The following is a 124,342-nucleotide window of genomic DNA, read 5'->3' on the forward strand; positions in this document are numbered from 1 at the left end:
GCTCTGCTAAGAGGCAAATCTGTTCACCAGCATTTCCTGTTTTCCCTCCTTTCTCTTAATGCTATTGAGAACTTTATATTCTAATCCCTGAGGCAGTTTATCTTCTTCTGCAGTCTAACAAGATTCATAAGGAAAGAATAGAGTGGCTCAATCAACTGAAATCAGTAGATTTCCTTATATTAATTTGAAAAAGTCTGTTGGCTCTCTTTTGTTTTATTTTATTTTATTTGCAAAGAAGATTTTATTTTATTTTATTTTATTTCCAACTTAGATTCTCGTTTCAAAGCATTATGCCTCCCCCCCGCCCAACTGTTTACTTGTTTTACAAGGAGGAGGCATTTGCTTTTTATGCTATTATTGGTGGCCGCCCTCAGCAGTAGCTGTTACTCTAGACTCTTTGGCTTAGATCTGTAAAGTTTTATGGTCTCCAAGAGGGTGAGAGGCTTCACAATTCACTTGTGTCATGCAGGAGGTTATTATCATTAGGAAGTAAAGCAAAATGCAAAGGCTGTTTATTTCAGTGCGAGCCATTTGGGGGATGTTTCTAGAAGGGCAGGATCTTTATGGATGTGACATATATTGGCCTTTGCATTGTCTGAACTGAGGCTATCATCACAGGCCAGTGCTAGAAGGAATGGCCCTCTTCCTTTACCCCAGCATTAACACTATCTCCTCCTTCCACTCCCTGCCATGATGGTGACATTTACTCTTTCTGTTATAAATTATTTACAGAGGAAATGCTGAGTCAGGAAGCAGAAGTTGTAGAAAATGTTAGCTGAGCTATGAAACTCAATCCTAGCTAATTGAAAGCTTCCTGTGCTGCAGTTTTGCCCATGATTTTCATTTATGGGTTTGGTCTGTCACTCCAAACCTGATGCAAGGAAGTGAGGTGGGGTGGGATTGAGCAAACCTCTCAGTAACACTGGTCCTGTCTGGGAAAACATATTCAAAGACACATGGGGGTCAGGTTTTGAATGTCTCATCCAGTTACAATATAAACAGAGCAGAAAAGATGCTCACTTGAGCAATTAAAGAAGGATGCTGTTTTTATTTTTGTATATATGTATGGTTTACATTGGCATAATAATGTAATGAGTGTGCATGCACATATGAGATACGGGAGCAGTATTTGCACATATAAAAGCAAGATAGCTCATCCTGGAAGTAGCTAAATGAAAGGGCAGCTTTCATTAAAACTGACTTAAACTGAATGCAGATGTGGTAACTTTCTAAGAGTGAGAGCTAATAAATCTTTACCAAAGAAAACTTTATGAGGCTGATCTTGAAAGAGAGTCTCTGCTCCTATTGATACCAGTTGCAACTGATGGCACAACTCTCTCAAGACTTTGTAGAGCTATTTGTAAGATGAGGTTATGTCGCAGAAAATCAATAATCTGACAGGGAATATTGTCCCAATGTATACCATCTTCCTGATTATTGTATCTCATCAGAAATTAACAGCTTTTAAAAATGAATATTCTGGTGCATTTTATATATTGAAATGTTCCCATTAGTTCTTTATGGGACAGGATTAGTTTTCATTTGATGTTGGTAAGGTAATAACACATGCATTTCTTTGCTATTTTACTATCATCCTGTTTTGGTGGACATGATTGTGGAATTTTTTTAATGCTCAATGACAGGGTTCTGTTTTGCTTTGTTTTAAAAATGGAGGTTTAAACTTGGATGAAATGTCATTACCCTAAAAGCTATGTAAAATCAGCAAGATTCCTCTGGCAACAGTTCAACAGGGGACGGGTGAATTTTAACCTACTTCAAATCAGAGATTAAGACTTCAGCAATATTCAGGTTTACATGTTTTGGCTGCTAATACAAAAGTGGGGAGGGGGGAGTCAAGACCAAATATTTGTTCTTCTCAAACTGTGCTAGGAAGTACAGCCTTTCAGCTGTTGATTAACTATTATAAGATGAAGTTGGAAATCTGATTTTGATTAGTTTGTTTTTGTTTCTGAAACTGATTGTTCCCGTTGTAACTTGCATGTGCATCCTAGTTACCTCAATTTAAAACTAGCATTTTATAGCTTTCTAACATGTAAAAGTCAGATTAGGTATTCTAAATGTTAAGTGTCGAAGTCTGAAAGGCCCAGTTCTATTACTGCATTTATGTCTGGCTTCCAAAATGCAAATTCAGTGGATTTCATTTGAAGTGAATATGGGGTTTTAGTCATATTCACATTCCCAAATTGAGTGTGTACAGGACTGTAGCTTCACTTAAGAGTTTTTTCATTGTTTGCAGTCTGCCTGAACTACAAAACTCCAATGGCTTGTAATGGAACTGAACTGCATCTCCTAGTACCGTACATGAATGAAATCAGGACTCATTTTTTCAGCTGATAGATAATGAGCTTCTTGAATTGATTTGTTTGTATCCAGCTGAGGATGCGGTGGGAGGAGGGAAGCCAGTGATGGAAAGATATAGATTCCTTTTTTTTTTTTTTTTGCTTTTGCTTTTTACGGAAGAACCCGAAGAAGGTTTATTTCAAGCCTGTAGTTGTTGAGTGCTAATATAGGTGTCAATACAGGAAGTTTCTTCTAATGACATGGGGAAATGAGGAGAATTTTTCATTCATCTCCTGCTTAACACATACAGATGTATTCATAATTATCCCTTGCCTGAGGGCAACAGGCACAGGTGGGTTCCGAAAGGGCTTGTATGCCTGCCAGATAGCAGAGCCTGAAAGAATGATATGTAGACAATTGGAATGCCATTTAGCGAGCAAGCACAATAAAACTCCGAGCTCTCTTCCTGTCTCCGAGAACCATACATTATGAAAATTGCACCTGCCTCAGGCCATGTAGATATTGTTTTATTAAAGCTGGGGAAGTATAAACTTTTAAACTGCTGGGGTGGGGTGAGAGAGAAAGTAGGAAAGGGGAGGGCTGGGCAAAATGTCCTAGGGCTTTCCCCCTGGCACCTGTCACAAAGCTGTTGGCTTACATTAATCCAGTTTGTCATGACTGTACATTTAAAGTTAATTTATAATTGCTTTGGAGTGAAGGCATGGCCTGCACTTTCTAAAAGGAAATGGGAGGAGAAATGGGAAACTAGAGAAGCTGTGTTGGAGAAAGCCTTCCATTCAAATGGGCCCAATCCTGAATTTAGATGTTGAGACTTTAAGTACTATGGTCCTCAAACCTGTTCCTCATCATTAAGGAAAGATTTATTTACAACTTTATGTTGAGTGATTAAGGTCACTGGTTGGCTTTGGACAAGTCATTCTCTTTGGGCCTAACTTGCCTCACATGGTTGCTCTGAGGCTCCATAAAGGAAGGGCATACAAATGTAACAAATGAGTAGTATTAAGATACTGCATTATTCTCTTATTATATAATAATAATTATATTATAATAATTATAATTATTATTATAAGCAGAAAAATGGAAAAATAAGCCACTGCATGGTCAGTATTTGCACAATATAAGTGGAAAATCAGACATCACCAAGACCTGGCAATGGCTTAAGAATGGCAACTTGAAGAAAGAAACAGAGGGTTTAATACTGGCTGCACAAGAACAGGCACTAAGAATAAATGCAATAAGAGCAAAAGTAGAAAAGTCAATAACAAACAGCAAGTGCCGCCTTTGTAAAGAAGCAGATGAAACTGTGGACCACCTAATCAGCTGTTGTAAAAAGATCGCACAAACTGACTACAAAAAAAGGCATGACAGGTAGCAGGGATGATCCACTGGAACATCTGCAAAAAATACAAGCTACCTGTAGCCAAAGAGTGGTGGGACCATAAAACTGAAAAAGTTGAAGAAAATGAAGATGCAAAAATATTATGGGACTTCCGACTACAAACAGACAAACATCTGCCATACAATACACCAGATATAACTGTAATCAAGAAGAAAGAAAAACAAGTTAAAACAATCATAGCAATACCAGGGGATAGCAGAATAGAAGAAAAAGAAATAGAAAAAATCACAAAATACAAAGATCTACAGATTGAAATTGAAAGGCTGTGGCAGAAAAAGACCAAAATAATCCCAGTGGTAATTGGCACCCTAGGTGCAATTCCAAAACAACTTGAAGAGCACCTCAACAACATAGGGGCCACAGAAATCACCACCAGCCAATTACAAAAAGCAACTTTACTGGGAACAGCCTATATTTTGCGATGATATCTATAATAACCAACAGTATTGATGATAAAATTCAGCCATCCCAGGTCCTTGGGAAGGACTCGATGTCTGGATTGACAAACCAGTCAAGAACACCTGTCTGACTGTGTAAACAAGAAAGAATAATAATAGAATTTGAGTATCCAGTTGTGTATTTTCAATCATGACATACATAGAAGAATCAATTTTTGCTTATTTAACTGAACATATATGCATATTTTAAACTATTTAAATATTTTAACTTAAATATTATTAACTACTTTACCTAATTCTCTTATGTTTCTGACCTCTTCTGTTTTATCTTTTGGCTTTTCCATATGACAATAATTAGATTCCATTCATTGGGGTTTTGATTATCAGTTCTTTTGCCTCTGTTTCTTCCCCTGTGTTCTTCCTGTGTTGCTTTTGTTCAGTAACTCCTCCATACAACGTACTGGAACTTGTTCTGCTCCCTTTGGAGGAATTCAAATGTTGCTTGCCGCCATGTTTACCCAGCAGCCTGGGAAATGATCCATTCCCTTGCAGTGCTTTCCAAAGAGGAAGAAATAGTTTTGACATTGAAAGAGGGGTGGTTCTGTCACTTGGTTGCTGCACCCCATTTTTTTGAAACTGCCAGAGCATGTTTTGCCCACAAAAAAGTACAGGTGGTTGTCCTAGGGACAGTGCCAGGCACTCAGTTTCATCAGTCTCTGAGGAAACCATTCACATATATCTAATGACCTTAATGGGGACACTTTCAGTGCTCAGAGGCAAGACTTGGCAGTTTTCCCCTGCTCTCCCTCTGCAAGAACCTACAGAGCTTTGGTAGCTGTGGGTGCTGGGGAAGCAGAAAAGGAATGTGTTTTGCATGGCATGGTGGAAGGATTTTTGAGATGATATCCATATGACATTTATGGGCATATATTCAATTAGTATTAAAACACAGTAGTTTCCCCTTCCTTATAGGCCAATAGCTATAATAAATATGCCTGCATTGTAGTGATTACAACCAGTACTAATAACCTGAGTGGTGGTTGATTTATAACTTACAATAATGGTGCATTGCTTTTGAAAGCTAGTTCACAGGTCTAATAAATGATTTGTCAAGTAAGGAATGTAACTTGGATGTCAAAACTAACCTATTATAAAAGTGTTACAGTTGTCACACATAGATATGTTGAGAAATGGAGTTTGTTTATACAGTATTGGAAAGATAATTATTGAGACATTATCTATTATTTAATGCAAGATGGAATGCAAAGTAATAAACAGAACCAAGGGGTGTACAGGTGAAACTCGGAAAATTAGAATATCGTGCAAAAGTCCATTAATTTCAGTAGGTGAAACTGATATAGGTGAAACTTATATATGAGACAGACGCATTACATGCAAAGCGAGATAAGTCAAGCCTTAATTTGTTATAATTGTGATGATCATGGCGTACAGCTCATGAAAACCCCAAATCCACAATCCCAGAAAATTAGAATATTACATGGAACCAAGAAGACAAGGATTGTAGAATAGAACAATATCGGACCTCTGAAAAGTATAAGCATGCATATGTATTCAGTACTTAGTTTGGGCCCCTTTTGCAGCAATTACTGCCTCAATGCGGCGTGGCATGGATGCTATCAGCCTGTGGCACTGATGAGGTATTATGGAAGACCAGGATGCTTCATTAGCAGCCTTCAGCTCTTCTGCATTGTTTGGTCTCATATCTCTCATCCTTCTCTTGGCAATGCCCCATAGATTCTCTATGGGGTCAGGTCAGGCGAGTTTGCTGGCCAATCAAGCACAGTACACTGTATACTTTTCAGAGGTCCGATATTGTTCTATTCTTCAATCCTTGTCTTCTTGGTTCCATGTAATATTCTAATTTTCTGAGATTGTGGATTTGGGGTTTTCATGAGCTGTACGCCATGATCATCACAATTATAACAAATTAAGGCTTGACTTATCTCGCTTTGCATGTAATGTGTCTGTCTCATATATCAGTTTCACCTTTTAATTTGCATTACTGAAATTAATGGACTTTTGCACGATATTCTAATTTTCCGAGTTTCACCTGTATGTGTGTGTAAGAGAGACTGTGTAGGGATTTAAAGTATCTTTTCAGTGAGACTTTTATAGCTCTACATGGTTATGTACGTTTCTCCCTTTGTATTTAATAAAAAGCAGTGAGGGAGGGTCAGAGATGTGCTTCTGCTCTAACAGAGTTTTGAAAATATTTGCATTTTTGCAAATAGTATAAGCTTCAGAAGATGGGGGCTAACACTGCATGCACACTATTTGTATACATATGCATGCAGCATTAGTCAGGATGTCAGTCAGTAATGGTGGTTGACTCAATGTGCAATGGTATGGAGCTGCTGCAAACCACATTGGGGCTGTTGTACACTTGTAACAACCCTGATGCTGAAATGCAGAGGTTCTCAACCTGTGGCACTCCAGATGTTGCTGAAATACAACTCCCATCATCCTCAGCTATAATTTATTATGGCTGGGGATGATGGGAGTTGTAGTTCATCAACATATTGAGTAGCACAGGTTGGAATCCCCTGCTGTAGAGAACAGGTGGTTGCACAGGCAGCATTACTGCAGTTATTCTCAGTTGTAATACTGCACTACTGCCATGCTACAGTCAAATCATGTTGGCCAATAATTTTAAAAACCTCATTCAGACCCTGGCCTAAACAAAATGCATGACTTAATCTGGGAGCCCAAGGGAGCTTTTGATTTTTTTTCTCAACACAGTGGCCTCTCCCGATCACCTACACTGCATGGCAAACTGGTTTTAAAACTGCAGGGCATTTCAAAAGCAGCCCGTGATACAGGATATTGCATGCATAGTTGAGAAACAAATCCCAGTAGGCTAATGTAAGCCTCTTGCCAGCACATAAACAGCTCTTTGGGTCCCAGCATCTACATATGAAGCACTTGGTATATGAAGGAAACAAGGTGAAAAAGTTAAATGGAAATACCTCAATTTCTGTTTTAGTGCAGAAGCCAATAAAGCAAGTATTAAATAGATGCCTGGTAGTTTAGTTTGTCAACAATTGGCAGAGAAATGTCATCCTACCTGTCCCTTGTCAGGTGTTATTTATCTCACTGATATTTATTTCTACACAATGGTGTGCCTTGTTTGGTGGCGAAAACAAAGCCAAAATGCCAGGCCTTGACACATCAACAGACTTAAATCTTTTTTCATGACTAGGTTATTAGTTACCATGTTCTCTTTTCAGATTATATATGACTCCATCTATATTTGTGCCATTAGCCATTGGCCATTTATGCAGCTCATGCACTGATAGCATTTCATCCTGCCCCTATTCTGACTCTTTGTATGATTTTATCTGCAGCCTAAACTGAGTCTATAGCAGCTGGAATCCAACTCATACAGCTGAAGAGGACAGAATAGTACATATTTTGGGAAATCCTGAGACTTGTTTACCATTAGTATAAAGCATTTCTTGATTGGTACCACCTCCTCTCTTAAAAAAATGGAAGGATCTTTTGTAACACAAACCAAAATGTCCTCATGGGAGATGTGTTTCTGTGAAATTATGAATCCTGGATATCAGAAGACAGACTTGCAAGAAAATATTGTTCTGTATCTCCAGCCAGTAAGAGGAGTGCTTCTATTCAGCCTGCACTATTCAGCCTTGAGTCAGCCTGGACTCAAAAAACCTGCCTTTCTGGATCCTTTAGACTATTTTTATTCTCTCCTGGAGCAGAAAGGAGAGCTGCCCATAGAAAAAAATGAGGAAATCTAGGATGTACACATACCTGAGATGGGGTAGCAGCAGCATTTGTCAAAAGGTAGTTGAAAGATGAGAATTCCCCACTTTCAAGTACTAAGGAGTTATTCTAGTATTTTATTTTCTCTTGGTCTTCAACAGAGCATCAGGTCCTGAAAGCTCATAGGTCATTTTGGTGTTTTTGTTTGTTTTAATTAGTGCTTTAAGAAGTATACTTTTGCATACCTAAGGAGTCCTCCAAAGATGTAGAAACCTCTATTATATCTTGGCCCTGTTTTGCTTCTAAACTGATAGTCTACTTGAATTTGCTATTAAAAGGAATGATAGAAGACCTGGAATGTGTTCTGCCCCAAGACATGCCCAACTATTTGCCATTTACCATTGCTGCTTTAAAAATGCCTTTGGGAAAAAAGAAACCACAAGATTTTTGTATATTTAACAATATATATTTTATATATAATTTCTAGATCAGTACATTCAGTTTAACTTGCTTTTCTTCACAAACAGAAGAACTCTTACAATAGTAGACTTCTAAAATAAATACTATTAAAATAGAGCTTCAAAATAAATATTCTATACAAAAGAAAACTTCTGTGGTAATTTTTTTTCAGTTGAGGGAAGAGGTAATGAAGTGGGAAACCTTTACCAGTTTCTGTTAAAAGCTGAATAAAAATAAACCCAACATGCCCAGTGCTGCAAGGCTGGGGCTCAGGGTGAAGGGAAATAGATGTTTCATTTTGCTAAAACAATGAGAGGGCTTCAGAAAGGCAGAAAAACTAAATGCTGTGTCATCTCTGTCCATGTTCCTCACTTCAGCACTGCTCAGTTGAACAAGACATGGTGAGTGTCTTCAAGCATAGCTTTGTTTTTCCCAGACAGGTGTGACAGTGCAGAATTATTTCCTCAGCATGTGGAAAAGGCACACAATTCTTAGCTAGTCTGTTTCTTTTGTTTATGTGGTGGAAGATAAAAGTATTACTTCTGAAGGAAACGGGACAAATGGAATCACACAGCCAAAACAACTCTCATTTTGAGATTTCACTAATTTGTCCTATGCTATAGATTTACAAGACCAGACCACATTCTGATGCTTTCTAATGAATTTCCTTCAAATCAGGATCCAGCCTGACCTGCTGGGAGAATTTGAGAGAAAATTAACTTTCTGGTAAATTTACTTGTCTCTTGGAATCCTGCCAAGTTGACATTTCTTAATTCAAATTATGTGGTTGTGTTATTCTGTCCTGATAATGTCCCAAGAGTGGCAGTGTCAAAGGGAGTGCATGTGCCTGAAAGGCAGAGAACAGGTTGGAGGAGGAAATAATAAAAGAAACAGTATGTTGGCGGCGGGGGGGGGGCACCCTTTGCCACCACAGCAGCCAAGACCATCTAAAAGAAATGGTGTCATGCTGTCCAGGCTCTTTGGGGGCTGCTTTAACCCAGAAGCCTTTCAATGCTTTGCAAAAAGCTTGACAACGTGGTTGCTAGGCCTCGGTCAAAGAGCTGGAGAAACATGCTGACTGCCTGCAACACCAGAGGGGGGCCTGGAAGATACAAGGAGCTTCATTCTGCTACATTTATAAACAGCCGTCCAGTGCTTGATGGGTCTTTCTAGCACATGATCCACTTGCATGAGACTGGCACTGGTGATGGGTGGGTGTCTTTTTAATGTTTTTTTTTTTTAAAAAAAACAACCTGTGTTTACAGCTATGTACAGTAAAAAGGAAAGGGGGGGAAAGGCCCAGTTTCCTCAGAAGACATTGCATAAGAAATATATATAGAGATATATATATAGATAGATGTTGTAACTGGGTATGTACATGTGTAAGTTAGCAAAATGCTGACCCACCAGTTTGTTTGTTTACTTGCTATACTGTGAAAAGCCAAGCCCTCAAATCTGCAGTTGCTTAACCAATGGTCACACACTAACAGTGACAGAAGCATATAGCTGATGGACAGCACTTGGCCAGTGGCGTGGTGTGTGCTCATTATGACAAGCATGGGGTAGTTTGTTGGATTGCCAGCTTGTTTACACTCCCAAGAACCTAGTTTATCATTTCTTGAGAACCGCAGTGATTTATACATTCAACAGTATTATGGTTAAGAGTCTCCTCCTTCCTTTCCACTCCCCCATTGCATGGTTCCCTCAAGTTTGTGCAAGAACATACATACAACAGACTGTGCAGAATCCCTCAAGAACATACAAAGCGCTTGCCTTTGAAATAAATGGGAATGGCACCAGAGTGCTCTTGCAGGTCTCACATTCATTTCAATGGGCAGGAAGCGTTCCAGTGGATTGTGCCCACTGGTTTATGGCATGACTATGCTAGACAAATCAGTATCTGCCAACATAGATGTAGTATCCCTTTTTTGTGTGAAATACTATATACATAACTGGCAAGTATTATAAATATAAAAAGGGAGATTAAAAAATATTTCCCAATCAATAAATATATACAGTTGTTGTTGTTGTTGTTTAAATGAAGTCACCCACTATAAGTAAAATCAAATTCCTCCCTCCCATTCCAAACAGAGACAGCTCCTTCCTTTCAGTACAGTTTTGTGTTTAATTGCAAAGAAGCAAACATGGTTTCTGGAGAATGCGTTATGGGCTTACCTACTGCATGCCTAATTAAACAGTGTGGTTCTCAGTCACTGTGGTGTCGTAAGTTCAAGTTCAGAAAGAAACCAGCAGAGACCAAGATCAGCTTTTTGCATGCAATAAGTGGTGAACCATTATTTTTCTGCTTAGCACCTTGTGGTTGTCAATAGAAAAGGGGTTTACCCACCTCACGAGAATGCAGCATTGTATAGGGCTGCTATTTTTCACTTCCAACAGAAAGTTAACAGGTGCAGCTTTCCCCAACATGTCTGTGGGAAAAGCTGCACCTGTTCGATTGTCTCCCTGTCACATCAGCCCTGCCCTTGTGTGATGTCTACACTAATTGGCTACTGCAGATAGTGGGCAGCTTGTTACAAATATGCGCCTTCAGCTTCTATCCCTGTACTTAGCACTAAAATAGACACCTTAGAAATTCCTCTGTATTTACAAAGAGACACTATGATACAGAAGAGACAGAAGTTGAGCAGCAGCAGCAATACATGGGAAAATTAAAATACTGAGGAAATGCAATTCTTCCCAAACAAATCTGTCTGTCATAGGAGCTGGGTTGCATTCATATCTACTTAAAAGAACACCCTACTCAACATCTATACAAATACATTATGCTCAGTTTGCATGGACTCTGCAAGTGCGAGGTGGAGGATGGGTTAAGTATGGATCAGACAGTTTCTTAGCTTAGGCTCATACACTGCAAATAGTTATGTGTAGCTTCATCTGATTAAGTGGTGTTTATTTTAAAGGGGCTGTTTAATTGTAACATGGAAGTGTCTGTGAGAGTGGCACCCTTGAGACTTATGACATTTTTATTCCACCCTTCCGCCAAAGAGCTCAGGGTGGTATGCATAGTTTTTCCTTACCCATGTTTTCCTCACAGCAGCCCTGTGAGGTAGGTTATGCTAAAAGAGAATCCAGCAATCATCCAGTGACCTTCACAACTAAGTGGAGATTTTAACTTGGGTCCTCCTGGTTTTAGTTCAGCACTCTAACCACTATACCCTATTTGTTAGGTTCCGCATCTTTAATACTGTGTATCTCATCATAATATCTTCTGTGCAAGGAATTCCATTCAGCAAAAGCTATTGCCTTACATATATGCCTCGACTTTTGCCTGAGCAAATTCTTGTTTGGGTAGTACTCTGAACATGCTAATCATGATGCCCCTCCCCCACCATCCCATTTTACCCCGTATTAATATCTAAAAGATTTATGAATTCAAGAGAAGAATGAATAAGATGGACTTACAAAAGGAGAGACTGGCAGGGTTGCTAGCTTTTCAGCCAGACCCTGTAAATGTGCCTTTTAACTGCAGTTTGATCTGCACCTCCATGTTACATATCAAACCAAGGCAGAACTACAGAGGCTGCTTGGAAAGAGCAAGTTATGGGGCATGTACAGAAAGCTGTTTTTAAAATGGGGCCAAAAAAAGGTGGCAGTAGCTGAAAAAGTTAACTCTTCAGTGTCAACAGTATTGATACTTGCAAGAAACAGAAGTTGGGAGAAAGGGTGCCCTGAACTGGATAGCTTTCAAAGAATCAGAATATTGATGTACCTGCCAAGTCTTTCTGTTTATTATTCCTGCAGTATGTGAACTTAGCAAACAGCCAACACTAGGAGCCAGAACACCAAAAGTCTCTATTTCTGCATGTGCTCTGCCAAAGCCTAAGAAGCCTCCCTCAGAGCTCCACTGTACAAGCATGGGTCACAACTTCCACAGCCCTGAATAATCCAAAAGACTTCAGTTCCTGGAAAGAGACATTTTTCTTTGTTGAAAGCAAAAGGCCAACACATGTTATACTAACGACACAGGTTATGAAACACCCTTCCTGTTGGTTTCTCTGCACTTCCCCTCCCCTCTCCCCAGAGATCAAAATGGCTTCTCTGGCCGGCTGCCAACTTTCCCTTCAGGAGAGGCTTTACAAATCACACTGTTTGTATTTTTACACCGACACCCGGGCCGACTGATTTGGTCGTAACATCGCTGGGCCAGCTTTACACAGCCAGTGGCTGGCAGGTAGCACAGCAAACAAGGCAGAACCAGAGAGAGGGCGCTCATGAATGACCAACGGGCACAGCAGTTTGAGTGGGAGCAGGAGCAGGGGTGGTCTGCGCAGGAGCCCTCGTCATCCTCATTGGTGCAGTGGTAGAAGATGCCCTTCACCAAACACATGCAGGTGGAGTAATTGACCAGGTTCTGGGCTGAGCACAGGCACTCCTGATTGCACACCCAGCAGGAGGGCAAAGTCCTTGGCAGGGCACATTCCTTGCACTTGCATTTTCCACAGGCTTCACAAAGCAAAAAGTGCTTGTCCAGCTCCTGAGGAGGAAGCCCCTTCAAATCTAGGGTCTTGCCATTAATTGCCTTGGGCTGGATCTGGACAGCTCTTGGGGAGGCCTGGTCTGCCACTGGAGCTGGCACCATGTGATCCAGGAGCCGTTGATCTGAAGAGGTGCTGCTGCTGCTGCTGATAGAGCTGGGCCGTCCACTGAAAGTGATCCACGGGTGCGTGACGTCTTGTTCGCATCTCTGCGGGTGGGGAGACTCCTGGTGGCCCCGGAGGCATTTCTGAGCAGCCAGCTGGGCCAGGGTGGGATTGTCAATGTAGTCATTCTCAATGTGTGTGGTTTTCATTTGGTCAATAGGCAGAATAGTCAGAGGATGTTGCAGCCGGCCATAGGGGATGCGGCTGTCCAGGAGAGGCTGCACCATGGTCGAATTGGGCACCACGGTTATGTTGTGAGGCATTCGGGGCTCCATTGCTCAGGCTGTCCTTCAGCACCAGGAAACACGGCTTAAGGGTCCTGAAAGAGATGGAGGGGAGGGCAGAAGAGCAGAATAGTTCAGACATTAGTGGTTACTGTCACAGTTCCAATAAAGCCTCATTGCTTTAGCTGTTCCTATGCCAGAAGTGCTAACGGAGTCAGTTGCAGCATAACACTTTGAGGGATCATCCCTGTGGAAGCAGATGTGCCTGTGTGACTCACAGATTAAGAGGGTTTGTGCATGTGCTGGGGCATTCCAAGAGATGACAGCTGCATTGACCTCTAGGTAGCCGCAAGCCTATCTCTGACAGTGGTTAGAGCTAATTCACAAGAAGCAAAAGCGATCTAGAGGGGAAACTACTCTATATATAGAGCACAATATAGCTGTGGGGAGGGGAGGGTGGAAGAATAATTTACAGTTAAACCTACAATCAATCAATCAATCAATCAATATTCTATCAATCATGTGATCAATGGAAGAATATGCCCACAAAGATAGATAACCAGCCCACAAAGATAGATAACCAACCCAAACACTAAACCTAGGGATTACCCAAAATTGGATTATCCATGTAGAGATCCTGCTTGGCAAATTTATTTATTTATTTATTATTTAATTATTATTTATTAAATAATAATAAGTCAAATGCTGCTACACATGTTCATGAACGCTGTTACACTTCTTATATGCTAGTATGTAGCACATTAAAGCCCAATCATAGATTTCTTCCATTCAGTGGCAAAGGGAGGGATGCCAAGCTTTTGAGTGATTGGCCTACATTCCCATGTTTGTTTTAGTAAACAAGGAACTCATCATTTCTCTCTCTCTATTGAATCCCATAAGCCAAGATTTAATTTTTTAACAGCAGCTGATAGAGCATAAGCTTCTGGCAGGGAAGATACTTGTTTAAACAAAAAAAAATCTGAACATATTCAGGCCGAGAACTAAATTACAGTTTAGAGGGCAGCCTTCTCCTACATGACTCTGTGCAACTATTTCCATCGTCTGGTAAGACCCATCTCCAGGTACTTCACTCTCAAAAGGCAGGCAAGCAGTGACCAGGGATAGGGGCTTCTCTGTGGTGGCGCTCTGCCTTTGGAATGCTCCCCCTAGGGAAGTTTGCCTCCCATGGAGCTTTAGTTGTTTTTATGGCCAGATCTTATTTTAATTTGTCAGCCCTTTATCTTTTAAATGTTTTGCTTCAATTTTTGATGCTTCTGATGGTATTGCTCTGCTGTTTTAATACTGATTATATTGTCAATTTTGAAAACACTTTGTTTCCCTCTCTTTCATCATGGAATTCAAGGTAGCAAGATAGTCCCCCATCCAGATGATGGCCAGATCAGAACCTGCTGAGCATTAGAAAAGCAGCTGCATCATGTGCCTTCTGACCATGGCCTAGGACCCTTGTGTTAACTTTTGTTAGAAACAGGAATGGTTTGTTAAATATGCAAATCCTGGAGTAGAGAGGGATTGGATGGGTCTGTCATTGCATATGAGAGCAACACTTTGGAAAGTGTTGCCCTCAGCTGGCAGAAGGGCCTCAGCCCACTGTCTTTTCCCTTCCTGTCTGATATCTTCATGAAGGGCTTGTGAAAATTGTGTGGGTCATTGTTACACTTGGGATCTTCAAACTCTGGGCTCAAGATCAAGTAGCTGATAACTACTTCTCCAGAAGACAAAAGGTTTTCTGAGCCTCTGATCTGGAAAAGAAAGATGGGAATAGTTTCTGCATGTATATGAAAGGCTTTCCAGTTTGCACATGTACTATTTTTATCCACAGTACTATTCTATTCTTTCTTCAAGGAACTCAGGGAGGCCTACATGCCCTGGGACACCTCCTTTTGTTCTCTCAACCCTGTGAGGTAGATTAGGCCGAAAGAGAGTGATGAACTCAAGCTACCTGTTGGGCTTCATGGCCGTAAGAATTTGAACCCAGGCCTTCCCACTCCTAATCCAACACTTTGATCAGTGCACAACACTAGTTATTGGATCTGTGCCCTGATCTAGACTCCTATGTGAGCAATGCTGCTCTTTGCATAGCATAGGAAGGAGTGCTCTTCCCATGCATCACTGAAGTCTCATACGTTCTGTGAGAAGGCTGTACATGTGATGGCCTGGTTTGGGTGATTCTCGCCCATGAAAGAGGGAGAAAAAGAGATTAGAATAGGCCATGGAGTGACAAATGCTACTGTATGGTGTGTCCTCTCCTCATTTGTTTGTTGTTTCTCTGTGTAAACCACCCTGAGCAATTTTTGGAAGGGCAGTATAGAAATTGAATAATAATAATAATAATAATAATAATAATAATAATAATAATAATAATAGGGACAAGCTGCACATTTAGCTTTTGTTAGCAGATACTATGTTGGAGACAGTGTGCACAGTCATCATGGTGTTGGTTGTTTTTAAACGGAGCCACAATGGAGTCTTCTGCAGTGTCCCACTGACTCCTTGTATTCTCTTCTGAAGCACCAGTCCTTTCCTTGTAGGGAAGCAATTTTATTCCCATACTCACAGAACAGGAAAAAGCACAGCTCTTCCTGTTCAATTGAAATCTGGGTCAAGGAGGGAGAGAAAGGACTTTTGACATGTGTTGACATTTCAGCTGGCCGTTGTTAATTGGACAGCAGCAAGCCAAAGGCATTCTTTTTCTCAGCTTGTTCCTTTTACTTTGGGGTTTTCTCCATGAAGGTAGCTGTCCACATGCATTTGAAAGATCTCTTTAGTATGATTATTACTGGAAGAACATTAGCAAAACCTTCCTGTATCTTCCGTACCCACTTTAGCTTTTCTTGTTCACATGACGGACTCCACTGATTTTTTTTTAATAACAATGTATGTGTTTTTCTGTCCTCCTCTTCTTCCTCCTCCTCCCCCCACCCCCCAGCCATATTACACTTGAGATCGGGTGTTAGCTTCCCCTCTAAATTTCTTAGCAGGAAAAGGAAGTCAAAAACCATTGTGTCCTAGTTCTAGTAAAAGTGACAAGATACAGCAGGGTGGGGAGGATGACAAGCGAGGGCTAAAGAGGTCCAGCCTTTTGCCATGCAATGATGTCGCTTCCCCCCTTTCAATTGCTGACTGATGGCTGCTGGAACAGAAAACAGAGGGTGGCACCTAATGCTGCAGGGTATTAGGCTTGCAGCTTATCTGACTGTGAAGTTCACCTACTTGTCTTACAGCACAGCTGCTGCTGAAGCTGCAATCGCTGTATGCGAAGTATTTCATCTCCTCTCCACTGCATTAACAACCTGACAACACAGCAAGTTGTTTTCTGAAGATCTGATTGCAAGAGGGAGGGAGAAAATGTGGGAGAGAAATACCGAGGGAATTAATGGGTTGAGAGGAGAGCTTTGGTAGGCTAGAAAAAGAGGTTTCCTGCAAGTGGCTGGGGGCGGGGGAGGACAAGTCCGTGATAACTGTTTTGGGACATGGAGTTGGAGGGGGAACCTAGGAGCTGGAATTTGCTATGAGACTTTACTGCAACCCCTTCTGGGGTTGTTCTTGATTATTACTGTAGGCTCACTACCTGTACTTCACTTATCACCATCTCTCAAACTCAGTGTCTCAATCAGAAAACAAGAAAAATAACAAGTTCATTTATAGAACTTGTGCCCTGCTTTCCCTATCTCTTCTGGAGAGCCAAAGTGTAACAATTTAAAGAAAATATTAAAATATTCAGTAATGCACATGCAGGGGCATAGGTAGAGGAGAAGGGGGCCCTGTTCACCTCTCTGGTGGCCCCTCAGAGTGAGGGTGATCATGAAGAAAATAGGGAGGGGGTTGAGCTGGGGCCCTGGGTTCTTTGAACCCATTCACTCAATTATAGCTACACCCCTAGGCGTGTGCACACACACACGAATAACTAATTGTTAAATGCACAAATCAGAACTGTCCCCCCTGTCCAAAGAAGATCTTCATTTGATTCCTAAATATCTTATTTCAGTCAGTCTGATCTTTAGGGATAAGGAGGTTGGCCATTGATTCACACAAATGAAGGCCCAGAGGCCCTGCCTCTAGGTGTAGGAAAGTAAGAAACAAGCCAATAGCAGACCAGTATTCACATCTAGAACTTTCAACATGTCTTCTCATGTGTGGAATTAACAGATCAACAGATGAATTCACACCCAAATTTAATTCAAGTAGAGTATCACACAAGGATTTAGAACTGATTTGAAATGTTTCAGAGCTGTTTTGATTTTCTTTCTAGCCTATTTGCTCAATTTGGGGCAGCGATATAGTGGGCACACACCCATCCTGGCACATCACATTGATCAATTATTGCCGAAGACAGAATTTGCTTTCTGCTGCTTCTCCCTAGTAAAAATAAGCAGAAACAACATTCTCTCTAGGCACACCTCTTAGGTTCAAGTTCTATAAGCATTATTGTCTTGAGTTCAATGCACTGGAGAGCAACAAAAGGCAAAAGTAACTTCAGAGAATAGATACTGGATGTACAAATAGCAGACTGGAGTGATCTAGCTGAAAATCAGCACAGAGGGTGCAAGATCCTTTAAGTATTCAGACTATTTTTTATCCAAACACCAAGCAGCATAATATTTGGTTTAAATGGCTGTTTACTAGCTGACCCATCTACTGCTAGTCTCTAATTTCATTGGAAGAGTGCAATTTATACTGGAGCCCATCCAGAGATTCGACTGTAGTGTAGAACACAAAACCACAGGAAGCAACTAAACTTAAATCAAAGAGCGGAAACGGCTTGGTTCAAATTTAGAGAGTACACATTGTTTTCTGGTAGAGCTGCCACTTCCTTGCAGTGACCTTTATATTATTTATTAATTATGTTTTTTAAAGATCAATTTAAAGAAACAGCAGCAGACCGAAAAGCATTCCTCATTAAGGTCAAAGGAGAGAGGCCGTTCAAATCCATGGAAGCAGAGATATTATTAAATAAGGAGAAGAGGAAGCAAAGGGTCAGATTTCCATAGAAAAAGACAGGGGCAGGCAAAGCGGCCACAATAATTAGTACTGCTGGAGGAGAAAGGGAATAAATCAGAATTAGATAGGTAGATAGGTAATGCTGTACACAGAGCACATTCTTCCTAAAGTTCATCCCTTTCAAGCCCCATTTATTTCAAAGGGAGAACATGAACTTAACCCTTTCCCACTTAATCTATAGAACTTAAAGTGCTTCCCATTGGCTGGACTGGGCCCATCTGATAATGTGTATTCAGATATACCTTTAAACAGGGCTTCTTCCTTCCATCAAGCAAGCCTGAATCTCCTGCTCCCCTTAACAATGCATTTGTCATATTTACTTAACCATAAAGTGATAGCATAGCACCAAGAATACAATTAAGTCAGTGCCTATCAGGATCAACAATTCTATATTTTTTAGACTGTGAGCCCTTTGGGGACAGGGTTCCACAACCCTGAGCCATTTTTGGAAGGGTGGTATAGAAATTAAATCATCAAATAAACAATAACAACAGCAGTAGCAGCAGCATTACCGGTTCTATCTTCTGGACTGCTGGGCACTCTCTGCAGAGTGACCAGATATCCTTGTGTGACCTTCATCTCATGAAATAAAACGGTGCTCAGGAACCTCTATTCATGGCCAGCACAAACTGTGCATTCTCCCTCTTGGTTACTTTACAAGATATTGCGAACTTGTTAAAAGCACATGCTATGCAGGTCCAAGAACAAGATAAAAAGTTATCGGCAAAGTGAACAAGCTTTTAGTGGTGTTGACCTTTATGCTCATGTCAGATTTTAGCAACATTTTGACTTTTCCCCAATCTGCTGTTTTTCACTGATTATTGATCTATTCCTTTCAAAAGAACCAGATGTCAAATCAAACTACTGAAGTTGGGAGTTTAAAAACCCTGCAAACCTCGACAAGACACTTGATTTTAAAAATTGTACCACAAAAAAACAAAACCCCAACAACTACAGTGTCACCATCAATAAGCATAGATTTAGATAAATTTCAATATCTTGTTGCTGAAATGATCCAATGTAAAATATTTACTTAGTCATAATACTGGAAATTAATTGTTTGACTGGATCACACATAGGATAATTCCATTTTTCTTGAAGAACTAGATTTAGCCCTGACTGCTGAGGATAAAAATGTCAACAGAATTAGAAAAACCACAAAAATTAAGAAGGTCTGTCACTCCCCCTTTATTTCAGATCAGGGTGTAGCTATAATTGAGCAGATGGGTTCAAAGAACCTGGGGCCTCTAGCTCCACCCTTATTTTCTTCATTATCTCCCTCACTCCGGGGGGCCACCGAGGAGAGGGGTGAACACGGGTACCCTCTCTCCCCTAGCTATGCCCCTGTTTCAGATGCAAAGGAGTCACCAAATCATATGTGACTGGACTGCAGGTAGGGCAATAAATACAAGACCACTGTATTTATGCTTATTTACCATTGTAAATACCATTGTACATGTATCATGTACACATCATTGTAAATTGTAAACTGCCCTGAGCCATTTCGGAAGGGCGGTATATAAATCAAATAAATAAATAAATAAATAAATAGTGAATTGGATTTAGGCACAGTCATCTAGCAATAGCAATAGCACTTACATTTATATACCGCTCTATAGCCGGAGCTCTCTAAGCGGTTTACAATGATTTAGCATATTGCCCCCAACATTCTGGGTACTCATTTTACCGACCTCGGAAGTATGGAAGGCTGAGTCAATCTAGGAGATTATTCAAGTATGCAGAGTCCTTCCTGTGCAAGTGGGCAAATGCATATCTGAATACTCCACATTAAACACACAGACGTGTACATGGAAAGACAACTTATCAGGAAGAGGGTTTTTAGACTAGTCGACTTTCCACATTCAGGGAGAGTTCTTCTTAATGTGTGGAACATTCAGATATGTAAACCTCCACCATTACTCTGATCTAGCACTGGGTCTAAAAAGACCTACACTACATACTGCTTCTGCACTTTTGAAATGACCCTCCTGAATGAAAAACTAATGTGGGCCTAGGCACAGAGAGAGAATGTGTTTGTATAGGAAATATCTGTATTGCACCCTTCTTTACCAACAACTCAGTGGCATGCATGGTTCTTGCAGTCTTCCATTCAAATATTGGCTGGCACAGACCTGCTTAGCCTCAGAAATTAAATTACACACCTTTCAGGCCTGGAGTGATCCACTTTAAGTTGGGCATAACAGTCAGTGGCCGACATTTTGACCAAATCTACTAGAAAAGTCCTGTTGAATTTTAATAGTCCTTCAAAGTAATTCCTAAGGAATACTATTGAGTAACTTAGTCTGGAGGTCAGCCAGTACTTGTTGGAAGTGAAACATAAGGACATAAATGAACATTCACATTAGAAGCGGAGACATGACAGCAGGCTCTGGTTTAAAGATAAAGTGTTCAGATGGGTGCAATGAAATATTCCATTTAAAGTATGAATGAGCTGTTTTCACAATAAGTGTGCTGCAGCTCATGGAGCTTTATGCAGGCATGACAATTGGTATATTGCAAAGCATATGACTTAAACATAAGAACATAGGAATCTGCCTTATACTGAGTCAGACTTTTGGTCCATCTAGCTCAGTATTGTCAACTAGCAGCAGCTTCTCCAAGGTGGCAAGCAGGAGTCTCTCTCAGTCTTATATTGGAGATACCAGGGAGGGAACCTTCTGAATGCAGATGCTCTTCGCAGAGTGGCCTCATCCCCTGAGGGAAATATCTTACAGTGCTCAGACATATAGTGCTCACACATGTAGTTATACATCCAAATGCAAACCAGGGTAGACCCTGCTTAGCAAAGGGGACAATTCGTGCTCGCTACTACCACAAGACCAGCTCTCCTCCCAAAAGACCAGCTCTCTCTTCTAGAAAAACATTTGTCTGTTGGTATGTTAGGTCAAAGGAAGTTAATTTAACAACTTTTGATCGTTTTGAGTGCCTTATGTGACCAAAGCCTGACGACAGTTCTGTGTTCTGTGTTATGCTGGAGATCAAAACAATGTCCCAAGGAGACGCAGAGATCTGAGAATAGTGTTATGGTGTACAAAATGCACAGCAAGAGAACTAGGACAGTATTTCAAAGGCATGTCAATGGATCATACAAACAGTGCTACGTTTGTACACTGGTGTATATGTCTTCATACATAGAGTACCTGGCAGGTAAGAGCTCATTGCAAAAGCAATCCATTACTGAGGGCTGGCAGCTGAAAAAAAAAAATGGGGAGAATGGCCTTGCCCTTTGCTCTTTTGGCTGCTAGCTGCCAGGGGGGAAAAGGCTTTAAACAAAAACGTTCAGGTCAGGTTTTTTTCTGGCTGGTTGGCAATCTGAAACCTATCTAAGCATTTGAGAAGAGAAGCACTGGCACTCTCCAGCTGTTATTGAACTACAACTCCCACCATCCCCAGCCACAATCAAGTAATGCCTTTATTAGGGCCGGCCAAAAGACTACATCTTAAGCAAGCTTTCAAGGTCCCCAGAACTCTTTATCAGGCTGGAAGTTAAGCAAAGTAAAAAGAGTAGGTGGGGTGGCTAGTCTTAGTGAAATAGCTTTTAAAATCTGCAGCATGTGTTTCTTGTTTGATTGTGGACCCTTTTAAGACAGGAGGCCATCTTCCCATTCATTTTGCTATGTAAACCACTTTCAGAATATTTTTGTTGAAAAGCAGCATATAAATATTCTAAATATTAAAAATAAAAAATTGCAATGTGACCTTTCCCCTAGTAGTATGTCTATTGCTTAGTAAGAAGTTTGCATATTTCATAGGACACTGAAAGTACCTTTCTATCCAAACATATAAGACGTGAATTTAACAAAGCTAATACTTCCAAGACTCAATGATTTCAACAGGATTTCACTGAAATGAATGGGATTTGTGCCTTACAACAGACCAGATAGCATTAAAATATTGTGGTTATTATTATGAAGGAAAATTAAAGCAAAGCAGTGTTAGCAGCAGGTAGCTTGAAAGACTATACATTGCCCCAAAGGAACTGGTCAAGAAAGTACAGAAACCTTCTGAAATGAGCAAACGTGCAATGGATGTGGAACTTTAACTGCTCTTGTTGAATGTCCCAGAGAATCCTGGCATGGATTGCGAGGGAATAACAAAGTATTCATTCCTCTTGAATAAAGACCTTCTGGAAACAAGCAAGGCAACACGGAAAGAATCAGAGAGAAGCTCTTGTTTTTTGAGCAAGCCCACAGTGCTTGGTTTCCATGCAATAATGAAACAGGAGGCAGCTTACCTTTTGAATATTAAAGAGAAGTCAAGCAATTGTCATGCTATACAGAAAACATGATGCTGCAATAATTCTATAGCAGGCTCATGTAAAAACAGGTGTCACCCCAATAAGTTGTCATTCTTGACGGTCATGAGTGGAGTCACTCATCTGTGCCTAATCAGATGAACCTTCTTAGGAGCTTGAAAACCAGCAGAATTTCCAGTCTATATGCAACAGAGAGATGGGGGTCTTATCGTCATTGTCTAGCACTTTGGGCAGTCATTTACACAACTGCAAAAGGAGATACATCTTAAGATGCCAGGAGAACACAGAATGCCACCCTTGAGGAGGGCACAGCTGGATCAGACCAAGAGATCCATCTACAGGTCTGCTCAACTTTGGCCCTCCAGATGTTTTTGGACTACAACTCCTATAATCCCCAGCCACAGTGACCAATGGCCAGGGATTATGGGAGTTGTAGGCCAGCATTTGCAGGAGGGTTGAAGTTGAGCAGGTCTGATAGAACCATTCCACTTCTATACTGTACGGTATTGTGCTTGAGAAAGTAGAAGCATTAGCCTCACTAGGCCTGACTGTGTGAATAGCAAAATGAAAGGTGGGGGCAGGGGAAAAGATAGAGATAGAGACAGACAGACCATTGTGAATCACTGTGCAGGAAAGCTCTGAAGGACATCAGAAGAATTTCCAAGCTCACCTTCTCTTAGAACAAAAGGAGGAGATCCTCTTGAACTGACCAAGGCACTGGTAGAAAATGAACAATTGTTAGAATCCAATTACTTCTAAATACTGTGGGATAAGCGGGGGCAGGAAGGAAAAGCCAGCACTCACTTTCACCATGTCCAACAGTGTTAAAAGACCACAAGCTACCTGAAAAGGCATGCTTAAAGTATCAGTAGCTGTGCATTAAAAGATTTGCATCCAACCCCACATTACCTCTCATTAGGTTTAAACTACATCCTATGGTAAAAGCAAACTGGTTTCAGATTTCTTCATCAAGTGCTTTTCAAGCCCTGCAAAGTCATGGGAATCGAGTGCCCTTGTGGCCAATTGCCTTGCCTTTTTGGAGAAATGGAACAAATAAACTCAATTAGAAGCACTGGTCCTTGAGAACTCCTCCTGGTATTTAAGGCAAGACAGTGAACAAGTGTTGGTGGCTGTGAAACTCTAAAGCTGAGGAGGCAGCTGTGTATAGCCTTTTTGAAGGACTATGACTAGTCACTGCTTTTTCAAATGCTGGACCATGTTTTATATGCAAGGCTTCCAGCTCTCAGGGAATTTGGTGTCCAATATATACTGGTGACAAATATATATATACTGGTGACAAATATATCCAAACTGTTCTTAAAATGTTAAGAATCAATTAATTATTGACCTGCCAAGGGACATGAGAGACACCAAAGACACTTACCAGGCACATTTAACTCAGTAAGGTCTGACTTCTGGAGTGGGCATGTTGAGGATCAGGCTGCAAAGTCTTTTATAATGGCCTCAATCCTACTTGGGATTAATTTTTCAATAAGACTAAACCTGGTGCTTAGTACCCCAAATGGATTTTATGTTCCATTTGTGCCAGACTTGGGAAACAAGATGTTGTGTCAAATAGAAAAGACTCATTGCTGCCATTTTATGAAACCTGATAACAAGCTTCTAAAGTTAACATTGCCCTGCATAGGCAGTTAGTCATCACTTCATACAAACACTTTTGCTTTACATTTAAAGAGAGAGAAAGGAATAGCTAGAGCCGTTTTTCAGGAAGAAGGTTTTTTCTTTTTTAAAAGGTGTCAGTCTATGCATATCTCATCAGAAGCAAGCCCCACTGTGTTAAACAGAGCTTTCACCCAGGCCAGCATGCAGAGGATCGCAGCCAATACCAACCCAGGGCTCCTGCTATGAATGGGATGCAGAGGCCTACACATTTATCATAAGAGACATCCTCAAAGGGCTTCGACAACTGGAAGACATTCCCTCTTCCCACTTAGCCATCATATTAAAGGGATAAGTGAGTTGGTGAAAGGAAGCCAGTTAGGAAGATAATTGTGATTCAGAGCACAAGTTTACAGCACCTCTTTTTCAGAAATCCAGATTAAGGAAGCTAGGTTAAATATTGAACATACTGATTAGCCGTGGGGCAGAGGAAGAAGGGAGGAGGACAACGACAAAGATGAGGAGACACAACACTTCAAAAGGAATCTGAAATCTCGGCAAACAGCTTATTTTCCCTAGGAGCTATATATATGAAAACAGTCAAAGAAGGGGTATTAAAGCTGTATAGTAGAGCATTCTCTTCATCTTTCTTTTAAAAAAAGAAAAAAGAAAAGAAAAGGTCATATTCTAAATCTTGGGGTTGAAAGGTAAGCTGCAGAACCACCCTTAGCCAGACTTTTTGGCAAGAGAAGATTTTTGACATTGACATATCAGGCCTTTTGAGAAAGGTATCATGCCAGGTTTCCCTTGTGATAGATAGATAGATAGGCTCTCTTTTCAGGAAAGGGAAAAAAGTAGTAGTAGTAGTAGTAGTAGTAGAACAAGAAAGAGTGGCGGAGGGATGGTTGGAGGAGACCCCCTGTCTCCCCTCTCCCAGACCCATGCCGATGGCCACGCTCATCTGCACGCCTAAGGAGCTGCCTTTCCCAGTCCTGCTCTCCCTTCGAGGCTCACATGGTGCCTTCCATTTCCTGTGGCAGATGGCGCGCCCGTGGGCATCTCTGCGAGGGTTCTAGGCTGTTCTTTGCAGCGCTCTGACGCCCCGGCCGGCCCCGGCAGAACGCAACCTGAGCCTAGATCTCTACGACGCAAGAGGTGGGGAAGGCCCCCGCCGCAAGGGCCACCGTACGTTCGTTCTCCCAACACCCCCCCCCCGCACTCCGCCCTGGTTGCTGCGCACAGGTACAGGAAGACCTCGGCTCCCCAGGCAACCTGCGCAGTTTTATTCCAGCCCCGCCGCTGCAAGCCCAGTTTGGCTCAAAAGTTCAACGCAGAAGCCCACAGCAGGAGGGGAGAGAAGCGGGTGGGGGAAGGACCTGGTTGGAGAAAAGGTGGAATGGGGATTTTTTCCCTTCTTCTTTGTAAAGGAAGCGACAACTGCAGGCTTGTTCCATGGAATAAAACGCAAGGGAGCAAAGGTCATGCCGCGGTAAGGAGCGAACACGCCAGAGGCTCGACTCCAAAGTGCCCGATTGTGGAGAAGGCTCTGGAGGCACTTCAGGCTAACGCGACGGGCGGAAAGTGAGAGACGCGAAGGAGAGAGCAATTGTGCTTTGGGGCACATCTTGGCTTGTCACTCCGGAGGCGCGTGGGCTTGTTCATCCTTTTCGGAGCAGAGGGAGTGGGACCCTCTCTCCGAAAGACAAACGCCTCATCAACCAGGAAAAGTGCTCTGCGAAGAATGGCTTAAGATCCCGACATCAATTGCAATAGCTTAAGACCGGACACCTAAGACAACGTCCGAGTGCCAAAGCAAAGGGGGCGGGCGGAGGGACAGAAACGCGATGCGATCGCACTGAACGCTAACCCAAACTGTACAATCACCTCAAGCAGCGCGCAAAAGCAGTCGTTTTATACCGATACGTAGGCATATGCGCAGATTTATGCTGAACGACACGCGCCTTTCCCACAGAAGGTCAGGACAAGACAAGACATCCAGAAAGTGAGCAGAATGTTCGCCCTCTGGGGCTTTATTTCCTCTCTTTCCTGCTGTAACATATTTTTCCCCACAAAGATGAATTTCCTACTTACTTTAAATAATCCAGCCAAGATCATCTCAACAAACGATTTAATCCTAAATCCGAGACAGATCACGAGTTGTACCTGCAAGGGGAGAAAAATTGGCACGCAACACCCCAGCTTCTCAGGGAACGACCTACAAGTGCTGCGCTGTCAGCAGCAGCCGTCGCTTCGCCTCCCTATTGCAACAACTGCTGCCTGGGAAAATGGCTATTTTATGAATGGGAGGGAAAGGAGAGCTTCTGCGCATGCCTGTCCTCCCAATTCAATGAATGGGTGGGCATTAGAGTTCGAAAGCGCATGCTCCACTCTTATTTATGAATGGGGGCCGGAAGGGAACTTGTTGCGAGTTACAGAGTGAAAGTCGCGTTAGTCTGTGGATGGATGGAGGGGGGTTTATTTATTTATTTATTTAATGAATGAAAGGCGGCAGCTGCAGCCAGCTGCGCATGCACCACCCACCCCACCCACCCCCTGCCTCGGGCTGAAGGTAAAGCAAACTGCCGCAGAAAGAGGGAGAGGTTGTACAGCGTAGAGCGAGAGCGAACTCGGACGTGGTGGAGGAATGTTACTTCTCCCTGGTCTAGCAGAAAGCTGCTGGCAGGTCTCACTAATGATTAAGAGATGAGTGTGTGATGGTGCGTAAGGGGGAGAGAGGCTGTATGTGGCGAAGACCGTTTCCGATCCCTTCTCGGCTGTTTCTGTTTGCAGCTGCTGGTTCTCCTCCTCCTCCCCCCCCCACCTCCCAGTATCCTAGGACCCCCCCCCCCCGCCCCCTCCTCTCCCCCAGGCTCGCTAGCACTGCGTACTGTAATGAGAGCCTGCAGCCAGCCAGGGACAATCAAGGGCGATCTCGGTGCCGCGGCGATGCCTTCCGATTTTGCTCTTTCAAGTGCAAAGACGGCATTTTTTGTTTGTCGATCTGACGCTGACCATTTCGGACAGGCCCGAGAAGGGAAAGCATTCCGCCTCTACCCCCAGTGCATACGGCTGCTAATTCTGCTGTGTTCATCCGGGCCTGCTTATTTCCCAAGGGCTACGGTAGTGACTCAGAAGAAAGTTACCTGTCGTTCCTTTAATTTTTTTTTTAAAAAACTTCCCTTTTTCAGTTAAAGTTTATGCTCTGGACCTCCTTAAACACACAAGGATTTCCTCAGCATAGCGCTTCTAGGAACATCCAGGGAACGGATCTTTTAGGAGTGGTTTTTGTGCTTATGGGAAATGCATGGCAAGGCACACCAGACTGTTGCTTCCATTTCCAAGTCTTCCTGTCTGAGACAAGAGAAGACTTTTATGTAAAGAACTGCTGCCTCTGTCATGTTGTAGAGCGTGAGGGAAGAAAAGTGAAGGAAAGGGAAATGTAACTGGGACATAATCTAATCCAGGCCTCACGCCCAGAGTTTCTTTTCCAAGCCAGGACCCCATCTGGATCATACAATGTTACCTAGCAATAAGGGAGGAGTGTCTAGGTTGAGTGCCTAGGTTGAGTGCCTGCTACAGATCACCACTGAGACACTAGAACCAGCCCACATAAAGCAGCAGCTAGCAGACGAAATTGTTAGAAAGGGGCAGGAATGGGGGAGAGTCCCAACAAAACATTTTACCTGAATAATATCACTCAATCTCAAGTACAAATATGGGAGTCTTTCATTCCAGGGGAGGTGTTTGGGGTGCAAGTGCACACTCTCCCTTGGATCAGAGAATGGGATTTTTTCTTGATTGACTTGGCATCTCTTTCATTTTTTTGGTAACAAAGTGGAAAAGGCTAATATATGGGAAGATCCCTTTATCTTGGCATATTAATTTCTGTATGCAGCTGGGTTTCCTTTTTAGCTATGCACCCAAACTCTAGCTTAAAAAACAACAAAAACAACACCTGGTTAGTTCAGTTAATTGATATCCATGTAGAACTGCTAGTTCCTGATGGAGCAAGTAGTACGTACCTGAAGAGTATAACTATTATGCCCAGGAAGTCTAGTTAAGTCCCATGTCTAATATTTGCTTATCTGATAGCGTGACATTTGACCAATGTAAAGAGCATTGACTTGGGAGATCTTTTCCATTCAAGTTCAGCTATGACCTCACTATGGTGAGCTGGTGTTTAGCTCTTTGCTTCAGTTCTCCATCTTACATCTTGATCCTAATCCCAATTTGTAAGTTCTATTTCAGGTTGCAACCCTAAACATACTTCTTTGGAAATTATTCCAAGTGAAATCATTGGGATTTAATTATCAGTAAACATGTCTAGAACTAGGTTGTTAATGACCTATTTTATATTCATTTCCTAAATAAGGAAATGGTTTTGCTTTTTGGGACCCTTATGGACAGAGGGTGTTCATAAATCTTAAAAAAGAAAAACAAATCTAAGCATGCAATTAAAGATGCAAGAACCAAAGGCATATAAATGCACTGAGAGAGGGCACTTTCCAGAGCCTTAATTCTGAAATTGTGGCAATGTCCAGTTTAATGCCACTTATATGTTCTTGTCCTGTTATAAGTTTTAGTTTCAAATATATTTTCTTTAATTGTGCTAGTAGGAGAAAATGTGAAGATGTATCAGGAAGCATACATTTCCTTTTAAAATCCTTATTCTTCAGAAGTAGCTGCTATACATAATGCCTGTATTCCTGTGTATGACAAGGAGTGAGAAGGAGACTTACCTCCTGCTCAGTCTGCAAGATCTTCTTCCCCACAAGATCACAGGAAGCAACTCTGCATGTCTTGTGGAAAAGCCTCCTGTGTACTCTTCCTACCATCCACCTCTCTTGTATATGGCTCTCAGGGTGGGTTTCAGTCCTTGGTTTTGTACTGAATTCCCAGCAAAAGAAGGTGGATAATATTATTAGGTCAGCATGCCAAAACAACCAAAACTCAAAGTGATAGAGAAGAGCTGGTCTTGTGGTAGCAACCATGACTTGTCCCCATAGCTAAGCAGGGTTGACCCTGGTTGCATCTGAATGGGAGACTTGATGTGTGAGCACTGCAAGATATTCCCCTCAGGAGATGCAGCCACTCTGGGAAGAGCAGAAGGTTTCACGTTCCCTTCCTGGCTTCTCCAAGATAGGACAAGATTTTTATAGGACAAGATTTTTTTTATTGAACCAACAAACTACCAAAGCATACAATATATTGCCAAAGCACAATTATATACAAAGTGGTTGTTTGTACATCATATATCTACAAAGATTTAAACACAAGGATTTGGAAACCCACAAGGTTATGAGGCATATGCAGGCAGTACTGTAACTTGGGGATGGGGGATTACAAGGCACATCAGGTAATCGGGGCTGAGAGAGATTCCTGCCTGCAACCTTGGAGAAGCTGCTGCCAGTCTGTGTAGACAGTACTGAGCTAGATAGACCAATGGTCTGACTCAGTATATGGCAGCTTCCTATGTTCCTATGATGCAAGAATTATCTTTATATCACAAAAAGCAGAATATCTGAATTAGGAATGTAAACTAGGAGTGAATAATTCACCAGATGAAGTGATTGTCCCTCTGTGGTGTTCCTCTCACTATTTATCTTGCTTTGTCAATTCATTACCAGTTCGGGTGTGTGTGTGTGTGTGTGTGTGTGTGTCACATCCAATGGGGCTGCATCTTTGACTCTTTTTAATGGATCTGTGCTCTAGGTAGTAATGTGTCACACACGTGACACACCTATCTTTTGCTTGACTGGAAACTACTATGGCATCACTTTGTAATACTTCCCCCATTCTCTCTCTCTCTTGCATTTGCACATGTGTGTGTGTATGTGTATGTGTGTGTGTGTATATATATATATATATACCAAGAATAACTTATACATGCATCTGGCTCTCAAAAAAAGCTCATGTTACAATAAATGTGTTAATGTTTTAATGTGTAAACAGAGCCTTTGTTGTGGTTCCTGCAACTGACTGGCATGGCTGCCCCTCAGGAATTTATGAATATAAGGCAAATTTGAATACCTTTAAAAAAAAAGCGTAATCTTGAAGAGCCCTTTTTCTGGCTTCCAAAGATTCCCTTGAGTATTGCCCGAGATGACCTTTGCCATCTTAAATATTAGAAGCTTCCTTTCCCCCTCCCCCTCAAAAGGAAGAGATATGCAGAGCCCTTCTGTACACAGCCATGTGAAATCTAGGACTGTCCATGACAAGTTATGGGTTCTGTTTTGCTACTATTAGGGATGGATGTGCAAAACGTTTTGATGTTGAAACGTTTCGACTTGGAACGGGCCACTTCGAGCTTGAAACAAAACAACGCCATTTTGATCAAAATGTTTTGAGGTTTCACGTGCCATTTTGGAAGCCTGTTTTTCCTTGCTGACTGGTTTTCTGGCACTGGCTTCCAATTGGCTTGCAATTTCCTACTTCTCGGTTGGCTTGTTATCATACAAATCAAGTGTTGTCATGGGCAACTTTTTAACCTTTGCCACAAACTCCCATAGGATTCTGTGCCTAGCATACCTACCTTGCACTTGCAAGTTGCACTTGCATTCCTTGACCTGGCCCTTTAAAGCAGATTGGAAGACAGCCGCCCTTCTACTCTTTGCAGTGGATGGGTTGGGGAGAGAAAACAGGAGTGCAATGCTGTGTGGGATCACTTTTCTGGTATATTAAAAGAGGGGTACATGCACAAGCGCAACTGCTATGGCACTGAGTCTCCATTTCCTGAGGTGTTTGGGTGAGATGTGAACAGCTCTTGAGCCATAGATCAGTGGAAGGCACAAGCCTTGCATGCAAAAGCTCCCAGAGACTGTAATCTCCAGCTAATTGTAGATGACCCTGTCTGAAATTAAGGAGAGACAATGCCAACTGAGGAGACAAGACAGGGCATGATGGGCCAGTAGTCATGGCTCATTATAATGCTTGTTCTCATTACAAGGTTGTTCCATAGGTTCTAAGCAGAGCTGTCACTCGATTATGCAATTCATAGAAGCTATTCTCATGATCACTGGAAAGCGTGATCGAAGCGGAGCTTAGCCCGCTTTCCAGGGATCGTGGGAATCACCTGGCTCACAGGCGGGCCCGGTGCTCCCAAGGCGGCTAGCCCGCCTAATTGCCACCCCCTAGATGAGGTTAATGGAGCGAGCGCTCCGTTAACCTCATCTTTTTGCTCGTGTGTTGTCGCAGCGTGTGGCGACACACGGGTAGACCCCCGACTGGGAGGCTGCAAGCCTCCAGCACTTCACACCAATCATGTGAAGCGCCGCACAATTAATTAGTCAAGTAAAAGTCTAACCATTCAGATAAATTTATTTCAGTCTTTGACCAGCATAAAGTACAATTTACAGTTTAAATATAATTCATCTATTGATTAAATTTGTGTATCTGATAAAAACAATAGTTCTGAAGGAATAAGGCTCCTTAAAAAAAAAAAAGATGCACAATGAGGCTCTACACACGAGCAGTGTGTAGAGCCGAAAGGAGGTTTGCGAGGAGAGCAGGTTTGACCCGATCTCCCTGCAGACAACCAGGGAGCCCTCCCTGGGCAGGCCGGATCAGCCGCCCAGACAGTTACCGGCTCCATCACGGAGCCGGTTGGGGCGGTGGAGTTTGGAGGCCTCCTGGCCCCCGGAAGTCCCGTAAGGCACTGTGTGAGTTTGTGGTGCCTTTTGGGGAGCCTCCCAATGCCGGGAGGCTTGTTGTAGCCTCCTGATTGGGAGTCTACTCATGAGTCAGTGCAGAGTGGAGCTGTACCAAACTGAAAAGATCATTTAATCCACTTTTTGGGTGCTCCTGCACCTGACGCCCAGGTTAAGCAGTGGGCCACTTAAGAGGGCTTGCCGCTGGCAGAAGCCAGAATGGCTCCTGTTGGGTCTCATGACCAGCCGAAACCGGGCTGGGCTCCCTTAGTTCACTTTCGGCTGGTCATGAGAATAGCCTTATATTGTCTTATAAGAGGCATTTCTTGGGTGAGAAAAGAAGGAATGCCTCTTAAGATGATGCTTGCCATGTACAGTTTTTATAAGTCGTATTAAAAAATGTCTTTAAAAAAAAAATCTGCCTCCTAATCAAACAGGGACATACAGCTTCTTAGTCAATTAAAAATATTTTAGTTTATCACCTCATTAACTGATACATTAACAGCACTAGTTTTAAGCATGGACTCAAAGAGAGGTTGGGGCTCTGGAGAGAATCCCTAGTCTTTTCTGCCTCCAGTGGAGGCAGAATTCTCCACGTAGGATTCAAAATTTGAACAATCTTAGAACTTTGACGGCTGCAACTTGAGAAAACTCTGGTTCTGTTATAGACAGCTGTATACAACTAATCTCTACCTGAGCTGTGATTGTGCAGTCTGAAGAGGGAAAGTCTAAGGCAGTGATGGCACCAGGTGGGGAGGAATGTGAACATAGGAACATAGGAAGCTGCCATATACTAAGCCAGACCATTGGTCTATCTAGCTCAGTATTGTCTTTACAGACTGGCAGCGGCTTCTCCAAGGTTGCAGGCAGGAATCTCTCTCAGCCCTATCTTGGAGAAGCCAGGGAGGGAACTTGGATCCTTTTGCTCTGAGGGGAATCTCTTACAGTGCTCACACTTCTAATCTCCCATTCATATGCAACCAGGGCAGGCCCTGTTTAGCTAAGGGGACCAGTCATGCTTGCTAACACAAGACCAGCTCCTCTCCATGGAGGAGAAGGGGCAAAGTGCAAAGAAGGGGTAAAGTACATTTCTGGGTGGGTGAGCAGTGTGCCACACGTTAGGTTTCTGAAACAGAAATGAGGGGGGCAAACCTTATTTGACAGGGTGCTTCCCTCTACCCCCAGAGCCACTTCTGGTCTAAGGACCAGTTCATACAAAACACTCTCTCTCTCTCTCTCTCTCCTGGGAGGTAATCCTTTTTCAGTTTCCCATCTACTTTAAGACAAGATTGTATTTGTCCCACTCTCATGCACACAGTTGAAACCTCTGGGTTTTCTTCCTACTTCATTCAACACCTGGTACTTGTATCCTCCATGCATGACTCAGATCTGATACCTTGTTTTGCATAACCAACATCAGCTGTGCACTGAGTTTCCTTCCTTCCCTTGCAGTTCTTTTCTTGAACTTTGCCTAAAGATAAACATGCACCCAATATATTTTCTTTTATCTCATGACTCTTAATCAAAAGGTGGATTGTGTCTTACTATGTCCAAATCACTTCCAGAACTCAGAAGTAAATCTCTTCCTTCAACCCATTGTTAATTAGCATGGTGAACTACATCCCTCAAATGTCCATTGCCTGACCCATTTGCTCTGGACTCCTCCCCTCATGGCCTCCCATCCTCTCTTCAGACTGTTTTTCCCCACCCATCATCCAGGGGCATAACAAAGTTGGAGAGGGCCCAGAGACAAGATTTTAAAATGGGACAACCTCCCCCCCTCACTGAAGCTCAGCTCATGAATTAAAGAAATCTTAAATGAGGCTTAATAGTGGTAACAAAAAGCATAGTAAAATTTATATATAGCCTATGTGCCACAATCAAACATCATCCGAAATTACTTTTTAAAAAGTTTTGTAAATTGTGAACAATGCAAATCATTTAATGGTACTAGAGAAAGACATGCTGTTCTGGTAGCTCCAGGTCCTAACATTCACATCAAATTTGGAGAATGAATAAAACTGAAGGAAGCCTGGGTGCGTGTGCGGCTTGGGGAGTCAGTCATGTGACTTGCCCCTAGGGGGCCCCCCAAGGCAGTGGGCCCCCCCAGACAATTGTCTCCCCTTGCCCTATTATAGTTACGTCCCTGCCTTCAACTAAATAACCCTCTATGGGAGGAATCCCTCTGTTGATGATTCAGCCATGGTGTATAACTTGTAAGTATTACAGTAGCTTGTGGGATTTTTGAGCATTGCAAGTGTGCAACAGAGCTGAAACATCTCTCTAGGTATCCATGCATTATGGGACCAGATACACTGGGTGGGTTTTAATCCTATTTGTAGACTTCCCATCAGCAGTCCATGCCTGTTCTTGTAACCTCTGCTAACTGGGCAACATGGTGGTTTGTATATGTATATCATGGGGGAAAGCAACTGACCCTATTCAGTCCAGCATGACATCTCTCCAGTGGCTTGAATGCTGCTGTCTCCTTGGTGGGTTTTTTAAAAAATTTTAGATTGTGAGTCCTTTTGGGGCAGGGAGCCATCTTCTCTTTTCTTTGCTATGTAAACTGCTTTGATAACTTTTTGTTGAAAAGCAATATTTATATAATACAGAGCCAGAACCTCCAGAATATTTTGCTGAAAATCAGTATACAAATATTTGTAATAATACAAAGCTCAGAACTTCCACAAGACATTTGTGGAGCAGGAGCAGAATGTGAACAGAGTGAGCTATTCTACCCCCAGACACACACATTTATAATGGTCTGGTACTGGTCACCCTGAGGATTATAGTGTTCCTCTGTAATAACACTATCTGTAGAGCCCCTCTACAGATCTCAGCCCCTGTTAATGTGAGAACCTTTCTTTGCTATCTATTTACAAATGTATACCCTCCTTTTCCCCGAAGGTTCAAGGTGGCTAACAAAAATTAAAATAATCCAATAAAAACAGAACAGCAATGATAAAAAATATCCTACAAAGAATGTAAGGCAACAAAAAGCAGACAGGAAGAAAGCAATTTAAAAACAGCCCTCAGAGGGTATTGGGGAAGGCTCATTGAAACAGAAGTGCCTTCAGATTGTTCCCCCCCCCCAAAAAAAAAAATTGCCAGCGACTGTGTCACCTGAAGATCAAGTTCCAGAAAGGGATTACTACAGAGAAAGCTTTCTCGCCTGTTCCTGCTGAGCTTCAAAAAGTGGTGGGATGCATAAGAGAGCCTCTTGGAAAGATCTTTTAGGGCAGGCAGATTCACGTGAGAGGAGGTGGTCCTTCAGGTAACTTGCCCCTAAGCTGTAAAGGGCTTTAAAGGTTTTAAACCAGCACCTTGAAACACACTGGCAACCAGTGCAGCTAGTCAATAATGGTGTGATGTGAACTAAGAGTCCCAAGTCTCTCATCCTTACATAGTGCATAGCAATAGTCAAGATGAGGCGACATGAGTGTGGACAATCATAACCAGGTCCATCTGAGTCATAATGCAGAAGACCATCTTTTTACCACATTCAAGCACAGAGTCTTATCACTTTTTGAAGAGCAACTCTATTGTAGCAACTAGAAAGCTAGGTATGAAAGGAAGATTTTACATTGTTATCACAAAGTATATCTGTATATGAGAGAGAGAGAGAGAGAGAGAGAGAGGGTGAAGGCTGTCCTGCCCACATCTTCAACATTCATTTCTATATTTCCTGAACACAGATATTTCACTCCAGTAAAGTTGTCAACCCAGGGTATAGTCTGTAATAAAATGCATGTGGAATGGTTCTCCATTATGTGTTTACTCCATAGGGAGGTTATAGCAAGGACTGTGTGTACAATCTACTCCTTTTGCCTCTCAACTTGCAAATCTGAATAAAAGAAATTCAGATTATTTCATCAGGATAAATCAAGTGGATATCTGTAAAATTGCTTATTTCCCATAATATTGCTTCTGAGATTCAGGTTTGCATACTTTCTCTCATGTGCATGAAACTAGAAATGAGGAACTAAACTCTGGCTATAATTATTGAAGTATTTATGTACAAGAACAGAAATTCTTGGTAGTTTGATAAATGGTCTGATGCATCCTGATATATTTATTTTCATGCCAGTATGTCTTCTCTTTCGAAGTAGAAAAATTCCTTTCTTCCACGAAAGTGCAGAGAGCACAGCTGAAACTAATATCTAGTGGACTGTGATTATTTGTTAGAATTCTTTTTCCAAGTTGATTTGTAGATCAGCTACAAATCAAAACCTTTGTGCCTAGACAGAGATTTCTTGGGTTGTGTTCCACCATCCAGTTTACCCTGGTGCATTTCCTTTGAGTCTAATAAGCTGCAGTGAGTGTAATGCTTACTAAAGGAAGTAATTTGTGGATAACAGTTTTGCCAGTACAGATAGATAGTAGTGTTGCCAGTTGATAGGTCAATAATTTTACTTCAGAATCCTTCAGTATCCCTCTTATCTTAATGAAGGCAACAGGCACGGAGCCTGACCACCAGTGGCCCCACTCACCCTGCACCCCGTGTCTGACATCCGAGGTGGGGGCTAGCCACGCCCCCGCATCTGACAGCAGACACGGGGGGCGTGGTCTGGCTCCTGAACAGAGCCACGTGGCTCTGTAGAGGAGTTGGAGTCCGCCCGGTGCTGCGTTCGCAGCGCTGGCCACTTAACTCCCGAAGGGGCTGTGCGGCCCCTTTGGGAGCTAGACTAGGGCTGGCGCTGCATTCGCAGCACAGCCAGGAATGGTTCTTCCCTGCCTTTAAGCTGTGGGCTGAAATTCAAAGGGCTAATTCAGATTTCAGATGCCCAGCTATTTAGCCGACCCCTTTTAATTGAACAGCAGGCCCAAGTAGTACCACAAATTGCTTTGAGAGTCCCTCCAGTTTCAGAAGGCAAGGGAAGCTGCTATGCAGAAAACACAAGCTCAAAGCCCCCTTGGTCACAAGGAACAAATTGGGTGGTTCTTTGGATCTTACCCAGTGTATCCTTCATAGATATTATGAAGAGATTCCATTCATCTTTTGCTAATTACTGAACCATACCCCAAGGGAAAACCTTTGAGTGCAAAGCTCACTGAGAACTGGTCTCTGTGTATGTGTGTGACTAAGAAATCAAAATAGATTTGGCTTAGCACTCAAACTGACATGATAGTCCTCTTGTAACTCTTGTTTTTGATATTCTACTGGCTGTCAGCTTTTGCCTCCTGAAATAGTTTTAAAATGTTTTCCAGTCAACCATTGTGATTTTTTTGTTGCTATAGTTCCTGGAATTATGCAGGACTGCACAATTTTGGCTCTCCAGTTGTTGTTGATGGTCTAGACTAGAGCTTCAATCAGTCCCAGCTACAGTGGCCAATAGTCAGGGATGATGGGAGTTATAGTCCAACAACAGCTGGAGAGATGAAGTTGTGCAGCCCTGAATTATAGCAAATCTAGAACATAAGAACAGCCCTGCTGGATCAGGCCCAAGGCAAATCTAGCCTAGCATCCTGTTTCACACCGTGACCCTCCAGATGCCCCTGAGAAGCCCACAGGCAAGAGGGGAGGGAGGCATGCCCTTTTTCCTGCTGTTGCTCCCTTGGAACTGGTTCTTCTGTTCATCTCTTAAGTGGATGATCAATGTGGTGTAATGGCTGGGATACTGGCCCTGGGCTGGGTAGATCTCGGTTCAACTCGAGACAGAGGTACTCATTGTGCGGGGTCGGAACTCGAGAGACAATTTTGATCTGCCTGTTCTGGATGGGGTCACACTTCCCCAGAAGGAACAGGTACACAGTCTGGGGGTGCTTCTGGATCCAAGTCTCTCCCTGGTGTCCCAGGTTGAGGCAGTGGCCAGAGGTGCCTTCTATCAGCTTTGGCTGATACGTCAGCTGCTTCCGTTTCTTGAGAAGAACAGCCTCAGAACAGTGGTACATCTGCAGGTAACCTCCAGACTGGATTACTGCAATGAGCTCTATGTGGGGCTGCCCTTGTACGTAGTCCGGAAACTACAGTTGGTTCAGAATGCGGCAGTCAGGCTTGTCTCTGGGTCATCTAGGAGAGACCATATTACTCCCGTATTGAAGGATTTACACTGGCTGCCAATATGTTTCTGGGCAAAATACAAGGTGTTGGTCACAACCTATAAAGCCCTAAACAGCTTGGGCCCTGGGTATTTAAGAGAACGTTTTCTTTGCCATGAGCCCCACCACCCATTGAGATCTTCAGGAGAGGTCTGTCTGCATTTGCCACTGGCTCGTCTGGTGGCTACTCAGGGACAGGCCTTCTCCGTTGCTGCCCCGAGGCTTTGGAATGCGCTCCCTAGTGAAATAAGAGCCTCCCTATCTCTGACAACTTTTTAAAAGTCTTTAAGGACGCATCTGTTCGCCCAGGCTTTTACCTGATATTGTTTTGATTGTTTTAATGTTGTTTTTAGAATATTGTTTTAAACATTTTAAATTGTTGTGTTTTAAATTTCTTGTTTTTGTTTTTAACTAATGTTTTACTTTTGGTTTTATCCTGTTGTAAACCGCCCAGAGACGTAAGTTTTGGGCGGTATAAAAATATGTCTAATAAATAAATAAATAATAAATAAAACTCAGTAAGTTACCTTGGGACAGTCACCACTACTTGGCCTAGCCTACTTTGCAAGGTTGCTGTGAGGATAAAATGTGGTGAGAACCTGTATACCACACTTCGCACATTGATGGAAGGGTGAGATCCAAATGTACTGGACTTGAGAAGCCCAGTGACTTGGATACTGAACATAAGAGTCTGGTTGGCTGGACCAAGGATCTCCCTTTTTATTTAATTTATTTATTTATTCATTCATTCATTTTATTGCATTTATATACCACCCTATACAAAAAGCCCCTGGATGGTTCACAATTTAAAATACAATCAAAACTCTAAAAGCCAAAACTTTAGTCTGGCTTTTAGTTTATAGTTATAAACAGGTATGTTTTTAGTTCCTTCTTAAAAACATTCAGAGAAGAGGAAACTCTTAATTTCCTTAAGAAGCGAGTTCCAGAGTCCTGGGGCAACTCTAGAAAGGCCAGGTTTTGAGTCACCACCAACTGAGCTGGTAGCAACCTCAACCGGATCTCTCCAGATGATCTTGAGAGGCAATGGAGTTAACGAAGAAGGCGTTTATTTATTTATTTAATTTATTTATTGTTGAATTTATATACCGCCTTTCATTAAAAACAATCCCAAGGCATTCTCTCAAATACTTTGGATCCAAGCTGTTAAGGGTTTTATAGGTAATGACCAGCACTTTATATTTCGCCCAGAAACTTATTGGCAGCCAGTGTAGTTCTTTCAAAATAGGTGTGTGATATGATCTTTTGGGGCAGTCTCAGAGACCAACCTGGCTGCTGCATTCTGTATGAACTGCAGTTTCTGAACTATGTACAAAGGCAGTCCAACGTAGAGTGCGTTGCAGTAGTCAAGCTTGGATGTTACCAGCATATGAATGCACCACCGTTTTAAGGTCATTTATCTCCAGAAATGGATGTCGCTGGTGAATCACCAGAAGCTGATAGAAAGCATTCCTGACCTCTAGCATTCTGTTTCCAAGAATGGCTAACTAGATGCTTTAGGGAAGCCTGTATTCACAACAGGAAGTCAATAGCCCTCTCCAGTGGTCCCGCTCCGGAGGTAAACCAGCACCCCTGCGTCTGATGTCAGATGCGGAGGCGGGTCGGGGCCAGTACATTTGAGGTTAGAATTTATAATTCAGGCATGTTATCCTTACCCATAAAAGCCTTGGGTGTGCGTCCGTGCCGCCCGTGTCTTTTTCGCCCGTTCTGGGCATGTGCGGAGATGGGCGGCCATGTTGGACCCGGCCGCCGGTGGGCGACTGGCCCCGATGGCGGCGGCCGCCGCCACAGGAAACCAGAAGGAGCAGAAGCGGCGGGCGGAGAGTGCGGCCGAGGCGGCGGCGGAGCCGCGGCCTCGGCCAAAGGAGTGCGGGCCAAGGAGGCGGTGGCCATGGTGGGGCGATTGGCTCCGATGGCGGCGGCGGCCGCCACAAGAAACGGCGGGCGGAGAGAGCGCCCGAGGCGGCGGCGGAGGTGTCGGCCCAAGGAGTGCGCCTGAGGCAGGTGAGGCGGCAGCGGGAACCGCCCCCCCACTAGAGCCCGTTATTACAACGGGCTTACACATACTAGTTTGAAATATTTGTCTATGGTTTGTAATTAGCCAAGTGGGTATACAGATGTAAAACTACTGAAATCTGAAAACATTGTTTTAAAAAACACCCACCTTTATGATAAAGAAATTGGATATAGTACAGGGTTGACTGTACTAGTTAACTAATAATTTTTTGTTTAGTTGTAAAACTTTGGTGAGCTCATTCAAATACTTTAAAAATAGCCAAAGGGAATAAGGATAGCAATCAACAGTTGTATTTCCATGTAAACATGATTACGATTGGACTGCAAAGTTGGTATCCAAAGAACACTTATTTCAAAGTGTGTCCCACAAAATCAGTGGGATTTCCTTTCAGTTATAATACCATTCAATCTGGACTTAGGAAATTTAAGCAAACTTCTTTTCTAACGGGAGGTTTTGATAAATTGGGTGCTTGTTTATTTACAAAGGATTGCACAAGTATGGGGAGTAAGTGGTGGAAATGAAGGCCGCATTGAATTTGGGTTATGTGGCATTCACCTAATGGGGGTTCAACTGCATTTGAAATTAGGAGGCATTTCTGTTTACAGCTACTAATAATCTGTTTTTAATTATGTTTACTCAGAAGCAACTTGTTGATCTCAACAGAACTTACTTGCAAGCAAGTATTCAATTATTTCGAATTAAGCCCCGCAGAGCAGAACCTACTTCTAAGTAGATGCCTAGTACCGGGCTGCAAAATTGTACAGATTGCGTCCTGTACTACGCAGTAGAACTTCATAGAATTGGCCTGAAAAGCAGTCGGAGACGAGGGGAATTCTGTTAAGGAATTCGGGGGTGGGAAGCGGGGGTGGGAAGCGTATGCCTGTTTATTTAATAAACAGCCGCGATGATGCTTCTCCAGATTAGATCTGGATTAGCTGCTGTGGATTCCTTTTTCGGACCACAATCTTACCTAGGAGTAAACGCCACTGAACCCAGTAGGACTTCCTTCCGAGTAAACATCCTTGGGCGAGACATTCCAATAAGCTAGCAGAGTATGCATATTTACTCAGAAGTGAGGCCCATTTTGGTTCAATGGGACTTACTCGAGTCCCCAGTACGTGAATTTAGGCTCGGGACCAAAGATTGCGAGTAAAACGGAGATCCGAGTATTGCGTTTCCAGCGCTCTGCTTTTCGGGTCGGATCAGTCCGAGCTGGGAGGCGTGTGTGCAAAATGACTGCGGTCCAAGGATCTGTTTCTAGCAGTGTGGTGGCGAGAGGGGAGGAGAAATTGGGTAACTTTCCTGGCCAAATGCTGTGGTCCCCGCATCCCCTCTCGACCTGGGTGTCCCCGAGCGGGGAGGGGAGGCGACACGCTTTCAGCAGAGCCAAACGCCGGCCAGTGCGCTCATGGTGCTGCTGCCGCTTTAAGAGACTCGGCCATCCGTCTGGCAGGCGCCTTTGAGCCTCACAAAAGAACAGGATGTTGTTGATTTGTAACCAAACCACAGAGAGGAAATGATTGTAAATTTCCTCTAAACATCCCCACTGTCTGCCTCCCCCGCTTCCGCCTCCTCCGCAGCAAAGGAGCTGCTGCAGTTTCCATAAGGAGATTTCTCCTGGGCAAAAGCCGTCTCTCTCTCCCTCTCCCTCCCAACAGCCCAGACCGCCTTTCTCTGCCCCTTTTGTCTTTAAATTTTAATCCGAATTTCGCCGGCACTTCACTTTTTGTGTGCCGCTGGCCGGATGGAATTGGTTGATGGTTGCAGTAATACCTAGTAGCACTGCTAATCCAGATCGAGGAGGAGGGAGGGGGAGGCGGGCTGCTCTCCCATGGTGACGGCTGCTCTTCCCTGCGCCGCAGGATGAGTCCTTCATTCTTGCTGCCCCCCCCCCTCCATTCCTTTACTAGCCTAGATACTGCAGGAAATCGTTGGTCCGAGCCTTCTTTCCCAGCCTCCCTTTAAAATAGCTCCCAAGAGTTCTCATGGCAGACCTCTCGGCAGCTCAGCTTAATTGCAGCTTTCTAAAACAGCACGCCGGGGGTGCCTACCAGCTGTCCCCATATTTTAAGGCACCAGAGCCTTATTCCGAAATATCACCGCTTCAGACAATCGCAGTGATTGCTCACGCTCCTTTTTCTTCGTCACCCCGCTACTGCCGCCGCTTAGCACTCGTTTTGTCGAGATCCACAAAAGGGAGTTACCGCCACCCTGCTTAAGTCGAGTTCCCCAAACTGATTTTATTGATAGATTTTCAATGTGGCCTGATTTGCCTTGGAAATGGTCCCCGATCAGGGGGTAGCAGGGTGGGGGGTGGGGGAGAGAAGTAAAGACAGGCCCTGTTCTTCAACTTCTTCAGAGAAGCAAGAGGAAAACTTTTACCCAGTCAGTCGCACCCCCGCTCCTCCTTCGGGGTCCAGGGACATTTCTCTCCCCCCTTGTTCAGCTGTAGCTTCGCCCCTACCTGCCCCATTGTCTGTGTTGTCTCATCCAGTTGGTTTTTTCATCCCTTCTTCCTCCAAAGAGCTCAGGGTAATTGGCACAGCAGCTTCTTCTATCCCCACTATAGGCCCTTGAAACTGGATAGTGAATGGGCCACAGTCCCCTACTAAGTTTTGTGGGTGTGTGGGGATGTGAACTCCCCAGTCAATCGAGGTTAGTCTAACCACCATCAGCTGGCTATTATGATGGATGTGGATTCAAGCTCATTAAGCCTCTTCACTCCTCTGCACTTGATAAGCAATTCCAACTCAGTGTGCTTAAACATCAGCTTTACCATTCCGTCTATGCAAATTGAAATTAAAAGTCTCACTGAGTCCGACATCCCTGTCAGTATGATTAAGAGTTGCAACCTAGGGCTGTATCCATCTCTGCATATCAGATACTTCATTGTCCTCTGCCATTGCTGTTTATTTCTATAGATCAGTTTTATCCTCAAAGAAAGGGCTTTGCTCAATCAAGAATTTACCCCCTCGGACCTGGAGCACCACTGGGCACTGTAGTTCACAACTGTTAAAGGAGACAATCGAGATGGTTCTGTAAACCAGGCTGGTTCAGGCAATACAGTCCCCACTGGCATATGCGGTTATGGATGCAGGATGTCCTCTGCGTTAGGGTGTTCATCAGGATGTCCTCTGCGGATGTCCCAACATCTTTTTGGCATGTTGCTTTACCATGGGTGGGGGTGGGGTGGGGGTGGGGTGGAGTTGGGGGAGACTGTTAATCCGAGTGGCCCCTATGCATTTGCTTCACATACTTGTTTCAACAAGCACTTGGAGTGCCTGTATATAGGGGCCATTTGGATGAACAGCTTTCCCACATGCTAAAGGGATGAACTTTGGGCCATCCACATTCTGAGTGGACTAGGACTGGGTAGACCCAAGTTCAAATCCCCAAGCAGCCATGAGACTCACTCGGAGCAATGAGATATAAATGAGAAAATAAATAAATACCTAGATTATCAGCTTTCTTATTTATTATGTATGAAGAAGGAACATGGGGCCCACATCATGCAGGATGGGTAGGGATGTGCACACCTATGCTTCTACCCCATGTGACAGATATATTGTCCCAATTGGCTCCTCTTGATATAGCTTTCAGTCCCTTCCCCTTAGGCTCTCATTACTTCTCTATTTCTCAGAAGAATTGACCCTCACATCCCAATTCTCATTATGTAACTGGCATAAAAGAGCAAAAGGGGCTAAGTTGCAATCCTGCTATTACTACAAATATACCCTGTACACTTCAGAGATCATCCCATACTTCTGAATTAACCTACACAAAATTGTGCTGCAAGACCTGAAATGGAAGGAAGAAGGCATAGAAAACGGATGCAAAATGATCTCTGGTCTAGTATCTTCATGTGTTGCTCTTTCTCTCCCTTACATACAGCATATGTGTGAAGAGAAAATGGGAGTGCCCCAGCTAGCCATGCCCTTGGGCCAGCGTGCCAGCTGGCTAGCCACTCCCCCCTCCAAGTGTCTGCACGTTTAGTGCTGCTGCCTTCAGATAAGTACTGAATGTGCAGAAGGCTCCTGCTGATGACTCAGTGTGGGGACGTGGCTAATGTCATACTCCTGTCTTTCTCCCTCTTGAGTTGGCTGTACATCAGGGTGGTGGTGGTGCCTTAATTGCTATTATTTTGGTGCCAGGCAAAGTATGTCCTGTTGTCTCCGGTATTTTATGGTATTGACTAGTTTTGGTGATCTTATTTCCCTTGAGTGAAACTGTGTGATTGGCTGTGACTTTTAGTGTGTTACTTAACTAAGGTAAAGTGTGCCGCCAAATCGATTTTGACTCCTGGCACCCACAGAGCCCTTTGGTTTTCTTTGGTAGAATACAGGAGGCGTTGCCTCCTCCTGCACAGTATGAGATGATGCCTTTCAGCACCTTTCTATACTGCTGCTGCCTGATATAGTATCAGCAGGGATTCAAACTGGCTACCTTCTGCTTGATAGTCAAGCATTTCCCTGCTGCGCCACTTCTGGTGAATGCTGTATTAATTGATCTAATGTGTGTTAAAATAATCTTGTAACCAGTGTTGGTGAGAAAGTGGAACATAAATCCGTATAAAATAAAATGTTACTGATGCTATGCATTTTTTTTTAAATCATCCCTGCAGATAGAAAGCTGGCATGTTGAGAAGACTAAGCTACAACTCTTTACCTTGTGATTTTTTTTTTTATTTCTTGTTTACACAGTCAGAAAGGTGTTATTGACTGGTCTGTTTGATCCAGACATCGAGTCCTTCCCAAGGACCTGGGATGGCTGAATTTTATCATCAGTGTTGTTGCTGTTATTATAGATATCGTCGCAGAATATAGGCTGTTCCCAGTAAAGCTGCTTTTTGTAATTGGCTGATGGGGATTTCTGTGGCCCCTATGGTGTTGAGGTGCTCTTCAAGGTCTTTTGGAACTGCACCCAGGGCGCCAATGACCACTGGGATTATTTTGGTCTTTTTCTGCCATAGCCTTTCAATTTCAATTTGTAGATCTTTGTATTTTGTTGTTTTTTCTATTTCTTTTTCTTCTATTCTGCTATCCCCTGTTTTCTTCTATTCTGCTATGTTGATTATTTTAACTTGTTTTTCTTCCTTCTCAACTACAGTTATATCTGGTATATTGTGTGGCAGATGTTTGTCTGTTTGTAGTCGGAAGTCCCATAATATTTTTGCATTTTCATTTCCTACAACTTCTTCAATTTTATGCTCACACCAATTCTTGGCTACAGGTAGCTTGTATTTTTTGCAGATGTTCCAGTGTATCATCCCTGCTACCTTGTCATGCCTTTGTTTGTAGTCAGTCTGTGCGATCTTCTTACAACAGCTGATTAGGTGGTCCACAGTTTCATCTGCTTCTTTACAAAGGCGGCACTTGCTGTTTGTTGTTGATTTTTCGATTTTTGCTCTTATTGCATTTGTTCTTAGTGCCTGTTCTTGTGCAGCCAGTATTAAACCCTCTGTTTCTTTCTTCAAGTTGCCATTCTTAAGCCATTGCCAGGTCTTGGTGATGTCTGATTTTCCACTTATATTGTGCAAATTTTGACCATGCAGTGGCTTATTTTTCCATTTTTCTGCTCGGTTCTTGACTTGTTCTTTCTTGTAGGCCTGCTTTCTTTCATTGGTGTTGAATAGTTTCTCGTTCTTGACCATTTGAAGTGCATCTTCTTCATGTCCTTGATATATTCTTCAAGGCCTCTTTTCTCCTCCTCTACTGTTTGATGGACTTGCAGCATTCCTCTTCCACCTGAGCTGCGAGGGAGGTATAGCCTATCGACATCACTGCGGGGGTGCAGAGCATGACTGATGGTCATGATTTTCCTGGTCTTACGATCTAGCGTCTCTAGCTCTGCCTGGGTCCAGTCTATTATTCCTGCAGTGTATCTGGTAACAGGTATAGCCCAGGTGTTTATGGCTTGTATGGTGTTCCCGCCATTGAGTTTGGACTTGAGGATTTTTCTAACTCTCCTGATGTATTCACTTCCAATTTTTCTTTTAACTTCAGAGTGTGCGATGTTATCCGCCTGGAGAATGCCCAAGTATTTGTAAGGTTCTTTCTCTTCCAGGTTCTTGATCTTGCTTCCACTGGGCAGTTCTATTCCTTCTGTCTTTAATGCAGCACACTTGTCTAGTCCAAACTCCATTGCTATATCACTACTGAAAATACGGACAGTGTTTAGCAGTGATTTGATTTCTGACTGGGACTTTCCATGCAACTTCAGATCATCCATGTACAGCAGATGGTTGATTTTACTTGATGTTTTAGATGTTTGGTATCCGAGGCCTGTTTTGTTTAGTATTTGTGAAAGTGGGGTCATGGCGATTGCAAACAACAGAGGGGATAGTGAGTCCCCTTGGAAAATGCCTCTTCTAATGCTAACCTGTCCAAGTGTCACGCCATTGATTGTTAACTGTGTACTCCACATGCGCATTCCTTTTTAAAATAAATATCTGAATGTTTTTGCTGACACCAGTTGTTTCTAAACATTTTAGTATCCATGTGTGAGGCAATGAATCGAAGGCTTTCTTGTAGACAATCCATGCAACACTTAGATTGGTTTTTCTTCTCTTGCAATTTTCTAAAATCATTTTGTCAATCAGCAGCTGGTCTTTTGTGCCTCTGGTGTTTGGGCAATTTCCTTTCTGTTCAACTGGAAGCTGTTTGTTAGTTAATAAGTGTTGCATTACTTCATCTGCTATTATTCCAGTTAATAATTTGAACATGGTTGGCAGGCAGGTTATCGGTCTATAATTACTTGGAACTGCACCTTTTGCTGGGTCTTTCATTAGGAGATGAGTTTTCCCAGTTGTTAGCCATTGTTCAACATCACCTCCTTGCAAAATGTGATTGAACTGTTTTGATAGTTGTTTATGAAGGCTTGTTAGGTGTTTAAGCCAAAAGCCATGCAGTTCGTCGTCATCTGGTGCAGTCCAATTTTTAATTTTCTTTGCCGTTTCACTTATTAATTCTGGTGTTATTGTTAGATCTTGCATTTGTTGTTTACATTTTTTGACCTCTTTCACCCAGCCTGCTTATTTATTATAATCTATTGGATTGTCCCATAATTTCCCCCAGAATTTCACTGTTTCTTCTTTATTTGGTGTTTCTATGTTTCCTGAAGTTTCTCCTTCTATGCTTTGGTAGAAATGTCTCTGATTCGACTGGAATTGGAGATTCTGCCTGTGTTGTGTAATTCTGGCTTCTTATCTGCTAATCTTCTTTGACACTGCTGTTATTTGCTGCTTTATTATTTCCAGGACTTCTCTCATTTTCCTTGAATCTAGGTAGTATTTTTGGATCAGATACTGTTTGGTGTTTCATTCTTCAGCTTCTTGTCTTTCATATCTTTCAATTTACTCGCATCTGATCTAAGCCTGGAGATTTTATGTTCTAATCTAGTCTTCCATTTAGGTGATGTACTACTTTCTTTTTTGACAGGTCCTCTGATCTTATATCCAAGCTCTTGTGTTGTTCTTGTTGCTGCACTGTACATTAGTTGGTTTGTTTCTTGCAAATTATTGGTTGTTATTTCTGCAAGTGCAGCATTGACATCTTTTAATGCCTGAGCAAGTTGTTTTTTGGCAACTGTTTTTAGAACTGGAAGTCAAACCCTGGTGGTTGTTTGGTTCATGTGCTCAGTTATTTTTTGCTTTGGTTCTTGTTGCTTTTCTGTTAAAAGGCATTTGGGTTTTTGAGGTGAAGACAAAGGGGAGGTTGCCTGGTTTTGATTTTGAAACAGTTCAGCAACAATGGCATCCTCTATTTCCAACACCTCCTCCACCTGCGCCTGAGCATCTTCTTCAGTTGGTGGTAATACTTCTTCCATATCTTGAGCCTGTGTTGCTCTTTGCAGTTCTTCCAGCTCAACTTCTGTGAATACTTTATTTCTTATTATGAATCTTCTTTGGTCTGCTAGCCTTTGTTCTGTTATTTCTGTATCTGGATGCTTCTCTTTCCAAATTTGGTACATTCTTTTTAAATAACCTTTTCTAGTTGGACTAAACTTGTAAAGCAGATCATTATTTCCTTGTTGGCATTTTTCTTATATTTTTTTCCGGTTAAGCGATGTTTCTTCCAGTAATTTTGCAGTCTCCAGCCTTGGTTACTCAACTGAAGATCCTGAGTCCTATAGCCCACTTGTCACCAGGTGTCCAGGGACTCCAGCACCTGGCACGGCCCTTGTTGACATGGGCCACGACCGATCTGTTATAGATTTATTAAAGTTACGTCTCACCATATTGTTGATGAGAGAGGCACTCTTTGTCTGGCTCCTCTGGTGAGACCTGTCCAGTATGGTTGGACCTCTGGCATAGCTCTCACCTTCCTCAGAGCATGCAAGCCCCACAACCACGCCAAGGTAGTGCCTCGCTGGCATGTTGAGAAGACTAAGCTACAACTCTTTACCTTGTGATTTTATTTATTTATTTATTCAACTTCTATACCACCCTTCCAAAAATGGCTCAGAGCAGTTTACACAGAGAAATAATAAATAAATAAGATTTAGTTTGCTATGTGCAGGGTTTGTTTTTGTTTTGTATGGAATAACATTTAGTTTCATGATAAAGATCTGAAGTAGTACAGTTGTGGAATATGTTTACCACTTTATCTGCAACTTGTTAGAACTAGGCTTCATTTTCTTACATTGTTCAGCTCACAATAACTGGTTCTGGACACATATCTGAGCTTCTTAACTGTAGAATGCTACTCCCTCTCCCACTTGCAGCACAAAGTCAAATGTGCAATTTGCAGTGCTGGGAATATTCCTGATTGCTTCATCACAACTGAAAATAGTTGAATCACTTGTAAGAAAAGCTGACATCAATGATTAAAGAAAAACCAGAATAAGAGAGGGGAAATCCCTGCACTGGACAGGAAATGAGAAACAATGAAATCCATCTAAGCTGAAGACGTCTTTGGAAAGGAAGGGCTCTCTGGAGTGCTGTTAAGCCGATTGCCCTGACCTGTCACAGGACGCTTTTCTTTACTGCAAACTAAGCCCAGAGGCTGCTTTGATTACAGATGTACATTGAGCAGCTGCTTGAGATGACAGCTATGGGACACAAGCTGTGTTGATGAGTCTTCAGGAGACTAGACACTGAGAGAGACTTCTTACTAATCTCACAAAGCTTTGAACATAATCTTAGGCTGAGTATATCTCTGAGGTTCTAGACCCCCAAACCCAAGTCTGAGAACTTGGGAACTCAATAACCAGCATGGTGTAGTGGTTAGAGTGCTGGATTAGGACTGGGGATAGGAAGACCCGAGTTCAAATCCCCATTCAGCCATGAAACTCACTGGGTGATCCTGGGCCAGTCACTTCTCTCTCAGCATAACTTACCTCACAAGGTTGTTGTGGGGATAAACATAAGCATATACATGACTCTGTGCCCCTTGGAGGAAGAGCGGGATATACATAAAAACAAACTCATCTTGGGTGTGTACCTGCTACAGTCCTTTTCTGTTAACTAGGCTCCCCACAAGTAGGGGTGTGCACAACACCAGAACCCGTGGTTTGGTTAGAATTTGAACCAGAATCAAACTGGGGGCTACTGGTTTGAGTACCAGTTTTGTTGAACCAGCCACTGGTCCAGTTCAAACGTGAACCAGTCAAAGTTGGTTCTTCCATAGGGAGTAATGGGAATTCAAACTGGCCCATTATTCCCTAGGAGGGAAAGTGCCTCTAAGGATACCAAAATAGGTTGGGTGGTAGGGCATGATGAGTGCTACCTACCAACCAAAGCAACTGGGCAATTGGGTGATTTTTAATGATTGGGTGTGTGTGTGTCAGTAGGTCAAACAGTTACTAGTGACTTAGAGTTGATCTACTGACTTAGGTTCTAAGTAGAATCTGCTTAGGGTTGACCTACTGACCCCCCCTGAAAAAAATAATTAAAAATTGCCTGATTGCTTTGTGGGTTATGTGGTAGGTAGCAACTATCATGTCCTACCACCTGACCACTTTTGTTGACGCTAGGCACTATTCATAGGGAATAATGTGCCAGTTCAAACTCCCTTTATTTCCTATGGAAGAAACAACGCCGCCACCACACACACAAGTGAAAGTTAAAACATAAACAAATATTTTTTAAAAAGGGAATCTCCCAAGTCCTAACACAGAACACGGTGCAAAACAGTCCATAATGACTCTTCCAGCCACACAATGCCAGGTGTGCTACCCACCAGCACATCATTGCCACAAGTTGCTCTCCAGACAAACAATTATGACTCCATAGCAACAGTGGCAGCAGTACTCTTTTAATTAATATAGCATCTTATGCTGGATCAGGCCAAGGGCCTATCTAGTCCAGCATCCTGTTTCATACAGTGGCCGACCAGGTGCCCGTGAGTGTACATATAGAATGCAAAATGCAGAAAGAGCACAGAGTCAGACCACATTCCACAGCACTATGAGGGCAGTCACATGGGACTAATCTCACAGCCAAAAACCACCAAGAAAATATGACAGACAGAGATTTTGTCACAACACCACCCTCTTGCAGACCAAATGCCAACAAGTCTCAGGAAGGAAGAGCAGGCAAAGCAAACAAGTTCTTCCACCTTTGTCCATCTGAGATCCAGCAGCACTAGCGGGCAGACTGTAACACATTCTGTTTTAGGTTGGCCAGGGTGAGCAGACAGTGGCGTTGCAGCAGGTGGGGGTGATCATGAGTCACTCACCCTCCACATCCAGCTTGGGATAGCCCAGCAGGGGGAGGTTAGCCTGCAGAAAGACCGGCTGCTCCACCCAGCCAGCATCCATGCATGGGGTGTCACCATGCCCCGGCTATGGAGAATACCCTCTTGCTCCGAGGAGCCATCCAGCAACTGTTGCCAGGTCCAGCCAGACTTAGCGATGCGTTGCCCCAAACTGGACCAGATCTGTTTCCAGGTCTGCCACCACCAGCTCCTGCAGGTACTGAACATAAGAAGAGCCCTGCTGGATCAGGCCCAAGGCCCATCTAGTCCAGCATCCTGTTTCTCACAGTGGCCCACCAGATGCTGCTGGAAGCCACAGGCAGGAGTTGAGGGCATGCCCTCTCTCCTGCCATTACTCCTCTGAAACTGGTACTCAGAGGCATCCTGCCTTTGAGGCTGGAGGTGGCCCACAGCCCTCTGACTAGTAGCCATTGATAGACCTCTCCTCCATGAAGTCATCCAAACCCCTCTTAAAGCCATCCAGGTTGTTGGCTGTCACCACATCTCATGGCAGAGAATTCCACAAGTGGATTATGTGTTGTGTGAAAAAGTACTTCCGTCCTAGATATCCTGGCAATCAATTTCATGGGATGACCCCTGGTTCTAGTGTTATGGGAGAGGGAGAAGAATTTCTCTCTATCCACTTTCTCCACACCATGCATGATTTTATAGACGTCTATCATGTCTCCCCGCAATTGTCTTTTTTCTATACTAAAAAGCCCCAGGTGTTGTAACCTTGCCTCATAAGAAAAGTGCTCTAGGCCCTTGAATATCTTAGTTGCCCTCTTCTGCACCTTTCTCAGTTCTACAATGTCCTTTTTAGATGTGGTGACCAGAATTGTACACAGTACTCCAGGTGTGGCTGCACCATAGTTTTGTATAAGGGCATTATAATATTAGCAGTTTTATTTCCAACCCCCTTCCTAATGATCCATAGCATGGGATAGGCCTTTTTCACAGCTGCCGCACATTGAGTCACACTTTCAACGAGCTGTCCACCCCCACCCCCAGATCCCTTTCCTGGTCAATCACCAATAGCTCAGATCCCATCAGTGTATACATGAAGTTAGGGTTTTTCGTCCCAATGTGCATCACCGTACACTTGCTTACATTGAACTGCATTTGCCACTTTGTTGCCCATTCACCCAGTTTGGAGAGATCCTTTTGGAGCTCCTCACAATCTGTTTTGGATTTCACTACCTGAAAGAGTTTGTTATCATCTGCAAATCTGGCCACCTCGCTGCTTACCCCTGCTTCTAGATCATTTATGAATAAATTAAAAAGCACTGGTCCCTTGACTTTACCTGTTAGCCATGCTGGCATCCTCCTGGATTTAGTGGTACCATTCCTTCTTTTGGGTATACAGTCTAACTGGGCTTCTAGTATTGTGGTTCTGAGTAAACTCCATGCATTCTGGAGCCAAGTGACTCTCCTGATTTTCCCTTTCAGCTTTCTTTTCACCATACTCCTCATTTTGGAGAAGTTTCCTCTTCTGAAATTCAAAATGTCTGTGTTAGACTTTCTTGGTGATTCTCTCCCCACATGAATGCTGAATACATGCAGAACACTCTACTTGGCACCACTACAGGGCATGGGTGGCTTCTGTACCTGTGGCAAGGTGCCAAGGCTCCCCCATTTGAACCACAAGGTGGAACCAATGGGTGGAAGTGCCAGCTGTGTTGGTGCTGCCAGAGACAGCACATTGCTGGATTGGGAAGCTGATGCAGGTGTGGACTGTGAACTAGAAGAATTCCAGCACCCTCCTCCTGGTTCAGACCCAGCCTCCTCTCCTCTGCCTGCCTAATCTCTTGAACCAGGAGGGCCCTCCACTTAGGCAACTCACCAGGAGTGATGGCATTTCCTTTCCAAGGTGGGCCACACAGGCAGGCCAAAACATGCTTTGCTGATTGACCCAACTTGGTGTTGAGCCAATTCACCACTGCAGTCCTCAACCAACCTGACGGTACATTCCTCCCCAGTGGTTAGCATGGTTTGGAGCTCTCCCATCATTATCTCCTGGAGAAGAGTCGGGGGTGGGGGGGGGGAGCCTGGCTCATTCATTCATTCAATTTATATACCACTCCTCCAAAAATGGCTCAGGGCGGTTGCCTCTGCACACAGGCTGCCCATTGCAAGGAGGAATGGCTCAAGATCAGCTCAGAAATCAGCTTCCAGTCCGTAGGGGACAGGTCGCACATGCCCAAGCCACAATTCCATGCTAGGGCATGGATGGCTGCCTTTTGCTCCTGCAGGTGCTGGAGCAAGAGAAAGGTGGAGTTCCACTGTATCCCAACATCCCTAGGGATGATGTTTGCAGGTAGGCCGAGTTCACGCTGCCTCTCCTGGAGCATCTGTCTACCCTTCTTGATGTGGTGGAAATAGACTGCGATCTTGTGGCACTTGTCCACAAGAGCAGTTGTGACAGCAGCAGACCCTAGAGGGGGGGAACCCCCTACGTTCCCTCGCCCTAGCCTCCTTGATGCCAAGTGCATCTGTCACAACAAGGTGCACGGTGTGTGCCATACAGTGTATGGACACAAACTGCAGCTGGCATGCTGCCCTCAAAACATTGGCACCATTGTCTGTGATCATGAAGCTGCTGCAGAGGTTTGGCCACCTGGACAGCCATTCCTCCACCTGGCACCTGCTGACAGCATATCTGCCATGTGGTCGGTGTCCAGCAGCTCCACATGCAGCAGTGCTCACCTAGGCTTTGCTGCTTGAGATGTGCTGGAAATGGCCAAAAGCAGCAGATGTGATCCCCCCTCTCTCTCCTCCTTCTCCCACTAGTAAGCAGGGACAGGAAAGCAGCCTGCACTCCACTACAGCTGTTCCACACATCTATAGTGCAGTGCAGACTGATGATGGGCCCTGCTGACTCCAGCAGCCCCAACACAACCTCCCTGCATGCCCAGTACAGGGAGGATATGATCCTCCTACTGAATTTGATGCATGAGAGGAGCTGGTACTCACAGGCAAGCAGCTGGAACAGACAACAGAAGCTGGCATTTTCCACCATCTGAAGCAGTTAGTCATCCAGAGCCATCATCTCTCCAATGGCCCAGGTTGTGAGGGGTGCCTCTGGGTGACCAGACTGCTTGCCCACTGACTGCACCCACTGTGTCAAGATAAGGGACCACACAGGGCAATGAGTCCATCTTCCCAGTACTTCTTTGATGGTTTATATTAGTTAGTATGGACATTTATGGACATCAGCTTTTGGAATCATTTTGTCAGTATCTATTTACCATTTTTTGATATGTGCATATATATATATGGGTATCATTCATTTTTTTCTATTGGTTATTATCAGGATTTTTATTTGGTGTTCATACATATTTTTCTATTATCTTTTACAGTGTTGTAACCATTTTTTATTTTGGTTTTGGTTGATGTATTAAATGTCTTTGTTCATACTATATGGTGTATGGCATTTTCAGGGGTAATCATTTTCTTATTATTGGGTTGTATGTGTACCTCATTGAATCCCATAGATGCACAGATTCAGTCAATAATCCTCAGACATACATGTTTTTGTCTGACACAGGGGATTTTTGTTTTTGTTTGTGCACCCACTGTGTGCCCTGCTTGAGAGCAGGAGAAAGAGCACGTCTCTTGACCACGCTAGTCGAGGGCACAGCCAGTGGCCTAGTTCTGTCAGGCCAGCAGGAGTGAGGATGCCCGGACGATGCTGTTTGATGTGCCTCCACATCAATGATGTCCCTAGATGCTTGGTGTCCTTTCCCCTGCTGACTTGTGCCCTGCACTTTGCACCCACTGTCTTCCAGACAGCATGTGTAGGCTCACTTTGGCAGCATTCAAAGGGGTCCCACTTTGCCAACGGTCCTGGACTATCTGGGTGCAGGTGGTACTACTGGCCTTGCGGGTTGGGCACCTCCAGCACCCCCACACCCTGTGTTGTCCATGGCTGAGAAGGTCCAGGTGCAACAGGAATGACTTCGTCCTGCTCCTTCTCAGTCTATGACTGGGTGGGGGGTCACACTGAGTAGGGGGATCAGTGAGAAGGAGGGGGATCTGGCTGGGCTAGCAGCTGTCACCCCCTCCTCTGCTCACACCAAGGGAAGAAGAGTTCCTTCCCTGACAGGACTTCCCCCTGTTATTTCCACCTCAGCTACATAGGTAGCGGTGCTGTGGGAGTAAGTGTTACTGGAAATGTGAGCCTGTGCACAATGACCTCTGGGCAGGCGCGTAACAATGATCGGGCAAGGGGAGACAGTTGTCTGGGGGCCCCACTGCCTGGAGGGGCACCCCAGAGGCACCTCACGTGACTCCCCATTGCCCCCTGCCCAGCCCCAAGGCCCCTCAGCCACTTGCCCTCTTCGCCGTCTCTCCTGCTTGTTCTGCTGGCCCGCAATCGAAGCAGCAGCCCAGCTGCAAAGAGCTCCTTTTCTCCCGCCTCTCAGCTGATCGGCGGGTGGGCGGGGCTTCCACGGAGGCCTCCTGTAGGCCGCAGTGAAGCCTGAACTCGAGTAGGGCCCAAGCAAGCCAGGAAGGAGGAGGCAGCCGAGTGTTCTCTGCAGCAGAAGACCCCTTGCTGCCCTGCTCAACCCAGACCAGCATTTTCCAGGTAGAGTGTGAACTCCTTTTTGTGGTTACCTTTCCCGCCCCCCCCCATATATAGGGATCTGCTTGCCATAGGGCTTGGATATGGGGGTGGGGGGGAGGGACCGAGAAGTCTCTGAATATTTATTTTGAAACAGCTTGGAAAATTTGCTGACTTAAAAAAAACTATCTAAAAAGTCCTATAAGTGGCTTGTTTCATGGCAGAAAATTGCAAAAACTTCTGGAACAGTATTTTATTAATTTTATTTATTCATTCATTCATTTATAAATGCACTTATGTTCAAGTTGTTTTGCAACCCAGAAGGTCTGAGTGAGAACTGTGAAGCATGTGTGGTGCTTTTATTTTATTTTTCTTGTGTGTGAACTGCTCCCCAATAACTTGCAGGGACTTCAGGGTAAATCTGGCCAACATGTGAATGCAGCACCTCCATTCCAGAGGAGATGTGTCTTAAAGGGCTTTAAAAGCCTCCTGTGAAAAACCTCCTGCAATCAAACTTGACTGAATTTGTTCAGAATTCTGAGAAAACAAACATAGGCTCACCCTGCATGGTTGAAAGTCTCCTTTGCTAATCTGCAGCGAGGGGCCCATTTTAATAATTCATCTTTCTAGTGTGTTCTAGGCATTAAAAGTAATACAAATGTATAGTACTCAATGTATATCACTATATATTGTGATGTGTGTGTGTGTGTATTCAGTGAAATGTATTTGCAGGCAGCATACTTATTTTGGAATATCAGACTTAAATCCTTGGGGGCCTGGGGTGTGCGGAGGCCCTAGACTTTGGGGGGGGGGCATTTTAAAATCTTGTCTCTGGGCCCACTCCAACCTTGCTACGCCCCTGCCTCTGGGGCACATTGGTGACTTGGGTAGCAGACCCCTCTCTCTGCCCTCACCCCAAACCAGCATCATTGACCACAACCCTGCTCCTAGCCCTGCCTTGCACCCTCCTGGACATCCCTTCCTCCACACTAGGCCCTATTTAAAAGAAACCAACTAAACACCTAAACACCCAAACCACAAAAAACTGACCAAGGCTGAACTTAAAACTAAACCAAAAGTACTTAAACCAATTAATAAGACTTAGACTAAACCTGAAAAGCACTAAAAAAACCCCACCCCAATTAACAAAACTCCAAACCCAAAAGCACAAACCCTCCCAAATGTTAACCTTAAAAGAAACAAACTAACAAACCAAAAATTATAAAATGGGGAGGGGGGTGGTCTCACCAATCCAACATAAGGAAGCAATCCATAGTAAGGCAGATAATCCCACGAGGGTAACAACACCCCCCACACACCAAAAAGATGAAGAAGCAGGCACAGCAAGGTAATCCATTTGGGTAGGGTAGTCCAAAGAAACAGGCACATAGCAAGGTAATCCAGAAGGATCCACAAGAGCAGCAGGGGGTCAGGGGTCTGAAGCAGGGGTCAGAGGGGCAAGGGTCCACAGGTTTCTCCGCAAAAACATGGCTGTCCCTAGTGGGGTGCAGGGCTGGGGGTGAATCAGCATGTGCAGGGCCTCCTTAACATTTCATATCATTACAGAATCATACTGATTGATGACATACAGTGTAAATAGTGTGAGTGAGGTTTTTGGACATGCCCAACCAGCTTGGACATAGAATGTATTTCTAAAGAAATAGAAATAAAAAGCACAACACATGCTTCACAGATCTCAGACCTTCTGGGTTGCAAATCAACTTGAGCATAGTGCATCCATGAATGAATGAATGAATGAATAAACAAACAAACCTTATATGTTGTTTGTTCCAGAAGCTTTTGCAATTTTCTGCCATGAAACAAACCACTTATAGGACTTTTTGGATGGTTTGTTTTTAAAAAACAAACAAAAAACAAACCAAAACACACACCAAACAATTTGTTCAATCCACTTCAATTTAAATATACATATTCCTCACACCCTGCCCTACATCTCTGCTCAATACCAAAGCCCTATGTCAAGTCATTCCAGGACAGGTGACCTCAAGGCTGGGGCAGAAACGGCAGGGGCAATTTACCCTTTGTTATGAAGGCAAAGGGCAGATTCTTGCATATGATGGTGGAATGATGGTCTGGGGGGTGGGGGGATTCAGTTCCAGACATTTTTGTAATTTTCTGCCATTAAGCAAGCCACTTACAGGACTTCTTGGATGGCTTTTTTTTTTAAGTTAAAGAAAAAAAAATTAAAAACCAACAATTTGTCCAATCCATTTCAATTTAAAGATACATATTCCTCCCACCCTGCCCTACATCTCTGCTCAGTACCAAAGCCCTATGGCAAGCCAATCCCTAAATATTCAAGCAGAGGGGTAACTACAAAAAGGAAATCACAGCATATCTCCATTACTAAGGCTAGGCTGGGCAGAGGGTCTGCAAAGAGCTGTGATGCTGGACACTCTCTGCCTGCTTGCCTGCCTGCTTCCTTCCTTTCTCAGCGTCAGGCAGGTCTGCATGGAGGCCTCTCTGGAAGCCCTGCCCACACGCCGAACAGCTGAGAGGCAGGGAAAAAGGGAACTCTAACAGCTTGACTGGGAGTCTTTCAAGCTGCACACAGATACAAAAGATGGGTTGCCGGGAAAGATGAGTGGCTGAGACTGGGGGAGAGAGGAGGGCAGGCTGCACTGCAGTGTGCCCAGAGCAGGGCCTGTGCCTGCGTGGGGCTAAGGGCAATTGCCCCGGTTGCCCCGCCCTAAGGACAGCCCTGCCTGGGTGTGTGTGTGAATATCCTCACTAGGCACTGGCGCCCCAGGGAGAGAGACGCTTCCTGGCCCTAGGCTTGCTGGGGGGCAGGGCCGTCCCTAGTGGGGTATGGGGCCTCCTTAACATTTCATATCATTACAGAATCATACCGATTGATGACATACAGTGTAAATAGTGTGAGTGACGTTTTTAGACATGTCCAACCAGCTTGGACATGTAGTGCATTTCTAAAGAAATACAAATAAAAAGCACAACACTTGCTTCACAGTTCTCAGACTTTCTAGGCTGCAAATCAACCAGAGCATAATGCATAAATAAATTAATATAAAATAAAATAAGTTTGTTCCAAAAGTTTTTGAAATTTTCTGCCGTGAAACAAACCACTTTTAAGACTTTGGGGATGGGTTTTTAAAAAGCAACAACAACAAACCCCAACAATTTGTCCAATCCATTTCAATTTAAATATACATATTCCTCACACCCTGCCCTACATCTCTGCTCAATACCAAAGCCATATGCCAAGTCATTCCAGGACATCTAAAGTGATGTCTAAAGTGATGTTTAGGTGATCTAAAGGTTTAGGACATCTAAAGTGATGTTTAGGTGATCTAAAGGTTTAGGACATCTAAAGTGATGTTTAGGTGATCTAAAGGTCATCTTTACCGTTTTTTTAATGAAGGCAAAGGGCAGATTCTTCCATATGGGGGTGGTATGATGTTTTAAGGGGGGGCTTCAGTTCCAAACATTTTTGAAATTTTCTGCCGTAAATCAAGCCACTTATAGGCCTTTGGGGATGGGGTTTTTTACATTAAAGAAAAAATTAAAAACCAACAATTTGTCAAATCCACTTCAATTTAAAGATATTCCTCCCACCCTGTCCTACATCTCTGCTCAATCCCAAAGCCCTATGGCAAGTCAGTCCCTAAATATTCAAGCAGGGGGTAAGCACAAAAAGGAAATCACAGCATACCTCCATTACTAAGGCTAGGCTGGGCAGAGGGTCTGCAAAGAGCTGTGATGCTGGACACTCTCTGCCTGCTTGCCTGCCTGCTTGCTTCCTTCCTTTCTCAGCATCAGGCAGGTCTGCATGGAGGCCTCTCTGGAAGCCCCGCCCACATGCCAAACAGCTGAGAGGCAGGGAAAAAGGGAACTCTAGCAGCTTGCCTGGGAGCCTTTCAAGCTGCACACAGATACAAAAGATAGGTTGTGGGGAAAGATGAGTGGCTGAGACTGGGGGAGAGAGGTGGGCAGGCTGCACTGCAGTGTGCCAAGAGTGGGGTTTGTGCCAGGGTGGGGCTAAGGGCAATTGCCCCAGTCACCCCGCCCTAAGGACGGCCCTGTGCAAAAGCAGCAGGCGAGGCACAGCATCAGCAGCCACCACGTTAGAACCTTTGAACCAGTTCGATTCAAACCAGGCTTGACTTGGTTTGAACTCGGACCAGCCCCCTCTTTTGGGGGGCTGGTCCCCTCTTTTTGAGGGCTGGTCTGGTTTGAACTCAAACTGGGCCAGTTCAAACCAAACCAGTTTTGTACATCCCTTACCACGAGCTATTCACTCAAAGAAATAAAGTAGCTGACATGATAGACAATGCTTGTTGACACGTGGCCACTTGCAGAACTGAGGTAGTCATGTTACTTTGTGCTTTAAAAAAATGGTTTTAATTGATTTTAATATTGCAATGTGATTTTATGGAATTTTATTATATTAACTTTTGTAAACTGCCTTGAAATAATTTTATGAAAGGCGGTATATAAATCTAATAAATAAACATAGTATAATATGCTGAATTTATAATATAACATAAGTGTAATTAATATACACAGAATTTGTCCTTTTTATACATTTTCTGTGCTGCATCCTGTGGCAATACATTTCACAGGTTAAGTAGTACTTGCTTTGTTTCCCTCTCAGCCTATTCCTTTTCATAGAATGACCCTTGATCCAGAAAAGGATCCTTAGATGTGCACAACTGCATGAACATATGCAGCCACAGTTCACTGAGTCAGACCAATGGTTCACGTAGCTCAGTATGGAGCTCAGCCACTATGACTCAGGATGATGGGAATTGTTGTTCAACAACATCCAGGGACTACTCCAGGAGTTTTCAACCTTGAGTCCCTGGATGTTGTTGGATTATGACTCTCATCATCCTAAGCCATTATGGCTGGTGTATTCCATTAATGTCTGGGGACCCAAGATTAGTTACACTAAATAGTAGCAGCTGCCAGCTGTCCAGGCTTTCTTAGATCAGGTCTTTCTCAGCTCTACCTGCAGAGTCTCTTAAGGACTGAACCTGGGATCTTCTGTGTATAAAGCATGTGCATTGACACGGAGCTATGGCCCCTCCTCAGAATGTGCTTCTTTGTGTTCGGGGGTGACCTTGCTTTAGTTCTTCTCATGCTGCATTGCAAACTGATCCTGAAGTTTCTCCAAGTTATGGAAGTATATTTTTGGATGGCATGGGAGCTGCTTTCGGGATGGAGGCCACTCAGAAGCCCCATTGCTTCCTTAGGTCATGGTCATGGAATTCAGGTGTTTTGAAGCAGAGAGAAAATAACATATCACTTTACATAATTCCTAATTTTGAAAATGCTTCTCCTGTCTCCCTTAGCTGTTTTTTTTCTTCTTCTTCTGCTAAACTAATTTTTTGCTCTTGGTTTTGGAAAAGTTGTTACTTCTGGAGGTACAGGGACATAGTTTGATCTGTAAAAAGAATTTCAGAATTGCTGAACTTATACTTGCAATACATTTTAAACTGGTAAAAGGTATTTTTAGTACATTGCCATGTTTCTCTTTCTGTTTCCTAGCTTGTTATTAAGCAATGCAATAATATTTATATACAATGCTTAATGCCTTTTTTCCACCCCCTCTTAAAAAAATTAAAAGAATATTTGTTGTTTGATGTATAGGCATAGTAGATACTTCTGAATGGCACAGAATGTTGATGTCACTTAAAATAATTTCTTCCTTAAATAGTTACCATAATGAGTCTTCTGTGGGGCAGGGGAGGAATAAAGGTCACATTTTGCCTTAATGGATAACATGTTTTGTTTTCTTTTAAGTTCTCAAAGAGAATGGAACTGCCTGATAGATCTGAAAATACTGTGCTAGGATAGGTAAGCAGCTGCAGTCATGATTATAGATGCAAATCTTCCTTCCATGTGTGAACAAAAATGTCCTTTTTGGAGATCAGTATATAAATAGATTGCCATCCCAGAACTGTGCTATTTGAAAAGGGCTGATCGGAAACATACACAGATGGCGAACTTCATCATTAATGTTAATATTACAAATTTTATTGTTCACAGCCAAAAGCCATTAAAAGAGAGAGAGAGAAATGGAGCATTCAAGAGACACAAAAACAGGCAGGGAAATATGCTACAACCACAATCATAAATACTTCCCTAGAGATTAAACATTAAATTAAACAAAATGTCACTCTCTTATTACAAAAATAAGAGTGAAAAAAAACATACCTCTAAAATAAGCAACACCCCATTACCTTCTACATCATGGGCTTGAATTTTCTTAGCAGTCAGGAGTAATTTTTTACAGCCCTCAAGTGGACAAAGTCATTGCCCGCAAGAATGATGATACTTAGCATTTATATGTTTGAAGCACATATATATGTTATTTTGTAATCTTACAACAACCCTGCTAGGTAGGTCAATATTATATTCTCCACCTTACTGATCGGGGGAGGGAGGCTGAGACTAGGAAGGAAGTGGCTTGCTGAAGGCCACCTAATGAATTCACAAAGGTAACTTTGTGGCAAGGTCTTCTTGATTTGTAGCTCTGACTAACTATGTTCATCTCTGAAACTGACTTGGTATTAGGGAGAGATTGTAGAATGTTAATGTTAACAGAACTGCAGCATTGAGGCCTGCAGCCTTGCATATTTGGTGGTTTCTTTGACTAGGATCCTGCTCTCCGCGAAAAAGTCTTTTGTTTTTCTGTTTTGGCTCAAATGATCACTAATACACTATTGGGTAAAGTAAAGTGTGCCATTGAGTCAGTGTCAACTCCTGGAGCCCACAGAGCCCTGTGGTTGTCTTTGGTAGAATACAGGAGGGGTTTACCATTGCCATCTTCTGTGCAGTATGAGATATGCCTTTCAGCATCTTCCTATATTGCTGCTGCCTGATATAGGTGTTTCCCATAGTCTGATAGAGCTCTGCAAATATAACACTGGCACATAGCTTTTTGCTGTTCTCTAGTGAAAGGCTAGTCTTCCAAGTTCTCTTTGTGTAATTGAAGCCTGTGTTTTGGTAATTTGATATCTACTGTCTTGTCATTGGGGAAGTTATTGAAAATAGCATCAGGCCTTCCTTTTCTATCACTTTTTCAGTAAAAGAAAATTAAAAGAACAATTTCAGACTCTTTATCTTGGCCATGTTTATAATGGATGCTGTGTTTCAGTCCAGATAGTTCTTTGGGAGACCTCATAATTTAAGGATACATAGTGCTTGCTGATTTTGGGAAAGGATGAACTCTCTTTTCATGCAGTGCTGTGTGTGTGTGAGTGTAAATTTAAATTGGGCCAGAAGATGTAGGTGTGATTGCCTCTAATTGTAATATTGATTGATGATGCTTAGTGTGTGTAGATAGAGCCTATGTTTTACATAGGCTTTTTGTTCCCTGTCCCTGATACATTATTGACTTCATATCATTCTGTAGGCCTGCATGGCTCCTTTCCTCATCTTCTGGTTTAATCTGTATGTGCACAGACCAGGATATAAACTAGCATCACCAGTTGTGCTCAACTTTATTTCGTTCTGGGATGTATTATCTGAATTCCCACTCAGCCATGAACTCATTGGGTAACTCTGGGCCAGTCACTTATCTCTTGGTCTCACCTACAAAACAGGATTGTTATGGGGATAAACATATCCATAAAGACTGCTCTGGGCTCCTTGGAGGAAGAGTGAGATATAAATGTAAAAATAAATAAAAAATATTCTGTGTACTTTCCAGATGGCAGTCAAGAAGCCTAACTATAGGGAATTAGAACACAGAATGAAACATGAAATAATGTTACAACAAAAGGCAGGATAAACATCAGCCAATCAAAGATCAATCAGACCATAACAATTCTATACAGAATGGTCAACTGAGAAAAACTGAGTTACAGAGACAGACAGGTACTCTGCAGGAAACACAAACTGTGGTCCTTAAGATACTTTGGTCCCAAACCATATGGAGCTTTAAAGGTAATAACCAGTAACTTGAATTGCACCTGGAAACAAACTGATATCCAATGCAGCTGGTATAATAGTATTGTAACCTGCTCAGAGTGCCTGAGCAGTTAGGGCTCTCACAGCTGCATTTTGCACCAGCTGAACTTTTCACATGGTCTTCAAGTGCAGCCTCGTGAGTCATGTAGAGCATATTACAGTAATGCTCTTGCAAGGTGACAAGGGTATGGATGGGCATGGTCGGATCTACTTGATACAGGAGTGGACACACTTGATGCTCCCTCAAACTAAAGTTGCTACCTTGACCCCCAGGAGCAAAAAACTAAGTAAATAATCACTCCCAAGCTTTTAACCTGGTCTTTCAAGGGGATGGAACTGCATTCATAGACTGATAACCTACTACTGGATCAGCAGATCTCCTGACCAGAAACACCTCTGTCGTGTCCAGATTTAGCTTCCTCAGCTTCATCCAGCCCAGTACTGATTCTAAGTACTGGAATGATTGTCGATGTAGTGCCAGATGATGGGTTCCTCAGGTCAGATGGTACTCAACATGCTACTGAGGAAGAGCTGAGGATCTCTCAGATGATGTTTATGATGCGGTTACACTAAAGCCTTTTGGACATCTAGCAGCTGATGTTGCCGTGCAGGAAAAGAAAATCTGAAGCTGCAAAGACAGAATTACAATGGGAACGTGGAACATAAGAAGCATGAATATGGGAAAGCTGAAAGATGAAATGAAAGATGAAATGAAAAGATTAAATGAATGACTTGGAAAGATGAAATGAAAGATGTGAAAGATTAAATGAATCAACTACAGATTGACATCTTGGGCATCAGTCAATTAAAATGGACTGGATTGGGACACTTTCAGTCAGAAAATCATACTGTTTACTGCTCAGGACACGAAAACCAAAGGAGGAATGGTGTTGCTTTCATAGTCAGAAAGGATATAGCAATGACAGTACTTGGGTACAATGTGGTCAGTGACGAACTAATATCAATTAGATTTCGTGGACAAGCCTTTAACATGACAGTTCTTCAAGTCTATGCCCCAACAACTGATGCAGAAGAAGAGGAAATTGATGAGATTTATACTCAAGTTCAGTCTGAAAATTAACAGAACATGCAAGGAAGATGTGATGCTGGTGGTTGGAGACTGGAATGCCAAATTTGGAAAAAGTCAGGAGGAAAACAGAGTTGGTCTATATGGCCTAAGAAACAGAAATGAAGCAGGAGAAAGACTTATTAGTTTCTGCCAAGCCAATGATCTCTTCATTGCTAACACAACCAAAGCAGTGTCTATACACATGGATATCACCAGATGGAGTACACAGAAATCAAATTGATTACATTATTGGTGCAAGGAGATGGAAGAGCTCAGTTATAACAGCAAAGACATGGCTGGAGGCCGATTGTGGAACTGATCACGAACTGCTCATGTGCAAGTTCAAAGTCAAGCTAAAGCAGAAAAACAAAGCTATCCAGCTTCTACTATATGATCTTGAGAATGTACCCAACATTTTCAAGGAGAACATCAGGAACTGCTTTGAAGTTCTGAACCTCATTGATAGGGGACCAGAGGAACTGTGGAATGAAATCAAAGAAGTTCTTAAGGACAAATGTGAAAAGAGACTGCCAAAGACCAAGAAACAAAAGAAAGCAAAATGGATGTCAGAAAAGACGGTGGAAATTTCCAAGAAAAGGAGAGAAGCCAAAGTCAAGAAAGATAAAGACCTCAGGAAGGAACTTAATAGGGAATTTCAGAAAGCTGTTAGAAGAGACAAGGAGCAGTACTACAATGACATCTTTAAAGACTTTGAGGATGGAAATAGTCGCAGAAAAACAAGGCACATTTTCCAGAAGATCTCTTAACTCAGAGGGAGCTTCCAACCTCAAAGTAGTATGTTAAGGGATGCCAAAGGACAGATAGTAACTGACTCAGAGAAGATCAAACAGAGATGGAAGGAGTATACTGAAAATCTGTACAGCAAGGACGTTAACATCCAAGATACTCTAGAAGATATTCCCTACTCACAAGAACCTCTAGTACGGGAAGTTGAAGTTAGATCAGCACTCCGGTCATGACCAAGTCAGAAGGCTACAGGAATTGATGGAATAGCTACAGAAATATGGCAGACAACAGAAGAAGAATCAGTCAGGACTCTAACCAAACTATGCCAGCAAATTTGGAGAACAACACAGTGACCAACAGATTGGAAGAGGTCAGTCTACATACCCATACCAAAGAAAGGAGACTTAACAGATTGCACAAACCATCGCACACTATCTTTAATTTCACATGCTAGCAAAATAATGCTCAGGATCATCCAATGCAGATTAGAGACCTACGTGGAAAGGGAAATGCTGGATGTTCAAGTGTGGGACCTTTATTTACTCTAAGTCCTTTTAGCACTGCACCACCAACAACAAGGTAGCCCCAGGAAACGGACACAGACACCAGCTGGTTTTACTCAATCAAGGATCCATGTTTATTATAGCCAACAAAACAGCAAGCTAGCTTCTAACTCATACACGCACACATACACACACACACACACACACACATACTCACCCAGCCCCACTCCAAAGGTGATCAGTCTTTGAAAGGGGTGTTGGAAGAAGCGTAGAGGCCTCGCTTGGGATGTTAGTGCTTCTCAGGGATCTTCTGGGTTCCTGCCTGACTTATAAAGGGAAGTTTCCAGTCCAGTTCTGGTTGGTACATTTGCAGTCCACTTTTCATCTCTGTGATTACAAGACGTACCCATCTTGTCTCCTTCAGCTCTTTCTTCCCTTGCAACGTCACTGGCAGTCACTGGCAGTCCTCCCTGGTTCTCTTCGGGCCTTGGCGTCTTTCCAAACATTGTCTGTGTTAGAGAGGGAGTGGGGACTAGGGGCGCTCTTCATGTTGCTCACTCATGCGTTCCTCCATACATACCATTCGTAAGTACTACCTAAGCATTCCCATTTGTCAAGATCACATGGCTCAATGGGTTACAGAAGTGAGCTAGTACAAATTGATACATTGTTTAAGAGCTTGCGGTTCAGCCAGTTATTACAATATTGAACATTAATATATTGTTTCTTGTTTCTACATTTTATAACTTGCAAGTTAGCCAAGTACATTATATATCACTACTATTACAAAGCTAGCACAATTCTACACAAGCTGGTTTCAGAAAAGGCCGAGGAACAAGAGACATAATTGTTGATGCACGCTGGATAACTGAGAAAGCCAAAGAATACCAGAAAGAAGTCAATATGTGCTTTATTGACTACAGAAAAGGCATTGATTACATTGACCACGTCAAGTTGTGGAATATCCTTAGGAAAATGGGTGTCCCAGAACATCTCATTGTTCTCATGAGAGACCAATACACAGGGCAGGAAGCCACAGTCCAGATGGAACATGGTGAAACAGACTGGTTCCAGATCAGCAAAGGAGTAAAACAAGGCTGTATGCTTCTTTATTCAATTTATATGCTGAACTACGAGAAGACTGTGGTTTGGAGGAAGAAACATCAATAACCTGCACTACACTGATGACACCACTCTGATAGCTGAGAATGTGGATGATCTGCAAGGTCTAGTAATGAAGGTCAAGGAGCATATTGAAAAAATGGGACTACAATTAAATGTCAAGAAGACTAAACTAATGACAATGGGTACAGCAGCCAGCCTCAGAATTGACAATGAAGAAGTGGAAATGGTGGATAGCTTCTGCCTTTTAGGATCAACCATGAACAGTAAAGGATCCAGCAGTCAAGAAATACGCTGCAGACTAGCACTTGGTAGAGTTGCAATGAAGGTCTTGGAAAGGATATTTAGATGCTGTGATGTGTCCACACCTACAAAGATTTTAATTGTTCAGACAATGGTTTTCCCCATGACACTCTATGGATGTGAAAGCTGGACTTTGAAGAAGCAAGATAGAAAAAGTATTGACACTTTTGAACTTTGGTGCTGAAGAAAACTTTTGAGGATACGATGGACAGCCAGGAAAACAAAAAACAAAAAAATGAATCATAGAACAAACCAATCCAAAATTTTCACTCGAGGCACAAATGACCAGGCTCAAACTATCATACTTGGTTGGGACACATTATGTGAAGACCCAGCTCCCTTGAGAAGTCCATAATGCTGGGGAAAGTTGAAGGAGAGAGAAGAAGAGGACGACCAGCAGCAAGGTGGATGGACTTGATTACGACAGCAATGAATGCACTGCTAAGAATCCTTAAAGCCCAAGTTAAAGACAGCTAATCCTGGAGAGAATCTATCTATGTGTTCGCTAAGAGTCGACACCGACCTGACGGCACTTAATCAATCAAAGTACCTCTAGAACTGTGGTCCGGATTCTTATTCTCAGGGTTGGAGATATAGCTACCAAAAAGGCAATTATTCCTGGGGTTTGAACTGGAGCTGACTCAACTAAGCAGTCAGTCAAGCTGCATTTCTGAATTGCTCAAAAACAGAGAGCCGGCCAAGCAGTCTCTGGCATCTCTCTGGTACTCCTAGATGACCTCACCACTGATTCAAAGCCAAGGAAAATAATAAGGTATTGAAACAAAATAGACAAGAGGATGGCATAAGAAACTGTCTCCTTGGACAATACAATCATTTAGGGTCTATCAGTAAAGTAACAGAGTTGACACTGCAGTTTTTGGGCACACTCTGTGAATATATATTCATTTTCCTTATTTTACAGTTGCAAATCCATGTATACATTTTCAAGCACTGCACTTAATTTAAAAGCAATATGCCATTCACATTCCTAGTGTAATTGTCTAGAAGAATAGGAAGTCTTAAAAAAAAAGTGGGTGATTTTGTAGACCGATAGTTTTTTTGGGGGGGCAGGGGGGGTTAGCCTTTGATCACCTTAGGAATGCTTGGAATTTTTCCAGGCACTTCAAGCACTTTGTGTTCATTGAGATGATGCAGCTATTCTACAGAATGCTGATTGCAACCCAGTCACAGATTGCAAAGAATAGCTCCCAGTCTGATAATGCAAAGCATCACTGGTGTCATCAGCATCCTTCATGCTGCCTTTTAAATGCAGGACCTATTCTTCCCCACCCACTTGCCACATAGGATTCTATTCTGCTTCCTCACCCTTTAATAGACTGGGCATCTCTTATTGAGCCTTTTATGTCTCTTCCCTCTCGTTTCTGGTGTCTCTTCACACTCTGAGGGAAAAGAAGGTGGAGGAGATATGTCAGGAGATCTGAAGGGCAGAGAAGGCTAGAATTCCCCACCGGGAGTCATGACCAGCAGGCAATGCGCTTCCCGCTGACATAAGACTCTCTAGCAGTTTTTAAAAGATCTTTGAAGACTCATCTTTTTAACCAGGCCTTTTAGCTTTTGTAATTTTAAATATTGTAAATTGTTTTTGTTTTAGGCAGCTTTTTGGAGTTTTAATTGATTTTAATATTTTGCTTATTTGTATTGTTTTATGATTGTGAACCATCCTGAGACTTTGGTTTGGGGCGTATGTATTATTTATTTATTTATATGTTTATATATAAAATAATATTGGAGGCAGCAGCAGCAGACACAGCTCTGAGTCCCTAAGTAAATGTGTGCGAGCTGGATGAGAGGGCTTAGGAAGGGGCTAAAGGAGGCCTTGGATAGGAAAGGCTCATCAGCGGCCGGTGTGGGTGCCACTGTGGGAGGGAGGCACATTTAACTATAAATGAGTAGGTGTTTACTTCTCCTCCTGCTGCACCCGAAAGCTGTTCAGAGCAGCAGTGCACCGTCTAGCACCCACCACGGCAGAGGATCAGCTCAGCCACTGTTGGCCTTCTCACATGCATGGAGGCCATTTGCTGGCCACGCAAATGGCCTCTGCCAGCTGAGTGGCAAAGCCAATCCTCTATTGCAGAAGTGTGGCGGGAGGAGAGGTAAGCGATTACTAATTTACAGTTAAAGGTGCCTCTCGCCGTCCCGCCTGGCAGCGCTCACACCAGCCACCACTGGAAAGGCTGGCAGGCTAGGAATGGGATGGACCTCTTGGCAGTATGGGGACAGTATGGCAGGTGTGCGGGCTGATGGGTGGCTAATGGAAATCATAAGATGGAGCAGGGAGAGGGCTAAAAGCAGAGTCTTGAAGAAACCATGGCAAGCACATGTGCATAATGCTGAAGGTGAATGGCTAGGGTGAAACTTTACTTAATACCTGGAAAGGATTGTGTGCTCTTGAAAGGACAGGGAAAAGCTTTGGGAGGTTTGTGGATTAGGGAGCCAAGGAGAGATAGAGGTCATTCACACAGTCAAAAACTGTATTCTTCCTGGGTTTGGGAGCTCTGTGTGTTCCCAATTTTTAGTTGTGTGGAAGCAAGGTAAGATGAAAGAAAACCTGGGTAGAAGTGATTGTGTGAAAGCAACATAGGAGGATAATCTGGGTAGCTTTTCCTTTTGCCTTGCTTCCACACAATCACTTCTACCCAGGTTTTCATCTTGCCTTCCTTCAACACAACCGAAATTTGGGAGCACACACAGCTCCCACACCCGGGTAGAACACAGTTTTTGATTGTATGAATGACCTCCATGTGTGTATCTGGCACTATATAAATAAATAGTAATGCTGCACTTTTTCAAGAGTTGCTTGCTACAAGAAAGAGAAGAGGTGCTCCATCATCAAAGAAGCTACGGCGTGGCAATCCTAAGGGATCAGAGAGGACCAAGACTCAGTAGAGAGGAGTAGGACTGGGTGACAATGAATTTCAGATATTGATCTGAACTAAACAGCAAATTCTTTCGCTGCAGATTTTATATCGGGTGCCAAGACATTTCCAACACATTAGCCCATGAACATGCAAAATGCATTTCAGACCTTCTCTGCCACCTCTAAATGTGTGCTGAGCGATAAAAGGGCAATGGTCACTGATAAAGGGCACAACACAAAGCACCTAACAATGACTGATTGTATTAAAACCAATTCTTCTTTGATAGTACGAGTCACTTTCTACAGTGATTTGAACCTAAAGATGTATGCATATAGGCAATGATAAGTTTTTTGTTGTTGGATAATGACAGACAAGGATACTATTATATGCTCAAGTTGGCTCATGGTGAATCAAACCACTGGTCCTTCGAGTCCAGCATTATGAGTGGCAGCAGTTCTTAGGGCAGAGGTCTTTTACAGCCCTTTTACTTCAAATATTGAGGGACTTCTGCATGAAACTGCTGAGCAGTGGTATGACCCCCTGAAAAGTTTATAAAGGTCCAGATGATGGTTCCTGTGAACATGCTGTGCTGTCCTGTTCCAGAGAACAGAGCACACTCCATGTGGGAACAGTGTGCACGTACAGAGCAAGTTTGCATTTCTAATTCTCTTTATGTTGTATTCATGTTTGTGGTATAACCCAGGTTACTGAATGATGGCATAAAGGTCTATGTAGGTGTTGCTTTCAGCAAGGATGAATGGGAGTGTGCAGATGAGATCCGATTCTTGCCTCAACTAGAAAAGGAAGACCTACATTTTATCACTTTATCACAGCTGTTTCTGTCAGTCATCACTAGGCAAACAAAGTGCCTCAGGCAGTGGGTGTTAATTGGTAATTTACGTCCTTCCTGTCATGAAGTGTTACTTTGAGGTATTACTCGCTTCTGCTAACACTTGAGTCCTTGAATAAAGGAAGCAAAAAATAAGGGAGGGGGAAGATTGTTCTATCCAGCAGAGTCTTTAAAAATACATGGAATTGTCTCTGTTCTTCTAGACAGGCTGCTCATTTTTTTACAATAAATGTACATTCATTCATCTCTCGTTACAGGCAGTACAATGTTAACTGACGCTTCTGTTTGGTTCATGTTAATGTGGAAAGTGGAGCTTTAGGAGCCTTGCCAAGCATGGCCAGAAATTGGAACTCCTAAGGTGACTGAACAACAATGTTATCAGTTAAATTAAAATAAAATATTAATATCAAGCCCTTATAACTGGAAACAGCTGCACATAGAATAAGTAAGCCACGTCACTCTCCTCAGCTTTATTTATTTATGTCAGGGGTTCCCAACCAGTGGTATTCAAGATGTTGCTAAACTACAACTCCCAGCTACAAATTGTTGTGGTTTGGGATGATGGGAGTTTTAGTTCAGCAACATCTGGAGTACCACTGGTTTGGAACCCCTGTTTTATGTTATTCCAATCTAAAGTATGAGGAAAATGTGGGAGGCAAAGTGAGGGAAACTGAAAATAGGATATGAGGAGATAAGCCAAAGGATGGGCAGCAAAATTAAAGTTCAGTCAGAATCATTATTCTTATGTCGGACTAATATTCTAATGCCCAATTCTGTGAATAACTGCCGCTATAGGGGCAGTCACAAGAGACTGGCAAGATTCTAAAGGCATCATGGTTTCTGGGTGAATCTGAAGCGGTGGTTGGGGCGGGAAGGGAAGTGGTGGAAGCCACTTGCTTGGAAAAGTTCCCCAGAAGGAGAGCCAAAGTAGTACAGTGGACAGAGCACTGAATCCGGGCCAGTAAGATCCAGGTGCAAACCATAGCATAAAGTTCACTGGGCCAGCTATTATAGCTCACTGGGCCAGCTATTATCTCTTTGTTTCACCTGTCCCACATGGTTCTTGTGAGAATAAAATTGATGACGCCTCTAAGCTCCTTCAAAGGATGGAGGGATAAAAATGAAGAGTGGCTACCAGTTTGTTTCCAGCTACCAGTTTGTTTCCGGGTCCTATTCAAGGTGCTAGTTTTGACCTTTAATGTCCTTAACGGTTTGGGCCCGGAATATCTGAGGGACCGCCTTCTCCAAAGGGTTGCTGCCCTCTTGACGAGGTCATCTGAGGGGGCTCTGCTCCGGGTGCCGACAATGAGGGAGGCTCAGCTGTTGTGCACTTGGGACAGGGCCTTGTCTGTTGCTGCCTCCAGACTCTGGAATGCTCTCCTGGTGGCTATTCGCTCCTCAGTCTCCATCAAAGCTTTTAGAAAGCATGTTAAATTGTGGCTGGATGCTTTAAGAAAAAGGAGAACAGATCCTTACCTGCTCTCTGCCGCTCCATGCAGCTTTCTGCTGGGGTGGTGTGCATCCCAAAAACCGCCTGCGTGGCACCAGTATGGACATGGCATTTGCACAGGCATGGGTGCCATTTGCATAGTCAGTATGGTGTTGCTGACCACGCAAATGGCATCTGTGCATGTGCAGATGCCATATGTGTACTGGCACTAGTTTCTGGGATGCGATGCGTATTATGAAACCTGTCTGCTAAGATCATCTGGAGAGGTTTGCCTGCAGCTGCCACCAACTCATCTGGCGGATACTCAGGAATGGGCCTTCTCCCTTGCTGCCCCTGGACTTTGGAATGCGCTTCCTGCTGAAATAAGAGCCTCCCCATCTCTGGCAACTTTTTAAAAGGCAGTGAAGACCTATTTATTCACCCAGGCTTTTAATTAGATTTATAATTTTAAATAACTTGATGTTTTAAATGATTTTAATTGTGAACCACCAAGAGATGCAAGTTTTGGGCAGTATAGAAATATTTTAAATAAATAAATAAATAAATAAATAAATAAATAAATCATAGAAGTTCCCAATCCTGTTTCCTAAAAAGCATTTGAACCATGGCTTGGGCACATCCCTGACAAGGCTACCCCAAGTAGGGCTGGTCATGTGCAGCACCGAGATCGGTTCACCCATGGTAGTCCTGCTTTTCTACCTGGGCTAAAAGTGAGGTAGGAAGACACGCACATGCCTCCGACCTCATGGGTTGTGTGGGCACTCAAACTGCCAGCAGCCATCCTTCCCATAGAGCTGGGAGAAGGAGTGGCCCAGCAGCAGCAGGAACGTCCCCAATGCACCCCACTGCTTGTGTGGGATCCCTGGCAGCCTGGTTTCCTTCCCACTGCTCCAGCTCGCCTTGCTACTTGCTGCTGCACCTCTTGTCTGGGTGGCAGAGCCCTGTTTGGGCTCTGATTGTGTCGGGGGAAGGCAGCTAGGCTCCTGCCTTCCCTCCAGCCCCCGCCACCTCCATTGGTCGTGTGAGTGACTTTGTCTCTGTGACTCTAAACCTGTCTCATAATGAAAGACGTTTTGAAAATGAAGACTATTTCTTGCATTTCTTTCCCCAATGAGCATTTTAAGGATGTTTACAGCCACCTAATAATTCAGTGGGGAAATGACTTGATTATCAAGCCAGAGGTTGCCGGTTCGAATCCCCGCTGCTATGTTTCCCAGACTAGAGATGTGCATGGAACTGGTTCGGAGGCCCTCTGAACCAGTTCGAAAGGTGGCAAGTTCTGCCGGTTTGATGGTGCCAGGGATGCTGCTTTAAGAGCGGGGGACAGTGCACTTACTCCTCTCCACTCTTCCCCTGACGACACTCCTGTATTCTGAATTAATCGGGGCGGCAGAGTACCTCCCTGCTGCCCTGTTGTCTGGATACACCCGGAAGTATCTGTGACACTTGCACGTTTCGGCATGGGTGTGCACATGTCGGGCACGCATGTGACTGCGCAACATGCGCACGCTTGTGCTGGCATGCTCAGGTTCAGCGGATACTTCTGGGTGTATCCAGACAATGTGGCGGCAGAGAGGTACTCTGCCACCTCGATTAACTTCAGAATAAAGGAGCGCCGGCGGGGGAAGAACGAAGGGAGGGGTAAGTGCACCGTCCCTCGCTCTTAAAGCAGCACCCTCGGTGCCAGCGAACTGCCCCCGCCTGGTTTCCTGCACATCCCTATCCCAGACTATGGGAAACACCTATATCAGGCAGCAGCGATATAAGAAGATGCTGAAAGGCATTGTCTCACACTGTGCAGAAGGAGGCAATGGTAACCCTCTCCTGTATTCTACCAAAGACAACCACAGGGCATTGTGGTCACTAGAAGTTGAAACCGACTCGCGGGCACACTTTACTTTACAGAGAAGCAGCTGCAAAGTGCCTTAAATGTGATACTTTTTATACATTCAACAGCAACAGGTGGTAATTGTTTTCCTGGATTCTGCCATCTCAGGTTGGAGGTTAGAACTGCATGTTTGGATACTGTTCTATAGAGAAACTGCTGCAGATAGAAAATGAGAATGCAGGGAGCTTTCTATTTGGTGTGCTGTATTCTTCATGAATCGTGGTAGGGGAACATTTAAATGTGCCGCCCACTGCCACCTTTGCCTGAATTGGTACATTGCGGATAAAGCTTACCACTTTATTCTGCTGACTGTGCTGCCTAGTTTATTTTCTTTTTGCCTCCTAGTGTGATACTAGGAAGGGCAGGGAACATGCCACACACCACAGAAATGGATAGTCGCTTTTTCCTGCAATCATCAGGTTAAATTAAAGAGCATAAAGTGCTGTCACACTGTGGTTTGACTAGGTGAAAAGTCTCTTGAATATCGCATCTCAACAGTTCTCGAAACCTTTGGGTCTAAACTACTCTCAGAGCTCACATGGTGCATAGAGAAGGGACTCCATCCGCATTCTCTTGCTACAGGATTCTTTCATTTCAGCCCTTAAGTATAACTAATTGTTTCTTTCCCCAGCAGGATGACCCTGAAAAATACAAATATGTTGACTGTTTGGAACAAGTGTTAAGCCAGTGCCGACTGGTCTTGGATCTGGTCAGTCAGTGATCACGTATGGATGAAATACCTGTCTCTGAAGAAGTGGGGGAGGGAGGGGGAACACAGCTTTAAAAAAAACAAACCTGCTGAGTGGAAAATCAGAAGCTAGCACTTCCTCTCTTAAAATATTCAAAAGCCATTTTAAAATCGGATTTACATTTTAACAGACACTTCATGGTTTGCTTTCTGCAGGGAGGATCAAAGAGTAAAAAAGGTTCTTTGACTGTTTGTTCTTCCTTTATGTAGCAGTTTTACTAGGGCTCTGTGTGTGTGTGTGTGTGTGTGTGTGATGTGTATATATAATTTTAAACATGACCACATTAGATAAAATAAAATGTAGATCATGGATTCAATGTGCCGTTTCAATTTTTTTTCTGTCTAAAGTATCATCTTGGGAAATGACCCAGCAGGAATTGGGATCTACCTGTTTTATAACTGCTTCCCTCATAAACACAAAGTAATTTTTATGTAGATTTAACAAAGAGTTTATACAGAAACATCTCCATTTTCTCCTTCTCTTTTCTCTCTCTTTTTCTTTCTGACTCCACCTCTCATACTCTCTACAGGATCCCCACTTGGACAAACTTATCAACAACAAAACATAAAAAATTACTAGATAGAATACTTTTATAACAACCAGAATTGAATTAATTTACAATTCAGTGACAAAGTCTTGAAGACTGTTAGGTGGCCTCCGCTCATGCACACTTCTCATAATTCTTGGGTTCTCTGGCACAGGAATTGTTAGTGATATTTCTTTTATCAGCCTCTTCTGTGAGGTCAAAACTGAAGGAAAGATCAAATTCCTTTACAGTATATCTCTTGAGATCAGACTCTCTTCCCCCCCCCCCGCCCATACTATACATGCTAGAAAGTCAGAATCTGTTCCATTTCTTTCCATCATCCAAAAGAACAGAATCTCTTCCATCTTTAATGTGTTCGTCCATACCTGGCCACCAAAAACTTTCTTTGATTCACCTTTTAGTCAAGCTCATGCCCAGGTGACCTTCATGGGCAATTTTGATCACTTTTGCTTGTAAGGAGAACCACTGGAGACCCCCCATGACCATGGAAGCACACCCAGAGGTGGTGAGTTGTTTACAGTAATATTTTTTTCTTTACTGTAGAACCCCTGAATCAGCCCTTAGTGGCCTGGGGGCTTTCGGCTCAACCTCAAGCTGAGCTGGATCAGTTCGATGGTGAACCAGTTTGAGGTTAAGCTGTTTCTTACATTCCTAAATCTGGTGATCCATTTGGCGATTCTTGGGGTTGCTCAACTTGATCACCAAGTAGTAAATAAAGCAGATAGGTTTTTATGGTCCAATTGTAACGTGCATTTCTGCCCCTCAAGTAAATCTTGAAGTGCCTCACTGCCCAGAAACATGCTAGAGCTTCTTTTTCAATGATGGAATGCATCTTATCTGAAGCAGTAAGCATTCTGGAAGCAAAGACTGTTAGAGGCTGTTGATTTTTACCAACAATAGGTAAAACAACAGAGCACTAAGGAATGAGCACACACTCCAGTTACAGAGTAGGTAGCAGAGGATGGTTTGGATATTGAAGCTATTTAGAGAAAACACATGGAGATCCTTGTGTCACTAAACACTAAACATTTATTGGTTAAATACACTTAGATAGGAAAGACCTATATCTAATCTAAAAGACTACATAGTGGATAGGTAAGGAGAGAGAGAGAGATGTTTCCATCCGCTCTCTAGGAGGAAAGGAAGGATTGTGACTCAGCACAGGAAGTGCTGCAGAGTCAGTTCAGGGGTCCTAGAGTAGGGACAGATAGGGAGACCCTGACTCACTGTCTCTACTCCCAATGCCCCTAGTGGTCATTAGGACAGTTGGTGCAAAAGAAGTGAGAGCAGGCCAATTTGATGGTCTGAAAGCTAGCCTTGCTGGATGCATTCCAGTTAAATGATACATTCTTTTTTAAAAGGATGCAATGAAGTAACCTTTGAGGCAAATTGTGAGTATTATTCTAAATTTGTTAGAGTCCTAAAAATGAGTGAAGTGCATCCTTGTTGTATGGCTCTGGCGCTTTCTGCTTTCGTCAAGACTGTTTTGGGCTGTTTGCTACACTGCAATGCTACGGGTATGTCCCTCACTCTGTGTTGTACAGGTATTGCATTTGCCTTCACCCGAATTTTCTGTTTGAAACTAGATGTGCTGGGTGCAGAGCATCTGTGCTTCCAGCTGGCCCACCCAGCATCGCAGCCTGTTTCTCCCACCGCCCCCGCTGGCATGCTTGGCTTTCTGGCTGGCCGGCCCGCTTCTTCTCCCTCTCTTTTTGCCCCCATGCTTTCTGGATGGCGGGCTGGCCGGAAAGCTGGCCCGCCACCTCCTCCCACCCTCTCACTCCAGGCAGCTGCCAGCCTGGCCCACTCCTCTCGGCGGCTGGCCTGGTCCCCCCTCTCCTTCTCTTCCTTCTTGCGGCTGGGCTGGCCAGCCTCTGCCTCCTGCTTCCAGCGGTTGGGCCTGCCCGGCCTGCTGCTGCCTCCTCTTCCCGGCTGCCGGCTCAGCCTGCTGCTGCCTCCTGCTCCCCACTATTTTCTTCCCCATCCCATCCCTGTTGCTATCCAGGCAGCTGCTTGCAAACTCTTGCAAGAGCTGCCACGCATGGGATTAGCGACAAGTACGTTTAAGAGAATTAAATATATAGATGGATGGCAGTGACAGGAGTATCGCAAAAACATTAGAGAAATTAGCAGTCATATAGGCATATGAATGCTCCATCATCTGTAATACAGACTCCATGTCATAATTCCAGAGACTGCCAAAAAGGCAGCACTGGGGAAGGAAAAGGCGGCACTTGAAGCAGCCATGGGAGTGCAGGGTGAGACTGCGCAGCTGCTAGAATCAGCGGGGGTGGTGGGTGGCTATACATTTGTGTGTGGGCGTGCAGCCGTCCACCTTAGAAGGAACACAGGATCTGAGCCATACTGCAGTGAAGCATCCAGTAGACAAGAGAGTTCAGGCTTTCCCTCCCTTTTCCTTTCTGAATCCACCCCCCCACCCTCACTCACTACAGGATCTCCAATGGGACAAGCTTTTCAAAAACAAAACATATGCTGGTAACCTCCAGACTTGACTACCACAATGAGCTCTATGTGGGCCTGCCTTTGTATGTTGTCCGGAAACTGCAGTTGGTACAGAATGCGGCAGCCAGATTAGTCTCCGGGTCATCTCAAAAAGACCATATTACTCCTATATGAAAAGAACTACACTGGCTGCCAGTAAGTTTCTGGGCAAAATACAAGGTGCTGGTTCTAACCTGTAAAGCCCTGTTTAAGATAACTTCTTCACTATGAGCTCCATTGCTCATTGAGATCATCTGGAAAAGTTTGTCTCAAGTTGCCACCTGTTCTTCTCTTGGCTACACAGGGGTGGGGCTTCTCTGTTGCTGCCCTGAGACTCTGGAATGTGCTCCCTGTTAAAATAAGAGCCTCCCCATCCCTGCCAGCTTTTAAGAAGTCCATATTTTTTTCACCCAAGCTTTTTAGCTTGACTGTGGTTTTAAATGGTTTTAAGGTTTTCATTTCTGTCTTAATTTGCTTGATGTTATTGTAAACTGCCCAGAGGTGGAAATTTGAGGCGGTCTACAAATTTTATTAATAAAAGAAACAAATAAATAAAATGAAACATAAAAGATAGACTACTATACTACGCAGTCCACCTTCACATCCATGCTGGTGATCAAGCCCCAATGTGGGGCCAATGTGATAAGATGCCAATCTTCCAGTCAGATTCAGAATAATCGACATACAGCTCTGACACGCAGGCAGTTCCTAGAAGCTGGAGTATAGATTGGCAGGCTTTGAGTCATTAATGTTTACTGGCCTTCTTTAAGTGCTGACTTTTAGATTTTTTTTTTTTTTTGGCATATGCATAGATATCCAAGTTTTCTTTCAATCTCATTACATCCTTGGCCTCCATTACATCCTGTGGCAATGAGGACACAGTCCAAATATATGTACACATTGTGTTGAGCACAAATTAAGGACTAGAAATGCTAGAGAGGACTAGAAATGTTCTTATTCTTTTATCATTCTGGGACCACCTGAAAACTAAGGAATCTGCAGTTTTCCGCTTAATGCCTCTTGTATGGTTCTTGATCTAATCCAACATCATTGCTCTTGGTTCGGTGTGGCGGCAACCTCGGTCCTGGAAGCGTGTTCTATTTCTACAAATTGTATTCACCACCCAATTAGCATATTTGATTTGTAGAATGTTCAGCAGGTGCTTCTTGGCCAGGTGCTCACAGCAGTAAGATCATAAGAGCTCTGTTGGGTCAGATGAAAGGTCCTCATCCTGTTTCATTGCCTTGTGGAAGCTCACAAGTTGGGCCTAAAGGCAATAGTGTTTTCCCACGGTTGCTTCTGAGCAACGGTTATCCGGTGGCGTATTGGCTGTGAACCTGTACCACATAGCCATTGTGATAAACCAGGGTCAGACCTCTCTCCCTCTGTGAGGTTGTCCAATCTCCTTTTCAAGCCATCCATGCTAGTGTCCATCACCACATTTAGTGGCAGCAAATTCCATACTTGAAAGTCTGTTTTGTGTGAATCCTTCCTTCCTTCCTTCCTTCCTTCCTTCCTTCCTTCCTTCCTTCCAGCTGCCAATTGAGTTTAGTGGGAGAATAGCACTTACATTTAGCACTTACATTATATGCACTGGATATAATGCACTGGAAGGCCAATAATTTTCTTCCCATAAAGGAGTTCATTTCCCCCCATGTTTTACATGGAGGAGGGGGTACCTGCATTGTTTGTGTTAATCCTCTGTTGTGAGCCACCCAGAGAACTATTTGTTATGGGGCAGCTAACACATAACGTTTATTATTATAATTTATTATTACCTTGATTTTCCTCTGTCAATCTTACAGGATGACATTTTTCCTCAAAGAGGACTCCATCTGGTTTATTCATTAAAATATTTATAGTCTGCTTTTTCACTTGCGTGACACAAAAGTGATGAACACCACAACTTTTAAATACATGTAGAATTTTTAAAAATACAATAAATAACAAAATAAAAATAGAACATAAAAAGGCTAAAGACCCGAAGACATTAAAACATGGCCCCATTGCTCTGAATGCCCACTGGAAAAGAAGATGTTTGGGTGATACCAAAAGGCCAGTAGGGCGGGAAGGAGAGAGAGATGCAACTTCTGTGAGAGGGAATTCCTAACCTGGGTGCAGTCACAGAGAAGGTATCTCTGATGATGTCAGGATGTGGAGAGCCTCTCCAGGAGATCTTAACAACCAAGCAAGCAGTCCTTCAGTTAAGCTAGTCCCAATCATGAAGATTAAATTGACCATCCGCTTATTTTAAAACCTCTCATTGTGGAAAGGTTCACAAAGCTGGGTGATGAGATTACAGTTCTAATCACATGATTGACATGGTTGTTTGAATCCAAACCTCAGCAATTAAGTTATAATCTGAAACCTGATCTGCCAGTGTTGCTTGAGTTCATCAATGGCGAATAGCCACTAATGACTATTATGGAAATGGGTTTAATACAACATTTCAGAAGTGAACAAGATTGCAGAGGGCAACTAAACATTTTGTAATAATGAAGGGGTTTGTTTTTAGTTCATTCCAGTGGTGTCTCATAGTATTTTAATACCATAATTACCAGTTTTCTCTTTTTCCACCTGCCAACAATGGAACGGTCCATTGTGAGGTAGGCCTTTGTTCTTCAGCATGTCTCCTCACTGCTAAAAATTAGAGGGCACATGGTAGACTGCTGTTGAATGCTGTGATACTCTATAATGGGCGCTTATTACAAAGAATGATCCACTATTGATAAGCACATTCTGTCAGCCTTTTGGTACCTGATGGCAGTATTCAGTGAACCACCTGAAGAAAGTCAGGACTCTCGACAGAGCATAATCCACAACTGAATTAATTCTTGTGTGAGCTCAGTAAGATGCAAAAATTGGACTCTTTGTCTGTCAATGGAAGTGTAAATGAAAAGCATTTTATTCCATTTTAGAGAGAGGCTTTTGGAAGCCAGTGGGCCACATGGTCTGGAACCAAATGTTATGGATAGTAGATTAGAACAAGGAGCATTGTGAATGCCGAAAAAAGAATTGCTCAAGCTAAGCTGGAACAGCTGAAAGGCAAGTAAACAAGCAGTCTTCTCACGGAAAGCAAAGAGCCAGGGTGAAGGCACCTTCAGCAAGTCTGCTGCCTGAGCTGTACATAAAATTGGAATGGGGGGGGGAGGGGTTTGCAAATTTTTAAGGTATCTAGTCTGCTGCTTCTTGACAACAGCCCTTGGTTTTTTATTCACCTGTTTTGTGTGATTTGTTAAATTAGCTTAGTCTATGGGATAAGGAGATGTGTGACTCTAAGACATACTTGCCATCTTGGTAGCTTGCCAAGGCAACACTCTGAGGTTTGCTTCAGTAGTTTTTCATTTCAAACAGAGAAAAGCTGCCTCTACTCTCAGAAAAAGCATAAGAGAAGGAGGAAAAGAACTTTGCAAAGCATGGTGTGTGTGTGTGTGTGTGTGTGTGTGTGAGAGAGAGAGAGAGAGAGAGAGAGAGAGAGAGAGAGAGAGAGAGAGAGTTAGAGTTCACTTCTCCCTTAGTTGCTTATTTAATTTGATGCTGTCCTCAAACATAAGGTCATTTTATTGCTTGCTTGCTGCTTGCCAAACTGAGGAAGTCACCTTTTAAGGAAAGAACTGGACCGTATCGTCTAGTTGTAAATGGTATATTGAGCGAAGGCCATAGCTCAAAGAATCGAGAGAGTAGGTCTTTGTGCCACAGTTTCGCTCTGCCAAAGCACTTCCTATAATGAGACTCAAGTCATGTTTACATTCCTGTTGTCTTTGGTACTAGGCACATTCTCTCTATGTTTGCTTCCTTTATGCACCGTACATATGTGTAGCTCAGGGGTGTGTGTGTGTGTGTGTGTGTACTTAAGACCAGGCCCATCAAAAGTGTGTTACCACACTTGCTCAGACGTGTATGCACTACCGACGTGTGAATCTTTGCTTTGACTAAAGTTGGGAGGATTAGTTCTAAAACCCAACTTTGCACGTATGCATAACAAGGCATCACACACTGACAAATGTCAGAGCAGCAACAGTCTTGGAGACAAGTTTTATTTATATACAGAAGCATGATGCAAACTGAAGTATCTGGCAACCTTGGCAGCACAAAGAATACAGGCAGTTCCCTGGGGCTATATTGCAAGGGGGAGTGAAGACTAATGGTATGGGTTGGAATGCAGACAAAAGGGGAGGAGAAAAAAGAGGAACCAAGAGCACAGATTGGAAGGAAGAGACCACAATTCAGTTACCTTTCCTTAGTCTGCTGTCTTGGGTGCAACACCAAGGAGAACCTGGGGAAATGGAAGCTCTTTTTTTAAGTTCTGCCAGTGGAGGGCAAGGATAAGTGTAGCATCCCAGATTGTGGCTCTGTCTGATCCCATATAGCAAGCAAGGGAAGCACTGAGGTTCCCAGGCAGTCAAGCAGCCTGTGGCAACCCTGCTGTAAGAAGGACTTGGTCTCCAAGAACTCTATCCGGGGATGATGCTCAGGAATCTCTCTGGGTTTTCTGCTGAAGGAGACTGAGCCTTCTGAGGCAATCAGGCACAAGAGTGATCTTGTGTAAGGCCACATAGAGAAGGGATCTGAAGAATCAGGTGGTTAAAGCTGGTGTCCAGGGCAGTACAGAACAGGTTTTCCTGCAACTTGTCTCACTCAAGAAGCACACAGTGCTTCAGCTCAAAAGTCAAATTATGCTCAGGAATTTGAGTCTGGAGAGCTCATCAAGCCAGTGATTCAGCTCAAAGGGGGATTGAAAGCAGAAGCAGGATTTCAGCTGGGTGAATCCTCTGGAGCAGTGGTTAGCAACTTGTGTTGGCAAATTTCTGCTGCAGCAGAGACTTTGCTACCTCTCAAAGCAATCAGACAGGAATGGTGTCCAGAGAATTATTGGTTTAAAGACCAGTTTCAGGGGATTGGGTCTTGAAATGGTCATCAATTTGGAGGATGGCCAGAACAAATGGCTCTAGTGTCCATAATCTACACATCTAGCTTGAGGTTCCTGGTTTTGATTGCATCCTGGGCTGTCTGCATAGGTTGAAGCCGACTGTGGCATTCAGGGGCGTAACTATAATAGGGCAAGGGGAGACAGTTGTCTGGGGGCCCACTGCCTTGGGGGGCCCCACAGAGGCAAGTCACGTGACTGACTCCCCCAACCGCACACCCACCCAGGCTTCCTTCTGGAGCTACCAGAACGGTATGTCTTTCTCTAGTACCATTAAATGACTTGCATTGTACACACACACACACACACACACACACACACACACACACACACACACACTTTACTATGCTTTGTGTTACCACTATTCAGCCTCATTTAAGATTTCTTTACTTCATGAGCTGAGCTTCAGTGGGGGGGGGGCATTTTAAAATTTTGTCTCTGGGCCCACTCCAAACTTGCTACACCCCTGGTGGCATTGCATGTGTTATTAAAAGGTCCCGTGGGATTCATAGAGAGTTGCGCCTTAGGAAGTGTGTTTAAGATTGCTGCTTAACAGTCCAACACTATACATGTTTGTTTGGAAATGTGTACCACTGTGTTCGGTGTGACTTATCCCAAATAAGAGCCTGTCAGGAGGCTCCTGCTTAAAGAAGTGCCCTCCATCATGCTTACAGCCTTTTTTCTCTCCAGATGAAGACAGTAAGTGTGATGGACCTGCCCGGCAGGGGAGAGTGACTGATGCACCAGGCGGGACTTCCGCCTTTTTTCAGCGACTGCACTCAAGGACAGCCTTTGTTTTATAACCTCTGCATGAGGCTTACATGTTCAGCCCAGCCTGACAACTGCTTTTCTAGAGAGAAGCCACTACAAGAAGCAGTATTATGGAGTGGAGAAGGCGCAGGGGGCGGGCTAAACTTCACCCCTGCCGGTTGTTCTCTGTGCTCCCCTCTGAGGCTTTTATTACATGGATACATGCTGTAATGTGTGGTTCCACCCTAAGTGTACATAAGATTGTAGTCTTAGGTTGCAACCTAAACTCACTTGCTAAGGAATCAATCCCACTGAACTCAGTGGGACTTCTGAGTAAACAACTTCCAGTGCAACCCTAAGCATAACTAATCTGTAGCTTCCTTCTCCGGCCTGTGAAAAAGCAACCCTGTTTCTTTAAAACGCTACTGATTCCATCTGACCCTTGAAGCAACTCTGACACCCTATTCTCAAGGTTTTGTACACAAAGCTACAGGAGCGCAGCAACGTGTTGTTTCAAGCTGACAGATATATGTATTTTTACTCGCAGCTCTTTGCTCCAGAGTCCCAGATGTTTGTGCCACTCTTAACTTGACCTAATGTCCTTTGTGGCATGCTTGCCTTCTGAACACTCACCCAGATCCCAGCTCAGCCCATATGGCCACATTTGTACAGCTGTTTGAGTGACTCCAGAGCTGTTCGCTTGCACTTGGCTACCATTGCAGTGGATGATCGGGGTGGAGCAGGGAGGAGGGGAGGGGAGCGGAGCCAGATGACTAATTCTCAGGGTGTTAAATGAAACAGCTGCACAAAGTGCAAAAGGAAAATCAGGAATTTAAGTGGGCTTTAAATTCCAAAGAGCAACTTGCTTAGTTTTCCTGTCCACCATATGTTTCTGCTCTGTTCATGCTGTGTGCTCAGCAGTACGCTAGGCTAAGAGGTTTCAAATAAATTTAGCCTTGCCAAATGTCAGAGTTTGACCCAGGCTAGTGCTGTTTTTCTCACTAGGAAAAAAAAATATATGGGCTAAAGGCTGATCTCAGGGCAGTGGGCTAGTCTTGGACTAGCCTGCAAAGGGAAGGAAGCTGTTAGTAAGATGGGCTGTACTGTGAGAAATGGTAGTAGAAAGCAGTGTGCAGACCAGTTCTGGAAGCTTTTACCAGCCTTGCAAACAAGGAATTTATCTGATACTATTTGCAGCTGTACAGAATTGGAATACACTTTTATCTGACTTTCCAAAGGGCGGGTTTATGAGATCACTGTGACCGTTTGTTTGTCAGTGTGTCCCTCTCTAACAACTACTGCATTTAAAGTCCAGTACAGTCCAACTTCTAAATTTACAGTCCAAATTCACAGCATGTGAGAGGGAAACCAGGGGACCTCAATGGGGACTTCTATCTATCTATCTATCTATCTATCTATCTATCTATCTATCTATCTATCTATCTATCTATTTCTGAGCTGCAATGTAGTTTCAAGATGGCCTCTCAATACAGACAACATCCCTTGGCAACCCATGTGCTGACAGTGGGATATAAACCAATAAACCGCACATGAGGGGGTACTAGCGGACTCTAATGGAGATTTTTTTTTTTTTTTTTGCTATCTTGAAACAAAATGGAAGCCACTTTGTAATTCATATGCTGACAGTTGGATGCAACTAAACTGAAAGCATGGGAGGAGGTCCTGGTAAGAGCCACCATGTTAAAAGAAGCAGAAAGTAGGCTCCATTTGTCCTACTTAGAACTACTTGTTACCCACTATAAGTGCTGACTTGAACACTACTCTAGCCAGTACATTCAGTTCAACATAGCCAGGAATGGCAGATGAAACATTTTAATGCAAAGGGACCTCTTGGATTATTTCTTGGCAAATAAATTATTTATCCTCTATATGTAATTGAACAGGAAGCAACTTTAACTGAAAAACAAGAGTGTGATCTTTATTACTAACTAAAACATAGGCTAAGAAAACAATAAAGAGACTAACAGATTCTTATGCAAAGAGAGGGAGAACCTCTCAGTTTGATTTCCGGACATCAAGTGAGGAACAGACAAACAAACCGTGACTCCACCCACAAGACTCATTCAAACATAGATGAGCATGCCTCACCCAAAGAACTGAGACAATGTCAATGGCAAAATCCCAACACTAATGCCCTGTAAATAAAGACAATGAACTATGTCAATGCATGACTGAAAAGAACTATGTTCAGGTTTTTTAATCCCCCCCCCCCAGTTTCTGCCATAAAGTACTATTTATTGAGCCTATTCACACACATGTGAAAAACCAGGCCAAGGAAGCCCAGCCTGGTTTTGCATGTGCATGTGTATTGCCGGGATCGGGCCTGAAACTGGCAGCACCATGGCAGCAAACCCGCTTACTGAGCCTCTCTCTAACTCGAGGTTAGGAGAGTGAGTGCTTTCCTAAACCCATTTTTCCAGTTGTCTGTCAGCCACAGCTGCTTGCAGCCACATCGAACAGACTGTGGAGAGCTTGGGGAGGGGAGGGAGGATCCCCATAATGCACAGTGCACTTGCGCGGTGCATCATGGGATTTCCAGGGGCTGGGATGATGCATCCTGGCCCCTGACTCTCCCCGCTGCCTGGGCCAGCTGAGAATCATCTGGGTGTGTGGGGAGCGTGTCCAGCAACAGCAAAGTGATCGTCTGCGGGGAAGGTAGATTTAACCTGCTTTCCCTGCAGCCTGCCCTCAAGCCTTTCTCACTGTGCTCGTTCACTGCTCATTCCGGGCGCTGACTCTAGGCTTCTTTCATCTTCTCCTTCAGAATAAGAAAGGTACTGATATCCTTGGGCATATTTTGCCAGTGGGGGCTACTTCAAGCATTGCCATTGCCTAGGGATGTGTATGGAACCAGCTGGCCTGGTTCTGTTTGAGGCCGGAGTGGCCTCAAAGCCAACCGGGCCAGTTCAGTCCGGCACCCCCTTGAACCCCCCCCCCCGGTTCGGTTCGGTCTGGGGGGGTTCACTAGCTTTAAATTCTTAAAATATATATTACCATTCATTCATTCATTCATCCATCCATTTATCAGATTTATATACCACCCTTCCAAAATGGCTCGGGGCGGTTCACAACCGCCCTGAGCCATTTACTTTTACTCCCCTCGGGGGAGTTCCTGGAGGTGGCGGATGTGTGTGTGTGTCTGCGGAGGTTTCCCTGCCAGCCTTCGAAATGACCCCCTTGGGTCATTCAGGTGCTCTTTGGCCAGTTTTCAGCCTTTAGCTGGCGGCCTGGCGGCCATTATGCCGGCCGTGGGTGAAGGCTGAATACTGGCTGAAGAGAGCCCAAACCTGGTGAGGGGGTCATTTCGAAGGCTGGTGGGGGAACCTCCATGGACAACCCCTCCGCCGCCGCATCCAGAGACTCCCCCAAGGGAAGTAAAGGGGGAAAATTATTTTAAAAAGAATTTAAAGCTCATGAACCCCCAAAACTTTGGGGGGTGTTCAGTCAGGGGCCAGACCGAATGGGAGGGGGTTCAAACCAAACCGATTCAATATCGAACAGGTTTGGGGTTGAACCTGTTTGCACATCCTTACCATTTCCACCCTAGAGACTAATCAGTCCTCATGTAGGGAAAAGGATGTTCTCTGCCTGAAGTGTAGCATGAGCAACACTGGTCAGGAATCAGCTGCTTGTGTCAGCTGCCCAGACATTATGTTTGTTGATAAAAGAACTCTCTTCCTGCACTGCAAATGATTTGGAGCACCCTTTTTCCCTAGATGGAGATTGTTATAACTGTGTAGGAAATTATGACTGAAGAGTCCCTGGGTTAGGATTTAAAAAAAAACAAAACATAACACCACCACCCCATCCTTGTCTCATACTTTCCAAGATTCTTATGTAAACCCATTTTACTATTTAGTTTGCATATCCAATGTGCAGAGACAGAGAGCAATCCAGTGCTTCATCCTATTCATCCTCAGTTTTCAGTTGGAAAAAATATCTAATGTAAAACTGACACGTTCCCCGTCTGTGGGCTTGAATTCTCATTTGGCAGTGACTGGCGGCTCTGCTCAGACATCCTTGGAGGGGCCTGTAATAGGCACAGGAGTTATGGCTCCTCGGTTGTCCTTCAGTTTAGCTTCTGTGATGTCACAGGTCTGTGAGCCAGGAGCTGATTGAAATGAAGAGAGGGAACATTGCAACATTTAAATTAAAAAAAATATTTTTTTTTTAGCACATTTAGAAGAGCCCCTGGTGGCGCAGTGGTAAAACTGCCGCCCTGTAACCAGAAGGTTACAAGTTCGATCCTGACCAGGGGCTCAAGGTTGACTCAGCCTTCCATCCTTCCGAGGTTGGTAAAATGAGTACCCAGAATGTTGGGGGGCAATATGCTAAATCATTGTAAACCGCTTAGAGAGCTTCGGCTATAGAGCGGTATATAAATGTAAGTGCTATTGCTGCTATTGCTATTTATATACCATCCTATATAAAAATCTCATGGCAGTATAAATTTAAACAAGCAGCAACTAAAACCTAAAAATAACATGAAGCACATTAAAATTACCATTAATAAAACTTTAAAACATCATAAACTAAAAGCCTGATGAAACGGCTTTGTTTTCAAAAGTTGTTTAAAAACAACCAGAAATGGGGAGATTCTGATTTCATTTGGGAGTGTATTCCTGAGCCTTGGGGCAACCCTAGAGAATGCCCGGTTTTGGGTCACCATTAAGTGAGCCGGTGCCTGGCACAGGGGTGGATTAATCTTTTGGCTGCCCATAGGCAGCCATAGATTTGCCGCCCTAGGGACAAGAGTTAGGGGGCTTGGTGGGGAGGGAAACTTAACTCTTTTCTTTTAACCTTGAAACATGCCATTGTGTAGTGGTGGAGGCTCTGCCCACCTCCTATCATCACAGGATATGAGGTCGGGCACTGGAGGATGGTGGCAAAAGAGGTCCTCCCTCAAGCCCAGCTTACTTGCAAATGACACAGAACTGGTGATTTCGGGCCTCTGCGCATGTGCGTGCATGCACAAAAGCCTGAAATTGCCTGCTCTGAGTCATTTGCAACCTCCTGTGATGGTTTAGGAGGCAGGCAGCCACCACAACTGGACCTCCCCCAATGATCTTAGTTAGGTGGTGGGGTTCATGAAGAAGAAGGCATTATCTTAGCTACTCTGGGCCCAAGCCATTCAGGGCTTTATAGATAATAACCAACACTTTGTATTTTGCCCGGAAACAAATTGGCTGCAAGTGCAGTTCTTTTAAAGTAGGAATAATCTATGGGGTAGCCCCAGAGATCAACCTGGCTGCCACATTCTACACCGGTTGCAATTTCTGAACTATGTACAAAGGCAGCCCAACGTAGAATGCATTGCAGCAGTCAAGCTTGGATGTTACCAGCATATGCACCACTGTTTTAAGGTCGCTTGTCTCGAGAAATGGACATAGCTGGCATGTCAGCCAAATTAAAACATTGCAGTATAGCCTCTTGAGTAACAGATGCAGATCGGTTGAGCAGCTTCAGAGTCTTTCAGTGAAAAAAAGACAGATTGCTGCCTTTATAGAGCTACTATATAGAAATATTAATACTAATATATAGCTACTATATGCTATATGTTGTTCTAAATTGAAAGCAACTGGCTGAATTGTAGAAGCACTAGAATGGCTAAGGCCATATTGACAGCAAATATATGTAACTGTGGAAAAACACAGCAAGGCACTTAGTGCCTGCTGATGAATGCTGGCGTTGCATTGCACATCATGTTGGCCACGGTTTTCAAAATTCAATATCTATTATATAGGTTTTTCATGTTTGCCTTTCAGTTGCCATTGCTCATTAGCAGTGTTTTGTATTTGGTGAGAGTCTAATGGACTTCCGAACATTTGACTGATGAAGTAATCTCCTACTTCTAAGATAACTTAAACTGGAGTGCTTTTGGAAGTTCTGTGGCACAAAAGTTCAATGGAGGACATGGATGAGAAGCATATACACCAAGACTTGTTGTAAACTGCCCTGAGTCATTTTTGGAGGGCCGGTATATCAATCAATCAATCAATCAATCAATCAGTCAGTCAGTCAATCAAATAATAAGATACATGCTCTAGTACATTTTGGCAATTCTTCATACATTTCAAGTCCTAACCTATATAATGAATTGGAACCTTGGCATCATCCTTATTCTTCTCTTCCAACCTATGGAGGAGACAGCATTGGGACAGAATTGAGCTTTTATCCTGCTGGGAACCTTGCTTCCTTCTCGATCTCGTCTCTTACAGGAAATATTAGAAGAAGTGCATGGTGGGGGAACTCCCTCTTCACGTCCTTTTTTCATATTGGTAAGACAGGTTGGGAGATGAAACATCCTTCTAGTATTAAGATGACTTCTTTTTAGCATAGACAAACACCAAGGAAGTACAGAATTTGTCTCATTCAGAAATCGACCATGATGAAAATGCAATGGGTGTGGTGGAAGAAAATCTGGAATTGCATGCCCTTTGGAGTGCACAAGGAAGCAGCTAAAGTGAAGAAAGTAAAATTGCCAATGCACATGAATGTTACTGATTCAGTTTTCAGTTCCTTGTACTACAGTCTTATCATCCCTTCTCTGGACAGACTTCAAAGCTGAGCTCAGAGTTTTAATGGAAAGTTTTGTAGTTCTTTTCCTCAAGAAAATGAAGGGAGTATCTTAAATAAAGCCTTGTCTTGTTTCATGTTTGGCAGCCAGGCGCATTCACAGTCATAACAGCCGGGTGTGGGATGGGATGGGAGAGTAACCAAACCCCCATCTACGGATCACAGGAACTAGCTAGCAGATCCTTTGATATCAAACTACAAGAGGACAAAATAATGTGACATGGGACACTTCCTGTTCCGAATGGGGGCTGTGATACTGGACACCTGAAACAACAAGTACACAAATGATTCTCAGTGCTGGCCCAGGAATGTCCTACTTGGGTGAAGTCCCTTCTCACAGAAACTGCATCAAGGAACCAAGTCCAGTGTGTGTGAGAGAGCAGCTTTTCTAAATGCAAAGAGTTTATGTGGACTTTACTGACATTCTTGCATCATGATCAGAGGGTTGCTGAAATCAAGGGCAGCTTGGGTTTTTGGCTTTTAGAAGTAGAATGGGAAATTTCAATTTCCAAAACTTTACAGATGTAGAATGAAAGGAAAACCAGCTAGGAGACAATAATTCAACATTTTGCACCTGACCTGCAGAATTCTGACTTTGCAATTTTTCAATTAAAAACAAACAAACACACACATTTTTAAACACATTGATTTTACCAATGTGCATTAAAAGGCACCTACTCTATTTATGAGCATACAACAGATACAAATGCTAGCAGCTTACTGATGAGCAGAGTATTAAAACTATGCAGAGAAACAGGAGGCTGCAGGCCTATGGCCTATGCACCCTCTATGCACACCTGGGAGCAAGTCCCATTGAAATTCATGGTTTACTTCTGGATAAAGATTTGGGATACAGTAATAACTGGTAAATAAGCTGTATATTTATTTAGAAATATTTTATAAGCTGCTTTTTCACTGGCATTCTCAAAACCAACATGAATAAAAGCAGCAATTACAACATAACTATACAAAATACAATAACAATCCCTGACATCCAGACTAAATTACTCATGAGTAATCTACACACACACACACACACACACACATAGTAACTTTTTACAAATGACAGCTTCTCTCCAACTGTAGCCTAAAGGCTTGTATGGACAAATTTCACAGCCCTCCTAAAGGGTCAGCTGAGTGGATCGGGCCCATTTCTGCTGGGAGATTAATTCCAGACTTCCTTGATTGGTCCCTTAGGACACTGTTTCTCTATGTCCTCCACTTACTGCTACAGTAAAAGAATACTGCTGTCTCTGTTTCTTAGGTATTGCTTATCCATAGGCATTTCCCAATGTAGAAATGGAGATCCTGTTAATGAGAAGAAAGCCTGTAAGAATGTGGATGTTTTGGACATGTTCTTCAGTGTTCCTGAGTATACATTCTAAAGATTCCAACCCCCCCACCGTCTTTAAGCGCTAGGGCTCTAGCTCAATGGTACATGCTTTGCATGTGGAAGGTTCCAGGTTTAATCCCTGCTCCCTGGCATCTCCAGGCAGAGGTGCTCTTACCCCTGGACTTCGGGGCTGAAGTCCAGGGCCTCCACACACCCTGGGGGCCTCCAAATCCTCTTTAGTCTGTCCTACGTGTTCAAAAATGATGCTTAACTTGCAGCAGGGGGGCCTCCAAAGGCCTTTAGGTCCAGGTTCCACAATGACCTAGGTGCACCTCTGTCTCCAGGAAAAACTGGGAAAGACCTCCTTCTGAAATCTTGGAGAGCCACAGCCAGTCAGTGCAGACAGTCCTGAGCTTGATGGATTATCCGGCTCCATATAAAACAGCTTAATGTGTTAACTTGGGATGGGGGCTCTCAGATGGACACCAGAAAAAACAATACAATGTGATATGTTGATATATGGAAACATGCAAATTTTAAACTTTCCTGTCTCACTATAGGATTAACTAAGGATAAGCTTATATCCACCCTTTCCCCCAAAACACACACACACCTGGCTGGATAGGAAAGAAAAACTAATCTGTAAAGTGTAGACACTGAGCAAGGACTCCAGAATTTATCAAGAAAGTACAAATAAGTTGTGGACCTTTGACAGTATGTTATTGTTATTGTTATTAATAATTTATATACCACCTGACTCCAAAGGCTCTACATGTATTTACACATGTGTTTACAAAAATAAATACAATAAAAACAGAATAAAACCAACTAGAAAACAATAATTAAAATTTAAAACATTTGAATATTAGCACAATTAAAATAAATAGCAATTAAAATCTTAAAATATTCAGAGATTATTAAAAGCCTGGTTAAAAAAAGTCTGTCTTAAGGACTCTTTTAAAGGCTGGTAAGGGTTTTAAGCCATGAATGTCTCTAGGGAGCGCATTCCACAGCCCAAGAGCCACCTCAGAAAAGGCCCACTCAGTCACCGCCAGAGAAGTTGGCAGTATATGGAGATTGACCTCCCTTGATGATCTTAATGTGTGGTGGGGATCATGCAGAAGAAGGTGCTCTCCCAGGTAACCCGGTCCTAAGCTGTTTAGGGCTTTGAAGGTAATTATCAGTACTTTGTATTTCATTTGGAAGCCCATTGGCAGCCAATGCTGTTGCTCTAAAACAGGCATAATATGGTCTCTCTGAGAAACTCCGGAGACCAACCTAGCCACTGCATTTGTAACTAACTGAAGTTTCTGAACTAGATACAAAGGCAGCCGCACGTAGAGCGCATTGCAGTAGTCAAGCCTAGAAGTTAACAAAAAGTGCACCACTGTTCTGAGATCATTATCTTCTTACAACTATTATTGATCATATAACTCTTATTGTCTGGGACCACACAACGTGTGTATCAAATATCCATAATTTTAACGGATTGAAATCCTACACACTGTTACTTGGGTGCAAGCTCATTGAACACAGTGGGACTTACTCTGAGTAAGCATGAATAGACTCAGGTAGCATATCCTATAAAGGTAATTATTATTATTATTATTATTATTATTATTATTATTATTTATTTATTTATTTATTTATTCACACAGTCAAACAGGTGTAATTGTCTGGTTTGTTTTCTCCAGACATTGAGTCCTTCCCAAGGACCTGGGATGGCTGAATTTTATTGTCAATGTTGTTGCTGTTGTTATAGATATCGTCGCAGAATATAGGCTGTTCCCAGTAAAGTTGCTTTTTGTAATTGGCTGATGGTGATTTCTGTGGCCCCTATGGTGTTGAGGTGCTCTTCAAGGGTTTTTGGAACTGCACCCTGGGCGCCGATTACCACTGGGATTATTTTGGTCTTCTTCTGCCACAGCCTTTCAGTTTCAGTTTGTAGATCTTTGTATTTTGTGATTTTTTCTATTTCTTTTTCTTCCATTCTGCTATCCCCTGGTATTGCTATGTCGATTATTTTAACTTGTTTTTCTTTCTTCTCAACTACAGTTATATCTGGTGTATTGTGTGGCAGATGTTTGTCTGTTTGTAGTCGGAAGTCCCATAATATTTTTACATCTTCATTTTCTTCAACTTTTTCTATTTTATGGTCCCACCAATGTTTGGCTACAGATAGCATGTATTTTTTGCAGATGTTCCAGTGTATCATCCCTGCTACCTTGTCATTCCTTTGTTTGTAGTCAGTCTGTGCGATCTTTTTACAACAGCTGATTAGGTGGTCCACAGTTTCATCTGCTTCTTTACAAAGGCATCACTTGCTCTTTGTTGTTGACTTTTCGATTTTTGCTCTTATTGCATTTGTTCTTAGTGCCTGTTATTGTGCAGCCAGTATTAAACCCTCTGTTTCTTTTATTATCATTATTTCAATTTCTATACCGCCCTTCCAAAAATGGCTCAGAGCGGTTTACACAGAAAAATAATAAATAAATAAGATGGCTCCCTGTCCCCAAAGGGCTCACATTCTAAAACGAAACATAAGATAGACACCAGCAACAGTCACTGGAAGTACTGTGCTGGGGGTGGATAGGGCCAGTTACTCTCCCTCTGCTAAATAAAGAGAATCATCATGGTAAAAGGTGCCTCTTTGCCCAATTAGCAGTACTTTGACTAGTTCAATTCTTTATTGCCTGGGAAAACATGGACAGTAGAACCAATTCTTGCAGTGATTGGAATGGGAGGCTTTTCTCCTCTTTCATGCCTTATGGATCTGCTGTGCCTTGAAGTGCATCAGCTCAAGAAATACAATAGGATGGGGATGGGATGGTATGCTGGGACATTTTCTGTTGACATCCAAAGGCATCTGAGGAGCATGAGGCCTTTCCTGTTTCTAAGAAAACAGCTTCCCAGGAGGACACCTGAAACAACAACTGCCTTCTCCTCTTCATCGTACCTTTGGTGAGAGTCACAAATCAGCTCCCCTCCTTTTATATCTCTCTCATTTATCAAGTCAGTTTTGTGTTTTGCTTTGTTTTCATTCCTCTGCGCCAGAACAAATCTCTGTGAGAGGCAGGTGCCAGGAAGTGCTGTAATCAGAGGAATGTGTTTCTAACTTTAGTTCTTTCAACTGCAGTGACAATTACTGTGTTATTTTATTTAAATAAACAACTGCCTTTTATTGGAAATGTGAATTAGCTTCTGTATCAGGAGCTATGCTGTATAAAGAGGTGTGTCAGGGTAGGGAGACTTGTTGCTCAATGGGACAATTACAGAAGAGAAAATACTAGCACGTTGTGTCCAAAACTGCCTCCTGTCTTGGACTGCCTCCTGTCTGAGAATCATACTTTATGTGCAAGACTGCACCATTCTTCTTGGTGTTAATTCATTAATAATTGCTATCCTTTAGTGATGTAGATCTGATTGCTAACACAACGTATGCTTAGTACTCTTCATTTTGTCCATGAATGTGCATTGAGGAGGGAGAGAGATTCTTGCCAGTTCTAAACGCCTTTGGGCACAATCCACCAAGATGTTCTTCTGTACAAGTCAATTAAAACAAATAGGGTTGTGATGATGAGAGAGTAGTTAAAGGGTGTTAAGGAGTTATAACTGGAATAAAGCCATTTTGAATATGTGCCATTAGAATCTTGTTTCAACAATAGGGAAGAATGAAAGACACCAAGAAATTAATTTTGGATTATGTGCTCATTGAATCAATTAGCATCTTTTAGGATTCAGCTGTTGGAATATCAAACTCTTTATATCTTGCCTTTTCAGGGCCAAACAATATGTTACTGTACTGGCAAATCTGTGACTGGACTGCCTACCATATTTTTCTTCTCCTAAATTCAGATGCAGAAGAAGAGCAATTTTGGATTGGGGCTGTGATGCAGGGGGAGAAAGGGTTAGCCTTTTCCTTTCCTCTGCCCACAATGATTGCTTGATGCAGATCACCCCCACAATCAAAAACGGAGGCTCTACATACGATCAGGGTGTAGAGCCCAATAGGGTTCTGTGGAGGGAGTGGGTCAAGCCCGAGCTCCCTGCAGATGATCGGGAGGCAAGCTCTGGGTGGTCATCATGGAGCCGGAAGGGGTGGCAGGGATTGAGGGCCTCCTGTGTGGGGCATGTGTGAGGCATTCTAGGGAGCCTCCCAATGTGCCAGGAGGCTAGTTGTAGTTTCCCAGCTGGGACGCTCCTCGTGAGTCAATTGAAAAAATGACTCCGCTAACCTCATTTTGGGGAAGGGCTACTTTGGCAGTCTAGCTCTCATTGAACCACCGGGCTCGCCCACAATACCTGTGGTTCTCATGATGGGGAAAAACTAGTTTCCCCCCATTGTGAGAATAGCCTCACTGAGGCTCTTCTCATGATTAGTGAGAAGAGCCTGGAGAGGGTTAGCGGGAAGAGCGGGCTTAGCCCGCTCTCCCCACACACAAGCAGCAGTCTGCTCCAGGTGGCTGATGCGGCCGCCCAGACATCTGCTGGCTCTGTTATGGAGCCGGCAAGGGCTGGGAGGATTGGGGGCCACGTGCCCCCCAGAAGCTCCAGCATTCCCTGCGTGAGCACGCAGGGCATGCTGGAGAGACCCCTGGCCAGGTGTCTACTCGTGAGTAGCTGCGGCATGGAGCCGCACCGCGGCAACTCACAATCGGAAAGCCTGGGTTAGTGGAGCTCTCGCTCTGCTCACCTGGGCTTAGGTCAGGGGTACTTAAGCGGGTGACTCACTTAAGAACCACCGGGCTCGCAGCCGAACCCGGTGGTTCTCACAATGGTAGAAAATCGGGCTAGCAGAGGCTAGCCCAATTTTCTACCATAATGTGAATAGTCTCACTGTGTCCTACCCGGGTTAGGGTATGCTCCCAATTTTCACTTGTGTGGAAGCGAGGTTAGAGGAAAACATGGGTAGAAGTGATTGTGTGGAAGCATGGTAGGAGGAAAAACTACCAAGTTTTCCCTCCTACCTTGCTTCCACACAATCATCTCTAACTAGGTTTTCTTCTAATCTTGCTTCCAAAACCCAAAAATTGGCGAGCACACACAGCTCCCAAACCTGGGTAGAACATAGCTTTTGATTGTCTGCATGACCTCATAGAGGGGAAAACTTGCAGGTTTTAAAGTTCAGAAGTACCTGCTGACATTAGTTTGGTAGGGTAATGGTAGGGTGACCATAGAGCCAGGGGGAAGGAGTGACCCAGCAGCAGGAAGTTCCCCAATGCACCACACTGCTCATGAATTGCATTGTGGATTTTTGGCAGCCAGGTGTCCTTCCCCTGGCTCTGGATCACTGCACTGCTTGTCACCCCACTGATCATGTGGGCACACAGCATGGTGGAATCCAGGAGTGGCAGGAGTTGTGGGGGAAGGTAAGTAGACTTCTGTATACACTGTATACAGACTGTATGAGTGTTGAACATAATGTGTGAAGAAGGCTATAAAAGTAGCAAGCTGAATGGTGTTTGGTGTTGTAACATATATAGGGAAGTCTACAATTTACAGCAGGCTTCTTTTTTATTTCAGTCAGTACAGGTTTCCATGTATCAGTTAATCTGGCTGTATTATATAGCAATCCTATGGAAATTTAGGATTAAGTTCTGTTGAATTCAATTCACTGACTTCTGAGTAAACAAGCAAAGGATCAGATTGTAAAATAAGGATTTTAGGTTGACAATTCTCCGATCATTAATGGCTTTGACAAAGAATTGGGTTACCTTCTCCCTGGTTAGCATGGTTAACTTTTGATAGACCTAGTATGTGGCCAGCACAATTGGAATGGTTTGGTGCCCCTGCCAGTGAGAGGCACCACCCCGGTATGTTTTACCCAAGTTATTCATGAAACAAATCAACCACATCAGTGCTCAAGATTTTTCTTCGGTTGCCAGGAAACGAGACAATGTGAAGTGCTCAGCATACATGCAAATTCAGCATACATGCGGAGAGAGAATCACAAAGGAAGTCTAACACAGACATTTTGAATTTCAGAAGAGGAAACTTTTCCAAAATGAGGAGTATGGTGAAAAGAAAGCTGAAAGGGAAACTCAGGAGAGTCACTTGGCTCCAGAATGCATGGAGTTTACTCAAAACCACAATACTAGAAGCCCAGTTAGATTGTATACCCAAAGGAGGAAAGGTACCACAAAGTCCAGGAGCATGCCAGCATGGCTAACAGGAACCATCAAGGAAGCCATAAAAGGGAAGAAGACTTCCTTCCGAAACTGGATGGTCTGTCCAAATGAAGAGAAGAGATAGGAACACAAACTCTGGCAAAAGAAATGCAAGGTGACAATAAGGGAAGTGAAAAGAGAGTTTGAGGAACATTTAGCTAAAAGCATCAAGGGGGATAACAAAAACCTCTTTAAATACATCAGAAGCAGGAAACCTGCCAGGGAGGCGGTTGGACCATTAAACGATGAGGAAGTGAGAGGCATTATTAAGGAGGGTATGGAGGTTGCAGAGAAGCTAAATGAGTTATTTGCGTCTGTCTTCATGGCAGAGAATACTGAGCATATACCTGTTCCTGAACCAGGCTTTTCAGGGATGGAGGCTAAAGAACTGAGTCAGATAGAAGTGTCAAGAGATGATGTTCTAAACTGTTTGGAAAAACTGAAAACTAGCAAATCGTCAGGGCTGGATGGCATCCATCCAAGAGTCTTCAAAGAACTCAAATGTGAAATTGCCGACCTTCTTACTAAAATATATAACTCATCCCTGCAATCAGGACTGGAAAGTAGTAAATGTAACACTGATTTTCAAAAAGGGATCCAGGGGCGATCTGGGAAATTACAGGCTGGTTAGCTTAACGTCCATTCCAGGCAAATTGATGGAAAGCATCCTCAACGATAAAATTGTAATGCACATAGAAGAACAGGCCCTGCTGGGAGTGAACCAGCATGGCTTCCGCAAAGGGAAATCTTGCCCACTAACCTTCTGGAGTTCTTTGAGAGTGTCAACAACTGTGTGGATCAAGGTGATCCAGTTGACATAGTATACCTGGACTTCCAAAAAGCTTTCGACAAAGTTCCTCATCAAAAACTCCTGAGGAAACTTAGGAGTCATGGGATAAGGGGACAAGTACATGTGTGGATTGCTAACTAGTTGAAAGACAGGAAACAGAGGATAGGTATAAATGGAGAGTTTTCACAATGGAGGGAAGTAAGAAGTGGGGTCTCCCAGGGATCTGTACTGGGACCAGTGCTTTTTAATTTATTCATAAATGATCTAGAAGTAGGGGTAAGCAACGAAGTGGCCAAATTTTCAGATGATACCAAATTCTTTCAGGTAGTGAAATCCAAAATGGATTGTGAGGAGCTCCAAAAGGATCTCTCCAAACTGGTGAGTGGGCAATAAAGTGGCAAATGCGGTTCAATGTAAGCAAGTGTAAAGTGATGCATATTGAGATGAAAACCCCCCAATTTCAAGTATACGCTGATGGGATCTGAGCTGTTGGTGACTGACCAGGAGAGGGATCTTGGGGTGGTGGTGGACAGCTCGTTGAAAGTGTCGACTCAAAGTGCGGCAGCTGTAGAAAAGGCCAATTCCATGCTAGGGATATTATGCTAGAGTCTTAATTTAATTTTTTTTTAAAATCAGATTTGTTTTTATATTTTTTAGCTCAGTATTTTAATGTGTCTTTTTAATAATCTTATTTTTAAATTTTATTGTGAGCTGCCTTGGGATTTTCTTAATGAAAGAAGGGGTATAAATTTAAGAATAAACAAACAAACAAATAAAATTAGGAAGGGGATTCAAAATAAAACTGCTAATATTATAATGCCCTTCTACAAAACTATGGTGTGACCATACCTGGATTACTGTGTACAGTTCTGGTCACCACATCTAAAAAAGGACATTGTAGAACTGGAAAAGGTGCAGAAGAGGGCAACCAAGATGATTAAGGGCCTAGAGCACTTTCCTTATGATATAAGGCTACAACACCTGGAGCTATTTAGTTTAAAAAAAGACAACTGCGGGGAGACGGAGGCCGCTCGCCGCCCGTCCGCGGCGCGGCCCGTTTGTCCCGGCCCCCTTACCAGGGAGCACGTGGGACTGGGAGCCGCTTTCTATTGGCTCCCGGGCACTTCCGGTCTAAACCGGAAGTGCCGAGTTCGCAGCGCGCCTGCGCGAGCTCAGTCTGCCTCTCACAGTTGGAGAGGTCAGACGTGCCAAGGGGAGCTCCAGTCAGGCTGCAATAGTGAGTGTCCTTGGCCTAGCGGAGCCCCCGACGAGGGGAGCAAGCAGAGAGTCGGGCCCGCATCCCGCCCGCGTCCATCTTTGCCGTGCTGAAGCGCGGTGGCGAGCAAGGCCTGGCTTGGCCGGTGCCGGGCGCCATCTTGCTGGGCCATGCAGCTGGCCCGCCCGCGCCCATCCTCATCGCACCGGGGCGCAGCGGGAGCAAGGCCCGGCCGGTGCCGGGCGCCTTCTTGCCAGGCCGCTCGGCCGGGGTCGGGAGCCACGCGGCAGCCCTTTCCGGTGCCCTCGGGCACGGCAGGCGGGTGAGGCCCTGCCTTGGCAGGAGCCGGGGGACTGGTGGCGAGCCCACGGCCCGCCCGTGGCAGCCCACCCCCCATTTCCCACGCCCCGGGCGTGGAGGGCGAGCGTGGCCCTGCCTGGTGCCAGAGCTTGGTGTGGCCGGCGCCAGGCTCCCTATTGCGGGGCTCGCAGCACTACCCCCCATCCATCGGCGGCAGAATTTGAGGAGGGGGTTGGGATTCGGGCCTTCCCTGGCTTCGGGGAGCAGCTAGCCGGACAAACCGGCTCAGGTTTGAGGGCTCCTGCATGGGGGCGGGAGCAGGCCGGGGATAAGGCCTGAGGTTGGGGGGCACGCGTCGGCTGGGGGGAGTTGCCTCGCGGGCGCTTTTCAGTCCCCCCCTTTTTTCCCCCTTTTGTTTGGCCAGGGCTAGGGTGTGGGGCGTTGCGGTCCAGCTTCTCCCCCCCCTTTTTCCCCACCCTCCCCCTTGGTTGGCCTTCTGGGGTGCTAGGGCTGGGCAGCATACACACACGCAGCTCCTTCTTCCACGCAACATGGGTCCCAAGAAGGCGCCGGTGGGGAAAGGTAAAAGGCATGCGACACCGTGCAAGGGCCCCCCACCTCAGCCTGATTCCTCTTCTGAGGATGAGCAGGACAAGGAGCTGGGGACTATCAAAGCCCTGATTGCTTGGCTGGAAGCCATAGTGGGCGGGCGGGAGGTGCGTCAGAGGGATAGTGGGGGTCCATCCGGGGAGGGCACGTCCCGGGAGCGGGCCCCCTCCCCACCCGCGTACTCACGCAAAATGACCATGGCAGCGAAGCGAACTAAATTGATGCTGGGTTTCACTGATCGTTTGGCAGCTTTGGAGGCAACGACGGCTGCCATGGTGGCCCCGGTGGGCGCCAAGACTCCAGAGGAACCTAGCGGGGGCAGCACGACTGCCGCGGGATCCGCAGCGGGAGACGCCTCCGAAGAACAGGAGGGACAAGGTGGTGAGTCCCCGCAGGGGTTCTGGCCTTGGGGTTTGCCATGGAGCCCGCCAGGCGGGCCTTTTGGGTGGTTCCCTGGGCCGATGAACTCGGCCTCCCCGCACGCAACATGCAATCAGGTGTGGCGGGGGGCAGGGCAGCCCGGGGCACGGGCCACCCTGGTGGGCGTCCCCACCGGTGGTGGGGTTGGGGGCCTTGACGGGGGGCCGGTCCCCCTGGGCGACCACCTGCTTCCCCACGTAAAGGAGCGCATTTGGAAGGGTGAGTTCATTGACGTTCTCCAGCTGCTCTTCAAGGAGCCCGAGCCCGTGGGCAAGGAGGGGGAGCAGGATAGGGACAAGGAAAAGACCAAGAGGAAGCCCATCGAGTGTAACTGGAACAACTGGGTTTCCAGTTTTACTATATACATGGGCGTGGTGACTGAGAAGTACCCCGTAAAAGGCCCCGCCCTCATTAAGTACTTTGACACTATTCACAGGGCATTCATGGATTTTACGGGCAACTCCTGGGAGGCCTATGACCAGGCGTTCAGGGAACGTGCAGCTAACTACCCGGGCATCTCTTGGGAAAAGCAGCACTCCGAGCTTTGGCTCAGAATCATGACTCCCTCCAGGCCTCTTACTGGCAAGTGCGGTTCAACGGTTCAGGCAGCAGGAAGGGGTCGGCCAGGCCTGGCCGGCCCCACCCGAACACCTGATGCAGTACTTGCTGCACCTGTGGGGAGAAGGGCTCGCCGTAAGCACCATGGCTGGGCACATGGCAGCCCTGGCCTTCTACGCGACGTCCCGGGTGTTGCCTGACCACTCGGGCGACTTCTGGGTCCGGCGCATGCTGGAAGGCTGGGCCAGGGAGGCACTGGCGCAACCCGATCGGCACCGGCCCATTACACCCGACGCTCTGCAACGGGCCATGCAGTGCTTGGGGGCAGTATGCTCTTCCCCCTTTGAGGAAGCCTTGTTCAGGGCGGCGGCGCTGGTGGCTTTCTATGGGGCCTTTCGGGTCGGGGAGCTGTTTCCCAGGGGGACCCGGGGCCCTACCGCCAGGCCATGCAGAAGAACGACCTGGTTATGGGACCAGCCAGGGTTTTGCTGAGGCTCCGCTTCTCTAAAACTGACCAGCGTGGCTGGGGTCAGCTGCTCACCTTGCACAGGGCGGACGAGCGCCTCGTGCCCGGTGCAAGCTCTGGGAGCCTACATGGAGGCCAGGGGTGGGGCTGAAGGGTGCCTCTTTGTGCATGCTGACGGCAACCCCCTATTGCAGAACCAATTTTGGGCGGTGATGACGAGGGCCTTTCACGTGGCCGGGGTGTCCACGGGCCACCTGTCATCGCACTCTTTCAGGATCGGGCCGGCCTCTGCAGCGGCGAACCTCGGCTATCCGGGTGCTGCAATCCAGCACCTTGGCCGCTGGCGGTCCGCTGCCTACCGCAGATACATTCGATAAGGCAGTGGGGGGCTCCGCCTCCCCCGCCCCTGTGCTCCCCCCCTTTTTTGTTTTAGTGCTCACCTCATTTTGTGTTCTCTCTTCCGCACAGGGGAGAAGTCTCCAGTCAAGAAGGCCAAGGTCCTTGTCCTGGGCCACTCCTTTATATTCTGGGCCCTTAAGTGGGCTCAAGGCACGGATCCGGGAACGCAGCTGGGCCTAGGGCGATGGGCCACCATCGAGTGGCTCGGGCGACGGGGCATGCGAAGAGTGCAACTGCTGCCTATGCTGCGGGAGTACCTGGAGCAGAACCCTGCACTGGACATCCTGCTTTTCCACTTTGGCGGAAATGATTTAGTTAGTCAGTTAGGTATCTCCCTGGCCTGGCAGAACGAACAGGACCTGTGCGTGGTTCTGTCCTGGTGCCCGCGGGCGGTCATTCTCTGGTCAGATATCACCCAGCGCAGGGTTTGGCAGGGTGCGTGCAAGCAGAACAAGGTGGACAGGGCCAGGAGGGGGGTCAATGCGGCTATGGTGCGCTTCCTGGCGGCCAAGGGAGGTGGCTGTATTCTGCATGATGATATGCTCTACTCGCAGCCTGCCCTTTACCGGGGCGATGGGGTCCACTTGTCGACCTCGGGCATGAGGTTCTTTTTGGATGACATCAGGCTGGGATTGGCAACAGCGATTTTGGGTCTGTGGGGTGTGGGGCGTTAAGCTGGGCTAACGTCCGCTGTGGCAGGCTATTTAGTTTAGAAAAAAGACGACTGCGGGGAGACATGATAGAGGTTTATAAAATCATGTATGGTGTGGAGAAAATGGATACAGAGAAACTCTTCTCCCTGTCACATAACACTAGAACCAGGGGTCATCCCATGAAATTGATTGCCAGGAGGTCTAGGACCAACAAACAGAAGTACTTTTTCACACAACACATAATCGACTTGTGGAATTCTCTGCCACGAGATGTGGTGACAGCCAACAACCCGGATGGCTTTAAGAGGGGTTTGGATAACTTCATGGAGGAGAGGTCTATCATCGGCTACTAGTCGGAAGGTTACAGGCCACCTCCAGCCTCAAAGGCAGGATGCCTCTGAGTACCAGTTGCGGGGGAGTGACAGCAGGAGAGAGGGCATGCCTTCAACTCCTGCCTGTGGCTTCTAGCAGCATCTGGTGGGACACTGTGTGAAACAGGATGCTGGACTAGATGGGCCTTGGGCCTGATCCAACAGGGCTGTTCTTATGCTCTTATTACAGATGTTGCTGGGGAAGATGTTCCGTGATTGTATAATTTCCCACCTGGCTATTGCATCCTTTTCACCAAGCATGCTTGCTGCCACTACATCTTTATGATTATTTTATCTCTTACTTCTGTTACACCTTTTTATTGTACTTGGCAACTGAGAAGTTAAAATGTCTGTATTGAAGAAGCCCCACTGTAACATGTCTTCCATGTAAATTAGACTTACAGTAGTCCTCGGAAAGCTGTAGCTTGATGATAGGCAGGAAGGTGGGTGGATCTGAGACAACAGCAATGGAAAACAATGCAAAAGGGCTGTGGGTCTCTATGAAGCTTGGGTTAGAATGTGCAAAGCATTAATGTTTCACATCAACTTAAGAGAAAGCAGAGATCAGTTCATTATGAACAAGAAAAACTTGTATGTTGCTATGGAGAAACGCCAAGGTTAGTTGGCCTCAAATGATGGTTCTTAATTAGGGTTTTGTCAAGCTGGTTTTATCAATAAAATTGGAAAGATGATACAGTTTTTGTTTTACATTGCAATATGCTTTGAAAGCTTAACATTAGGGGTCGGTTTGGATGATGTGTCCAAACCAGCCCCACCCACATGCAATAAGGGACATGAGCTTGTTTGTCCCATTCCCACTTCCTCATGCAGTATCCTACGGATGTATCATTGCTTAGGTAGGTGGGTGGTTCATCTGGATGCACATACTAATTCATATGTGAGGTGCTGTTCAGATGAACCATCCCTTCACATGATTATGAGTCTGTGGGGCACGTTGGGAGGGATGGTAGGATGTGATGCTTACATCATATTGGGAGAGGGCCAATGTGAATGTATTGTCTGAACCATCCTAGGCTAATACTAGACATAAATAATACAATGGAAAAGGTTATAAATGTAAATCCACACAGGGCATTTCAATATCCTCAGAAGCCAAATGTTAAGAAAATGTTTGTAGCCCTCATGATTTCTGAGAATATCTTGCATGTGTGACTTCAATGTCTGCTCAAGCACTTCATAAACTAAGACACAAATCTCCATAATTGTCATTATTTTTCAACTTAGCTCATAATTTTATAGGCATGATGAATAACTTTACACACGTGGAGCTAGATGTATATAACTTCTGCTTACCCCAGCCATTGGGGGACAAAACAGAGATTTGATGTCACTTTGAGTGGTGGAGTGTGTTTGGAAACCCCACTACCAATTATTCATTTGGATCCAAATAGAACTAGACAAGTAATAAAGAGAGTTTTGACTCCCATCTCCTGTTCATTTGCTACAGATTCTTGTTATCTGGATTTAATTTGGAGATGCACTCAGTGGTGTGCATCTGCTGCAGGGTTGGCCTAATTATGAGGCTAACTGTTGTGGTTGCATCAGGTGACAGATTATTGGGGGATGGCAGCAACTGCTTCTCCATGTCATTTGCCCACTGCTATCTAGCTTGGTGGTATCTGGTGGCCTAGAATGTCAAGCCCCTGCTCTCTGGTCAGTGGTGCGCTGTAGTGCTCTGATGTGGTAGCAGCTAGCAAATGCAAAGAGCTCCTCTTCCTTATCTGCTGTATTTGAAAAGAAGGGGGATGGAGCAGAAGAGGAAGTGGAGGGGAGGGGCGTGATGGGAAGATGTGCTAAACCTAAACTCCTCTCCTGCGCCATTTCATTTTCAAATCCAGAGTGGAAGGAGGAGCACCTTTTCATACCTGTGGGCTGGAAGGTATCAGATCACCACTATGTGCCATCAGGTAAAAGAGCATGGGAGTCCCAGGATCATCTGTAATATCGTCAGCTAAAATAAATTTATGTAGTAAGTCTGGGGAAAGCCTCTTCTTGAGACCCCCAGAGACCCCCCAGCTGGTGGGAACAGGCAATATTGGGCTAGGAGGGCCAAGTGTCTGAATTTAATACAACAGCCTTTTATAATCAGAAAAAGGCTTTGTAATTCCTCTTCCTAAAAGATAAAAAAGAAGGACTTTGTATTTGTGTATTCCTTCAAGCTTCTTATTGACAAATAAGATTGTCAAGTTTGTTTTATTTCTGTCTTTATTTTCTGTTGGTATCAGCTTTCAGCTCTTCTGGTTTTCACATCCTGTTGAGGTTGCAGTTCATATGAAATAGCAGGATCATCAAAGGGAAGATCATGAATTTAAAAAACTGTTTTATGACATGTCTTCAAAGTGCCTTTTTAAAAGTTCAAAGGACATTAAGAAAGGAGGGGGGGATAAGAAAATCAAAGGAAGATGAAGAGGAAGGGGAAAAATTACAGCCTCAAAGGATCTTGATGGTGTGTTTTCTGTAACACTTTCAAAACCAAAATCAAAAGTGTTCACAGCACAGGACTTTCTGTTCATGTATAATCAATGCAAGCAAAACTGAGTTGTGTCTGTGCTTTTTCTATTTACTTGTATTGGGTTCAAGATGGCATGACAGGCAAGCGGTTTCTATGCTATTTCATCCTAGACAGCTTACTGGGGCCAGGCTTATATCACTCTATTCTAGGCCAGAAGTTCAGCTGCAGCCATGGTTTTGCTATAGGCCTGCTTGTTAAATGGCTGCCTTGCTTCAGGTTGCAATTAACGGCAGTATGCATTTATTAACATCATAATTTTGAAGTACTGTTGGACTCCTTATGGCCATTTCTTACAACCCTGCCAAGATTTACCATGCTCGTGAAAGCTGTTCTCAACCTGAAGAGGAGCCAAAGAGGCGAGTCTCACGATCAGTGAGACTTGCCGAAATGAGGTAAGCAGGGAGAGTGGGCTTGACCCACTCTCCCCGCAGACGATCCAGGCTGCAGCTCTGGGCGGCCGGATCGGCTGTCCACATGACTGCCGGCTCTGTCATGGAGCTGGCTAGGACTGTGGGGATCGGGGGCCGTGTGGCCCCTGGAAGTTCCAGGATGTCCCACACAAGCGCAAGGAGGCATGTTTCAGGGGCCAGGAGGCTTGTTTCAGCCTCCTGGTGGGTGTCTCCCATTTTCTGTCAAGTCACTTCTAGACACTTGCAGGCCATAAAAGTTATAATAAAAGCTTCCTGGTCCCTTTCACAAGGTGCTGCTGAATGTAGGCTCTTGTGAACAACTTTTACCCTGTGGTGGATGAACAAAATTAGGGCAGGGAAATCCTTTACTGGAAATAAACTGACAACAGGTTGTTACAGGGGTGGCCGCAAACAGCATCCCTCTATGTAATTTGGAATTGCAGGCTTGCATCATGGATACCTGAATTGCAGGAGGCATCATGGATACCTGAGCTCATGGGATTGTGAACTCTGCACATGCCCATATTTGGCACACTATGCGGTTTGGCCACTTGGCACAAGTAAACATGGGGCAGCACTGCCCAAGGAGATTCTTGACCAGCCATTCCACCTTTTGTTTCTTAAAGACCAAAACCACTTGATTGGTTCAAGTAAACATGAACTTCTTTGTTAGATGCAAGTTTCAGCCCCTGCAATCAGGGTGCTTGACTAATTCATTGCCTTAAGTTATATTTCTGAGTACAAATACCCCTGGACCAGCCTCGGGATCAGAATTGGAATCAGACTCCACATGGATTTTTGCCCTGCTGGTTCTCAAGGGTTCTAGTGGTAACTCTTTGCTCATCACCCTTTCTTCTTCCTGCTTTTCTGCTGGCTCCCCCCTGCAAGGAAGTCTACCTGCACGCACCAACCTACAAGTGTATCCAAGGCTGAAACAGACGGAATGGGACCAGTAATACTAACTTCCTATCCCTTTTTAAATCTCCTTGCTGCCTTCTCTCTCCTCTTTAAGTCTACATCTTGGTCCTTTCTCAAGCCAATTCATTGACAATTTGGACCTTAAACTAAAATGTCTCTTTGTGAGACTCTAGTTAATACTGCTACTTAAGATTTTATTTCCTCCTCACCTTGCCTAATCAATCCTTTTCTCTTCCTGTACCCCGATAATCCCTAAATACAGCTGATTGTACCATATTCCTATCTTCTAATCATTTCCAGACCAAAACTTTGCTCAAATTGATACTGTAATAAACTGTTCTATATAGTCATGCTGATTTTCCACAGTACCCCCAAAGCCCAATTTAAGTGTTTAGCTAGAACAGTTTCATTAACAAGGTCTAAAATGTTTTACTCTTGCATAGCCCAATATGGGATAATTGGATTACCCATTGGGATAATCTGGAGTAAGTGTTACAAGTGTTGCTGTGTTTTATAGCTGCCTCCCTCATACAAACAAAGAAAACATAAGTAGTTTTTCCCTCCCTTTTCCTTTCTGATTCTACCCCCCCCCACACACACAATCCCCACTGGGACAAACTTCTCAACAACATAACATAAAAGACTACTTAGATAGTACAACACTTTTCTCCCCTTTATAACAACAGTGACAAGGTCTTGATGTCTTTTAGGTGGTTTCCTGTCAAGCACACTTCTCCTGAGTCCTGGGTTCTCGGGCACAGGAGTTGTTTGGAATTTTGTTACCGAGGCTTAACCATCACTTTCATCAGCCTCACCTGCAAGGTCAAAACTGGAGGCAAGATTAAATAACTCTCCAGTTCCTCTCGATATCAGATTCCCTTCCCTCTTGTTTCATAGTATGCATGCTGGAAAATCTGAAACTGCTCCATTTCTATCCAATAGGACAGATGCTCCTTGGATTTCAATTATTTGTTTTGGTCCAGAATATTGGGAACATCCCTTTCTCACTTTATAAGTGAGCTGTACTAAAACAAAGTCTCCCACCTGAAATGTTCACTGTTTTGCACCCTGTTTCTGATCTACATATAATTTATATTTTCACTGCTTCTCTCTTACCAGATCATGAATCTCTGCATCCTCAGGGTGAGATGGCATGGAAAGCCCTATCAGTTGTTGTCATTACACAGTTTGGTGGTAGCTTTGTGTCCACTTGTGAGTTCAAAAGGTGATTTTCCTGTAGTAGAATGAGGGGTAGTGTGATAAGCAAATAGAGTTTCACAGATTGCCTCTTTCCAGGGTTGTTGTTGCATAGTAGCCAGTTGTAAACTTTCTTTCACTAATCTGTTCATTCTTTCCACTAAGCCATTCCCTCGGGATGGTTCAAGGAAAGGGTCATGTTTTATCCCATGGTTGTGCAAGTATTGCTCCATTTCAAATGAGATAAGCTGTGTCCCATTGCCAGTCACTACTTCTCTAGGAAGACCTTTCCACACAAAAACTGCAGCCATGAGCTGTAGTAATGTAGGTAAATGAAACTTCTGTCTAACTGGAAGAGTAATATACCATCACTATAACAAATCTTTGTTTCATGGATTGGTTATCAAAAGGCCCCATTGTATCCAGATCAAGTTTTCACCAGGGACCACTGGGATACTCCACTGGAGTCAAGGGGATGATAAAAGTCTTCTGTAATTAGTCAGATATAGCACAAGCCATACAGTGCCTGATTACATCTTTAATGTTTTTGTCCATACCTGGCCACCAAAGATTTTCTCTGATTCACCTTTTAGTCAAGCTCAAACCTAGGCAATTTTGATCACTTTTGCTTGTAAGGAGGTTGGCACCACCAAACGATCAGTCCTCAGCACCAGTTCATTGAAAAGAGACAGCTCACTTGCTACGTGCATGTATGGTTGAAGATGTTCACGTACTCTGTTTTCATACGGCCATCCATTAATTATATAAGGTATAAGTTCAGTAAGCACTTGATCAGCACTGAAAGCTGCTTTCCATTCAGAAGACGTGATCCCTCCATGACTGGATGCAGCTATCTGTGCAATTACTACTCCTTCATCCTCATTTTCTGGGATCCCCTCTTGATCTGGAAGTAGAAGTTAAGAGAAAATTCTGTAGTTGTATTCTGAAGATATTCCACCTGGAAATCAAAATCCATATATCTGGTGATCCATTTGGCTATTTGGGGGGTTGCTCGACTTGATCTCCGAGTAGTAAGCAAAGCAGATAGGGGTTTATGTAAGTAAAGCAGTATAGCAGTAAGTAAAGCAGATAGGAGGAGTGATTGGTGAACACCCCTAATTTTGCATTCAAGCTTGCATGGGGAAATTAGCTCAGAAAGGAACAGTTCCACGTCAGATTAAATTTGCACAAGAAATGACTGGATGGAGGCAAGATTGAAGTTTCAAAATCAAAAGAAAGCTTTTATTGTAGGGAGGGGTACAGTGGAAGAAATATGTGGTTAAAGCAATATTACTATTAAAGATATATTCAACTGCAAAGAAGTGTTGTAGCTTAAAGTCCTAATTGTATTTATTCCAAGGTGGGCAACAGAAAGAGGCTTTTAGAGAAGGAGGAGGCTGGATTTAAGAAAAAGGGATAGGAATAGAGTTGGGCCCAGTGAGGTGCAAATGTGCATGTCACCTGATCTGGATGAAGAGACCTCAGGGCTCCTGGAACATCTGAAGGACCTCATTCCTCAGAGACAGCTCGGTCAGAGGCAGGGGCGAGAAGGTTGGGGTGGGGGTTAGTTGATAGAGGTAAATCCATGAGGGTGCTTCCTCTGTGGAACCAGCTTCATATGTTGGTGAGGAAAACTGGGCAGATCAGGCTTGGCAAGAGAAATGATCTGGAGAGTGGCATGAAGAACTGAACACAGTCTGGCATGGTGGCCTGTGAACAGTAAATCACCCAGGCAGCTGGTGACTCCAAGGTAAATGGTACTCAAAGAGCACACTGGATTATGGCACTGGCATGATATATTCCAAAACATATCCTGGGGGGAATATCCAATTGACCTTTTTTTATTGAATAGGTGTGTTGGGTGGAACCAGCAAGGATTCCATTGTTGCTGATCGCTCTTCCTGGATGTAACACTATGGGAATTGCTGAGGCAAGTAGAGGCTGGTTGTCATGAAAATAGAGTGCATAGGTATGAGAAGAGGAAATATGCATGGACGGAGAGTCCAATAATCCAACCAACACTTTTAATGGGTGCATCTCTAGGTCCTTATCTCTGGCTCAGCCTCTTTTGTGAGGGGGGAGATTTACCTCCACAAGCCTTATCTGTATTCTTCCTGCTGAGTTAATTGGCACATTAACTTGCTGCTATCCTTTGAAAAAGGAGGGGAGGGGCTGTGGCAGAGTGCAGAGTGACCTTAGCTGGAAGTTAGCCTACTTTAGTGAACTTCTGGGGTCTACTTAGGGTATTCCAGATAGGGAGGGCATGCATCTGCCCCCCTTTCCAATTTGCTTGTTAGTTGCTTGTTACTACTACTACTATGGATATTTATATATCGCTCTTCTAGGGGTGACTAGCTCACTGTCAACTAAATTACCTGTCCCTATGTGTCAGAAACATAGCGCTCATGATGCTGTGAGGCTCCTGAGCATGTCAAGAGAGAGATATTCGAGCCTGGAGTCTCAAACATAAATGGGGGGGTGGGGTTCCTGGGAGCCAGCAAAAAAGCATTGTTAGTAACAGGTCTGACTGTAAAATGAATTTCCTGACTCACAAGTAAGTCCTGAAGAATTAGCAAGACTGTAGTGAACATTCTGTTACAGTGTTAATATGTGCAAAGCTTTGGTCTGGAAATAATGAGAAATGGGAGGTGGTATAACAAGATTTATTCAGGGAATTAGGGGTACAGTAAGAGAAAAATTGATTAAGCAGTCAAGGAGGCAATAAAATATTAACTAATAGTGCTAATTCGGAATCTGATGAAGAGGCGTTTTAGCTTAAGGTCTGAATTATTACTGAATCAGGCTGGCTAGAGAAAGGGCCTGAAGAGCAGTTTTAGACTTAAAGAGAAAAGAGAAGGCGGTGAGGAGATTTCAAAAGATAGGCAATTTGTATTACCAATCCAAGAGGTGAGAGGAGAGCTGGTCTTGTGGTAGCAAGCATGACTTGTCCCCTTAGCTAAGCAAGGTCTGCCCTGGTTGCATAAGAATGGGAGACTAGAAGTGTGAGCACTGCAAGATATTCCCCTCAAGGGATGGAGCCGCTCTGGGAAGAGCAGAAGGTTTCAAGTTCCCTCCCTGGCAGCATCTCCAAGATAGGGCTGAGAGAGCCTCCTGCCTGCAACCTTGGAGAAGCCACTGCCAGTCTGTGAAGACAATACTGAGCTAGATAGACCAATGGTCTGACTCAGTATATGGCTGCGTCCTATGTTCCTAAGATCCAGCGGTGTGTCTGTCACACTTGCAGGTAGTGAGCGTTGGTGGATCTCCTTACAGGCACAAGGTGGGAAAGCAGGATAGCATCTGGTTACTGGAAAAGTCCAAAGGTGGTGGGGTCTCTAGGATCCAATTCTCTAGAGCTGCCAAGTGTGGTGTTAAGTTTGGGTCTGGAGACAAGTCCAAACTGGAGGCTGGGATCTAAGCTGGAATCAAGGCTGGAGCAAAAGCTGGAGCGGATGCAATAGCTAAAGCCAGAGCACAACATTTGTTGGCATTTGGGCTAGAAATAGGCAAAATCATACCTTCAGGCTATACACAGGTTACACCTTCTTGCTGTTGGGGCTGACATTCATGGTCGAAAGGTGGTAGGAATTCATATTGCTTGATTTGATCATCGATAGGTGTGATCTTGATGAACAATAAAGTGAAATGGTTTGAACAGATAGTATGGGCTGGAGTGAATGGGCAAGCTCAAAGCTTAGCTGGCACATGCTTCCAGGTGGGGAGCTAATGATTCTTTTGATACCAACAACTATTCCTTCTGGTCCATGCCAGGCTATTAGCACAGTGATAGTGGAGTGGGAGTGCTCAGCCTTATCTGAGTTCTTGTGAAGACGATTAGTGAAACTAATCCTTTATGCCAAAAAGGGATTTTTACGATTCCCGTGAGAAATAGTCTCTCTCCTTAATAGAGAGGGGCCATAGGGTTATACCTTGCAGTCGCTTGTTATACTAACCTTGGGCAATAGTTGCCCTATGTTTGCTTGTGCTAAGTGACCAACTTGAGAGTTTTGCTAAATATGGGCATGTGCAGAGTTCAGAGACTGCAAGCCTGCAGTTCCAAATCACATAGTGGGGTACTGTTTGTAGCCCCCAAACAGGCTGTTCTAACAACATACCCCACTGTTGATATGAGCTTTGGCGTAGCCAAGCATTGTCTTACTTTAGACTATGAACTGACTTGGAGACAAGAGCTGGCTGCCTCAAGATCCTGTCAATAGACAGCTGAGGTCAATTGATATTTAGTCCAAGATTCATATTTAAGCTCACCGGCGATGTGCTGCATGGAGGCTGCAGGGAACAGTGCTGCAGCCCTGCGCAGCTGGGTGGGGAGAGGTGCCATGCCCAAAAAAGCAACAGGGCGGGGAGGAGCAGGTAAGGCACTCCTTACAGGCTTCTTAAGGGAACCATTTCCTGCTCTGCCAGCCCATGCATGAGCCATTCGTGCACATCTCTATCCTCTAGTATGTCCTTTACAGACCTTTGTATGAAATATTGACTCTGAAATTTGCCCCCCCCGCCAGATTTTACAAGAGGAGGACTAATAATGTAATCATAAATGACAAATTTTAATTCTTCGTTTTCTTTGCCTTCAAAATACATCCACACATATTGTGGATATTTTCATTTTTTTCAAAAAGAATTATATTGAAGTTACCATCTATATGGAAGTCTAATGTGCTGCATAGAAGCCTTTCTGATCTGAGGAACACTTTTTGCAATGGGCTACAATAACATGGTTGCTTAATTTTACTCCTGCCCATCCCCACAAGACAAAGGATTCGCCTTTATTCTACTTCTTTAAGTTAATGTAACTTTTTAATTTTTCCAGATTTTTTTTTAAATGAACACACAGCTATAAATAACCTTTTACGATGTCTGGCAGTGGTACTTCTCTTTAACATATGTGCATGTAATTAGGTTAATGGCCATTATTTGAAGGGGTTACACACAATGCATAAATGTCGTACAGCTTTTACATGGCAAGACTCATACTAGAGGAATCTGCACCTGTACACAATCTAGTTTACATATTCAAAACTATATGACATTGACTCATGGGCCAATTGGCGGAGAGATGACTGACAAAATCTAAACATAGACTGTGTCCTGCACCATCTGTGTGCTGTTTGAGTTGTCCTCCGACTCATATTGAACAAATGAGTTTTGATTCATATGTTCTACTTTGATCGTTGAGAACAGTAGTGCTTTTGGTGGGTTGAGAAGGCAAAATATTTCCTGAACCAAACAACCATCCCAAACTGTGAGAATATTTATCCTTTTAATCATATTTGCTGCCATTGTTTCCTTTCTGCTGCAGCTTGGCACCATCTTTTCTTCTCATTACTGAATTGTCTTGCCTTTTAAAATAAGTCACATGGCATGGTCCCAGCCAATTGGGGATTATGTAGAAAACAGGATAGCCTAATGATGTAGTCAATCAGATTTGGTGACATGATGATGTCATTGAAGACAAACAAAGCCTCTTAAAAATACTGGGAGCCACATGTGCTACCGGGGAGTAAGGGTGTACACGGAACTGGCTGGCCCAGTTCGATTCGAGTTGAGCATGCACGGTGGCCATTTTTCTTTTAAAAAATGGCCACCCCACATGTGCAAACGGCCTCTGCGAGGCCCTGGGCCATGCCAGGCCTCGCAGAGGCCCGGTCTGGATGGAACTGGGGTGGGGTCAGTTTGACCCCAACCCCTGAACCATCGAACCATTGAACGGAACCCTTGAACCCTTGAACCCCCAAACCAGTTCACACATTCCTACCAGGGAGTTATTCGCACATGGCTTCATGCTACGTGGTTAATGTCGAGTGAAGCCACTTTGAATCACCCTCGCGGCATTGAGGGAAGCAGCCCCTCCCCTCTGCTCTCGGGTTTTGTTTTGGTGCAAGTTCAATCACATGCCTCCGTTTTGCCTTCTAGCCAGTGGTGCGGGGGTGGCGGAGAGATTGTTAAAGAGCTATATCTGCATTTCTAAAGAGAGTATCCCTCTTATCATGCTAATGATTCTACATCATTGCCTCTCCCTATTTGCTCTGGCATTTTCAGAAAAAGTAACTTAAAACCAGCATTTTAAAAACCCGGAAATACATTGAGATAAGCTAGAATTTGGAAGACAAAGCCCAATCTGTGTGTGGAATGCTTCCAAGGATCTCGAAGGGACTTTGGGGTAAGTATGGCTGGTGTGTGAATACACACACTCTCTTCCAAAGGAGATTCGGGGTAACAGTACTGTCTGTAAAGCCTCTGAGTGGGGTGGGAGCATTTGGTATAGCTAGTATTGCATCATATTGATGTATGGCCAATATATAGTGGGGTTGTCTTAAATTCAGATTCCTCTTCCCTTGGGCAAACACAGGTACAACCTGTATTTAATCTCTGTTCTTTGAGGGTTGTCTTAAATTCAGGTAAGTCTTCTACTTGGGTGAATACGGTATTGTTTACACTCATGGGCTGACATTTAGAGAAGCACTGTTCAGGTGCAATGTGCTGAGTTCCTGCACACTGAGATGATAGGGATGACATTCCCTGATATTTTTATGACACACAGTGAGCTTCAGAGGGAAGGAGAGAGTGATGAAAATCCTGCCTTTTCACACAATAGTGCAGCAATATTCCAGAACTCAGCATGCTGTACCCACACAATGCTAGTCTGAATGTCAGCCATGTCTATAAAGTAAGGCCTGCAATGCCTGGCAGTGACTTTCCAGGATTTCAGGCAGGGATCTTTTGCAGCCCTGCCTGGAGATGCCAGGGATGTGGGACCTTTTGCCATCAAAAGAGATGCTCTGCTACTGAGCTACAGTTCTTCCCCAGTTGTAGGACGAGATGTTATTTTGCAGTAGAGGATGCTGATGGGAAACATTACCAAAAAGGTGTGGTCAACCAACAATGTAAATGCAGGAACCCGTCTTCTGCGCTGTAGTAACCCTAAGTAAGGCTATGCATGAAGAATAGATGTGGGTTGCATACAAAAGGGATACCTAATGGTTTATACATTACTGCTGCTTTTTCTTGTGTGTTGACTTCCTGATCATGTATCCCTACTTCTGGAAGGGCTGTACCATAGGAAAGATACCCATTATTATTTGCCATGATGTGCCTTTGGATAATATAGTATTTTTAAAAAATTATTCAGAAAGATTGATTCAGTGAACCACAGGTGCTTATAGCATTAAATGCATCAAAGTAATATATTAAGGTCAGAGAGCTCTTTTTCTTGCAAGGAAAGGATGCCATTTCCCCAACAGAGGATATATCACCTACTTAAAGCAATAATACTTGGCTTGTTCAGAAAGTTGGTTGGGTTTTTACACTCATCCCTAGTATAAATGGGGAAATCACTTGGCTGTCAGATTACCAATAAAGGCGAGGGAATAAAATGTCCTGGATTCTTATTAACTCAGCAGTTTCCACTAATGCATTTTCAGTCAAATGTTTTCTAATTATATAAACATTATTTTTGCAAACTCCCCCCCCCCATAAGAGACTGCTCGCCCCCGCAGCAGCCCAAGGATGGGGTTGGGAAAGGATGCTGAGAGGGCCTGGGGGAAATCTTAATAAACCCTAAATATATTTATCAACAGTGTAGAAAGCAGGCCAGGAATCTGTTTGAAATAAGAGACTGCTTACAGCACATTTCTTTCAATGAAAATGAGTACTAGTACTGAATGCTTAAGTGTTCTCTAAGCAGCAGATCTGACTGCCTTTCCTAAAGTCAGTGCTACAAATGCATAATGCAGCAGCTTTCTGAAAACAATAAAGATGTCACTAATTTACATATATCATAATGTAAATTATAGTTAGCCCCTGCTAACTGGGCAAAGAGGCACCTTTTACCGTGATGATTCTCTTTATTTAGCAGGGGGAGAGTAACTGACCCTATTCACCCCCAGCACAGTACTTCCAGTGACTGTTGCTGGTGTCTATCTTACGTTTCGTTTAGATTGTGAGCCCTTTGGGGACAGGGATCCATCTTATTTGTTATTTCTCTTTGTAAACTGCCCTGAGCCATTTTTGGAAGGGCGGTATAGAAATCAAATAAATAATAATAATAATAATAATAATAATAATAATAATAATAATAATAAACTTTCCCCCCCTTTTAAGAACAGGACAATTCAGTTCAATGATAATGAGGTTTTAATGTTTTTCATTCTCTGTTTATACTGTGTTCATCAAAATGTCCCCGATTAAGATCCCAAACCTTGAGATGCATGGGCTTATTTCAGCCAAAGTTTTGGTTTGTGGAGGAAAATTAATCACATGTTTGCATGTATCCTATTGAATCAGACTTATGAGTGCTTAACATTGGCTGGACTGTAACTTATAAATGGATCTCCTACCTTTCCTGCAATCTTCTCTTCACTAGTTAGCAGAATGGTGGATCTCTATAGATCTGGTGGACCAATTTTGGTGTATTGTTTAAGCATTACACCAGCCAGCGTGGTGTAGTGGCTAGAGTGCCGGACTAGGACCGGGGAGACCTGAGTTCAAATCCCCATTCAGCCATGAACAACTCCGCTGGACATGAATTCGCAGAGGCAATACGTATTGCCTGAGCATAGATCTTTAGATGTGCTCTATGTTGCAATCTGTCAGATTCGAGTCGAGTCTTCTTCCACTTGCGCTCCAGTTGCCTACCTTGCCATTTCAGCCCCCGTAGATCTTCTGTATACCAAGCTCTGTTGCCAGATTTAGCTTTTTTAAGCCAAATTTTGGGTTATGGCCCATTTGACTCATGAGTATACCCCTTAGGTTCTGGCCACCCTGATATTGGGGTCAATTTTGAAGCGGGTTGGAGGGGACACTTGGGAGCAATCGTGTCTACTGCCCTGGTGAGCAAATTGTTCCAATTCTCAACCATGGCATCAACAGGATCACTGACAAAGCCAACATTAAATCCCTCCAAGGCTTCTTGGAATCTTAATGGATCTAATCACCTCTTTGGGTGGGCCATTCTAATGGGCCCCTCGCCCCAGCGGAGGTGGGAAGTGGTTGTAAGTCCAACCTTAACCAGATGGTGGTCCGTCCATGACAATGGGGAAATCACAGGAGTCCCACCCATGGAACACCAACCTGATCAGAGTAAAATACTAAATCAAGTGTGTGACCTGCAATATGTGTCGGTCCAGAGACCACTTGGGATAGGCCCATAGTTGTCATGGCCACCATGAACTCCTGAGCTGCCCTGGACAAATTGGTCCCGAAATGAACATTGAAGTCCCCCAGCACCCAGAATCTGGGAGACTCCAAAGCGAGTTCTGCGACCAAGTCCGTGAGCTCAGTAAGGGATTCCGCTAGGCAGTGGGATGATCAGTACACCAACAGAAGTCCCAATCTATCCCTGGTCCCCAAACTCAAGTACACACATTCAGTATTGTCCGATACCCTGACAGGGACCCTGGTAAGGGAGATGTTATTCTTATAGACCACAGCCACCCCACCTCCCTGCCCACGTCTCCTCACCTGCTCCTCTACAGAATATCCTGGAGGGAGAAGCTGGGACCAAACTGGACCACTAGCCTCCCCCAACCAAGTCTCAGTAATACATACCAGGTTGGCCCCTTCATCCATGATCAAATCATGGATGAGTTCAGATTTATTTTGGACTGACCTGGCATTACAGAGGAGCAGGGAAAAGCTATGTGGGTTGTTGGCAATGCTCCCCAAGGTCAGAGAGCTGGCAAGACAGCTGGAAGGAGAGACCGCTATTAAATTTCTGACTACCCTTCCCCTGGAACGGCCCACTGACCTGCCAACATTATTTTTTCTATTCCCCACCACCACTGGGATGGCTGCCCCATAGTCAACGAAGGCACTCCCTGTCCCCCCATCTTCAGATGAACCCAAACACATTACCGCAATTTCAACCCAAGTCTAAAACAGCTTAAAACTAATTAAACAGAAGTCCTCTAGCGCTTGCCCTCCCCGGAAGTGGCTCCCACAAAGGGGCAACCTCCTTTGGTGTTGCCCCTTCAGTGGTGGGCCCGCCACCACAAGGAGCCTTCCTATAAAGCCCCAAACTGAGCAGGTGACCCGAGGAACAGCTGAGTCACTCAGGGGCTGGTCCCAGTCCTGCCCATACTTCCCACAGATGTTAACCTGAGGCTGCAGCCCCAGGGGAAGCAAAAGCAGGCCAGCAACAGCAGAAGGAACCCCAGCACCCACCTGGTCTCTCACTCCAGGCAGCACTGGGTGGGAGATGGATGGACTCTCTCTTTCCCCCTCTGCTGGGCTTCCATGCTAATGATCCCTAGCATGGAATTGGCCTTTTTCACAGCTGCCGCACACTGAGCCAACACTTTCAATGAGGTGTCCACCACAACCCCAAGATCTCTCTTTTGGTCAGTCACCATCAGCTCAGATCCTATCAGTGTATATGTCAAGTTTGTTTTTTGTTTTTGAATTTGCCCCAATAAGCATCACTTTACTCTTGCTTACATTGAACTGCATTTGCCATTTTGTCACCCACTACCCTAGTTTGGAGAGATCTTTTTGGAGCTCCTCACAATCTGTTTTGGATTTCACTACCCTAAATAGATTATCTGTGTCATCTGTGAATTTGGCCACTTCGCTGCTTACCCCAACTTCTAAATCATTTATGAACAAGTAAAAGAGCACTGGTCCCAGTACAGATCTGTGGGGGACCTCACTTCTTACTTCCCTTCATTGTGAAAACTGCCCCTTTATTCCCACCCTCTGTTTTCTGTCCTTTAACTAGTTACCAATCCACACATGAACCCTTATCCCATGACTGCTAAGTTTATGCAAGAGCCTCTGATGGGTAACTTTGTCAAAAGTTTTTTGAATGTCCAAGTATACTGTTTCAACTGGATCACCTTTGTCTACATGTCTGTTAATACCCTCAAAGAACTCCAAAAGGTTAGTGAGGTAAGATTTGCCTTTGCAGAAGCCATGCTGGTTCTTCTTCAGCAAGGCCTGTTCTTCTATGTGTTTTAACAATTTTGACCTTAAGTATGCTTTCCATCAATTTGCCTAGCACTAGAGTTAAGATAATTGGCCTGTAATTTCCCAGATCCCCCCTGGATCCCTTCTTGAAAACTGGAGTTACATTAGCTATTTTCCAGTCCTCTGGTACAAAGCCTGATTGAAGGGACAAGCTACATATTTTTGCTAGGAGACCAGCAATTTCACATTTGAGTTCCTTCAGAACTCTTGAGTGGATGCCATATGGCCCTGTTGATTTGTTAATTTTTAGTTTTTCAAGACAGTTTAGAACATCTTCCCTCATCACCTCAAATTTGCCCAGTTCTTCACCCTCCAAGCCTGAGAAGCTCAGTTCCGGGGCAGGTATTATTATTATTATTATTATTATTATTATTATTATTATTATTATTATTATTATAATATTTATATCCCACTCTTCCTCCAAGGAGCCCAGAGCGGTGTACTACATACTTGAGTTTCTCCTCACAACAACCCTGTGAAGTAGGTTAGGCTGAGAGAGAAGTGACTGGCCCAGAGTCACCCAGCTAGTTTTATGGCTGAATGGGGATTTGAACTCAGGTCTCCCCGGTCCTAGTCCAGAACTCATTCAGCTTCTCTGCAATCTCCTTGTCTTCCTTAATAATGCCTTTCACTCACTCATTGTCTAATGGTTCAACCGCCTCCCTGGCAGGTTTTCTGCTGCTGATATATTTAAAGAAGTTTTTGTTATTCCCCTTGACAATTCTAGCTATATGCTTGTCAAACTCTCTTTTTGCATCCCTTATTGTCTCCTTTCGTTTCTCTTGCCAGAGTTTATTTTCCTTCCTGTTCTCTTCATTTAGGAAGTCTTCTTCCCTTTTATTGCTTCCCTGACTCTACTTGTTAGCCATGCTGGCATCCTCCTGAACTTGCTGGTACCTTTCCTCCTTCTTGCTATACATTCCCACTAAGCTTCTAATAATATGGTTTTAAATAAGTTCCATGCTTTCTGGAGTGATTTGCCTTTCCAGACTTTCCCTTTCAGCTTCCTTTTTACCAGTCCCCTCATTTTTGAGAAGTTTCCTCTTCTGAAATCCAGCATATGTGTGTTGGACTTCCTTGGCAATACTCCACTCTCATATAAGCTGAATTGGATCATACTATGGTCATTGTTCTGTGCTGATCTATGATAATAATAAACTGAATTTAAACTATTTATGGTCACTGTTCCCCAATACTTCTACAACTCTGACATCTTGCACCAGGTCCTGGGCACCACTCAGGATTAGGTCCAAGGTCACCTTCTCTCTGGTTGATTCTGCAACCAACTAAGGCCCAGTCATTTAGCATGTCTAGAAATCTGGCCTCTCTGTCATTACCTGAATGCAGATTTGCCCAGTATATGTGTGGGTGATTGAAGTCAGCATTATTATAGCTCAGTCTATCTTTGATGCCTCTCTTATTTATGTTTATATTTATTTTTATTATTATATTTATGTTTGTTTAACATATTTAACATATTTTTATACTGCCCAAAACTTACGTCTCTGGATGGTTTACAACAAAAAACAGAGAAGTTAAAACATTAGTTAAAACAAATAATGACAACAGAGAAATTAAAACATTGGTTAAAATAAATGACAGCAAAAAGTTAAAACATAACAATTTAAAACCTTAAAATAATATTTTAAAACAATGTTAACACTACTGAAATGGTATTTGAGTAAAGGCCTGGGTGAACAGATGTGTCTTTAAAGATTTTTAAAAAGTTGTTAGAAATGGGGAGGCTCTTATTTCAGCAGGGAGCACGTTCCAAAGCATTGGGGCAGCAGCGGAGAAGGCCTGTCCCCAAGTAGCCACCAGACAAGCCAGTGGCAACTGCAGGCGACCTCTCCTCATGATCTCAATGGATGGTGGGGTTCATGATAAAGAAGACGTTCTCTTAAATACCCAGGGCCCAAGCCGTTTAGGGCTTTATAGGTTACAACCAATATCTTGTATTTTGCCCAGAAACTTATCGGCAGCCAGTGTTTGCTTCTCCAACTCCAGATCACTCTCAGTGCTTTGATCCAGAGGGCAATAGCACGTCCCCAGTAACACATTTCCTTTCAGTCTTTGTACTGTCACCCATAATAATTCTGTGGAGGACTCTGATCCTCTTAGGTTTTCTAGCTTGTTGGAGTCTATCCCACCCTTAATGTAAAGTGCTACTCCACCCCCAGTCCTCCCGTCCCTGTCCTTTCTGTAGAGCTTGTATCCAGGAATAACAGTGTCCCACTGGTTCTCACCATTCCACCAGGTTTCCATTATGCCCATTATATCTATGGTTTCATTAGTAACCAAGCACTCCAGCTCGCCCATCTTAGCTTGGAGGCTTCTGCCATTGGTATATAAACACCTATACTCCCAATCTCTTACCTGCTTTTGGGTGCAAGACAAAATCATGATAAATTAAGAATGGCCTGAACTCAGGCCTGAACAGGCCTATCCGGATAGGGCTGCTTGTGTGGAGTGCAGGGATGGGGCCTGATTCTGGTGCTGTTCCACTAGGTAGCCTGAGTTTTTTACTCAGCCTTTTCTGGAGGTAGAATGGTGCTAGCACACCTGTCTACCTTGGATCCTGGTTGTGCTTGGGCTGCCTGCAGGGGAAATTCCCTCAGGCTGCTTGTGGGGAAATCCCCTAATGCACTGTGCTCCTTGTGCAGTGCCTTGTGGGATTTCTGGGCTGCTTTCCCCTGATCTCCAGATGTCTGTGTGGCTCCCAGCAGCACGGCTTGTGTAGGCACATGAGTCTCATGGCCAAGGGACAAAGCGGGATCATCTGGGAGGAAAATTATTAAGAAGGGTTTGGATAACTTCATGGTTGAGAGGCTACTAGTTGAAGGGGTATAGGCCACCTGCAGCCTTAAAGGCAGGATGCCTCTGGGTACCAGTTGCAGGGGAGTAACAGCAGGAGAGAGGGCATGCCCTCAACTCCTGCTTGTAGGCTTCCAGTGGCATCTGGTGGGCCGCTGTGTGAAACAGGATGCTGGACTAGATGGGTCTTGGGTCTGATCCAGCAGGGCTGTTCTTATGTTCTTAAGATAGGTGTGATCCTGCCTTCCTCCCAACCCTGCTTACAGGGGCGTGTGAACGACCTTAATATATGTCATTTCTGTTTCTCAATGTATCTAAATGACCACTTGGCTAAGTGCCTACTGGTTTGTAATTAGGTAGCTCTCAGGTTATCTGTAGTGGTAAACATTTTCTCCAGTGGACTGGCCTGACCACTGAGACAAAAAATGCAGGTTGCTTCTGCTTTAGCTTCTAGATTAAGATTAATTAAGATTATAGCTTTAGCTTCTAGAAGGCAATGAGAGGAAGCACTCCAAGGGTAATCTGCCTGTTTTTCTCCAAGTAGGCAGAAGAAGAGATGGAACATGTAGGAAGGGGCTCAGATGAGTAGAACAGAGCAAGTGGGATTAAACAAGCCTATTCTCATTAACCACTTGGTACTACGATGAGGCAGAGGAAATGTATTTCATTATCTCAGTGATCTTCACTATTTTTCAAGTGGGGACCATTTTGGCAAAAAACCTTCAACATGAAGGCCGTTTCTTACTGTGCTGACCTCTGCACAGTCCTGCGCTTTTCTCAGTGCTGGGAGGGCCTTTTATAGCCCTCTGTTAAGAGTTCTAGGGAGAAATGCTGGAAGGACTACACTTCTCAGCATGTTGTGCATGCTTTCCAGGATGATGGAGAGGCTCAAGAGGATTCTATTTCCCTTCAAGAAGCTCTCAGGCTCTAGGAAAGCACAGCACTGCATGGTGGGAATGGTGTCCTCCGCATAGTGCCAAAGATACCATGAAGAGTTTTCAGCTTTGGCCAAAGTGTCACACAGGGCCAATAAACAATTATTCAGGGATCCAAATGTCAGGTTGATGGGGGCTGCCACTAGTCCCTGGGCCTTATATGATGGCCAGCACTCAATGTTTACTGGGTGTCTGAATTTAAATTGGCAAAAGGGCCTGAGCAGAGCCATTTTCACCCAGGAAAAGCCATTTTGTGCAGCCTTGGTGTGAGATTCTGTTTTTGCTGAGGACAGCACCTGTTGTTGTGCACTCTGCACATGGCCGTCTCTCCCAGGCAAAACAATACCGAGTATGTGATCATTAACACTTGACTTCTTGTTTTGAATTGGGAGGAGGGAAAGCGAGAGCAAACCCCTTTAACTAAGGCCTGAAATAGTGTGTTGGGGCAGAAGAGAAAAGATCTGGAGTGGATACTACTATGGCGTGGAAACACCTAGGAAGAGAAGTCATCTTGGAAAACATTTTAGCAAGCCCTCTGGGGGAGACGGCATTTTATTCTAAGTCTTGCCTTTTACATTTGTTCTTGCTACGGTCTTTTTGCAACTGAAGACCTCAACTCACATGTGTACCTTGGCTTTATGTCAATGACAGTCTTCTGCTTTTGACTGTCTTATTCTGTTTGTTATTAGCAATTAAAGAGATTGGTGAGGGGGGGTCCCTCTTCTTCATTTTTCACTTGTTTGGACTATCCTTGGCCTAGCTCAGCCTAGGACCACAGGGTCTACTTTGCTGGGTGAGAGGCCTGGCTCGATAAAGGCACATGCCTATCCCCCTCAGGGGTGTCGTATACATGACACTTACACTGAAGAACATTGACCTATATAGTATTTTGCATGATACAGTAGCTATAATGTGGCCATTAAAATAGAGGTAGATGTTGACATTAGTGGGTTTAGATAGTGGAAGATATTGATAATGCTCTGAGGGCAATCAGGCTGTTTTCCTGAGAGTGGGAAGAGAAGGAGCTGGAACATGTAGGAAGGGGCTCAGATGCGTGAAACTGAGGGAGTGGGATTAAACCCTGACCAAGGCTTTTCTCTTTAACCAGTTGGTACTATTATGATGCAGAGAAAATGTATCTCCTACCTAGCATTTTGCATGAGTTATAATGTGGCCATTAAAATAGTTGTAGATGTTGATATTAATGGGTTTAGATAGTAGAAGATATTGATAATGTACTGACTAGATATTACAAAATGTGATTGTAATCTGCATAACTGCATTTCAGTTAGAAAAAGAGTATGATAGAACCTTAAAAGCACTCCACTGTT

At 44.0% G+C, this 124,342-nt stretch overlaps 2 protein-coding genes across 4 annotated transcripts; one reads left to right on the forward strand and one right to left on the reverse strand.

Moving 5' to 3' along the window:
• Positions 1-12,246: 12,246 nt before the first annotated feature.
• On the reverse strand, positions 12,247-26,490 carry SPRY4 (sprouty RTK signaling antagonist 4). Of its 2 annotated transcripts, none has more exons than XM_053299965.1 (2): positions 26,286-26,490; positions 12,247-13,302 (listed from the first exon to the last, which is right to left on the reverse strand). In XM_053299965.1, the coding sequence occupies exon 2, from the start codon at positions 13,256-13,258 to the stop codon at positions 12,368-12,370; it is 891 nt and encodes a 296-aa protein (XP_053155940.1). In that variant the 5' UTR covers positions 13,259-13,302; positions 26,286-26,490; the 3' UTR covers positions 12,247-12,367. The 2 variants fall into 2 exon arrangements, with proteins under 2 accessions (XP_053155940.1, XP_053155939.1); XM_053299964.1 differs by having other exon boundaries at positions 26,214-26,488.
• Positions 25,876-104,320, forward strand: LOC128346546 (uncharacterized). Of its 2 annotated transcripts, none has more exons than XM_053299966.1 (3): positions 25,876-26,124; positions 100,607-100,738; positions 102,270-104,320. In XM_053299966.1, the coding sequence occupies exons 2-3, from the start codon at positions 100,630-100,632 to the stop codon at positions 102,872-102,874; spliced, it is 714 nt and encodes a 237-aa protein (XP_053155941.1). In that variant the 5' UTR covers positions 25,876-26,124; positions 100,607-100,629; the 3' UTR covers positions 102,875-104,320. The 2 variants fall into 2 exon arrangements, with proteins under 2 accessions (XP_053155941.1, XP_053155942.1); XM_053299967.1 differs by lacking the exon at positions 25,876-26,124 and adding an exon at positions 98,560-98,610.
• The last annotated feature ends 20,022 nt before the right edge of the window (positions 104,321-124,342 follow it).

Source organism: Hemicordylus capensis, chromosome 2 (assembly GCF_027244095.1).
Source record: "Hemicordylus capensis ecotype Gifberg chromosome 2, rHemCap1.1.pri, whole genome shotgun sequence".
NCBI lineage: Eukaryota > Metazoa > Chordata > Lepidosauria > Squamata > Cordylidae > Hemicordylus > Hemicordylus capensis.

Coding starts and splice junctions, on each gene's coding strand:
- SPRY4 (XM_053299965.1), bottom strand. CDS start 13,258: ATGGAGCCCCGAATGCCTCACAACATAACCGTGGTGCCCAATTCGACC.
- LOC128346546 (XM_053299966.1), top strand. CDS start 100,630: ATGGTGGCCCCGGTGGGCGCCAAGACTCCAGAGGAACCTAGCGGGGGC. Junction 100,739..102,269: donor AGAACAGGAGGGACAAGGTG/GTGAGTCCCCGC, acceptor TCTTCCGCACAG/GGGAGAAGTCTCCAGTCAAG.